The sequence below is a fragment of the Ammospiza caudacuta genome, chromosome 1, assembly GCF_027887145.1.
Source record: "Ammospiza caudacuta isolate bAmmCau1 chromosome 1, bAmmCau1.pri, whole genome shotgun sequence".
Lineage (NCBI taxonomy): Eukaryota > Metazoa > Chordata > Aves > Passeriformes > Passerellidae > Ammospiza > Ammospiza caudacuta.
Window position 1 is genome coordinate 109,357,489 of NC_080593.1, and position 144,179 is coordinate 109,501,667.

The window sequence follows — 144,179 nt, forward strand, 5'->3', positions numbered from 1 at the left end:
CCCATGGAAGAGAAACCTGGGACCTGGGTGCACAGACAAGGGAAGCAGCATTCAGCTACTCTTTTATCCCTCAGCTCAGCTGGGATGTAACCTGGATTCCCCTGGTGCAAGCCCTGGTGTCATATTCAAGAATTTTGAAAAATTTCCAGCCAGCAAGAGCACTAAGGGGGGAATGTAGGTTTATGGAGCATGGTGACTTCTGATGTCTTTGTTCAAATGTGCCTGACTGTCTCTTTCTGTAATCAGAGAACAGCAAGATCAGCAGATTAATTACACACCTCCCAGAAAGTGGACAGAAAAAGGTGTTTGTATTTGTCATTAAGATCATGCAGTTGGCTTCTCACTAGTTGTGGAACATCTTGGAAAATCACCTTAACAGTGAGTGTGTGCGTGCACGTGGAAGAGCACACCTTCTACTGGACTGCTGGTGGGCCTGACTAGAAGGAGACTACCCCTTAGGAAAGACAGATCTCATATTGCTCCTCCAGCTGAAAGCACGTGCAGTCAATTCAGTCAATATTATCTGCAGCCCTGAAAATGCAGAAATGCTGCAGGCAAGCCAAATGCTTCAAACACAAAAGCTGGCTCATCAATGTAAGTTTATGTTTTTCCAGAGCATCATGCTACATAGAACTCTGTCAGCCATAGTTAATGGCTATAATGGTTAATTAATATATTTAGATATAAATATCTATTTTTAATCCATAAAAATCCTTTTTTGAAGCAGTTTGTTCTTCCATGATTTCAACATTAAGCAAAATGCTCAGTTGTCAGAGCCAAATTTTTCTTTTAAAAACCTTCACCTTTCCCCCCTACAGCTAAACCTTCTATAAATGTTAGTAAAAGCTTAATACTGTGTTTGAGACCTGAGCCCAGGTTTTCACTTAAATTCAAATGGAATTAGCAACTTAGATATCAAAACCATCTCGCACATCCACTATTTGTTCAGCATGCAGTTAAATTTAAAGGCTGGAGATGAGTCAGAGTGATGGCTGTGACAGGTCTGAAACTGAAATGGGACCTCTCAGCAGCTGAGATTTGCCATCAAAGTTGCAAAACAGGGGTTTTTTTGAGTAGTTCACGTTTTCCTTAGATAAATTCGAAATACAACAGAAAACCGCTTTAATGTGATGGTCACACATTAGTTTCACAGGTGGGCACACTGGAAATTCTCTGGTCTGGGCTACAAGATTACACAGTAAATTGTGTCTGATAGGACACAAAGTGGGTTTTGCAGATCACGTTGCCAGCAAGGCTTCAGGCATGATTATGGCTTCAAAACCATAACAGTATAAATCATAACAAAGGTTTTGGTACGAAAGTCAAACAGTATTTTAAAAATTCTTCGTTTTGTAACTAATATAATTTCAAGGAGCAGACACACATCCTGAAAGGAGGCTTATGGCCAGCCACTCCACAGGACGCTGGTGTCACACATGATTTCTGTGCGTGGTTATTTACAGTGGCATCTCCGCAGCAAACTCGCACGCTGCCCGACCTGGGCTCGCACGGCCGGCTGGAGCTCGAATGGACATCGGGCCGGCTTTGAGGGACGAGGGCGACACGCCACCCTTGCAAAACCAATGCACGGCCGCAGGGCTTGCTTGTAATCATTCTGCCCCATTTTCCAAAAATCTGTTAAATGAGCGACTGGCATGGGTATCCACAGCAGGTGGGGAGTCTTGGGAGCCCAGTACCGCAACTTTTTCTCTGTGCGGTTCCTGGGCTTTCTCCACACACGTCTCTCTATTGCAAGTAGACAATGGAGTTTTAACATGTGGAAAGAGACTGTGAGTTTGCTTCTCTCTGCACTCTTCGCACCTCTGATGTTAAAACTCCAGAGCGACCTCCAGGCTCCGATAGTGCCTTCGGGAAGGGGGAGCTGCTGCCTGGCTGCCATCCCTCGGTGCAAACCGCCGGAGGAGAAAGGCAGCAGCGCGGAGGCAGAAAGGCAGCAGCGCGGAGCGCCGCACCTGGCACCGGACAGTCCCATCCCGAAACCGCGCACCCCTCCCGCCGAAGCTTTCCATAAACTCATCTTTGGTTTGGGGGGGCTGTCCCCTCCCGCCTGCCTGTCCCCCGCCTGTCCCCCGCCTGTCCCCCGCCCGCCTGCCCTCCCTCCCCGCGCAGGGCCGCGCACTCACCCGCGGCGCGGAGCGGCCGCTCCGTCGCTCATGCCTCCCCGGCGGGCGCGGGTGAGCGGCGGGGCCGGGCCGGGGGCTGGGACCGGGGCCGGGGCCGGGCCGGGGGCTGGGAGCGGGGCCGGGGCTGGGAGAGGGGCCGGGGCTGGGAGCGGGGCCGGGGCTGGGAGCGGGCCGGGGCGGGGGCGGGACGCTCCGAGCGTGCGGCGCTGCCCTCCCTCCCTACCTGGTGCGGCACTCGAGGAACGCGCGGCGGGGCAGCGGCTGCGGGCCGGCCTCGGTCATGTGCCGCCGAGAGCAGGGCAGGGGGGTCGGGCTGCCGGGCAGAGAGAAACGGGAGCGCTGAGCTCCTGCGGCGCGGGGCCGCCCGGCAATGGGGAGGACTCAAAATCTGCTCGGTTTCTTCTCTGCCGCTCAGTGTACTGAAGGGAAAGCAGCCCTAGTAGCTCAGCAGACAGGGAGTTTTATCCATCTAAAATGCCTGTTAGTACCTTACTGGAACTCTACTGGTTGCAAAATCATAGAATCATAGAATATCCTGAGTTGGAAAGGGACCCACTAGGATCGAGTCCAGCTCCTGGCTCTGCAAAAGACCGCCCCAAGAATCACACCATGTGCCCGAGAGCATTGGCCGAACACCACTTGAGCTCTGGTGCTGTGACCACTTCTCTGGTGAGCCTGTTCCACTGCCAAACCACCCTCTTGGTGAAGAATCTTTTTGTAGTGTGCAACCTAAACATGTCCTGACACAACTTCATGCTGTTCCCTCCGGTCCTATCATTGGTCTCCATAGGGAAGTGATCAGTACCTGCCTTTCACTGCCTCTAGACTGTGATGGGTCTCCCCTCAGTCTCCTTTTCCTGTGGCTGAACAAGCCAAGTGACCCCAGCCACTCTGCATTTGGCTTTCCCTCTAGGTCCTACACCCTCCTCGTAGCCCTCCTTTGGTTGCTTTCTAATAGCTTTATATAGTTCTTACATTGTGTTTTGTTTGTTGAAGTTGCTAAATTGAATAAAGTTTTGACTAGTATGAAATGCCAAATGGAGACCACTGGAAAATAGTGTTTAAATTAGATGGTGATGCTGTCTGTTGAGGAAATTCATTACTCAGTGCCTCTGCAGCATGAAAACAATTCAATGAAAAACAGCCCTTCATGTAATAAAAAAACCCCACAAAGTTGCCTACAGCCCCAGGCACAACTATTTCATTAGAGAATGCACAGAAATTGTCACTTGAAGAAGACATGGTTGAGAATGGAACAAACTGTATAGAAAACCTGATTTAGACCTTTGCATACTCTAGAAGAGTATGTGCATAAGTTATAATGAATACATTCTAAAGAACATGTTCAACTGTACAATGAGTTTCAACTACAGGTAAAGCTGTGCATCCATGCATCAACAGTGAAAAACCAAAATTTAGCATGACCGGTCAGCCTGTACAAAACACATTGTATCAGATAATCCTTCTAACCGTGAATAAACACTGCCAGATCTGAAGAACTGCTTCAGGAAACCACAGACAGGAAGTCCTCCCTGAGCTTCTCCTAGGAGATTATAGACAATAATTTATAACAGTGAAAAGCGAGTTTATACTCGCTTTTATATAATGTATAACACTATCAATTAAGGATGCCCTAGACAAATTTGTAAATACAGCAATAAAAAAAGTCATATCCATATGTTAAATGCTTACAAATCAGGGTTTATGGCAAACACAGGCTATCATAATGTACAAATGTAGGTGTTTCTCTCCATTTGCCTGCTCTTTCTCTAAAACCATGTCATAAAGGATGCCAAGATCAACACTCACTGTTTGATGGCAAAAGAGAAGCTGCAGGCTTGATGCTTGCTTTTTTGGTTTTCAAACTTCACATCATTTGTGTATATCTTGAGCTTAGTGAGGGAATGGGTGGGGGGTGGTTGTGTGCAGTCATCTTTACACACCTCTGCTCTTTCATTTGCTGTCTTTGGGTTTTCAATCTAAGCCCTTCACAATCTGCTACAGTGATTTCAGAAAAAACCTCACTTGTTCTTTGGCACCTTGTGGACTCTGCTCCTCTGGCATGTTTGTTTGTTCACAAACAAAATTCACTTAGCAAAACCAGTAATTGCTTTTCCTTTTCTGGCAGATAGTGTATATCTGCTCTTTTTGATCTGCAGAGCAGATCACTGCCACATGGAGAAGCCAGAACATTAATAGCTTCTGTCACTGCTACTATTCTTATTGTGAAAGATCTTCTGGAGGATTAGACAAAGGTTGTGGCCACATAGAACAGAGAAAGGCAATGCTTGGGGCACAAACCTGGAGCGAAGTACACTGTGCCAACTCTGATCAAACAAACAGACTATGTTCTGTTGAAACCACAGAAGGCAAGGAAGACATCCCTTGAGATGGCACTGAAAATCAGAGGAAAGCTGCCCCAGTTTATTCAGGGATAAATTTGTCAGTGTTGGGAGTTGGGATCACACATGTTCTTTTTTTTGTTTGTTTGTTTGTTCATAGTTTTCTTCTTTTTTTTTTCTTATATGTTGTCATCTTTATAAAATCTGGGTTAACTTGTTTTGGACTTCTATCCAACAGTGAAATACTCCTGCTACTGTGCTCAACATAGTTAAAGCAATAACTTACAAAAGAGTATTATGAAAAATTTAAAGATGGTGTTAAAACTTAATCCATGTCAGGGTGGGGGAAATGTGCAGAGGAATCTTGCTGTGCTTCTGCTTCTCCTTCACTGAACATTAAGTCTGAGTTTCTACAGTAATTTCTAGGACATCATGAATTAAAGATCTCTGTAGGAACTTGAGCCATGGTGAGAAGATGCTGCAACACATAAGATATCCCCATTCTGAACAAGAATTTCCCAGACAGTTGAAGCGTGCTGGATCTGGGATTTCAGTTTGGTTGGTTATGGAGGAGAGGGCACACTGCCAAAGTCAGAGAGGAATGTGCAAACAGCTAATTCCAGCTAAAACAATATGAGGGAGAGGGGCAGAAAAACTCCCAGCCCTAGGCTCTGTCATCTCACTGAGTAGCAGTGTGGGAAGAGTCCCTTCACTGCTATGGCAAATCTCATAGATACCCATCCTGGGCAGCTGTCAGACTGTGGGGTTTGTCAGTCAAGACTGAAACAGATTTAAAGAAAGACGAAAACCAAACAAAAGAACACAATTTAGAAGCACTGTATGTTTTCTTGGTGTCTTAGTCCTTTTCCACCTGTACCTAGTGGATCTGGACTCTGTCCTTCCTTATGTTGCTGTTGTTAAGCTCTTCAGCTTGCTTGACTTCTCTCAGCATCAGGCTTTTAGTTTCCAAAAGCAAGGAGGTTTACATGCCTGTGCTTTCTCTCTCTCTCTCTTGCCCTCTCTTTGTTCTGGGTGTTCCTGCCCTTTTCAGCAGATCTTGAGCCCACCAGCCATTTCAACTACAGCTGATGGAGGATCAGAAATCCCAAAGCTGTTTAGGCTCCTGCCAGTTCCCTGGGCGTGAGTGGCTGCAGGCAACCACAGCAGAAGGGACACTTGCTGTCCCTGGCAGGACAGACTCCAAGAGGATTTGTAGAAGTGCCCTGGTGATGGAGGACTTGGTTGCTGTTTTCAAAGTGGTGCAGATTCCTAGGAGACCAAATTCTTTTGGCCTTCCTTGGCTCCTGCCAACAAGAGCGTTTAAGAGTAGGCTGTGAGCCTTTTCAGAAACCATTTGCAGAAACTCTCAGGCCTTTTTTTTTTTCCTGAGTGATGAAAAGTTTCATTCTGTTGCCACTAATAAATCCCCTTCCCCTCACCAATTTATGTTTTATAAGTTTGGGTTAAGCTTTTTCTACTAAAAGGATCGTACATAAAACACCACTTACTGAAATGTGATCTTTGCACATTTCTGAAGTTTTAATTTTCCTGCAGTGTAATCTTGTTACTTAGGTCATTCATTTTGTCACGCCTTGGTATCAGTCTGGTCCAGGTTTGGCTGCAGGGCTATGTTCTCCTGACATTTAGAGCAAGAATTCCCTGGGAAATCAGTCAAGAGATTTGACATTGCTGCTGGCCAGTCTCCAGTAGGTTTAGTTTTACTCTCCTTCTCTATTTATTGTGGAATCTGTCTGTCCACAAGCTGCACATTGAGTTCTGTGCTAGAGAAGGAGAACTAAAAGGGACAAAATGGCCATTCATTTGGGGGATTCATTCAGGCTTTTCAGAAAGGATTTTCAAGAAGCTGTGCACTTAAATGACTGCAGAGCTTCCTTAGCCCTGCACTATTACCTCCCTCACAAGACTATTTGGATTGACTGCTTTTTCTTTGCCCTCTCCCCCACCTCAACAGGCTTCAATTACTGTTGGAAAAGCAAAATTAAGAACTAGGTAGCACAGGAGCCACCTGGAGGTTTTTCACCTTTAGAAATAGTTTAATTTGAACATGGTATGGACAGACCCTTTGCTTGGAGGAAAAAAAAAAACAACCCAAACAAGAGAAAAAAAAACAAACAAAACAACCAAAAAACCCAGCTTTTTCTCTCCTCTTGCCACAAGTCGCTGCAATGTCAGTTGTGAAAAGCTGCATCAGTGGCACAGCCTGTCAGGATTTGATGAACTGGAGAGAAGGTGCAGGGAAGCTGCCCTGGGCACTCATGGGGGCACAGGAAAGTTAGGGGAACAGCCCCAGGTCAACTGGAAATAGAGGAGTAAGGTCTCTTGTGGAGGGGAGAGTGACATGTAGCAGCAGCACAGAACAAGATGCAGTCAGTTCTGAATGTGCCAGGAGGGAAAACCATCATCCTGCTGGTCTTTGTGCTGGGGCTGTGTAGCCTTAGCCAGTGGGACCAAAGAGATTTATCTAACTTTGCTGGGTGAGACACTAAAATTCAGTTAAGCAGTCCCAGATTTTATCAGCCACAGAAAATGCAGTACTCTGTAAACACCACTGTTATACACTCTGTAACATCCAGCCATGCTTTCCTGACCAGTCTGTGTTGCTGTCCCTTACAGTCCTTCTGCTCTTTCTAAGCTCCTCAGCTGGAAATGCTCAGCTTCTTCCCACACCACCACTTCAGGTTCCTACAGAAATGAAGCTCAGCCAAAGAATTTTGGAGTTCAACACTAGATAGTAACATAACATGCTCTGTTTAACTTTGTATATTGTAGACCATTTCACTTTACCTCAAGACACATTTCATGAGTTCAGTAACTTATATGCTTTGAAAAAGCATCCTTGCTTAGATTTGAAAACTCATGGGAAAGAAAATCCACCCCTTCCCTTGGTAGCTTATTCCCAAGATCAATAATTTTCATCACCAAAAATGGTCTTTGTCTCTAAACTGAATTTGTATGAATTCATCTGCCATATGCTGCTTCTTATTATGCTGTTATCGGCCAGATTAAAAAGCATCTTATACATCTGCTGTCTCCCCATGAGGATACTTATATAATGTGAGCAATTCAACTCTTCCTCATCCTTTTGATAAGCTTAGCAGACTGAGCTCTCAGTCTCTCCCTCTAAAAAAAATCAGTAACTTTAGTTTTTTTCAGGTCTTGTTTGTGCCTTTGCCACTTTTCCAACATGCTTTTTAAAATGCATATTTAATATTGGTCTCCCAGAAGGCACATTCTGAAGTGAAGGCATTTCTTTTAGCACACCTGGGAATTGAATTAGTCATTCTTGCCACAGTATTGCATTGAGGAAGCCTTCTTTCTTGCTCTTCCACAGTAACTCCTGAGACCTTCTGGGGATATAGCCCTCATTCTGTAGATAAGCCTTGTTTCACTCTGAGACGTGCAATTTTGCAGATATTCTGTCTGACAGGCATCACACTAGAGCACAGCCCAGTCTGCTGTGCTTGACCATCCTTTACTCAATCTACTGACTGAAATAATTTTATACTGATAGTGATTCTATATTTACTTCCAGACTTACCTGCTGAGGAAAACCCTAAAGCACACGAGGGCTCACAGTGGTCCCTTCAGATCCCCCAGCATGATCAGTACATTAAGTACTTTCAGAGATCTCTCAGCCAGGTCTGAACCCCTTTGCTGTTCTGTGGCTAATGAACAGGGGCAATGCTTGAAGCAAATATAGCTCAGTACAGCAGCAAAGGCTCTAGAAACACTGAAACACACTGCTCTGTTCAGCTGCCTCTGTCAACCAGTATGAGATTTAAAGATTAAATTGTGTGGTTGTTCATTTTTTTCTTTTTCTTGGGCAAGGCTGAGCCTCAGTGGTGTACATTTGACATGTGTCCAAGTGCTAGGAATTTGTTCTTTGTCCAAGGTTTTTTTTCTTTTTTTTTTTTGGTATACAATAGAATGAAAATATGTATAATACATACATAGCTTCATATTCATAGGATTTATATATGAATAGAAGTCCATGCCATGGAAATCTATGCCATGAATGGGCTTATGCAGCATATTCCAAGAAAGACAATTTTGCTTCAGATCATTCAGGTTATCTTTGTAGATTACTACAGTAACTGTTGTCTTAATACTATGTATTTTACAAGGATTATCTTCCCTCTCAACACTAATACCTCCTAAAAGCTAAAACCTCAGGGCACAGATGTGAAGATGTTGATCCTTTTCCCATGAAGTGGTGCATCTTTCATTGAACTAACCAAAAAAGGAAGGTCTGACTATGAATATTTACAAGTCCTTTTGTCCATAAGCTTCTAAAGAAAACCTGATAGCATGTTTTTCTCAAAATCCTTTATAGAACAGTAACTTTATTTCTGACAGATTTTTGTGTTTACATCTTGGAAAAACCCCAGCACATCAAGCTAGTGATACAGGTGCTGCATTTTTACTGGACTAGGAGAAAGGTTTCAAACTCAGAAATGACAATTGGAGCTACTCAATCCCTTAATTAAAATTAACAAAAAAAACCAAAAACATTTATTGCAGAAGACTTTGTGGATAAAAGTACTTTTTTACTTAGTAGCAGACTTAATATAAAATAACTAGTCTGATGCCATTCTTCATGACTTACCTCTTTAAACTCATCAGTCATCTCTTTTCTTGCATTCATGTTTTAGATAGATAGCCTTGCTGAAAGTTGGTGTTTAAAGTGGATTTCATGCGTTTTATGGAGAAAACTATTTTTTGTGTAGACAGGTATTGTACTGGAGTACTGTCTATGAAGGACACAGGACTGGTGGGGGCTCCAAAGCAGGGGGTTGGAACTAGAAGATCTTCAAGGCCCTTTTTCAACCCAAACCATTCTGTGATTCTAGGACACCTCTCCGGGTCAAAATAATCTGAACCCTGTTAAAAATAGATGTAACTTTCTAAGAATGCACGCAGAGAAAGGGGGATTTATGAGGAGGTTATGGTTTAATGTAGCCCATTTTGTAAAAGCTTAACATGTCCAATTCGTGTGTGATTTTCAGTGTTCCCCTGCACACTTGACTGCCACGAGCACATTTGTGTCAGCCGCAGCACGGCAGAACCAACACGGCAGTGAAAGGGATTCTTTTCAGCTACACGCCTCGCTGGCACCGTGATCCCCCTGCTCCCACTGCGGCCTGGCTGCTTCTTGGGCTGTGGGAGGGCATGGAAAACCACCCAGCCTGGCCTCAGTGTGGCAGAGTGGATTTTGCAGAATGGTCTCTTCAAAAATTAGTTTTGACTTCCAAACTAAACCTGTTTAGTACAAAAGGCATGGGGGGGGCACTTCCACACAGCGTCACAATGCAATTTTTGCTGTGCAATCCCTTCCCTTCCCTTCCCTTCCCTTCCCTTCCCTTCCCTTCCCTTCCCTTCCCTTCCCTTCCCTTCCCTTCCCTTCCCTTCCCTTCCCTTCCCTTCCCTTCCCTTCCCTTCCCTTCCCTTCCCTTCCCTTCCCTTCCCTTCCCTTCCCTTCCCTTCCCTTCCCTTCCCTTCCCTTCCCTTCCCTTCCCTTCCCTTCCCTTCCCTTCCCTTCCCTTCCCTTCCCTTCCCTTCCCTTCCCTTCCCTTCCCTTCCCTTCCTTTCCCTTCCCTTCCCTTCCCTTCCCCTCCCCTTTTAGTCCAGTTTGATTTATTTAGTTATTTAGTTTTTTAATTACTTTTAGTTTTACTCAAGTGATGATGCCAAAGCAGAAAAAAAATCAAGTCTTGGGGGGAAAAATGATCACCTGAGTTACAGGCAAGTGTAATTTATCGGCAAAAATGGAGATTTTTAAGCCACAAACAGAAAACAATGTGAATGTAAAACAGTAGAGATCATAGTGTAGCCCAAGCAGTTGGAAAAATGTGTGAGAGATTTCTATCATGATCTTGAGCAAGATATTTTTAGACAGTAGTCTGCCCTGATTAGGTAATGAATAAATAAAAGACAAATCTTTCCCCACTGTTTCTTTGTGTAGAAGATACTGAAAGTCCTAGACTATTTCAGAAGTTTGGGCACACCATTGATTCACTTGGGTTTTGTTATGAGGCCAAAAAGGGAAAAGAAAAAAAAAAAAAGCCTGTGAAACCCTATAACTGTCCAGTCTCAGTGGTTTTGTTACTGTGCCAAAATAAGGGGTCAAGGCATAATAGCACTAGAAAAGCTCACTTGCTGTAGATTTTACATAACAAGTTCTCAGCTTCTCTCATTCAGCCTGTGCCTGTTTCTGCAACCAAGGCAGCACAGAGAGCAGATTTTAGCTACAAATGTGTCAGTGGGTAGAGCTTGTTTTCCTTTGCTAAATTTAAGAAATGCTTTGGTGCTTGAGGGCCAAGGGAGGCACAGAAAGTAAAATTGAAAATTCTAGAAAGAATACTCCCTCTTTTTCTCCATGTCGTGCTCAGAAAGGTATGGGTATGGGAAAGTAGCTTCTGCTGCTTCCAATTATAAGTATGTTTAAGGGTATATGTTGATACTAAAATTCTGTTAAGCATGGCTTCCTAAGAACTGTGTTCTTCAGCAACACTTAGGAGTATCCACTTAGGAGTATCCCTTATTCTGCTTTTCAGAGGTGGCCTTTGCCACTCCCTGAGATGTGCCTGGCGGCAGCAATGGCTCAGCCCACCTTAAAGTTTTGCCTGCTAACTTGCAGGTTGAGTAGGCTAACATATATCTGCTTAAGCTGAAAATTTCAATCTTAGCATCACTTTTAAATAAAGCAAGGCAGCAAATGAATTGTGGGCCAGATTCTGCTTGGTAAGAGTGCTTCCACTAGGGGAGTTTCTGTACTCAGGGGCAGTGCATTGTCTTGGCCCCCACTGTAGCCACTAGGCTGGAGACAGACAAAAAGATACAGGGAGAAACAGGAGCCTTGTTGGCAGCAAGTCTGAGACAGAAAAAAAATTTATCTAACTTTGGTTCAGTGTTTGTGTTTTCTCTGCTCTTCAGGAGGACCTGCAGGGATCACGAGGATTTTGAGAAACATCATCCTCCCTTGGAGCTGAGCTTTTGCTCTGCTGCAGCCTGAGAGTACTTTGATCAGAGATACAATAGCAAAGCTGCAATTTATTATTGTTCATTGTCACCTCCAGCCACAATTAACATTTCCCCTTCTCATTAGAGGTTTTTCCTCTGTCCCTTTTCTGTTTCACTTTTTTTTTTTTTTTTTTTTTTTCTCTTTTCTAAGAGAATAGCAGAAGTCATAGCAAAGGTGACAGCTTGTGTCTATGGCTTGGAGTGCACTATGGGGATAACACCTCAACTTCCTTGAAAGCAGACCTTTCTGTAAACCCCTGCCTCCTTCCCAAAACCTTCCTGGTGTCCCACCAGGAAACCTCCTCCCAAAACCCACATCTGTACCCACGACAAGAAACAGGCTCAGCTGGCAAACTGCAGCCCCACAGACCTGGCAGCATCATGCCCCAAGCAAGCTAAAGAAGCAAAAAGAAAGGCTGTGCAAGAGGCAAACTTGCAGTCCCTGCAAGTAGTTTAGGTTTGCTTGGAATAACGTTGTGGTTCTGCAACATGCTAACAGAATGTTTATGTGCGTGTGTTTTCATGCACTTTTAAGGTGTTTAAAGTCAAATGCAGGACTTTAACTATGTAGCTCCCACTACCATTGTTGCACAACCTTTGTCTAGGGGTTATAAGACTGACATACAAATACTGTGAGTACATGCATTTATAAAACATGTGCATGCATTTATGTTGCATTTATGCAAGCTTGTAGGGAGGGAACTATGCCAGTGAACTCAGCTTTCTGAACACACTGAGAAGCACGCTTTTTTTCTCAGATGAACAGTAACTTATCATTCCTAGAACTTGAAAATCTGTCTCTGTGTGTGTCTGCTTTTGTCAAAAATGAGACAATTTAATATGCAGGTCCTACTCTGCAGACATCCAGTTTTTACATGCAAGTACCTACCCTGAGAAAATTAAGCCTTTAGCGTTTAATATCCTACTGACATATATTTACAATCCACTGAGTATTGATTTACCTCTCTGTATGCTGAAATGCCCTGATAAACCGGCTTTGCTCCCACACCTTATATCTCAGAATGCTGTTTCTTGAATGCAAATTACATGGGCCACTCAAAATTTACAAATCTTGGGAGATGAGCGGTACTGTGAGCTTTTGTGGAAAATGTGTTTTCTGCAAGAAATTTGAGAGGAAAAAGCCCAAACCCTGAGACAGAAGGAATTTCTGCATGACAAAGTCAAGACAGACACGTGTGCACAGATGGTGCTGACAGTACCACACTCTCAGGCAGGCTCATTAGTGCAGCCTCAGTGCCATGATAACATAGATGGGCTGGACTGGAGGTGGCTTACACTTGTCAGCTGAGAGCAACCCGGCAATTGGTCTCACCCATTTGTGCTGACATGATTCGAGAGGGAGGGAAATTCTCTGTGAGGAGTCAGAGGAAAGGAAGCAACAATTACACATATTTAAAAAAAAAAGTTATGGTCATGGCCTTGAGATTTTCCCTTTCCTTTTGTAAGGAGTCTTTTCCCCTCTATCACAGTTGTTAATAATATAATTTTTTGAAGACAAGAGGAAGAAAGCAACATAGTCTGTCTCAATGGCATCCCCATGTTATTTGTAGCCTCCACAGGGTCACAGAAACAGTGCCTGTGTTAGTATGAGGTAAATCCTGAGATGTTCTAGCATGCCAGGTAAACTGGAGCCTGCCACAAGGGGTGGCAGGACCTCAGAAAGGGCTGGGGGAACATGGCCCTGGGTATTGGGCCATGCAGCTCTGGTGTATAGGACAAGGCAGGAGTTTGCATACCTGGATGGGATCCACTGCTTCTGCAGAACCCTCTTGTTGAGCATCACTTCATGTACAGCTACTGCAGTAAAAGAAATATGGCAGTACTTATTTACACCAAAATAAAACAGCTTCTCTTTCATCCTGGCTCTGAATAAATTGAGACAGCAAGATTCTCACTCTGTCTGCTCTCCCAAAGGAGCCAGAGGGACACTTCCCCCTGGTCAGACATCCTGGCACTGGTTTTATGCTGAGGCAGTGCCTGGGTAGGCTTGACAGATGCACAGTGTTTGGAGACAGAGCTTGCATTCTTAAGGCTGCCAACTGCCCAGAACAGAGCTGAATGATGTGTTTCTCGGCTGGAGCAAAGCTGGGAAGTCCCCAGCTTCCTCCAAGCCCTTGGAAGTAAAGCATAAGGAAAGGCAATGAACATCCTAGAGTTAAATTCCTTACTAATACCTAATTTCTAACCACTACTCTTTAGCCACACACTTTAATGATTTTAGGAGAAGACACATGGTATAATTTCCTTCCATTTACAGGACCACTTTACCAGTGGGGACATCAACACAGATAACATTTCATGTTTGTCCAACAAGTGCATGAAATTACAGAACCTGGATGAAGATCCAGATCTCTTAAGTCCAAGTCCCAGGCAGAGCTACATCTAACATTGAAGAGACATGTGGAGCTCACTTCAATTAGCTGCATAGCCAAAAGCACAACTGTTCTCCCATAAAACATGAAATTTCTATGATAATCAATCAATCTAAGACATTCTCCTTAAGCTAAATATTATGACTGTTTCCTGAATTCTCCCACTTGTGCATATTTCCGAAGGAAAAGCAATCCTAGGTATCTGGGGATATAAACAGATGTTTTTTGCTAAATCAGAGAGTTTCACCTCCCAGTAGTGTATATGCTTGCCCTGCCCTGTGAACTGTACATTAATTGGTTGATACAGGACAGGTGCATCCATATTTTTAATGAAATATAATGATTTATGGTCAGATTTCAGACTTTATGTTCCAAGACCAAATTAATATAGTTTTGAAGGCATCACAGGAGTTATAAAGTTGATAAACTGGTATTAGCATTACAGTTGAAAAGACTTTTCTGATGTATTGTTAGCCTTAAGGCACATACAACAAAGATGTTTATATGTAACCCACATATACAATACAAAGCTCTAGAAAAATATTTTCCTCTCAGACTTTTGCAAAGTGTCACATTGCAATTTTCAGTTAAATTTAAACTCCATTTAAAATTAAAGCAGTGATCTCCAATGACATATCACCAAGATAGCACAGCCTGAGGCAGGAGTAGCTCCAATAAATTTGGCCTTTTGGGGGAGTTCCACCAGAGGAAATTTCCAGGAGTATGTGCTGCGTTTGATTGCACTGTGGCTGCACACCTCTGACTTCAGCAAACAACAGTCTAGCAGCAGTTTTGGAAGAGATGGGCACAATGGCTATGTCTGAGCTGTGCAAGCCAAATCCTACCTGGAAAAAAGAAGCTGCCTTATGTTGATGCGTATATCAGAATTTGGGAATGCACACCTATGAAGTTTAATTCTTTAAAATTTGTTTATTCTTTAAAAATTTTGCTATTAAAAATTTGATTTTATTAATACTGATTCATTTTAGAAGCAAAGCAGATGTAGAACATTAGGTTCCAAAACCCAAATTTTAATTTCAGGAGGGATGCATGACTGTCTGGTGTTTGGAAGAGACACATGAGCCAAGGGAACACTCTCCTGCCACGCCAGCTCTCCCACAGGCTCCCTGTAATGCCTTTACAGCACATTTGACTTGCTCTGACAACTGACCTGCACTAGAGAAGTGCTTAGAGATCTTCAAATGAGGAAATGTTCATAACTAAAAAGCTTTTACTGTAATGAAGCCCCTTCAAAGAGGCTCTGCATGTCACAGCTGATCTCTAGTGTAGATATAATCTCACTGAATGTTGTGGAGTGTATTTTCATTCCTCTTCTGCATACATTATATATAATTTTCTGAGTAAAACAAACATCTGTGTGCAGTTGTGGAGATGAGATTTTATGCTAGTTATGGTGAATGACCTTCAGTTTTTGTTTTTGCCCAGGATTCATTCAAAATATAAACAAAGTTACAATGCAGCCTCCCACTTTGACCTTTTAAATTTTACTTTTAAAAATAGAGGTTATCTTTTATGCTGCAAATTATGCCTTTATCTCTTATAATCCCATAAGTCAGATATCACAGTCCCACTTCAATTATGCTAAACTCTTATGTTAATTTTAAATCATGTAACTTAATTCCTGGCAAAGCAGGCTGGTGATTTTCAAAATGTGGTTAATGAAGCAAAGTACAATCTAGATTCTGCTACTGAGATCATCTGAATCCCTTAGGTCGCTGAACATGACTGTGGAGAGGCTCTTCTTTACAAAAGTCTCAGTTAGATTTTCAAAAAATGAATTTTTAAGTGCAGTTAGGGGCTATGAAATTTGAAGTTGAGCATACAAAGAAGTTAAATTACTTTCACTAGAGCCATAGAACAACAGTGCAGCTAAAACAATTACACTTCTGTGCGCATACATGCTTTAAAGACCTTAACTGGTGTCCTCCCCTGTTAAATCACAAATGCAAATCATATCAGATTTTCAAGATGATAGTCTGGGGACCTGATGTCCATGTCCATGGATGTATGCAAATCAATGTCATTTTCCCTATCATTTGCAGAAACCAAATATTTGCTGATAATTTCTTTCAACCCCCTCCTTGACTCAAACAATAGCTTTATCTAAGACCCACTAGTAGAAGAAATCTTATGAGAATGTGTAGCTTTTCAATGCAATTAAGCTGCCCCCCCAAATCTCTGTCATTCTCTGATCTGATGGGCAGAAAGTTTGCCACTAAAATGAACTCAGTGTGAAGCTCAAGTTCTTCAGAGACTTTGTCATTTACTAACATTAATTTATTTCTCTGAATTAAAGTATTCATACCAAACTCATCTATAAATTGGCCTCCATTCTTTATTAGCATGTTGCACTTTTTTCCTCGTGTGCTTTTTTGAAAATACTAGTACCATTAGTGTGACATTTTTTTTGTGTGTAAATTATCAGTTAATTAACACATATCCACAACAGAGAAGACAAAGCAAATATATAGACACCCAAAGGTTGGTGGACATTAATTTTTTATTTAAATTTACTATATTCATTGGTCTTCCTGTAAGGCAAGAGAGATTCACTCAGGATTTGAGGTTGAATCCAATACTTACAAGAGCAGAGAATCTAGAGGTCAAACCAAGGTCAAATCCAAGGCAGTTTTCACATGACTTAGAAGGTTAAACAAAATCAAAACTTTCAGGAGGTCTTCTTTAATTGTCTTGGATGGGGTGGAGCTCAGAGGAAAACCAGGAGGGATTTCTGACAGGGAAGGTGGGAGTTGAGCACCATCCTGTGTTAAAAGGGGGAGATTTTTGTTCACCTGAGGAGAAGCATGTGAGGGGGAAGTTCAGTTGCCAGATATCCTCTCCCAAACACTTCTGGGTTTTAACACCTACGGGTCCACCCATGCACTGCTCACACAAGCAACAATGTGTGTGTTCACCCGTCCAAGGCATCCTTGTAACTTCTCCCTGGTGCTCAGCAAATGCATCTCCCCACACCTCATGTTGATGGATGGCTTTTTGCTTCTCCTCTTTGCTTCATGTTCCCTTGGAACAGCATGGTTTAAGCTATGGGTGCTGCTAGCCACAGACATCACAAGCCCTGGCTTGGGCTGCCCAGTGTGCTTTTACCTTTTCTCCTTGGAATGGCCTGTCCTGCCACAAGGAGAGATGTGCAGAGCCTGTTTGATTATACTCTGGCACCATGGAGACTGGAGGAGGCTTTTTTCCCTCTTCTGAGGAGAAAACTGAGGGAGAATCAAGCAGTGAGGGTACCTAGGAAATGATCTGGCCTTTCAGTTAAGACCCACAATTACTCCTGTGGAAGGACTGAATCTGTACATCATACTTTGCCTGAGATGAAGGAAAAGACAACAATAACAGCAGTAGCTGTGACCAGTGGTTGGGAACAGAGAAAAAGGATATTTTATTTTTAGTACTTTCCCATCAGGCTGTTTCCTCACCCTACAACTTGCTATATCAAGGCACTGGAGCAAGATGCACCAAACCATTTCAGAAAGAAAGGCATAGGGGACAACTTTATTTTGGAAGGGCATAGAAATTTTTCCCTATCCATTTTAGAGATTTGGTCTACTTGGCAGTGTTAGGTTAATTGTTGGACTCAATGATCCTAGAGGCCTTTCTCAATGGTTCCATGATCCTATGATTTTCCAGAGGTTTCTCCTCCTCCTGTGACACCCTGGCCCATCCACTGTGCAAGAGAGGTTGCAGGAACAACCTGTCAGGCAGCACTTGTGGGAGGAGAGGGAAGAGAAGGGTAGAAGGTATCTATTCAAACCAGGACTGTGGGATTCTGGACACATCTTCCTCTAGGACAAATCACCAATACACATTACACCACATAAAACTGCACCATGCACCCATTCTTTGGGCTTGGTGACCACTTGCAAGGCAGGCAGGACAGCAAAACACTGGTGACTCCAGGAAGCTCTGGGGGCAGAGCCAGTTTATAGATTTGGGATGCAATGGACACACAACACCTTCTCTGTAAGAGATTTCTGGGAGCTGGGCTGATAACCAGACCCCAGCAGACTGAGAATGGTCACAGTAGTTGCATTGAAGTTGCTTCTCTGTACAGATCTCAGAATATCCCAGAGCTGCCAGGCTGAAACTTAGTCCATTTCACCAAAATTGAAGACCACCATGAATATTGGGATCACAGTATGCCAGTGTCACATGTAATGATGAATCCACGGTGCGTTAAAACCTTAATTTTGTTGAATGCAGCAGCTCTCTGAAAGGAGGGTCATATTTGTCAACTACAGTGCATCAACCAAAATGAGGCAGTGGACTGGTCCTTCACAGATTTACCCATATCTACCCTGCTCATCAACTGAACTGCTGTGCTATTTTTAGTTTGATGCATTTGTATTCAAGAGCGGCCTTCAATAAAAAAAGTCTAAAATTGGCTACAGTCTAATAGTAATAAAAAAAAAAAATCAAAAAAAAACCAAAACTTGAAACTGAGAACACTGTAAACATTTTAGAAAATTAGCCAATGATTCTTTATTAATAAGTGACAGAAAGTAAAAATACAATCAAAAGTTTTTTCAAAACCCATTTCTAAAGCAAACATACCAAAAAAAGAATCATGCCACTCTGAATTTTTTTTCTTAAACCATTAAAAGAACATTAGGTAAGGTAATGCAACAGCTGTCTGAGCTACTGCTTCCATAGAATAATCCATAACAGTAAAAACAGCTTTTTCAGGCATTTTAGTGCAATTTATGCTGTTTACAGGTCTTTTTTCCTTTGAATTCTCCATAATTTAGTATCAAATGATATCACTCTAGCTTATAAAATCTCCACTAATTCAAGACAACTCTACTTAGCAGTAACTTCATTTCCTTTCAGGACTAATATCAAAGTAGTTGTTTTGAATCCCAACATGATAAGTATCTAATAGAAGCCTGAAGCTATTCTAGTGCTATACAAGTAGTGATGTATAATTGAACATTAAGTAATCCAAGTAATAGAAGTCATAGGTCAGCTGTCTCTCCTCCTTAGACAACTCCTTTAAATATTGCCTCACTACTTCTGTACTTGTTCTCTCATCAGAGGAATGTCTGTCTTTGAATTTAGGGAACTTCAGATTGGCTGGAGCACCTACCAGCTGCAGAAAGTAATTAGCATCTTCTTCCAGGGTTTCAAACTTTCCTATAAAGTCATAGTTGATGAGGCAGGGATAGCAGAGCTTGCTGACTTGCTCCCAGTGAATGTCCATTCCTATTGGTCGGCGGGAGTCCAACAAATATTGGATAAACTCCTTGAACTTAACTCCTGATCCTGTTTTCAGTGCTTCTTCATCTGCATTCTGTCTATACTTTTTAATTATTGCCTTCCCAAATACCGGATGGTAATAGCTGTTTGGATGCTCAAACTTATCCCTGAAGGCAGATACCAGTCTTTCCATAGGATCACGTACAAATATGAACTTGGTGTACATGTTCAAGCGTGTGTAGATCCCTTTTAGGTCATAACTGTCCAATTTCCTCAGGTGCTTTCCGTAGTGCACATCATCATGGGAGATGTTGTTTGCTGAAGCAGTGAGTCCACTGAGCACCATGAGGACCCTTTTCCAGTTGGAGCAGCCTGCTTTTGGCACTTCACAGTACAGAACCTTGTGCCTGTCCTCTACATAAATCCTTGACACCAGGTGCACCAGATGGGTTTGCAGCTTCTTTCTGCTGTTGTATTTCCTACAAAAGTCCTGAAGGAAGGCCCTGCGCTTTTCCTGGGTGCTGCCTGTGTCCTGCCACTCACCACCCTTGACAAATGTCTTGTTTAATGGGTGCAGAGCAGGAGGTAAATACACCCCTCTGAACCAGCTCAGAGAGGACTCACTTGTCTTCTGCTGCTCAGGGAGCCGGCTCCCCGAGGAGGCAGCCACCACAGCTAAAGGGTCAGCCCTGCCCCGCCAGGGCCTGCTCCTTGAGACAGCCATCCCATGGTTACTGAGGCCCACAGGAGCACTTCTCCTCCACACTGCTTTCCTTGGCATCCCCAGAGGCTGGAGCGTGAAGTCCTGCAAACGTGGAAAGGATCAGAGCTTAGAGCACAGTGACAGCCCAGCCCAGCCCGCTCATGTTGCAGCAGCAGCAAGGATGGTGAGGTGTGCTTGTAACCAAGCCACATCTGGCACTAAAAAGTCCCTTTTGAATTGCTTGATCAATACACCTAATTTAGGAACAAGCTGGGCTAATTACTGAAATACATGCTTCTGAAGATTACCTGTTAGCACACAGTAGGTCTTCCTACAAAAATAAATAGCTCAAGTTACACCTCTTAAGAAATCAAAAGTGGCTCACACAGCAGGGCTGATAGTCCTGCTAGGGGTGGCCAGGCACTTTTCTCTACTGAGCACATTTTCCCCTGTGCCAGCACTGGCACTGGTGGAGTTGCACGGTCATTCTCTGGAGTGCACTGGCACAATCACAGTAACAGGTGATGGATCTACTCCCACCACTGAGACTTGGAGCAGGCCTTGTCCCCCAGTGGTGTCAGGGGACAAAACCAGGGCCCCTAAACAGTTGACATCAGTTGGTTTGAGCAGGGTGTAGTGACAGAAAAAATCATCCCTCCAAAATGGTCCTACTCCTACCTGCACACAGAGACATGATGGAAATGAATTCACTGGATTGAATGTACATACAGGTGTCTGTGACACAGGTGCCTGCACCTGAGCTGCTTTCACAGCTGATAAGGAAAAATAGATGCCTTTGGAGCCTATTCCATCTGACTTATTTAAACATCAACATAATGATACCAACTAACTAAACATTAACTAGTAACCCTGCAAAGAATGTTAAAGATGAGACTTTCCTTCTAAACATCTCTCTGTATGTCCCCAGCCACTGTGCAATCCACAGACTGCAGGAACAGCAAAGCTTGCATCTGTGTTTTGATGTCAGATTCTTCAGGATCTTGTATCATGCAAGTTGACTGAATAATTTCTTGCAATATGGGTATTTCTGTTTGCTTTTTCCTGAGTGGATTCTCATGTGTCTGCTAAGCCTTGTAGATTTTTTTCCTCCTGTTAGTAGGCAAGCCTGCTGCATTGGGACACCTCTACAGCTGCTTATTTTCATTACACATCTGGAGAGGGAGGATGCTGGTCAACAGGTTTTTAAACATCTTGTTACAAGTAACAGAAAAATGGTTAGATGGACAGACAAACAGAGACTACCTGACTGCTTCCATGAGGCTAACATTTTTGGCAAGCTACATAAAAAGGCTTTTCTGGAATAAACTGATTAAACATTTACTGGAAAGTTGATTTGTGGACTGGCAGATCACACATGTGGATTTGGGGGGATGATAAAGTTCATAGGCCAATTCAAATAAAGCTGTTAAAAATTCAGAGGAATAATGTAAGAAATTTTAATGAAGGGAGCACAATTTGAATTCTAGTTTGAAAAAAAGCCTATGAAAAAACAAGCAGTTCCAAGGAAAGTTAGCATATGTTGCAGTGTAATAATTTCCCATAACAAAAACAAACCCAGGGGATCAGGCTTTTCGGTACTGTTGTAAGCCACTGACAAGCAGGTCTTTATGCCACTGATTTTTGTATTGGTGAAAACAAAAGAAGTGACTTGTGCAGGACCTGTATGACCATGCCTCCCTGTGAGAGGGGAGGCATGCTGGTGTTTTTAGAGATGCAAAAGGATACTTAATTCATTGGATTTGATGTGGTCCACTTTTCTAATATATATTTTTTAAAATGTATTCTGTCTAATACTTTATTCTTTAAAACAAATAAAATGTATATGTCTAGAGATTTATCCCTTCTGCCCTAGGACAGAAATAATTCAGGAGCTAAGTCAGTGTGTAACAACAGAAAGTAGTGCTAGTAGTAAATCAGGGTATGACTGAGCCCAATGGGAGTTTCAGCATCACAGTGAATGGCAAAGTGCCATTCTTGCAACTGCAGAACCACAGACTTACAAATAATTTAAATGTTTTTACCTTAAAAGGGAAACCTGGAACTTAAAAAGGTGAGATGAAAAATACGGGACACTCAGAAACCAACTGCACAATACAAGGCTCAACAGAAGTAGGAATAAAAGTGTGTCAGTGCTTAAGTAACTAAAGCTTGTAAGTTCATCAGTGGAACTCTGGTGAGTTTGAAAATTTAGAAGACAGTCTCCAATGATACATGGCTGTACTGGTGTTCCCCAATGCAGAGAAAAAGAGGGCAGTACCTCATGACTTCCTATGGTATGTCACCTGAATTTAGCAGCTCATTTCTGTGCAAAGAAACTTAAACCATCTGAAGTTCAAATCAAAGCAAATAAAATGAATCCTGTACTTCAGAGGAAAGTTCAGCCTTCTCAAGCCATCCTGTCACCCTGAACTAGTGGAAGATGTCCTAGTTCCACTAGAACAGGAGGGAAAAGGACAGACTGAAAGGGATGTGTGGTCCTGATTTTGTTCCATTTCAAAGAGTCTGCCTGGGATCCAGGACAAGCCTTGATGGTAACCCAAGATGGTACCAGAGGAGGGGATTGTATTTTAGTTGCAGAAACTGTAAATGCAGCTGTAGGAATCATTACTAAAACATTTTTATGGGATAAAAAGCTTCAGAGAAGGATGGACAAAACTATTCAGAGAAATCTCAGTACCAATGTAAAGGAACAAATGCATAGTTGGAGGCAATTGGAAGGGGCTCATTCCTAGTGAGATGAGGCAAAAGGAGAAAGAATCATTTAGCAAAAAATGCTAAAACAGAAAGCAAAATAAAAAAATAATCCCCAAAAGAAAACCAAAACCCAACCAAGACCCCCACAGGCCTGTCCCTCCCTCTCTAAGCCATAAAAAAACCCCTCACACAAAACCCCAAAACTCTAGGGCCAAAGCAATGATGCAAGAAGATCTGAGGACAAAGAACTTATCTGAATCTGTAAAATATTATTATTTGCTTTCCTCTTCCCCTTCTCTCTGAGACTTTACTTATCCCACTTATGTTGGCTAAAATATGTTTTTATGGTATCCATGAGGGGCAGTATCCTTGCTGGCTGCAACTTGCTCTAAGAATAGGAATGGATAGTGATATTTTCCAAAGGCATAAATGGCTGGTACATTGCCATGGAAGTTTTCTAACTCAAAAAAAAAAAAAATTAAAAAAAGAAGAAAAAAAGAGATAAAATCTTTCTGTACACTTGCCTGAGTAACTAGATAAGTACATAATAAAGGTGAGATGAATGAAAAGATGAATCAAGCTTTATTTTTCATGAGAAATATTTAACTAGACAGTTTTCTTGGGAAACTAAGAGAAATTGTTTAATAGATAGTGCCATGTTCCTTAAGCAAAGCTGCCTGACAGTCTGACACTTATCTGCATGAAAGAGCTGAAAGCCACACACTCTGAAAGGATTTAAATATTTTATGACACCAGTCTTACATAAAGAGAGCTGCCTTCTTTGGCTTGCTCTTGGTGTCAGTGATGCTTTGTTGTGCATTTTATGACACTTCAAAGATCTGAACAGCTCTATGTTGTATCTTTTTCTTTTCCACAGCAATAATAGGTAAACAAAAATTTGCAAAACCAATAAACCCTTTTGAAAAACATCCATGTCCATATATCTGCATTCCTAAAAGTCCATCCCACAAGCTGCTGAGCATTGTTGTTCTGAAAACCACCTGAACATACACCAACAACAGGCAGCATGTAGGCAGTGTCAGACACTGACTCTGGACCCAGATCTCCCCATGCAGACAGCCCCTACCAAACTCTTTGAGCCAAGTGTCCAGGACAGGAATGTCCATTTATGGCTTTCCAAAGAGCTGTTAAGGTTGGGAACCAGCTGCCTGGCATGAGAGGTGAACTCTGTGGTTACCTTGGAAAGATGCAAGGCTGTCCTTGAGACATGCTGACAACCTGTGCAGCAGGCTGCATACATTTAGTCTGAGAATTAAAACCAGGGAAGTGTTGAACCTTTGCCAGTAATTGTGCAAACTGTCCTCTGTTCACATAAATACATTTGAAAGAAAGTTAAGAAGTGGCCATGAGCCTCTAGAAGTGGCCATTTATAAGAGTAGAAGGCCCTGTCTCACTTTAGCTAGGCTGGAATGGAAGACAGATTTAAAAATGAGTTTAAATTTGGGGAAAAAGTGGAATTAATAGAATATTTCTGTGATGTGTGGCTACTGGCAGGCAACTCAGTAAAGCTGTTGAAACAAAAGGCATTTTAGAGTCATTAATGAGTTCATGGATTTTTTTTGTCACATTTTTATTGCTGTAGATTCCCTGCTCCTCCCCATTCATAAAAGGATTTCTCCTCACTGTAAAAAGAAGTAGCCAATACTTTCTTTTACACACATTGAAGCTGTCTTTTCCTTTAATACCTTCACAAGCCACTGAGGTAGAAGAGATTGACTACTGCCAAGAATGTTTAAGACTCATCCAATTATGCTTTGTGGTGATTTTACAATGCACGGGTGAGATCTCGTCTAGGCAGTTTGCAATTAGAGCAACTCACCATGCAAAAAGATAATGATGCATTGGAAAGTCTGATATTCCAGGGCTGATTTACAAAGATTTAATGGCTGCAGTGCAAACAGTGCTGTTTCCTAAATGCCTTAGTGCTGGATATTCAGCTTTACTAACAAGAATAATAAAATTAAATAAGCCCAACAGATAACATAGCATGAAGAATAGCAAAGGAAAGAAATATTCTGTTTTCTTGTGCTTTTCTCTGATGCCAACTTACTGTTTACCTAGGATCTCTCTACAGAAAATCAACAAAGAGTAATTTAAGACAAGGTTCATTTTCCAGTTCACACTCAGACTCTAAAATGATCAAAGAGCACACAGAGATGAGTCTCTTAATTTAGGTTTTTAGTGGAATACTGGAGGACTATAAAACAAACATCCTCCTACTTGGATGATAGGAATCTATGAGTCTTTGAAAACTTTGGAACCAGTAGTTTCAGCCTAAAACCTCAAGTATTTCACATAATGGTTGGAGGGGGCTCTGAGCAAACTGATTTAGTTCAAGTTGTCCCTGCTCATTGCAGGAGGATTAGACTAAGTGATCTTTGAAAGGTCCCTTCCAACTCAAACTGTTCTGTGATTCTGTGATTCTGTGATAATTTTTGGGCACACTTAGAAGAATCTCTTAATCAGAGGACCAGGACTGTGGCAGATAGCTCAGTCTTGGTGTGCAGTTTAAATATGAGGAAAAGTTTGCATGATTCCTATTTTCAGCAAGCCAGTGAATCCTGGATCTGTTACTACCTCACTTCAGCTGTACAAGCATGAAGAGCTGTACTTGCATGTGTGAATTTTCTTAAGCCTGCCAAAAGGAGAGATTATCCTAACTTCTTTTGTGCTAGAAGACTGTTTGGAAAACGTAATACAGAGTGATCAGATTCCTCTACTACTACTATGCTACCTGAGCTAACATGTAAATATGCTCAGAACTCTCCCATATCATAGCAATCGTTTAGTGTAATGTTGGTGAGCTAAACAGAGATCCACAGGATCTCCCAATGGAGAAGCTATTTATGCTGCCCACAAGTGACAGAAAATATTTGCTGATGAGGTGCTTCACCTTCTGTGCAGTGGAGATAAACCTCTTGATTCATCACTTGTGCTTGTATCAGCTACTCCAAAGATAATAGGCAGCACTAACCCCTCACCTCCCAGAGGAGCCATGAATTTTTGGCTTATCTATTTATTCAGGGCATATCACTGATGGTACATTCCTCAAAAGCCAGAGGCAAGACCTTACTGACACAGACACCACATTTTCCTATGAGATATGTATCCCTAAAACACATGTACTTGTACCAAGCATCTCTAAGATTACTAAACAGGTTGAGGGGGAAAAAAATAAGAAAAAAGAGAATACAAGATACTCAGAACTTCCTTCAGAGACTAAGAGGCAAACCTCATAGTTTGTAGCTGAATTACAATTAGGTTCAAAGGAGATCCTTGTGAACTCTGAGCCAGACACAAAATAGAATAACTGATCATAGTAAGAAAAAAAATACTGCAGGTAAATTTTAATTAACAGATGCCAGTAATTTTAAATACTGCTTTTCAAAACACAGCTTTGTAAATCTAACCATTGCTCCTAGAATCTGTTAGCAGAAAGTCCAGCATCTCATTGCACGGTGACTTGGAGTTATGGCAAGGATACAGACCAAGATAGTGAAGAAGGAAAGGGCAGAGGGAAAGAGAAGTTTTTTTCTTTTTATATGGTGTGGCCAAATGTCAGTGATTGGTGTGGAAAAATTTGAAGGGAGAGCCCCAGCCCAGAGATGGTTTTGGAGGAGAACAACCCAGGCCCACAGGCAGTGGGGAAAGTGGAGAGGCCCAATGGGGTAAGATAAATAGTAACATCATCACAAGTATGGTAGTGTACTGAATAAGGAGAGAGGAGAAATCCATTTTTCTTTGGCTGAGACCCCATAGATACCCAGCTCCTGGCTTTCCACCAGCCTCCCCTCCTCTCCCTGCCCTGTCCTGATCTACAGAAAGCACTAAGTCATGCTAATGAGGCAAGACAGTCTGCACGAGCCGCTTCCACAAGCTGATTCACATGGTCAGCAACTTGAATGAAGGAAATTAAGCTCTAATTTACTTGCCAATTCGTGATCAAATCTGGAATTAACTCCCTCCTGTTTCCACCTTCACAGTCAAAGCATATGGATTCTCAAAGCATGCTTTGAATGGGAGGAATAAGAAAGATCAAGGCATAAATAATAGAAAGAGTAGCAATAAAGATGCTATTATTATCAGAAACTGAGTTTTGTGTGACAGATTAAAGATTCAGCAATACAAATGCAACCAAGTATAGCAAATAAAAAAAGCACTCCACTCCCTTATTGCTAATAAATACATAATAGGGAAGGTCAGTTGATAGCAATAATAAATTGGTTTCAGGATAGCGCAATGCTGATGCTGCTTGTCTTGCCTTCTGATAACAGTTTTATGGTGCTGGTTCTTTGCACTATAACTTACAGACTTGAAAATAAGCACAGAGCCACTGCAGCCCAGACAGCTAGTGTCTGGGCAGAGTCTGCAGCCAATTTGCATGGAATGCATGTTGGCCTAGATGTTCAGCTAAGATGCACTGCTAATAAAAAGCAATTTTCAGGTCATGGACCTCTTAACACTTGACCATATTTAGCCCTACCTAGCAACACTTGTTTTGGGTACAGGTAAATCGGTGTGTTCAAGTTGTTTAATTCTGAGCTCAGTTCTCCTCTGTATCAGTAAAACCTAAGTCAAACATTGTGGTCAGTGGCCAGAAATCTTCACCAACACTCATTCACATTTCTGTACAGAGCAGCAAAACACTTTAAACAACCTGAAATTCAAAATTCACTAAATTAAGCATGCAGTATTCATTTTATGAAGCATAGTGCTTCTTAACAAGTAGGTTTACCTTATGCATAGAAAGAGCTTAAGTCTGAAGATGACACTTTCAGGCAATCTCTGTATATTACATATTGTTCTCTTATTTAACTCATTAAGTAATGCTAATGTGCCTACTTTTTCATCACTTTAAGCACAGAAGCAAATCAAATGACCTAAACAATTCCTGCTGTTGACAAATACAATTCCCAAAATTGCTATTTTCAAGTGTATTTGAAACACATCTTTGAAAACAAATAGTGTCTCTTGCATGTTCACAACTCAAGCCAGGTAGGAATTGTTGAGCACATTTCATATTTCAGACAACATCTATTTCCGCCTCTTAAGAAAAGGGACACCAACATTTTTTTATCCAAGGAGGGGCCATGTCCCAGCCTTTGCTAATCAACACCCAGCCTGCACAGGAGAAGCCCTGTACCCATTTCCTTGTCTGCATAAGTAAACATATTTTGCAGGAAGCTGACCAAACTGCTGGGTGTTAATCCTGGAGGTTAATCCTGCACATTTGGACTGAAACCCTGGCTCCCATTTCCCAGCAAGTGCTTTGAGAATAGAGGGCTGAAATCTAATGCTGTGCTTCTGCACACAAAGAAGAGTTCCTCACATTAGCGGCTGTGCCAAGATTCACAGTTTTTTTTTTGTTTCTGGTAAACAGAATCCATCTCTATCTTGTTTGCAGATAAACACACTTATCTTCCAGCATGAACAAGACATCTTGCTGTTTTAGAAATAATAAGAAAAGTTTCAAATGAAACTAAGTTCAATGAAGAATATTAATGTATATTCAGGCACGAAGAATTCAATTTCTCCTGAATTGCTTTGGAAGAGATGCTGAGATCTCTAGAGGTCTCAGAGCATTTTCCCTTCAATCAAAATTAGCATTTAATTCAAATTAGATGACTTTATTGGTAAATAAAAAAGAAATAGAAATGTAAATGTGCTCTAGGTAGGCAAATATCTTAAATATGTGTTTGCCTACATTTGTACACTTTTAACAAATTTGTGTGTTAATTTCTAGACAGAAAAAAATAATACTTGAGAAATGATTGCATTCATAAATTACAGTGGGAAAAAACAGACTGTGAATTGACAAAGGGCATTATTCACTGTACACTCCATCCTCACACTGACTGATCCTGTTTCACTGAATGGGGCTGTCATGTCTATCACAGGTAAAAGAAAATACACTGGCTTATTCTGTAGCAGATTTTTGTGTGGCTACCCTCCCAATATGCATTAATGTGCAAGCAGTGCCACAGCTGATCAGTGTGCCACCCAAACACTAACTAGTTCAAGCACCATCCCTCCCTGAAGCACAGGAATCATAAGAGCAGCACTGTGTTTGAGGGTAGCTGCACCCACCAGAGCCACAGTGTCTGGTTTTATGCAAGTCCCTTGGCCTTCACACTTTGTTTTTCCATGTCTGTAAACCATGGAAATATAATAATTGCCTAGCCCGTGTGAATATTGTGATTCCTACCTTCTGATTAACACTGGTAGAAAAACCTTGTCATTTTACAGAGCAAGAAGAGACAGAAATCTGATAACTGGGATTGCCACACAACTTCCCAGTCCATGCTGAAACTTCATAGCTGAAAACTCTCACCATATCTTTTAATATTTTTGTTGAGCATTCAATCTGTTGCATATTATTAAGTTTGTTTGGTTGGTTTTTTTCACAAAAAAGAATAATTTGTCATAAAATTTAAGATATTTTTATCTTCAGACAGTGCACTTATGTTCCTGTCTGTACAGCCTGAGAAACAGTTTCCTCCACAAGGGACTGAGAAGGTTCTCACATAAAAATGTCTTCTGTGCTTATTTAAATAATTTTTCCTCCTGCATTTTTTTTCTGAGAGCCATCATCTTGGTGACTATATATTATGAACTAATCAGTGAAGGACTGTTACATTATCTGAACTCAAAGGGGGCAGAGAATGATATCAGAAGCAACCTTTATCAGCTTGGAAGAAAGAAAATGTTATGTGTAGGGAAAAATGGAAGGATCTCATATGTGTAGGGAGCAGGAAGGATCTCATATTCAACCAGACAGGGCTCAGAGCTGTCTACCTCAAACAAGTGAACAAGTGAGAACCTACAGGAGATTATCAGGTGACCCACCTAGTGGATCAGGGAAAAGAGGAGTGGTTAGAAAATTGTCCAGTGGAAAAGGGCCTGGGGATGCTGGTTAACAGCAGCTGGATCCGAGCCACTGTGTGTGCCCAGGTGGCCAAGGGCTTGGTTTGTATCAAAATCATTTGTATTTTTGATAAAAATCAAGGAATCTTGGTTTGTATCAAAAATATGGCCAAACAGGACTAGGAAAGGGTTTGTCCCTTTGTAGTCAGCACTGCTAAGGCCACACTTCAAGCCTGGAGCAAGGAAGGTTTCCTTTGGTGGAGAAGGATCAGTTTAGGGAATATTTAAACAAACAAGACAGAAACAAGTCCTTATGGAACAGGAACAAGGAGCTTATGGAATACACTCATGAGTGTTGAAGGAGCTGGAGGATGTCACTGTGAGCCTATTCTTTATTATCCTTGGAAGATCATGGTGACTGGGGAAGGTTTCCTGAACTGGAAGAAAGCAAACATCATTCCTATCTTTAAGGTTGGATAGCAAGGAAATGACAGGCTGATCAGCTTTGCCTCATTACCCAGGAGCATGACAGAGCAAGGGACTATTCCTCCCCTGGTGCATTTCACCTTGATGAACTTCATGACATTACTGTTGGTCCATTTCTCCACCCTGTTGAAGCCCTTCTGAACAGCAGCACAACTCTCTGTTGTATCAGCAATTCCTCAGCACAGTTTTACATCCTGTGACAACTTCCTGAGGGTACACTCCATCCCATCATCCTAGTACATAATGAAGAAGTTAAATGGTATTTATTCAGCTTTGACCTCTGGGGTGCTCCACTGGTGACAGTCCTCCAGCTAAATCTCATGTTGTATGGATTTATGAAGGGGAAATTGAGCCTGACCAATCTAATTGTCCTGTACAAGGAGATGACTGAATCAGTGGTGAGGGGAGCACTGGATCTTGTTCATCTCAAATTTACTAAGGCTTTTGGCATTCCCATAACACCTTCATGAAGTACAAGTTAGGTAGGTGCTCAGTGAATTGGACTGAAAAATTGAGCTCAAACAGTTGTGCACAAAATGCAGCTGGAGGCCATTCACTACTGCCCTAAGGTGGATGGTGGGTCCAAAAGTGTCCCACATCTTTATTACTGACCTGGATGATGAGACAGAATGTACCCTAAGCAAGTCTGCAGGCAGTACAAAATTGGGAGGAGTGGCTGATACACCAGAGGGCTGTGCTGCCAATCACAAGGACCTCAACAGACTTGAGAAATGGCTAAACAGGAATTTCATGAGATCTGACAAAATGGAATGCGAAGTCCCGCAGCTGGGGAAGAACAACCCCAGGAACCAGTACAGGCTGGGGGCTGCAGAGTGGGAAAGCAGCTTTGCAGGAATGGACCTGAGGGTGCTGGAGAACAAGCTGCCTGTGGGCCAGCAATGTGCTCTCAAAGCAAAAATGGCCAACAGCCTCCTGGGCTGCATTAGGCAGAGCAATTCCAGCAGATAAGGAGAGGTGATCCTTCACATTTGCTCAGCCCTGGTGAGACACAGACACACTGGGAGTGCTGTGTCCACTTCTGGGCTTCCCAGTGCAGGTGATGTGGCCATACTAGAATGCGTCCAGTGTATAAATGGACATGGATGTAGACATGCTGGAGTGAGATCAGTGAAGGGGCAACAAGGTATTTAAAGGTTAGGAGCATGTGGCAAACAAGAAGTGGCCAAGAGAGCTGGTGCTCTTTAGCTTGCAGAAGAGGAGGCTTGGAGAGGTCTTATCAATGTATCTAACCTGGGAGGGAAGAAGGGGGGGAGTAAAAATGATGGTGCCAGACTCCTCTCAGAGGTGTCCAGGGACAGGACAGGAGGAAGTGGGCACTGAGTGAGATACAAGGAATTCCATACAAATACAACAAAATACATTTCTACTGTGTGAATATCAAGCACAGGCATCCAGGAATATCCAGGAGCAGAGGAACCACTATTCTTGAAGGTACTCAGAATCCAGCCAGATGTGATCCTGGGCAACTGCTCTATGAGTAAGGTAGTTAGACAAGATGATCTCTAGGGATGCCTTCCAACCTCAACCATTAGGTGATTCTATAAAGCCTATGAGGGTGAAACAATAGTTCAGTTTGTTTAGTGGTCTAAATGCATTAGCTCTCTCTTAGATTTTCAAACTCTTAATTTGGGGAGAATAAAGTATGTAACACTGAAGAATATGATCCCAAACTGGGAAAACAGAAGGAAGGATCATACCTATCAGATAACCTCAAAGTGGCAGGACTTGGAAGTTGGCATAAATGGACTGAAGTTTTTTTTAGATGGGTCATTTGAGACGATGAAGGGGATAGAGGAGAAAACTGGAGTAAACTACAGCAGTGCACAAGGGCAGCTAAGGAGTTTGGTCTGAACTGTGAAGTTTTCAATCATGTTAATATAGATTTATTACACCATGTGCCTGAAGCAACCTTGAGGTCATATTCATATTCCTCATCATGATCTGTGCAACAAAGTTATATTGTCATTTAACAGAGGTTTGAGTTATCTTTGACTTCTTTTCTTTAATACAAGGTGTGCATATACTGACAGTATGTCGGAGCTGCAGTAATCCATGGTCCAACCCCAGCTCTAGCAAGTACATTGCCTCATCATTATCCTTTCTGTGTTCCTGCTTCACAGCTCCTTGTGTAGAAAGGGGAATACTCCCTGACAGAGCACTGACTGCGGGAGGGATGTGCCACTTCAAGAGAGTCTGCCTTGACAAAAAACTTCTCAGTGACAAAACAGGAGGACAGATATTGTGGGGTCTCCCTACTTGACATGCAGCATCACTGCAGAAGGGACAGGCTCAAGTCTGAGCAAAAACACAGCTGGGATTTTAACCCAAAAGTCTGACTCTGTAAGCAACTTCAACTTCTAAATGCAATAACACATACTCTTGTCACTCCTTCAGAGATTGAGGCACTGGACACAACTGTATGTAGGAGTGTATATTAAGAAGACAACACATGCAAATATGAGCGTTAAGGATGAAACATAAAGGATTTCCCCAGACACATTTTGATTGGTGGTATGTAATGTGTTGTTTTGCCAATACTGTTACATAGAAACACAATTTTTTTTTCTTGCTTCCTTTCATTTTCCTCAGCTGTCATTAACATGGTACAGTAAACAGCTGTACATTGGTGCCTGGATTTACCCTTGCAGTTGCAAAGGTAGTTAAAAACAGGTATTGAAAGGCAGTGTGTGTGCTACATCTGGCTGACTGGTGGTGGTAGATGACCATAGCTGTCAAATGAATATACAGATTTATATACATAAATGGCAAAAATGGTGTTTGAGGAAAACCAGCAAATGACTTATGATTAAAGGGAACAAAAGCTAGTGAAGATGCCAACTGTAGTGAAAGGTTTCTGGAAGCAGATACTCTCTTAGTGTTTTGTCTATGTCATGTTTCACTAAACTTTGCTTAGGCTTTAGAAGAGCTAAGAACCACACAGAAACCACAGTGGTCTTCAAGATTAGAGAGGTCCCAGATGAACACAGACAGTCAGGGTTTACCCAGCAGATCACTGGGACAGCAGCTTTATAATTTCTCCATCCCCTCTCTGTTTCACTCACCTCTCAACAAGATATTTCCTGCTATTTGCCCCTTTGCACTCCTGCTCCTGTCAAGTCGTAACATCATCCCCATCTTCTGCAGAGAGCTTCTCCCTCACTTAAATTACTGGCAGCCAGTTTAACTCACTGTTGCTGAACTGAACTTAAAGGGGACTTAAGGATCTTACCCTGCATATAAAATTTTAACTTCAGTATTGAAAATAAAAAGAATCCTCCAATTACAAATATTCCATCATGATCAACACTTTAAATATTTTTGTTGAAGCAATACAAGTACCAACCAAATATTAAGTTCTTATGTAATTGTGCCCTAAATGACAAACTTGAAAATTAAATTGATTTCTGTTCTGAAATACTCTTCTTGGAAATCCAAAGGATTTTCAGCTGGAATGGGACATCACCAGCTGAAGTCGTATCCATTTAAATGGGCATGTCCACAAATCAACTTTTTACAGCTTTATTTAGATACATTCAGCATACCAAGACAACATAAAATTAGATACTCTTAGGTTAACTGCAGAGAGACAGAGCAGGTGAGCCATTCAATGAAGGCAAGACAGTGGCATGCAGGAAAATACCAAGACCGGCCACACAAAGTACAGCACATTATCCACCCTTTGAAAACGTGGCAAGTTTTTTTTTTTTGTTGTTGGTTTTTTTTTTTTTTTTTTTTTTTTTTTTTTTTTTTTTTATCACAATACATTCTTCCTCAGAAAAGGGCAATGGCATGCACCGAGCAGATTTTGTAACACAGAAAATGCGCAGAATTAGGTCTCCAATCAACCGTTCACACACTGCCAATGTTGCCTCAAGTTGTGGTTTAAAAATACAAGTGCCCCCCCTTCTGGCCAACAGAGACTCCCAAAAGTGGCTTTGCAAGAGATTTCAGGCTAATTTTAAAATGCAGTTTCGGTCATAAAAACTAATTAGAATTGTTCTAGGATATAAAATCTCAGTCAAAGCACATAACTCTCATTAAATTCCAAAATATTTCTACAGTTATTTTAAAAAGTGAAAGATTTCCTTTGCTTATGCAATGCCATGTTCTGGACTAGATATCTATCCATCAGTTTCTCAATAATAAGAATGTTGTAAAAACTCTGAATATTGCATTGTGCCACAGGACCAGGCTTCCCATAAGTGTCCAGCCATGCAAGGGTTTACTTGGTGCTGAGTGGTGCCAGCTCAGGCCACTGAATGTGACACACTGGCATCTGTGCCATGCTCAGCCATGGCAGGGGACTTGCTGTAAGACCCAAACCAGGCTGCTTTAGGTGGTCAGTCCCCTGTCAAGTTAGTCCTTCACCTTGGTGATCAGCTCACAGATAACTGTGATGTAATTACTGCAATGCCTCCATATATAGCTTAGAAGGAAGATGGCTTAAGGGAGGGTAATTGCTGGACTGCAAATATTTTAATGACTGCCTTTTAAGTGGCATTTCGAAATAAATCTCACAAACAATCCAGACGCCCATTTATATGCCATCTGGACAACAGCATTCAGCAAGAGGACAAGAGGCCAGAGAATGGCAAGCAAGCACACTGCTTCTGTGGAGTTCTCCATCCACAAGGGCATGTCACTGAGGAAAGCAAACTCTGGGTTTCCTTCTCTCTTTCTGGTTAGAATTTTTTTTCAGTTTAGTTCCTATATGCTTTTCCTGATGTTGAAATGAGAAATTACAATATATAAAGTTTTTTCATAAATAACTCTTGATACAATAATAAGGCCAGGACGGAAAATGCCTCTGCAAGCAATGCCACAGTTTAGTGCAGCCTCAATGAAAATTCATGGCAGAAATAATCTAAGAGACACTAAGATACACTGCTTACATGTGTAGTTCAGGTATTTATATCAGTAGCTTTCTGCCTTTTAAAAGGAATACTAGCAAACAGAAAGGAAAAAAAGGCATAATGTTGTGCTGCAAAATTTGATACCAATGAACAAATTACCTCTGGGCTTTGTCCTCACCACCAACACAGGAAGTAGATGAGCTGAATTGCTTAAATGGTAAATCTTAGATGAAATCTGAGATGGCAACTCTTGTGAATTCAACACATCTGCAGAGACAGCAAGTTGTCTGACACGTGATCCTTAGCACACCTGTATTACTAATTTTAGTGTATCTCATGAAATTCTCCTTTCTACTTGCCACAACTCTATTGTCTGAAAAATTAAGTTAACAAAAAGTCCAAATACCTGATTAATTGTCTCTTGTTGCAGTTTTTTTCCAGACTCTGAAAGGGAAAGAAAAAAAATAGTTTGCATATATTCTAATCAATATGATAGGGGACAGGCAGAGCAACAAACAGTAAATTAGTAAAAAAATAATCAAAACGTATAACTAAGAAACAGAATTTAACATGTAGAAATTACTTGACAGTTTGAAATGGAAATGCACCTAAAATAAACAATATAAAAGAGATAAATCTTATAAAAGAGATGTGATAGAAAGAAGATTGAGATAGGCAGCTAATCTTGCTAACCTGGAACCCCACAAAATACTTAAATATTCAAAAGGGAGAAAAAAATTTCTAACATGTAGTATGAAGCCTCTTAATGTTGCAAGATGTACTACGTGACCAAGAGACTGGTAGCATCCAACTCACAATGTGACCACTGGAGGAGAAAAGCAACTTCTGCCATTACCTTAAAATAAAATTGAATGCCTGTGTCAAGACTGAGGCTCAGCACCAGCTGGCCCAGAGAGAAATTCTATCCTGATATTATCCACAAAGTGGCAAGTTAAATTATAGTCTTGTTTCCTTATTCTGGCCTTCTTCTTCAGTGTCCTTCAGTGTACTCATGGAGATAAAACCTAGACAGAACACTGCTTTTCTAGTGTCTGGGACTCTAGCAGCAAGGACACCTCAAATCTGTTCTTTGCTTTTTGACCAAAAGGAGCAGTAATTTGTTCCATTTACTGCTCCCATGCACTAGTTGTCAAAAGGGCAGCTGGTATCAGTTTGCTACTGGAGACTGTCCACACATATTGGGGAAAGTCAGGAATTTCACACTTGCCTATCCAGCTAGGCTACGTGCTCCCTGAGGGTTTTTAAAAATAATAATGATAGGACAGGACTTCCAAGCTGTCAGTATCGCTATTAACTGTGAGGGGAGCCTGCCCAGCTCGGGTGGCTGCCACCTCCAGCCCTGGAAAGGATACTCCATTTCAACAAAACTTTTCCATATTGATAGGTGTGGCACAAATAGAATTTTTAAAATGAGGTGAAAATATTTAAAGTGTTAAAATACAGTATAAAGACTCTACTTAAAGGAAAATGATCCTTCCCGTCCCTGAGACTACTCCTCTTTTCAATGAAAGCATTATAGATTATTCAGATGAAGATGATTACTTTAGGCTATATTATAAGATTGTCGCTTATGATAATTACTTCCTGCATGCTTGTGTTGTGTTTTTATTTGCTAAATATAAAAACTATGCTTTTAAAAAACTTCACAGAACTATTATTTAGGGGAGACTTCTTAAAATGTATTTCCTTGCTCACTGAGTTCATCTTTAGGAGAAATAAGATTTATTCTTGTAACAAATATTTTAGGCAAATAGATTGTTGGTAATAGAAGATTAAAGGGGTGTGTTTAGCATTCTCTAATGATATACAAGTTGCTAGGAAAGCAGAGTGTTTGAAATCTCTGGTTAGATCAACACTATTTTGCTCAAAGGTTTGTGGACTTTGAATACTGATGCTTTCCTGTTTCCCAGTACATTTGTTTTTAGGCTATTTTGATTCACTTTAAAGGAATTTTAATAACTTTCTGTTGACAGCATGGACAGCTGGTCTTGAGAATTAGTGAAAATTCACTTGCTGACTGAGGAAGGAAGTGACATCAATGAGTTTCTAAAGTCAGCCCTGAGGGAAAAGTGTGCTCTGCCAGAGTAGCCTTTCATGCCATTGTATTTCCAGTGATGCCTCAAGATGCAAATTGCATTATCAATCAAACTTGTGGTTTCTACCTCAGACAAGTATAGAAAAAAAGAACAGAAAGACTGGGAAAGACCTGTGCAGCCATTCTTGACACTACTAAGAAAAAGGTTAAGAAGAATTTATGATAATTCTTTCCTTGTTCTCTCTTCTTTCTTTTGGTGATTTAAATCACAGTACAGTACCAAGGAAAAGGCAGTTGCTGTATGATAGAACAGCAATGATGACATGGGTTAAACGGGACAGAGATTGACTGTTGGGCTGTTGAGGATAGAAGAGAGATCAAATTCAAGGTCACCACTAAATTGAATACTGAGTTCTCCATTTATTCGCTAGATGATCCTTGTCCTCATCACAGAACAACTATGTGCATTTGGCAGAGTCAGCACTTGCACTCAGAAGGGACCAAGGTCTGTAATAAAACACAGACTACAGGGTGGAAATATATTGGCACCATTACATGGGGAAACCTGCAAAGTCCTGGTGTGCATTGTACTATTGCTTTGGAAGAAACATCACAAAAAGCAGTGAAAAAACATGACACCTACTATGTTGAAAGGGGGTTTGGTTTTCAGCAGCCAGAGGCTGATTGTAGGGCAGGACAAGGCCATTGAAAGTGGGCAGAATTTTCTTTGTCCTGTTTCAGGGGTTTTTTGTTTGCCTTTTATTTTTTTTCCCTTAAATTCCCAGAATTATCTTATAATGACAAGTTGCAAACCTTTGTTTTACTTTTGGCACTCTCACTTTTGAGGAAGGTCATTTGTGGTGACCATCAACCATCAACATTGACCAGCAGGATTCATAAAACACCACTGGAGAGGGTGCTCCTTACTCAAAGGACATGAAGCAATGGGACACTGACAAAGCCAGAACTGTCAGAACACCAGTCCTACAGGCAGCAACTGCATCAGTCTCATGAAATGCAGGCAATACTTGACACTTACAAGAAGTTTCATTTCTGGTAGACATATACATGCTAAATTTAAAATTTTTGACAGGTTTTCCCAAGCCACTGCAATGAGGCAGCAGCTTATGCAACAATGTCAAACTAACTGGGAAATTTTCTGCCATCTGAAAACTCTCATGGAAGCTGCCCCGTAGGAAGCCAGCGCAGTCCCAGAGCATTCCTTCTGCAACTCAGACTGCTTGTGAGCAGCTTGCTCTTCTCCTATATTTTTCTGGAACTTCAATTTTCTACCTGTCATCTTGCAAACTGTTCCTAAATGGGCTCAACGGTGCGACCTGAGCTAAAAATCACAAGCAAATCCAAAGGTTTTAATCATAGGCAAACAACTGATACTTTGTGATTCGAAAGTTGTATTTACCAGTATGAACCATGATCCTTGTTTGCTGACACTGTGCTTTCCTACCATGCTAACTGAGGCCAAAATGCTGCAACTGGACCCCAGTGATGGTTTTTTGCATCAGGACTGGAGAAACATACCACTCCCAATTAATATTTACAGATTTTCTTTTCTCTCTAGTTGCAAAAAGTGTAATGGCAGGTGACTGGTTGAGATAAATGCCCTTCTTGGGTTGACCTCAAGCTATATCACTTTAGAAAAAAAAATTACAACAACATTGTTTAAAAGAATTCTCTGTATGTTCATACACTAATTAGTATACTAATTTCTGTTTCCAGGGCAAGTTGGTTTTTTAATTTTTTTTTGTTGTTTTGGTTGGTTGTCCATGATTTAAAGATTACCTTACTGGGAGGAATAATGTATGTTTTCTAATTTAACTGACAGCTGCAAGACATGAGAGTGTGCCATACCTGCTGCTGTCACGAGGAATGGCAGCACCAACTCCTCAGCCTCATGCACACATCCTACACAGGGAACAGCACGTAATTATGCACTCTATGCCCTGCTTACCTCCATACAAAGGAATGGCATATTTGTGCAGGTTTACAGATTAATCTGCTGTAATTCCCTTTAATGTTAAACTACTTCCAGCTCAAATATAATTAAGATCACCAGGTACAAAAGGTTCAGATTGGAAATATGAGTACACTTCAACAGAACAAAAAACAGCTTGATGCTGTTCTTTACGTTCAAATAGTTGGATATGTTAAGGATTTTGACAGCATGTTTGTTCTGTAAGTATGCAGATGAAAAAAAACAAAGGTTTCATTTCAAAAGGCAAAACATTACTACTGCATTTAATTAGAGAGAAAAATCCCTTAAGTATACAGATCTGCCAATTTATGTGACATGACTGCTATAAGATCCAGCAACAAAGGATTTTTTTTTTTCCTTTCAAAAATCAAATCCAAATTTATATATACTCGGAACAACCATAATCAATGTCAAAATAAAAGCTTTGGAATAAAAAGTTTGCTTCCTTAAGCCTTCAGATAATTCTACTAATATTTGTGGCATGGCAGAAAGGAAGGGGATGAACAGAAATGCTGAGTCTGTTTCTCTGTTCCCAGGTATCTGAGGGTTTTCGGAAAGACTGAGAATAGTGTGGAGATCTCAGGGGGCAGAGGGGACCCTCATCCTTGCTCTGAAACTGCCATATGCATAGTCTGGAACAGCCATATTCACTTAAGTTCAAGTGGGAATGGTACTTCTAAATAATAATTTGTGAAGAGGGAATTTGATGCTCTAATACCAATTTAGTTTTATTTTTCCAGTTTGTGAAATAAACCCTACCAACTTCATCTTTTAATTTATGTTTTTAGACTTAAACACATATGCAATCTATTAAATTGTCACCCACCCCACCTTGATTACTGCAGTCCTGACCTACCAGCACTGATTCTGAGACGTGTAAATAAATCAAAGCACTCATTTTTGATAAACTTTTGCAGCAAATTCCCATGGCACCAGAGCCTGGGGAAGAAACACTCAGATTTGTTTTTCAGGCTTATAACAGACAAGGTGTGACACTAACAGATTATCTTCTGTGAAAGCCTGTAACTAGGCACACAAAGATTAAAATATTTAGGGCAGAACCATACATTTCCTATGTTTTATCAGCAGAATCCCTGGAGTCTGCAACACAGCTCTTGCAGACCTGCACATCATTTCCTACTTCTTCTAACAAGGAATTTAATAAACCAAAAGTGTTCATTTATACCATTGCCTTCAAAACCTAGTTTAGCTTACTGTTGCACCTCAACGATAATTATGCAACTGGATATGATTACAGTAGCCTAAAATATATTAATCACATCTTCATGGTATTGCATAATCCTTCTCAGTTGTCACAATGCCAACTCATAAGTTGCCCTGGCAGAAGGAAACATAAAAAGAAACCCAAGTTGATACTGATTGAAGCAAATGAAGGAAAGTTGGCCATCTCAAAATACTGAAACTCTCACAGCATTCCAAGGTCTCCCTGGCTAATTTTTCGTGATTACTTTTGATATGAAAACAGACCTTTAATTGTCAGTCTCTAATAAGGATGCAGAACTGTTCCCTGGAAGGTTCAAAGGACCCTGGGAAACTAAACATTTACCAAAGCTTGAGTAGCCAAATGTCTTGCGCTGATTAACATAGACCATTCAGTTTCCACCTAACGAAGTCATAACAAGAAGGAACCCCAAAGGAAAAAAAAAATTGGACTGACAAAGGAACATTAGTCTTAATAAGACTGAGGACTCTCATTCATTAATTCTGTTGAGTGTTAAAAGGAGGTGGGGGTAAAACTCAAATCCATTCCTGGACCAAATCCTGCATTGACTAACATTGTGTAACTGTACTTAGGGTGACGAGATGTTACAACATAAATTAATTAAAAATTTGAAGTTTTACCTGCTCTCTGCCTCATCAGCAGTGATAAAAATTTTCAAATGAGACAGAATTGCCAAGATGACCACTAATGGAATTAGTAAACAGCCTTGTTTGCCAGTTTTCTTCTAGAAGGCTGTGCTTTCTGTAACTGGGAAAAGGGAAAGCAAAAATTTGTCCTATTTTTCCTTTAAGGATGGAAGATTTGAGATAGTGGAAACGTGCCAGAAAGTGTATTTGGTTGTAACATCAACACAATATTGATATCACAATTTGGATGGTTTCCAGCTGAACATGGTGCATATTTTCAATGCCTATTTGGCATTCCTCCTGTGTAACAACAAGAGTAGTTTGTTTCAAATTTGTTTTACAGCTCACTATGCAATTGCTTTGAAAAGTTTTTTTCTTTTTATCCAACTGCTTCACTACTTTTTTCACATTCCTGCACTCTTAAAGGAACGGAATGGAGCGAATCACACATTCCTATTCATCTGTAATAGGCAAGCAAAGACCAGTTAATTATGTCTTAGTAGGTGCATTTTTTGAAATCCTATCACAACGTGATCCAAATCCAATGGTAAAAATTCTCAGTTCCCACACTGCAAGGGCCATTGCTTTTTCATCTGAACTCCTACAAACCACAAGTCTCCCCTTTCATGTTGCTAGTTATGTATGAAGTTTTACACTGCTTTATGTTATGATAATCTGGAGGGTAGGTCACATAATCTGTTAAAATACCTTTTAGACTGTGCTCCTATGTCAAGCTAAATTGCTTATGCAGTTCCGAAAAAAAAGAAAAGGTTTTCAGGCTTTGACACAAAGGAAGTTGTTTCTGCACATCTGTTGCAGTTTCCTGTATCAAGGTTCTTAGTACATCATTCTGTGAAGGGTCATAAAATCAAACAATGTCTTGGGTTGGAAGTGACCTTAAAGATCCTAAAGATATTCTAGTTCTAACCCTGCTGCCATGGGCAGGGACACATTTCACTTGACCAGGTTGCTCAGAGCTCCAGCCAACATGGCCTTGGATAGTTGACTGATTTTTTTCCAACGAAGGAAAACTGTCTGGGTTTTTACTCTAAGAACATCACAGTAAGAGCTGTCATGATAGAAAAGAGCATGGAGAGCAACTGGAGCTTGAATCCACATGCTCAGACCCCACACAGAAATAAAGCTGTGGGCATACAACTCTCTCTAATACACCCTGCTATGCTCTTAGGCAGCTGAACCTTTGGACTGGGCTCACAGTGGACTGAAATGTTGCAGTAGTCTGGCTTTGGTTTTGGCTCCTGCTTGGGTTCTGTTCATATTAAGGACATATGGTTGGCCCTGTCCAGATGAGGCATATGAGTACAGTTGAAATTTGCAGTCCAATTAACCACCTCAAGGCAAAGCCTCATGGAGTCATCATCATCCTGGTTGTCATTATGGTCAGCTGTTGGTTTTTCAATGGTAGCCAAGAAAAATTGATCTCCACCTCTATTCTGATATAATCTTAATTAGAACACCCTGGGATTGGCATATGAAGGTACCAGTACCAATGGGAAGCAGCACACAAGCCCAGAAAAACTCATTTTGACTCACCTGCCAGGATAACTGCACCACAAACAGCTGAGCCACAAAGATTCTCTAGTGTGAATCAATAGTGTAAGCAAGTTAAGTACACAGCAAGCCCAAACAGGGATGGAAAAATCCAGCTTCTTGGCACTAATTACAAAATAGAGTCCCACAGCAAAGTCACCATGGGAAGCCTTAGTCTACAGTTTCTGCATTTCAGAAATAAAAAGAAGATGAATTGTCTGTACAACATAAGGCCAGGAAGTGACCAGTGGTGATGAGAGCAAATATTCTTTTTATTTACTACTCATTCTGAATTATGCCTACATAAACAAACTGTAGTTGTTTAAATCTTCCCTGTTTCTTTGTTTAAGGTCTAAATGTGACACTCTGAGGCATGCTCTTAGCAGAATGGCCTCAAACAACTTCTCTGAAATCATTCCAGTTAGAAGTAGAATATTGCCCAGTGAGAACCTGAGAGTAACAGAAAGACACTGCTCACATTTATGGGAATAATCTGTAATTAATCCACTAGTAAAGAAGAGAGAGGAAAAAGGAAAAGGAGAAATAGGAACCTTACGAAACAGAACTTAAACAACTGGAAAAGTAAAAAAAATCTGTGAACCAAATAATTTTATAGTGAAAGAAAATTAGGTGAAGAAAGGCAAAGAGAAACAAAAGCTAGAACATAACCTTTTCTAATGCATGGCTTTGAATTAAAATTGGTCAGATACAAACCAAAAACCTACAGCAATCGGTTGCTGCAGGGAGTGCAAATTTATCTACATTTTGTATAACTGGAATATGACCTTTTACGACCAAATCTTGTGGTTGACTTCAGCTGCAGCTATTGGAAGTCATTTGTAAAAGGTCATCCATGACTGAGAACATAATATGAATCCAAGATGCACAAGGATTCAGGTTTGTGCTACTCAAAAGAACTTGGGGAAGGAGAAAGAGGGCAGGAAGCTCATCCACTGCTACAGATTCAGTTCTCAAGTGGATTTATAGTTTGGTAATAGCAATTAACCTAAATAATCAATTTCCAATATGTGAATGCAAATTACAAGAGGATACAAAGTTTTTATGCTTGTAATTTATGACTACATTACTTAAATATTACCAAAGGAGATTATATTATCAAACAAGGCTACTTATTTAGTAATGTAACTTGAATCAATTTTTGTTGTCTAGAGCGTGGTAAAACCTCTTCTTCCTACAGATTCTCCACTACAAGAAAAGACTATGGACCCTCAATTCTTATTGTTATAAAGAAATAAGGTTCTTAGGCAAAGATAATTTGTAGCCCTAAATAACATATTTCTCTGACTTTATTCATACAACCTTAGTACTGTTTTTCTGGGTTTTTTGTTTATTTTTTTGTGTTTTTTTTTTTTTTTTACTTTTTTGTTTGTTTTTTTCACAAAAAGTATGATATTTTAAGGAGCTCCTTATAAGAATAGCTGATAATGGTGCACAAGCAATCCTCAACAAGAAAAGTGCTGTGATATATAAAAACATGTAAGGTTGTTCTCTGAACATCAGAAAATTCAAACTATGATTCAGGGTAGTTGATAAGGGAAAAGAAAAATTATACAATACTTTATGCATAGAAGTAAAAGAAAATTCCTGTTAGACAGAGCTGTCAGCAATTATTTAACCAAGATCTCATGACAACACTTCCCCAGAAACCTAAAATCAATTCAGAAGGCCAGTCTGTAAAGGATTCACCACCACTATATTAGAGTACATTTTAAAGTACACCAAAAAAATACTCTTTTATGCCTGTTGTCTTTAAAGCCAAACCTGTAGCTCAGGCTTGCAATCTGCCCTGCCACTAGCTTTGGGCAGCTGTGTAGCACTGGGTATATATTGCACCTACCATGGATAATTGCAGCTGCCTCCTTGCCTGCAGGTGAAACACCCTGATGCCCCAAGCCTCACAAACAGCACCATGCTCTGCTTGGGAGGAGCCTTTTGCTCACTTTAGGAATGCCTGTTGTGCCTCCCTTTGTGTGCCATCCTTGCTACAGCAGTGAGGATACTGGCAGTGCTCAGAAGCGGAAAGCAGCAGGGGTGATGAAGCAAGTTCAGCGGAGAAGTCTTTGTGAGAACTGAACTCAACATATGTCACTGAAAACATAGTTAAGTTATTCTTTTTAATGAAGCAGAGACTGAAAAAATAACAGCAGTAAGGCGGTGTATGGTAAGGTTTTCTATACCCAAAAAATGCAAAGTACCCCAATACCAAAAGCATGAATGCTGCACTGCATCAGTTTGATCACTCGAGCAGGGTCTAAGTAGATGCTCTCGGGTGCAGCGCATCCTTTTCATGCACAGAGGGTAAAATAGGCTTTAAAACTTCACCTGAATGTTTTGTACATGCCAGCAATTTCTGCCCACAAAACATGCTGCTGCTGCTTGCAAAGGACCACAGGTACATACCAAAAGCTGCTGCTGAGGTACAATTTGCATCCATAAACACACAGGTGCAGTTCTGCAGAGACCTATGAGAAGAACGTGACCACACAGCCAACAACTGCTACTTACACAGCAGCCTTCAAACAACAATCTTTCCATAGGATGTGCCATGCCAGGCACAGCAAGGAGAGGCAGAATTCACAGCTGAAATTGCAGCTGTGTTCATGACTGGCAGACTGATTTAAGAGACAAGCCTACCCAGTCCTGGTTGCAAACCATGGGTGTGTGCTAATACTGGTAGCTCTGATGATACCCCAGACTGAGGGCAAGATTAATGTGTCAGCTACAAAGGTGGAAAAATTTCTGAGAGAGTCCTTTGCACCAAGTGATTCAACATGGTTTTCTATGACTGAAAGAACCCACCTTGTTTATTCTTCCCTAGTGAACTGCCTTCTTTTCCAGGCATTAAAATTAATTCTGCAAGCCTGACATGAATCAGCATGAGAATTACTGACTAAGTAAGCTTCAGCAAGTACTGAGACACAGTCCCATAGTATGGTAACTTTATTCACATGTACATTACTGATTTCTAATGAAGTGAGCACTCAGGATGAAACATTTCTCTTGTCTTCTGACAGGAGAACACAGTCAATTTTGTATGTGATTACCAATTTGGCAATGTCTTCTTGCTAACTGCAGGGACAAGGTCTTCACATATGTCCATAGACTAAGGGAAAAGGGCATATTTCTGTTTAGCTTATTATTAATATTTAATTCTAATAGACATAATACTTTATATGAAATCTAATTAAAGAATGTGAAAAGAAACACAAATGAAATGTGGAAAAATTATCTTCAAATTAGAAGTTATTTTGGACTAAAGCCACACCAATTGTGATTGCTTAAATACTTAGTGAAGGGTAAAACGCAGTTTGAGAGCACTGAATTTCCTGCCTTCCAAGGGATCTAAAACGAAAATGTGATAATTGAGCATCCACATAACTTTTGACCTATTTCTATAATTAAAGTAATTTGTATACTGTGGTTTGTTTATAATTTAAAGGCTAGGTCCAAATGTTGCAAGCATGTGAGATGCAAATCTTCAGCAAAATTACTTTTACGTATTGATGTTGCTAGCGGGGGGTGAAAGAAATGCTTAATATTTTTAAATTGCTGGTTAATTAGATGTACAGTCAGAGACTCTGGAAGAACAGAGATGCAAATGGCTTGGAGCTTCATATTTCTTCTCTTCATACAAGCATATCAGTGTGTTCCTACTTTCAGTATTTTTTGTCCCATGGATTACAGATAACTAGCTCTCAGAATCACATTAAAACAGAAACACCACTGGTTGCAACTGTATAAAACCAAGCTTAGGGTAAACATAGTAACAAATTATTGTAGTAATAGAAGCTAGGCTCATCAATCATAGGAGAAAGCAAGACAGAAAAAAAAAAAAAGTTATAAAGAAATCCCTTCATATTTAATTCTCACTTCTAAGAAGAGACTAGACCAATTCTACAAATCCAGTGTGGACCACTATTTTTTTGCTGGAAAACTTATGCCATCATGCAGCCACCTACACACACTCAAGACCCAAATAATCTTAGCTAGAAATGCCGCTTTATAGAAGTTACAGACAAGCAATGTTTCTTAGGGTATGCTTTTATGATTGGTTTGAGCTTCCCAATGCCCAGCCCTTGCTGCAGCTGAAGGGATGGGCTTTCCTCCTCCCATGTGCTGGTCACCAGTGCAACTGCACTGCTGGGCCAAGACATATCACAGTCCTGACTCAGCTAAAAATTCTCATATTGCCTCAACCATATGAGCTCAGAGCAGCCACATCACCTGTGCAGATCAAGACACCCGGCTGGAAACAACTGTGGGGGCAATGAGAAGTCCCCATCTGGGAAGCTCATGTGTAGATCAGCATAAACCTATAGTTCCATATCCTCAGAGTCCTTATCTGCCCAGCTGCTTCAGATCCCTCAGCATCAGAACACCCAGGTTTGTAACAAATGACTGAATAGTTCAGATGCACAATAATAACAACTCACTTGACAACCAGCTATTTTCTTTTAGGGCATGCATTGTATGGCACTCTTTTCTTTTTTTTTAATTTTTTTTCTTTTTTTTAATATTCAGATACATCATCTATTTGGCTTCCCAAAAAGTATTTGAGAATATCTCTCACAAGATTTCTTAAGGAAACCTAGCAGGCACAGAACTAGAGTGAACACCTTTGCACAGTTTTGGAAAAGCAACTGTTGAAAAGAAAGGAAACAGGGCATAGGAATATGACAGAGGACAGTCAGTTTCACTGTGGAAGAAAATCTCCAGTGGAGTCCTGCTGCCTCATGTTCAGGATATCAATGTAGGATATCCTCATAATGATATTGATCAGCCCATTCTGAAGTCACCTGAGAAAGGGAACAAACAGGAAAGACACAATGTTTGTGGATTACAATAAGTTATTTGGGGTAGAAATGATGCAGGCTAAAGAACTTTCTATGAGAGTAGGTTCATAATAAAATGACATTTGAAGTGAAATTTATACAAAATGATGCTAGAAATCTTTTAGGGGAAATCTTAATTTAGACTCAAAAGTAGTGGACTCTGAACTGAGTTACAAGCACACTGCTACCCAGGAATGAGATGTTGGGGTGGTAAAACTTGACATTTACACTTCTTTGTAAATGTCATCTTCCTGCTCACCAGTAGAGAAAGCAAATTTAACACCAGAGAAAACGTAAAAGGCAACTATTGTGTTTCTGCATATTCCCACACTTGCATCTTAAATATTATCTGCAGTTCTGATCCTTCCACTCATGTAACAGAGCTGAAGAAGAAGTAAAGAGGGTGGACTGAAAGTATAAACTGGCTTATAAGGAGCAACAACTATGAAACCTGGAAAAGCAACGATCCAGGAGATATGATAGGGATCTGTAAAATCATGAGTGACATGGAAGGGGTGAATCGCAGCTGACTGTTTGCTGCCCATTGTAACACAAGGCTGGGGGCATCAGATGAAGCAGGCAGATGGCAGGTGGAAAACAAACATGAGGAAGCAGCTCTCCATGCAACTGAGAAAGGAAACTCAGGAACTCTTTGCCAGGGGATGTTACAGATGCTAAAATTTTACATGGATTCAGGGGACAACTGAACAAGCTGAGAGACGGGAAATCCTTCTGGGGCTGATAAGAAAACAAAAACCACCTCTGGCACAGGAAGTTTCTGAAACACAAACTGCTGGAGTTTGAGAAAGTAACATGAGAAGGTTTCACTTTGCTGCTAGGATTGAGCAAGACAGAGCTCTGGTCTCAGGCAGTGTTGCTGCTGTGTGCATGTCTAACAACACAAGAAAGTTAAAAAAGAAAAGCACTGATTTAAAATACTTCAGAGTCTGGACACCCTCAATAACAACATGCACCACCTGCACGTACTGTTGACCATTCCCATTGAGTCTTCAACCACAGGAGACTGACCAACACTTAAATATTAATTTCCAAGAAATAGGAGGAACAGATTTACTGAATATTAAAAGCACTAGACTCTGTGTGCAATGAAAAAGAAACAAACACAATGATTTCAGTGACTTCCAATGTCACCTGGAAAGTTTACTGTGAGCAAGAGACTGACCTGCAGTATCCTAAGGTAGATGCTAACACCAGACCATTCTGTTGTGCCACAGGCTGGAAACTCAAAGGTTTTAGAAGGCATTACAGGACATTTTTACCACCTATCAATTTTCTGGTTTACTGGTTCTGCTTCCTTGGAACTACACAAAAATCACTAGAGAAAAACAAATGAGCCTTTTTGAGAAGTGAGCTGAGTTTTGTTCATAAGCCAGATATTAATTTAAAGAATACAAATAGCCCAACAGCCATTAAAATGAACTCTTAAGCACTATTTCTAATTATACTGCATTGATTAAATACAATTATATTTTAATTAAGCTTTGTTCATACCATCATCCTCCTATGTTTTTTCTCTGTCTAGAGGAGAAATTAATCTCTTTTTCTAGAGATTCATTTTCATCGCAAATAATGCTTATCACTTCATTTATTTAAAAAAGAGAAAACAAAATCTGTGCAAGACATGAATTGTCTAGGCTGCGTTAGACCAAATCAGCTGTCTGCTTCAAAGTTCACCTGCATGGAGAAGCCCAGTCAATGCCTGCTCTCTTTTCATTCATTGCTCTTTTTTAAGTCCTACCAAGAGGCTCACTTTTAGCATTCTAAGCTGCTATGCCTGCAGTTGCTGAGTTATATTAACAGATTGTGTGAGTGCTCCCAGTCTATTTCCATGGAAAATCAGGTTACCTACAATCTGGGATGAGGAGCAGCCTCCTGGTCTGCCTCCATAGCGTTGGGCTACGGAGAAGAGATCCTGAATGTTAGCACCTACTGCCCTCTGCCTGCTCCACGTAAAAAGCTTAGGCAGCAAAACTAGAGAAAACTTCCCTTTCCAATTTTTTAAGTACTTGCTCTTACCACTCTGATGGGAACTGGTTTCTTTTGATTACAAGAGTAGGAAGTGTTATTCTCCCTTACAGTCTAGATAGGGATTGCCATTACAAAATGTGTAGATATATACTTCATGCATAATTTTATCCTGTTTTCATAAAATGCAATTTTAAATTTCTCTTAGCATTCAGTGGGATCATGAATTCAGAGGTTCACCATATCTTTCCAGGAAATGTGGTGGGAGGTGTACTGCAGTGAAGTTCATCATGACAGACAGAGAAAAAAGAAGTCCAGGTTGTAAATCCTTGCCCTGCAACATGATCCATGTAGTGCAACACTTATACAGGCCATCTGAGCACCTGGCACACACTACAGAGGGACAGACTTTGGTGCTTACACAGACAAGACTGCACCATCAAGGACAAAGTTCTATAAGCCATAGCAGACAGCCAGCACCATGAATGGGGACCCAGAAAAAGTCTGTCTCAATGGTTTTGACCTTGTATTCAGCTTAAGCGATAATCCACAGTTATTGACTCTGACTTGAACTTTAAATTCTCAGTTCTGCCCACAGAGCATTGCTTGGAATTCCTTAGATATAGAAAATCAACAGGAAATCTATTCCCTTGGGTTTTGCTAGAGGGCACACTAACCTCTGGACTTTTAAACTTTTTCTCTGACCTGGAGAATAGAAAATATTTCCATGTCCATTTGTGGAGGGACAGAAGCCATGCAAATGGCATTCAGAGAGTCAGACCTGGCCCCAAGTCCATGAGTGCAAACGCAGTGCTGCAGCCCTGGGTATACATGTCCATTAATCATGAGCTAGAATTCTGAACAGAAGGGACACAGGAAATCCTGGCAAGCTGTTACAATTCTATTACTCCACCTGCATGTCTTCCAAAATGCACCACAGTAGCATTCCCTCCATCTAGGGCAAGGGATATAGGAAAACATAAAAGGCAATTTATATATGTAGCTACTTGAACATGTGTTGTCACAACTCTTTAAATTTCCAAGTTTAAATTTCCAGCAAAGGCTTAATCTGATGAAGTTTGGCTTAGAAATAAAACAAACCATGTGCTTCCCGTGTATTTGGTCCTTGTCACTGCTTCTGCTTCTCACAAGCTCTATCAACAATGGTCTGGCAGTTACCATCCCTTCCCATTCACAGACTCATTCACACCTGGAATACTCACCCCTGGTTCCACCCACTCACAACAGCTGATTATTTTGATAATTAACCTGTCAGACTGCCCAGACAGCTAAAAAACCCCAAGTAACACTGGACCAAGGCCTTCTATGGGAGGCTTTGGTCAGAAGCCGAGGACAGAGCTGACAAACAGACATGCCTTGACTGCATGCCATGCTTGCTGAAAGTATGTGTAAATTAATACTGGGCATTCTGCATACCTCAGCACTAAGCTGGCCTGGTAGATGCAGTCCCTGAGTACCTTCCTTCTCTCTGTGATTGGCAGTAACAGCCAGCAAAAAAATAAAGCAAACCCACCCTCTTGGGACACCCCCTGGGGCATCAGCTCTCCAGCCCACTGGAATTGCTTATCCATCAGAGAAAAAAGGTCCCATGGCAAACTACCACAGCCATGGAGCTAGAAGGTAAAGGGCACAACTTCCCAGCACAAAGGCAGCTTTAAAGGTGTGCCATGAGCTGCCAGTACGTCCTGGTGTAGCCAGGCTGCCAGTGAGCCTTAATCACCCCATCAGAAATGGCTGAGGTTCGGTGTCCAGGAAAGTAAACCACCATAATAAGCTAGATGGCCTACAGTAAAGTGCCAAGTATGCTAAATCCACTTATAAAAGTGCACTCTACTACCTAAAGTACTTCATGAGTGGTGTGTGTAAATGAGGGCTCTGGCTTTGTTTGTTTTCAGAAACAGGAGATTTTCATTTGTCAATTTACAGCAGAGATTTTGATACTTGAGAACTGTGTCTGTGTTTGTGATTACACACCCCTGCTGCTAAGTATGATAATTTGTTCCACTTCAGGTTTTATTAATTAAATTAATACTAATTGAGCAACCTTTTGGTATAATTTTAGCAGTTTTTTGTGCTAAATCCTGTACAAAAAGCTTCCCTTTAGCTTCCCTGTCCCAGAGGAAATAATATGCTTCTGTTTATTCCCTGTCCCAGAGGAAATGTTTCACTGCAGATCACTGCCCTGATACTCTTGGGTTTACAGATATTTATGGCTATACTTGCATACTCCAAAATCAATAATAAAATCCAGCAAAATCAACAAATATTTTAGAAGATATTTTAGAGAAAGAAGCTGTTACAAAAAAAAAAAACCAAACCCAAACCCAAACCCAACCCAACCCAAACATGGATAATTTTATGTGACTAAGTGCCCTCTAGTGACAAAGTCCTACTCCAAATAACTTTCATAGTCACTTTCATGAGTTACACAGTTTTGAGTCTCAGTATTTGAAACAATATTTTTTTTTTTTGTTTAGTTTTTGTTGTTGTTTTGTTTTGTTTTGTTTAAAGAAAATAAAGCAAAAGTGACAGGCAAAATCTGTCAGTAATGATAGTAATAATAATAAAACAGTAACAACAAAAACAACAACAATAATAATGACAAAAACCACCACCAATCACTGTGTTAGTCTAAAATACACTTTATTTACTGAAACATGATGAGTATTTTCCTGCATCAAAGTCAATGCTATAATTTCTATAACTCAAGGGAGATACATAGTTAGCTCTGTGGCAGGTTGTTTAAATTACTCAACAGTCCTTGAACTGCTGATGCTTCTGAGAGCTGTCTGCCACTGAGTGGGATGCTGCAAAGTAGAAGAGAGAATTAACTCTGGGCCAGCCCTACAACCCTTACCCTTTGTTACAAATCCCTCACCCCACCCTGAAATCCACCCCACATCAGTCATTCCTTCCCCAGAACAGCCCACCCACATGCTGGAGCAAATGTGTCTAAAAGGCAGGCGTGGAGCTTCACCTGCTCCGCTATCTTCTCCAAACATGTAAGTAGGGAAGCCTGGCTTATAAATGAGCTCTTAGAAAGCAAAGAAACCAACCAAAATTTAAAAATCCTATTTTTTTAATCCCTCAATCTTTTAAAATTTGTTAAATTAGAGAAATCATAGAAAAGATAAAAATGTCTTTACTATGTACTGCCACTCCTTTAGGTGAAAGCTGAAGATTTACAATCTATCTCTTCTTAACAAAGAAAACTGTATTACTACTATTATAATATATATATAAAATACAAAATATATCTTTTCTATACTATGTTATAATATATAAATTAATACATTACATACTATCAATAATGTAGCACGTGCACACACACACACGCACACACACACATATATATATATATATATATATATATATATATATATATATAGACACACACACACAGTATTTCCATGATCAGATATCAGATTTTTGGATACCACTTCAAAATTATTCACTACTCTTCTGTAAAAAGCATTTCTCCTATTTAAAAAAAAAAATTAACTTTTGCTTTCTGATATGGAGAATCTCACACTGACGATTACACTTCAGTCTGTAAAACTGCTCTTGGTCATTTTTTAAAAGACCAACAATGAATAATGTAAGTAATACTGTTCTCTGCTATGCAAATTTTTTTTTAAATGAAAACACTTCAATGAAAACATGCTTTTTTTGTCTTTACACTTAATGAGCATGAATTATATTTTCTGTTTTTTCTAATGAAGTCATAACCTTACCACATTAATTTTCTTTGCTGCACTCACTGTCTTTGCAGTAAGATAATCAATGATGTTAGCTAGAAAAGCAGTTTGCCAGTTTGCTCTCAAGTTACTGTAAAACTGGAGATTTAGACAGAAGTACTCCTATTTTCCTCTGGAACATTAAATTGAAGGCTTAAAATACAGCCTTTCAGTAAGCAGTTCCTTAGAGAAGATAAAAAACAGCTCATAAACCAAAAAAAGGATGTGGCAAAAGAGACAAATTTTTCTAACACACAGAGCATAAAACACACCGAAGTAAATTCAAATCTCCTAAGGAAATGTTGCTTCCTTAAAAACAACGAACAACAATGCTAAGATGCTCTGAGCTGCAATTTGACCTTTCAAATTACTCTCAAAAAGGGTAGAATTTTATTGTTAGCACCTGTTCTCAAGTTTTATCACAGTAGTTACATTTCTGCCTCTTTGTCCATATTCAACACTGCCTAATATTGGTTAGAATCGACATAAAATATCAAGGATTGTAAATGCAAATGACCTATCTATCCAATGGAAGGAATAAACTACCCTTAAGTATTTTCTCAGTCATGACAGAAACTTCCAGTGCCTTCTTAAGGCTAATAAATGTAGACAAGAAACATGTTACTCTTACACTTTCATGAGACATAAAGCTCTGCAGTTCAGTGTCTGTGGAAATTTCTTCTGAACATATTAAAATGATCTTAGGGCTCTGCAGAAACTCTGCTCATAAAACAAAAAAGCTAGGATAGTTAAAATTAATACATCATAAATAAAACATGCATTTCTGTATATATTAAGTGACAGGTCTCAGAAACTCCACAACCACATACACGTTCACAGAGCAGCAAAAACACATGCAATTCATTAAACTCACTCAAGTGTGCTGCTTCTTCCTGGCATTATTCATAATTGAAACATTTCAATTCTAGTTAACGAAAAAAAATCCTCTAATTTAAAAGTAAAACAAGAAAATTAGTTCTGTGTTTCAGGATTACAATCTCACAGTGCTTTCAACTAGCCACATTAAGGCTTAGGGTGGTTAATTTTAAAATGTTTGAGCGGTTTTGTGGCTGCTTATTAAAAAAAAAATATATAAAGAAGTAATGCAGCCCACTCAAACAGAAATCTTTACAAACACAGATCTCTTCAATATTTTTTCCAGTATACCATACAAAGCCAGACAGGAAAACAATGAAAAGTGCCAACCTATATTTTAATGATAAAATGAAAATGCCATTCCTTAAATATGAATGCTCTTAAACCAGCAAAAGGCACAGATGGGCTGCAAAAAGCAGAGTAAGAGCAGTGTATCCTGCAGGATATAGTACTGAGGTGACAGATGATAGGATGGGGATGACAGTATCCCCCTATTTTTCCCTGTTTTAACCATAAAAGCTCCCTGCCAAGCACCTATGTGGTTAGGACACCTCATCTGGACTGCCTATACAAAAGGAGGAAAAGCACCTTGAATGAAATGTATTGGCTTCCTACAATGAAAATGAATGACTAAGAATTGGATTCTGCATCTCAGATTCAATGTTCATAAACCAGAGGTGTGATGTGAAGCTCTGAGCCCAGTCCACTGTTACTCAGCATTTGGCTTTTTCTTGTTCACAGAGATGAGCAAAAAGTGCATTTTCCTACTCTAGTTCTGTTTTAATGGTTCACTAGGTCTCCATGCTGCTATCCTCAGACAAAGACCCACCCTCTCAATTTAAAAATAAAAGAAAATCAACTGCCTGAACCTTTCCTTAAAGCCTTGTTACATTTTAGGGCCATTCCAACAAACATCACCAGCTTTTCTCCATTTTGGGAGAAGGATAATTTTTTCCCTGAAAATTTACTCTGTAACATCATTAGAGCATTACCTAAGTGGAACTGGCGGAGCCCTGGGGGAAGGGACCATGAATTACTGCTTTTTTCTTGCATTCTTCACTTGCAATCTGCTTTTGGTTACCTGCTGCAGACCAGATAGATAACTGTAGTCAGCAGAACTTTGGTCTGGCACCGCATGGCCCATTAGAACTGGGCAGAAAAGAAACCTCCTTATATAAAAACAGAAAACATAAAAAACAGCTTTTCATATGAAAGCTGTTTCAGTGCAACACCAGATGCAGGAGGAAATCATCATTCTGGGTTGCAGCTGGTGAATTCCTGAAATACAGATCTGTGTTGCTTCTGTAACTTTTTTGTCAACATATCAAAAAAAAAAAAGGAAAACCCCAGCAAGTTCCTTCTGAAGATCCAATTTTTCCTAAAAGCCTGGTCTACCTTATTTATAATCTCTTTTCTGCAAATTAATGTTTTAATGAGTTGTACAGTGAGAAAAAAGGGCCATACAGACTTTTGTATTTGCATATTGAAAAATTGATTTTACCTGAAAGTGGTAACACTTGACCTCATCAGTTACATGGGGCCAGAAAAGAACACACATTTACCATGCTGAACAGTTCCAGCTTTTAACTTTTGGAAAATTAATTATTATTACTCCTTAATGCAGCAATATCAGTAAATCTTTACTCAGATGTCTGTAAGTCTTTTTAAGAATTTTTAATTCAAGAGAATAAACTGTTCTGTAAAACAAACCAGCTAAAATAGTTATCATGACGCTGTTTAAATAGCTTCCACCACAAATAAAACTATGCTGATGAGTCTACACGTCTGAGGTCCATGTCTGCAAAAATCTGAGACATGTGAAAACCATTCTATTAATTTATTAGTCACACAGTATAAGAAAGGAGAAAAAAGCCTATACTCTTAAATTTGTCTCTGTCTCTTCATAAAATCATCCTCATGAATTCAAATAGGAAGAAGCAGCTTGCCACTAGAAAGCAAAGTGTCTGAGTGCCATGGCTACAACACACCAGCAAGGGGAGTAGTAACACTTTGAGAACTTCTGTCTCCAGTGACAGCCAACTTCACATAAATGCAGTAAGGTATAGAATATTGATGCCAGGCTGTATAGACAGTGGAAGGGATATTAATTCTACTGAAAGGCTGAGAAATTAAAAAAAAGCAACCCAAACCCCACACAGACGCTTGCAGTGCTAGAAGGTGGAAGAACACATAAAGGATTCTCAGATCAGCCCCATATGCCACTCACCAAACAACCCAAGGCAGCAAGGTAAAATAAAGCCCTCTCAAATCTGAGGCTGTTATTTCCATTTCATGTATTTATATATATATATATATATATATACACTTACATATACATATACGTAAGTTGTTTTCTGTGTTTTCTCCTTTGAAACAGTAATGACTACATATTTATTTCTATGGGAAGGAGAGACATTTTCAGGCATCGTAAGAAAATAAACAGATGGCACTGCTGGGGTGGTAGGTAGGAGAGATGAAGCATTCTCAAACCTCAGTTGCAGCCCTTGATAAGGAAGGTAGAATGTGGAATTCCTCAAAGCAGGCTTTTACACCTGGATTTCTTAGGGACAGATAACTGAGCCAGCACTTTCATAGAGGAGTATATTTTATAACTGCTGGCAGGCTGACCTTTTAAATGCTTGTGCCTGCAGCACTGACACAGACTTGCCCATGGTGGTACTAAAGGCAGAGCTGGACATCCCACCACAGCTCCTACCACAGAGTGAGAAAAAGAGGGAGCACTGACAGTGCCTCTTCGTGCATCATTCCCACTCTTCCTTTTCAATCCTGTCCCACCAAAGGTACCTCTGAACAGTGGCACTGCCCAACACAACTACAGCCCAACCACAGAACAGAATACCACATCTCAGACAGGGAAATGCTGTAAAAAAGATGCAAAAGTGAGAAGAAAAACTGCTGCCTGCCCCAGGTTCTTTGCTACAGCCAAGGTTCCTGTGTTCATACCTTTTCTACAGCACTGTGAGTTTTTTAGAAAGAAACAATAATCCCTCTCCCTTCAAAAAGCTGCAAGTTTTTAACAACTGCTACCCAAGTAGGTAACCAAGGTATTTAATCAACTTGTAAATGCCCAAGTGTGAAGGCAACCTAAGTACTAATCATGAAATTACTATGCATGACAAAATTCAGAATAGTGTTTTGCTGTAATTGTGCATAATTTAACTCAAAAAGGCAAGAAGAGTTATATTTGGATACAGGAGAAAGAGGTCAATTTGATGAAGGGGAAAAAATGCTGTCATTTTTACTAGTCTGAGAGAGAAATCCTTCACCCAGTAAAAGAATTTTAGGATGTTGCTTCTCCAATGTGATGCCATGGGGAGAAGTCATCATCAAAGGAACATGTAATAGAAAAAATGGTGTTCCAGAGACAGATTTTCAACAAAAGAAATCCACCTCTGTTACCTTAAAGCACATTTATTAACTGCAACTTCAGCCATTGGAGGCAGATAGAGACCTGTATGTTACAATCCCAGAGTACACATGTAAAAATAAAAATAATATAAAAGCTTTCCTCTTTCTAAAAAGAAGGAATGGAAATATTAAATTTAAAAATCCGGGATGGTCTCATTAATTTCCTAATAATTTAATGACATTTCTGGACAATGGGCTCAGCAGATTTCCTAATTTTGAGTTTGCAAGTGGATGTTGATGGGGACAAATCCAGACCTGGTTTGGACAATTTCTTCTTTTCTTCCAAGGGACAAGATACGGGATGCAGGGTGACATCTGTCCTGGATGCACTGCTACTGACATGGGTGAGGCTACGTGACCTACACAGAGCCTTTCAAACGCAGACACAGATGAAGGATGTGTGGACAGTGGATTCTGAAGGTCTGCCCAACCCATCAGGTCAGCCTGTGCTCCCCTGAACTTTGCTAACAGAGCACCAGCTGTGAAGGAGAGCCTCAAACCTCCTGCCCCAGCACTCAAATGTTGATTTTGCCCTCCTTTTGTACCCTTCCCTTCATCAGCACCAGCCCAAAACAATTACATCTAATCCCTTTACCTGGCAGAAAGCCAGCACAGAAACATTAAGCAGGAGTCCAACCTCAGGAATTTTGTGACACAGAGGAGAAGGAAACCAGAGCATGAAGTGCCTTTCACCATGCATGGCCCCTGCATCAGTCTGAGCAGCCTAACCTGTGCTCTCTGACACAATCCTGAGGATATCACTCCTTGGGACAGAATTTTTGGACCAGAAGTAGAAAGAACATGAGATAATATCAGGAATAAGTGCTTTTCAGGTAACCAAGTTCAAAAAGGGTACAGAGGGCACAGAGGCTATGGTAAGAAATTTTCTTGATGCTAATGCAAATGATTCTAGTTTCTTTCAAAACATGCTCTTGCACTTGACCTTTAAGGCACACCTTCCCAAGGAAATACTCTTATCAAATCACAATAAAAATTCCTTTGGGTTTCTTTTAAATACAAGTAAATTGCATTAGCATAAACATATCTCCATCTTAAAAGGCAGATTTTTTGATAGGTAGCTTTCAATGTACATAGACTGCAAAAACAGGAGGATGGCTTTAACAACCAGCCTCTAAACTTCCCTAGAATGCAGCTGGATTGGTAACTCTCCCAAAAGTCATAAAAAGAATATATTTTTCCACTGAAGGTGTACACCTTTGCAGCTTTTAGTGAGTAAAAATATATTTTATTGATTTTGAAGACATCTGGAAAAATAAGCCATTTTTGTTGATTTGGAAAAGGTACGAGAAACAGGATATATTTTCAAGAAACAAGCATGTGTAAACACAAAGTTCTCTAGGCAGGCACGATATACACCACAGCCCTGTCTAGGATCTCATATGCATTCTATATAGACTTTCTTCATAATCTAACACAGATCACATAATATTCATGTGACCACAAAAGGTTTGCTTTGCTTTGGACAAAGGATGGCAGCTTTGTATTTTGTGTTAAGTTATAGCTGGGTTAGTCCAACCTAGACAAGCCCCTACTACCCTTTGGCAGGAACACCAGGCATGACTGGACAAAAATCTGCTCATCTTTCTTCTGGCCATTTCCATCTTCCCGGTTTTCAGTCTGTATCACAAACAGGCATAGGTAACCCAGTTTTTCCTGTGTTAGTTGTCTTCTTCCTTATGTAATGAAGTCTGAAAGGATAACTTAATTTGCAAAAAGAGAAAAAATACTCAAGACCATAAAGAAAAACAGGATGCTGGAGAGAAATGCTCTGGGATGAAGCTATAATATGAAAATGGCCTTTCGTCTTTTCAGGATCATCCTAAGAAAGATTCTTTTTCTGAGCTCCTGGTTTGCATATATGTGCCTTATCCTCTTCCTTTCTCTTTAAAGTAGCAGACATTTTTATCTCTAATCCCCTTGTCATCTGCTAGACAAAAATACAGATTCAATGTCTTTGTTTATTTTTGAAAAATAGCATTATTATCAAGAATGTTGCTAATTATCAGTTACTTTGAGAGCTATGAAACACTTCTCCTACCTTTGGAAAATATTTGAGGTTTTTCAAAAACTTCTCTACTTGAAATCAGGAATAAGCGTGTAAGATTAGGATGACTTTATAACCAAAGAGTACTTTTTAATCTTTTGACTAGCTGAATCTTCAAAATAATTTCAAAACATGTTGTCCTTTTACTTAGGCTGCAAACTCTGACAAATTCAGAATAACTAAGAAAGGATTCTTTTATTCAGAAGATGTCAAAACAATAATGTCAGCAGAGCTCTCCAAAGAAATGAATTTAAATAGAAAATTCATTTGAAATTTTCTTTCCCACACACTGTTCTGCAGTTGCACTGGATCAGCACTTCCTTCTGAAGACAATGTTTTGTCACAAAGATCCCTGACTTGCTCTAGGCTCTGTGCTTACTTGGATTTTAGTAACAGGACAATCAAGGCCTGAAAAAATGTTTTTCTGCAGTAAGTACTGTACCCTTCCTCCTTGGGGTCCAGCTGCATGTGATCTCAAGCCAAGGGCTGGTACAGCACAGCTGTGCTACCTTGGCTCAGATTTCTGGGAAAACTGGAAATTTGTGAGGCAAGGATGTGAGACAGTGGGCTAGAGCCACACAAGAAAAGGATGGGAGAGGTACAGGCAGAGATGCAGTTATTGAGCTGAGGATGGCTGCTGCTGCAGGATTCAAGAGAAAAACACCAACATGAGGAAAGTATAAACTACTTAGGAGAATGGAAGAAAAATACAGCATCTTACCTGTTCCTTTCTGTTCTCTAATTTCTGGAACAAATGAGTATTCAAAAAGAAAAAGCACCAAACAGACAACTAAACTGACTGAAGTGAAAGTTCAATTATCATCTCAAATATTAGTCTGTGCAATTTTAACTCAGTTCCTATTGCTAAAGTAGATATTCACTACACATGAATGAATAAAACAGTATTTAGTATAATCCTCAAATAATCTTTCTGTAGAATATTTTTGAGCTGCATGCTTCTATCTGTCAGTGATCTAAATTGACCTGATTATTCCCATTTTACTGCATTGTTTATCCTATAGCCTCATCTCATAGCTAGGAATGAATCATGGTAAATCTGTGCATCTAGTGGCTTCCTGATAAAACACATTTCCAGTACTATTTTTAAGCACTTACCAGACAGTGTGGCTAGGGGCACTACGTGACAGATGCTGTGGAATCACTGAGCATTTAAATATTACTATTTTAATTTTAGAAGAAGTGTGATACATACCACATGGGCTTGTTAGTGATTGTATTATAGCCTAAGTGACCAGGAGGTGAGTTCCTAATCACAGGAACAAGTGATCAGAGCGGGTTGGGGATACTGAAAAGCCAGGTTCTATGTCATGCCCACAGTGGTCTTCAACAAGGACATGTATTATTTACTATGCATTTGTTAATTCTCCTGCTGCAGAAGACAGGTGACCTACTCAACTAAGCATTCACATAGCTTGTTTATAGATAACATGTTTCCTCTTTTCTGAATAGACTCTTTTTTGCTTTAGCAAAGCCTACTTCTTGCCTCATAAACTTGTCACTTCCAAACCTGGTTCAATATTAGGGAAGATGATGTACTTTGGCTCTCCACTAACATAAAAAGATAATCCATTTGCTCTCATAGAAATATCATAAAGAAGTTTAAGAAATATGATTTTCCTGCTCTTGTAGCCAAGACCAAAATGAACACAGGCAATTCCTTTTACGTAACACTAAACTGGGAAGACTTTTTCCAAAGTTTGCTCAAGGAAACAGGCACACTGCCCACTAGCCATTGTGCCACTCCACAACTCCACAACTCCAGCTGCTCCCAAATGGCACCTCATTCACAAGCCCCTCTAGCCTAAAAGAGGTAAAGAACCAGTCTGTGCATTATTGTATACTTCAGTTTATTCAGAAACTATAAATACAGGACTACCTTTGCTGAACAGCATCATGAGAAACAAATTTGTTTGTTTCTGATAGTAGTAATGGTGATGGTAGTGATGGTAGTAATTTTCTCCTTAACTCCAAAGGATGCAAGGGTAAGGTGTACAACAGGACTGCATCAGTTACTGTCTGCCATTGGTATGACAGTGGATAACAATGGGTTTAATATCCATCAAAAATAAAGTAAAATGTTCATGCTAATTTACTGGATTAGGCATCGAGTCCTCTGCATTACAAAGTCAAGGAATAACTGCTTGTGATGATGCCAATGAAAATTATCACAAAACAAATCATTTATTTCGCAGCCAAAATTGTAGAAGTGCATGGCACTACCAGATACACTTCAAATACAACCCAGTTGCCACCACCTGCCAGTCTTTCAAACTAATAATTTAGTTTCCTTGTGGCATCACAGTGATGCACAATCTGTATGCAATTCACATCATTTATTAATGGTATTTTTCCCTTTTTCTAAATTCAAGCTACACACAAGACTAAAGATATATATTTTCACATCTGATTAATTTCATTATCATTTATGCTAAGTCTGCTCCAACTGAACCTAAAAAATATGGAGGAAAACAGTTTTGTTTTTCTTTTAGCTTGGATTTAGATTTAAGAAGACAAGTAGCAGCAGCAGCACGAGACACATATAATGGGGCTTAATTACATCTCACACAGGCTTAATTACGAGAAGTGGCAGAAAGAACCTGCAACATTTCATCATTAGAGAAAAGTTATCAACCATGTTTCCCAAACTTTTAGTACAGAAGTGCTATTAATTGCTTACTGCCAGCACACAGAATTCGCATTTGTTATTCAGGCTGATATACATATCACAACTGCCACAAGAAATGGATAACTGAATTAGTTTGATGAATTTCGTAATAATAAACATAGCACTTCCACAAGAAGCTTAGGGAATTGAAAGCCTGCCTTTATGAGTTCTGATTTCTGCAGCAACTGGCTTGCCTTTTTTTCTTCTTGTAAATTCAGGATAAAATATTGCTATTCTTATGTCCCTTGATATCTTTATTTAATTCCCAATCCATAGAGAAGATAGTCTATAGGCCCATGTAAGTAAAACAGTAATTTCAGAACTAGTTGAAATGCACTATTTCATCCACAGAGGCAACTTAAAATACATTGGTTTCTGGGCACAGAAAATAAGAAGAAATTTTAGAAAGTGTATTTCCACAGCATCCCATACAACAACTTTATGAACATTTTTATTGTAAATTTTAATTTCCGTTATTTCATGACACATCAGCTGCAGTTTCATACAGTTATTTAGATACAAGTGATGACCTTTCATTGCATAGATTTAGGTGAAAAATGCTAACAGTGATTATTGTATCATTGAATGATTCACACAGACTTTTATGTAGACAACTTGTAACACACCATTTTGTGTTCATCTTAAGTCATGTACTACAATAGTTTGGAGATACAAACAAGTTCAGAAAAGCTGAAACTGTTATTTCAACACTTGGTGGCAATCTGTCAAAAGAACCCCAAAAGTTTTTACAGCAATTCTGGCTTCTACAAGAAATGCATATTTCACTGAAAATAACTTGACAAAAGAATTTGTAGCAGGCCTAATCCATTTCTGGCTGCTTTGATGGCCTTTAGTACAGGCTCACTTCTTAGACATTCTGCTGAATTTTTGTTGTCAACATCTTTGAGCAACAATACCCCAAACCTGGTTACTCAGGCTGCACTACTCCCTGGTCATCAAAGCTGAGCCCTTCTGCCATGCAGCGGAGAGCATGTATGAAATACTGACTGCGTGCTGCCATTTTCTGTTTCATCCCATGTCTACAAGAAAGAAGGTGTAAACACCAGGGAATGACCCCCAAATACCTGGCTCTGCTATAGGGTGTCACACCCAGAGGCCTCAGAGTCCATTGGAAGGGCAGGACCACTTGGGGTGGGGGTACCATTTGCTACATATACGACTCTGTTGGGCAGCTATCTGGGGTTCAAACCTGTAGAAAAAGACTACAGGGACAGAAATTTCTCACACTATGTTTCTTTAAATGGCACATTATGTTGCTTCTTTCCCCCAGTACACAATGTGATGCTTCAAGCAGCAGACCTTTGAGGAGCTCTCTTTAGGAAATCATTCTACAGCTTGAAATACATCTTTGACAGAAAACTAAACTCCCTTTAAGTTAAGGATTCCTGAAATCCAGCTGAACACTGCTGCTACTCCTCAGTCACCCAGTTTCATTTCACCTTTCTGTGGTTGTCAGCACTAGGGCAAATTAAGTCTTTTCTCTTGAAATAACAATAATTTTGAAAGAAAGGGCTCTTTAGCTTCACTACTTCTAAGGTCTAAGCATTTCTAATAAATATTAATTTTTTGTCTTCTGTCTGAGGTCATCCTACTAGGTATCAATATTTTACTTATCTGCCTCACTGTCATTTTTGGCAAGGGGGGAAATCAACAGCAGGCTGAAAAGATGCTGTAATAAAGATGTTAAAGAATAAAAACTTGAGCATAAGTCCTGACCTCTGCAGAGCCTCATTAGTACAATTCACCCTGCCTCAATTCATCACCAGTCATCACTGCTCATTATTTATAGTCCTTCAACTCATCTACAGTCTGTATGATCATGTTTCTATCCAAGCCAACATGTATTAGTTATTTGTGTATGCTTTGGCAAGATGGTATCAAAAGGTTTACTAAAATGCATGTATTATACCACTTGCCTTTCATCTGCTTATTTTGTAATCTTATCAGAAAGGTAAAAAAAGCAATCTGGCTAGATTTATCCTCTCTAAGCCTATTTGTCTTATTGCTTATGGTTCCATTATTAAAGCTGAGGAAAATAATCTTCTTTACTCAACCCTGCAATGCACTTATCATTTGCCCGATTTTTATGGTTCTAATTTCACTGGCTCTTCCAGTTATAGTCACAAAACACTCTCAAAAATGGACCCTGACATGGAAAAAGAAACATGTGCACAGTAAGGATAAGGTTTGTGGAAAGAAGTAGAAACATAAATGAATTAGGAACAGAAATAGAACACAAGGTATAGCAAATTTTGATCCTAAATCTGTCTCTTCTGACCACAAGGAATTGTGCGTGCTAAAATTCAGTTCTGCAGCCAGCACTACAAATCAGCCAGCCAGAGCACTTCAGCACTCCCTTAGCTTTAACCACATGAAAAGTCCCTCTTGACTTCAGGGTCTACTCAAGGTTCACAAGCTAAGCAAAAGTTTCACAGAAGGAAAAAACCAATCAGCCACAGTAAATCACAAGCCTCAGTTTTCAGCTCTGAGGGCCTACATCCTGCAGATGGAGGAAGCAAGAATATAAGATATTGGTGCCACTGAGGGGCTCTCAGTTCCAAACCTGGCTTTGCACAAGGTTTGTGCTTTTTTTTGTTATGCTGCTTGATAAGCATTCATTTGTATTCTTCATCCTCTTTATTATTTGCTATTTGGTTCCTGAGCTTCGTTTTTTCCCATTCCCTGGAGGATCTTTTGTAAGAGGTTATACTCTCCCCTTGCTACTACTAAGCTGACATGCACAGACTTGTCCTCTGCGCCAGCAAATTGTAAAAATGGTTTGAGATGTTACTCAGTACACTGCAGATCAAGTAGAGGTTCTTTACTCACCAAAAAATCAAAAGTAAAGGAACTGCAAACTCTGTTTTAAATAGTCAAGTCAATTTTGTCCACAGAAACTTTGGATGTGATAGCTAGGAACTGCATTTTTATATGCTTTTGTTTAATATGTATTTTTTTATATGTTCATTTTTCAAGTCCCATTACACACTGAGACTTACCGAGTGTCCCTACAACATTTTTCCTTAGGTATATTTTCCTCAAGCCAGCAAAACACAAGCTACCTCAGAAAAAACACCCACAAAACCAACCTTGCTCAAATTCCCAAACCCATTCCAATAGTCCAAGACAAAACCAACCCACCATTACTGCACTATAATGCCATGATGCTGCTTCACAAGAGGGAAAGGAAAAATAAATAAAATAAATAAATAGTTAGCAGCTGAAAGGGTAACAACATCTGCCAATTCAGTTTCACATGGAAAAGTAGCTTCTCCTCTAAGTAGTGGGAAGATGATAGATACTGTCATAGGTCAGTTAGAGTCCCTGACCTAAAGCTGGATTTTCAGAAACAACAGCAAATATCTGAAAGTGTTCAGCAAAAGAAAAGCATGAACACAGTAGGGATGGTAAAAGGAGAAAGAAAAGTGAACAGGAAAAGTCTAAAGAGATGTGATTCTTAATAATAAGACATTAAAAAATTAATGTTAAAAATAATCGTGATAGAGACTACTCCAGAAGAAAATGCACCCAAATAAAAGAGAATACAGTGTGGGCACAGTTGAAATCAGGAATATTAAAGCAAATGCTGATGGACCAGCAGTGACAAAAGAGGAACAGGAATGTTCAGCCTGAATTGGATGCAGAAGCAATTTGAATCACTGTGTTTACTCTCCTTTTTTCCCTTCCCTTTTGTTTTATTAAATAAGCCACTTCTGCCTATTCCAAGGGAAAAGAAAAAAACATTCAACCTTTCAGACATCTGTGAAACAAGATCCTGTGAGGCCATCCAGGAATGCTGTGGATATGTAGAATAGGGTTCAGTGAACAAAATGGATTTGCTCAGACTTCTGTGAATGTCATTGACCTCCATAAGAATGAAAATAGTGAGATTAATGATTGCATCATGAGTGTTACAGCACCAAATAGATCAGGAGACCCTTGAACAGATTTTAAAGAGAGAAGCAGCTCTAATTCTGTTTCCTGCTATTTAAGACACATGGCCTGTGGAGTCATGCTAACAGGTAACAAGCAATTTAGGAAGTGCTGGTGCAATTCCTTCCACAGCCTGGGGATCTTGAGGGCATTTTGCAACACAGCAGCTGCTAATTGAAACGCAGAGATACCTCTTTCACTCATGGAAGTACAGAGCACTTCAGTGCTTAGTCAGAGATACACACTGTAATGTGTTTTGGCAGCTGAGGTAGAGGTCAGAGAGGGCCAAACACACATACACGCACTGATAATGCAAGAAATCCCACTCATAATTCCCTCAGCACTTCTCAGCCAAATAGGTCTCCTTACTCTTTTCAGTTCTGTAAGAGAAAAAGACTCATACAAATGATTCATACAAAAAGAGGTAAAGGATGCAGCTTCACACACATCACTGTGCCTCAAAATGCAAGTCAGGTTTACAGCACTTTCTCAGGTGAGTTACAAAAGATACACAGACATTCCAGGTCATACATGACTACTGAAGATTTCAACTAGGTAATGTGTAATGAACATGTGAGCACTATTTAATTACTAATTATTCAGAGGGCATAGAATTTAATTATGCTCTCTTTCATTTATTGTTATTGCACCCAGCTTTACAAATACAACTGCTTCTGGAGAAGAACCATGCATAAAAAATTCCAAATCTGGCTTTAGTCAGTGTGCAGCTATATATCTTTTTTTAAACAATAGTAATTTTTAATTGCAGAACTCTTTTGCTTGCTTAGATATACTATGTTTCAGAGCTGCATTATACAAAAAAATCTTATGCATTTGCAAAATTGCAGCGCACAGCTGTTTTGTTACTTATACTCCATTTTAAAATTGACTGGTTGGAAAATGAAGTTTGCCTGAAAACAATCACTTCTGAACTCATTTAAGTTTACAGAACTCCTATGAAAGTCCCTCTTATTTGACCTAAAAATGTGATATCACATAAATAAATGATAGGCTAAAACTGCAGCACAGGATGAAAGGGGCATTTTATTTTCACTCTTTTCATACTGGGTCATTTTCAACCAAAAACCTAAAAAATGTATTTAAGGGCAAAAGACCTAAAGCAAACACAGCTGACTCAAGCTAGAGGGTCAGTAAAGCTGAGAAACAGCTGCATGAATATCTTATACTGATTAGAAACTGTAATTCTCAAAAAATAAATAATTATCCCAGATACCAGTCAAACTAGTTCTGTGAACCTTCTTTGCTGAATGCACTTTTAAAGAAGTAAAGGCACCAAAAGCTGTTTGCATATCCAGTTAGTTAGGATAGGTTGCAAGCAGACAGTCCAGAGATTTCATTCAGCAAAACTAGAATTAAAGAGCACCCACGGGTAAATCTCAGGTAAATCAGTGGCACAACTTACGGTGATTTCAAAATGAGGAATCTTGGATCTCAAGAGTAAGGATGGCATTTGTTTCCTAAACAGAAACTCTTTCTACTAATACTAGAGAGACATGTTAGAGGAATCTCTCAAAAATGATGGGTTTGGTGCTTATCTAAACAAAAAAAAGAAAACTAAAGGCAGGTTTTTATGCTTGTGTCATCCCACTAAGGGATCTATTCACAAGGGTTAAGAGGAGATGTAGCAGGTGGTACCAATCCAGGTGATGACTGAGGAGAAAGGAGGCAGGGGGACTCTTACCAAAGCAGTTTTCCAACGGAGAATAATCTCAGCTCTAGCCAAAGCCAAATACTGAGGCCTGATATGTTGCAGGAGGGATATGTTGCAGCAGGTAATGAGGGACAAGCCTCAGAAGGATGAGTCAGAGAACCCCTGCTACACCATAAAATGCCATAACACACCTACACCAAGATCTTTGTGTAGTAAGTTCAGGTGGCAGTGGTTAGAGAAAAAAGCAGTGTTCAGCAAAACAAAAGCAAATCTTCTTTTGAAAGGAGTCTGGACTTAAACAGACATCCTTGCTAAATCAAAACACCCACCACACTTTAACAGTAGGCTACCAACTGTGAACAAACCGGGGAATTGCCTATTAAATGCAAAAATCTGCCCTCTCTGTTTTGGCAACAAAACCTGGAATACTACCAGACACTAAAGCATTAGACTGTGTAAAGGAAAAAATAAGTGAAAACCAAAATGTTTGCTGATAGATGTTAGCCCATGGAAATGCATCAGGACAGCTACAAGGAGCACAATCAGCAGCTAACCTTTCACAGCCCCTCCCCTACAACTTCTGCAACACTCTGAAAGGTTCACATTGTCACTGAGCAGCAAATATAAATACTTACCTTCTGATGACTGGGAATAAAGATCTCGATGGATTTCACATAGGAGACAGGGCATGACCGGTATAATTAGGTAATTTGAAAACTGAGAAAAGGCAGGTTTGGCAGGTTTTAAAGCACAGGATAGAAATCTGTGCTTCTGCATTGTAATAGGCTGTTTCATCTCCAAAGGAAAATGTTTATGACATTATGCCAGTCCATGGGATTGTCTCAAGATAACTAGTTCTTCTACATTCAGCACACAAATACATTACTCCATTTTATTCCTATACAAACAGCAATTTCCCACTATTATAAAATGAGCATACAATGAATCTCATATTCGCTCTACTCCCACAGTGCCTCTTCTTTATACTGAATGAATACAAAATGTGAAAGAATTAAGCTTGTGTGGCCAAGTCATACTCTAACACCTTTTGAGTGCTTGAAAAGTAAATGTCTCCAACATTTTATAAATACATAACATTCAAATATGCATAGAGAAAATTCAGTTCTTATTTTTGTCTATATGCATACATGAAATTTTAAGGAAAAGCTAAAAATGCAGTGCCATTTAAGACAAAACATCCGTTGCAGCTTCTCCTTCTTTTCTCTGCTAGAAAACTGTAATTACAAGCTTAATGCCATATCCAGTGTTTTGGATATTTTTTAAGTACAGCACTCAATACAGAAGTCCATTTCAGGCCCAAAAATCTTGGTATGGTTCTATAAAGCCATTAACTCTATATTAAATTATACTACATTTCATTTATACTACATTTCATTTTAGCTGTGATGGCCCAGTAATTACTCCTGATTGTTTCTGATCTCTCACATATAAAAAAGCATGGCTGGTGAATTAGTGATGATAACCAATAATGAGAAGCAAGGGCATTTATATTTTTTCTTTGTACACCATTCAATTATTATTAACAAAATCCATTATGCTCTGTATTTTACTACATAAGGCAGATATAACCCACTAAATATATCTTTTACTTTCTCTCCTTTTTTCAACAGAGATCACAAGATATTATCATATTGCTTTTTCTCTCTCACTGCACTGCCAGGGTCTGGCCAGCCAATTCTGAATTTGCTTTCACTTTCAGACATTTATCTGCATACAGTTAAGTGAAAGGTATTATTAATCATATCCTGCTGCTAGGCTACCTGGAGATGTTCATTTAAGCTTAATGTTTCTCTTTGTTATAAAGTGCCATGAGGAACACACAGATGTGAGATAAGAAAACTACCTTGCAGAGGCTGCCTAAAAAATAAAATAAAACCAAGGCTCTCATAACAGAATACACATTAATAAGAAAAATAATTTTAAAAACCCCAGTATAGTCTACAGTTTGCATAGTAGAGCTTCATTTTAACATGAAACTTTGAGATAACTGATGCACATGAACCTTTTAGATAACTGATGTACAATAAGAATTAAAACTGAGATTTAGTGTTCAGCCGCATAGCTGTTGGAAGAGCTTTAAAGACATACAATGTCTTAAATAGAAATAATTTTGCAATGAGAGCATTATCTAATATTCAATGAAATAAACAGAAATGTATGAATTACACACAAAGTAAAGAAAAATACTATATATGCCCATATAAATTAGCATATTATTTATAAGGTTTTTTGTTCTAGCTTATGTGAAGATTCACACTTCTGCATAAAGATTCATATCCATCACATCTAGGAAGAGTTACCAAGCACTTGACAGGGGCTTAAGTTACATGTTACAAAGTTCTGTGTAACAAGAGAGAGCAGCCTAAGAGTGAGATGTGACTTAAATGGCTCTTTTAACCCAGTGAACAGCAGTCGCTCAGTGGAATTGGAAAACATGAAGGAAAATCCTCGCAAAGACAAGGCCATGTAAAATTTTACTCCAAGACTGCAGGATGACCTTCTCTGACTCTCTCAATGTCCCTATACAACCAGCTGTCTCATTTAAAAATCTGCAAAAGCCTATGCTACAGCTTTAATCATGTTAGGGAACCAAATTGTTTCCCCTTCACTCTGCTCCAGCTTGTCTAAAAAAAAAACCTGGACGTACTTGAATGACTTTCCAAGTATTTTGGAATACTGATACTCATTTTAATTCTCTGTAGGATCCCTTTCCATTACTGAAGACAGAAAGCATCCACTTTGAGAGTATCAATATCTGGTGCACACACTCATTTGGAAATTTGGGTTGTAGCCCTTAAAAACATATAAGCAGCAGCACCTACTCAGGATGGTGGCCCCATAACTTCTTAATCCATCCATTCTGTTGAAATGCAAAAATTCTGAATACCATAATAGACTGGCAAATCCTCTCTGTTTCTGGGGAAAGTAAGCCTTTTTCTGAAGTTGGACCTGCAAGCCAACATAGCACTTTGACAAAATGAAAGTAAGCAGTGTTACAGAGTTTTCAATACAGATTCCTGGCTTGGATTCTGGTTATCACCAGAAACACACATGGGTGCAATAATGAAAGTAGTCTTCACCCTTTACAGAGTTAGGAAAACAAAAAATTACTTTCACAGACCAGCAGTGAAATTCACTGGATTCCTTTTCTAACTCCTGCTACATTGGTGCTTTCCAAGTAACAACTGCAAATAATGTTCTTCCTGATTTTTCATGTGAAAAATAGATGCAAAATACCTCAGGAAGGCATTATTGCAGGGCATTGATATGTCAGCCAAAAAGACTACAAAAATGTCTTCTGCTCTGTAGAGAGTAAGTGATTTTTTAGTTTCCATTATTAGAGACATTATTTCCAATTAACTTTCATTTCTGCACTAACATTATAGGCATAGAAAAGTTTGCATTCAGCATTTTCAGAAGTACTAAGCATGGGATTTTAAAGTCCATAGGAAGAGATTTTTTTTCAAAGTGGCATCTGTGGCATTGGGGTTTGAAGTATGTACTGGTTAGTTTAAAAAGAATTTGTTTTAATCAATATTCAATTTATTCTTTATGGACAAAGACAATAAAATGCTGCCCAAAACAAACCTAAAGGCCAGCAGGTACATTTCCAACACCAATTCTGGTCTAAGATTCCTAAATGCAGTCATGTTTTCCTGTTAGAAAGCTGAGATGAAGCCAAACAGGCAATGTTGAGGAAAAAGCTAGTGCTGCTGCTATCATCATAAGATCCAGGACCTGTACCTCTGTCGCTGTTTTTTATGGTAAGTGTTGTACCAAACAGCGATTTCTGCAATGAAAATCTATTTTGCTTAAAATCTTACAAATAAATTGTTATGACACTGTGGCAATTTTAAAAAAATTATTCTAGGAAGATAAGGTTCAGCTTCATTTAAAAGACCAAGCTCTTCTTCAGAGAGAGAAAAACACCCATGACAAATGTGGTACCACTCTAATTTTACAAAACTATGTGTTTTGGTTTGGTAGTTTTGCTTTAATAATGCTTTGTAGCAGTACTAACTCCAGATTGCTACCCAAGTTTTTTTTTTCCCTTTTAATTCAGATTTTAGCTGGGTAGGGGAATTAAAAGAAAACCAAAACAAAACCAAACCAAAACATCCTTTCTTGGAATGAGCTACAATTACAAAAAAGCATCATTTTTAGCTTACTACTTTATAAAGAACAAGTGTAACAAAATATCCCACTTGAAGGAGTTAAAAAGGATAGCTGTGAATGTGTTTTGAAGTTGGCAACAAACGTAATATGGCAATTACATCTCACCAGAAGGAAAAAAAAAAATTAAAGAAATAAATAATTTTAAAATTGTGCTGTGCCTGGTGTTCTGATAACCACTACTGCCACACTTATGGTGTGAAACATACCTGTCCACATGTCCTGATTCCTCAACTCATGTAATAGGAACAAATTCTGCACTTCTGTACTGCAGAGGGAGACCCTTACAGCATAGATAACAGACCTAACATTTAATTTCATACTCTTTTCCTGAGTTTCCACTCACACTTTGAGAAAACTACTTGATATGTTATCCTTATTTTTTGTCTTGGCCTTCTTTTTCTGAATTGACACCTTTGTTTTTCCCACCAGATATACAGGACAGGTCAGCTGGTGTTTCAAAGCCAATGAATAATTCTTGCTGATATAGAGGGCAACCAGCCTGGATCCAGGGTAAAACTTTTCAAAGTTTTACAATGTTAAGTTAGAGGCTACTCCGCCCCCACTTCAGTAGCACCCTGTGCCACCATCATATTTTCTGAAAAATCCTCTTTGCCCAGGATTCTTCTCCTGGGAAGCTGAGAGGCCTCAGAGAAAAACAATATTACCTCATTTGCTTCTCCTGTGTTTTCCTGCTTTGGAATGTGGTTTGGAGATTGTTTATCCAACAGGTGGTTCTTTGATCGGTTTCATGTCAATTGTTTTAACTTAATGACCAATCATGGTCAGGCTATGTTGGACTCTGGAGAGAGAGTCACGAGATTCATTATCATTCTTTGTAGCCTTCTGTCTGTATCCTTTCTCTCCTCTTTAGCATAGTTTTAGCATAGTATTCTTTAATATAATATCATAAAATAATAAATTAGCCTTCTAAGAACATGGAGTCAGATTCATTCTCGGCCACGGGGGACCAAGAAAATATCACAACCCTGCTTCCTGTGTGGGAAAAGCTAAACATAGCATTTATTGGAAAGGATTTAGTAGTTTGGAGAATGGAACCCTAGGATTTTGTATGCAGATTTTTTTATCTTGTTCCCTAAGTTTAGGGGTTTTTGCTACCATGCCATCTTACAGCTGTGGGAGCTGTTTCATCAGTAAGATGTTAGGGTGGCAGAGACTGAGATGACACGAGCACTTCAATGAGCAGGTGCTGTGAAACCAAGAACCATCAGTTAGTCAAGAAGCAGCAACGTCAACAGGGTAGCATCCTGATGTTAGGCACCCTAATTAAAGCATGCAGGGCAGAGGTAGTTGAGGGTACCTTTGCTGCAGCTCAGCATCCCCAAATACAACAGGGAGAAAGCAGTGGAGAGTTTCCTCCCCACCAGAAGGTAACTTCTCATCCTTCAATGCCCTCCATGGGGTCCATGCCAGTGAAGTGCTGTGTAGGCAGTGTCACATGGAGTCTTCTGTAGCCCATGAACATTGTGGTAACTTCTGTACCCCTCCAGAACTGCTCAACTTATGGCCAGGGGCTTCTCCAAAAAGTATCCCTCAATCAAGTGTATGTGAGAGTGATTTAAAGCTAACTGAAATTAATTTCCTAATGAGCAGGTAGTTCTTTGAGAACCTGAGCACACCACACCTGCTGTTTCACCTAATGAGATGAATTATTAAGGGATTAATGAGTAATCTTCCTACTGCTCATATTTTTAACAACCAGACCTTTTAACTCCCACACTCAGCTGCTTACAACACTATGCTGAGCATGTAGTTTTAGTGATCACTTCTACAATTTAACATCCTACCTGCAAGGTCTGTGCTAACACTTACTGCATTGAGGTTCTCCACACAAGTAAGGATGCCTTATTTTCATGACACCCTTTTCCCCTACAATTGACATTCAGCTTTTTGCTGTTCAGCTAAAAATTACATCTTACTTTTTCCTAAGTGCTAAGAACAGCTTTTGTTTCACAGGCATCATAGAGACATCTTTCCACCTTTGATGCTCTTTTTACTCCTCCTTTAACCAATCAAATATAATTCTGCTTCCTGTGACAATGCATTCAGTCTTCACACACAAGCCCTTTCCTTGTGGGTAGGCTTTGTTTAACACATTCTCCTTTCTCCTATAGTACATTTCAGATCTATTCCTTTTGCTCTTTCCTTGGATATACAGGAGCCTCAACACCTCCTGTCTTGCAAGCTTTGTGCATGCAGCTCAGCACCTCAAAAAGTCCCAGTTTTCTATAACAGAAGTAAGATTTTTAGCTAATACTACCAGTGTATTTTCCAGAGCTACAGTCCATGCCCATCTTACAGCAACACCCAGATATCTTGGCATGCTCCAAGTTTGAGAAGTGTTTCTTTTCTTCTACTTCTAATTGAAAATGAGTTATCTAAAATACAGTTTGTCCTTCTTAACCTTTGTTATCTTCATCCCTCATGAAACATGTTTTCTCAAGTGGAAAACCCCTTCCACTTGAATTCCACTCTGGTTCCACCTGACAGCATCCCTGTGTATTTCCCATCCAAAAAAACTCCGTTCCACTGGCTCAAGAGATCTGGCCTTGAGATACAGCATTTGAGCTCTGATGGCCATGTACAACTGTTCATAGCAGAATAATTGCAGTCTGAGCCGATGATTATATTCCAACCCATAAACATTTGTTATTAACAGGTAGAGGGCTGTAACAGAACTCTTCCACATGGTAAAATAATTGAAAAAAAGATTTTTATCTCTGCAGGACTCTAGAAATATACAAGTTTTAAGACATGCTTTGAAACACACTTTACTTTAAATTATTGTTATCTGCAAAATATGAAGGTCATGTCATGGACTATATATATCTTCAAAATGTTTATTAAAGTAACATTGATTACTAACTTAATTAGTCATAGCTGCAGCTATTTTTCTCCTGTATATTTCCTTCTCTCCACACATTTTCAGATTCACAGCCATGTTTCCCATTTTTCCCAGTATTCCTCTGTATTATTTCTATATTCATTAATAATAATAAAAATGCATAAAGAACAAAGATTTTCAACTTGTCTAGGAATTTTCCATAATAGCATCCATGAATCTGTGTACCAAACAAGTGAAAGCAGAACTCAGTCTGAATAAAAGTACTTTTTAAAGCAAATTTTAAGAACCAACATCTGAAAAATAAGGTACTGCAAAAATACAGCTCTAAAAGCAGTATATATAAATTAGAAGCAAACTTTCCAACACAGTTAATCCCCTATAGACTGTTGAAGACATTCTAACAAGCATGTAGGAAAAGAACAATAAAATAAGAAAAACAGCTAACAGAACATAAAGAAATCCACTTTTTATACCACAGCTTAACTGTTCTCCAAAGAGGGGAAGGGCTGTGCTGCCATCTTATGAAGGAAAGAAAGGAGAAGACTTGTGTTCTGAGGTTTCAACATCCAGTTAGGAATTTAGCAACCTAAAAAACTTTATGTCCATATATAGACAAGCATGAACTTTGTTGTCTTTTGCTTCTCAGGTCTCTTTTAAACATGGGTGTGATTTTTTAGATGATTTAGATCTCAAGTCTCTTGGAAAGCCTGACGCACTACGAAGAAGTTTTACCCAAATTATGTATTTTTAAGATGCCATAGTAATGAATGGAGAAATTATTTATGTTTGGAGACACAAAAAGAGCAAGAATAAAGAGCAATTGATTTGTTTCTATATACCCTCACATTTATGCTCCAATGAAGCTGCAGAGAAGCTCAGTAACACACGGAGAAGGCAGTACAATATAACAAAGCATTTGCAGATAACTCCATCTCAGTTTTCTGCTCTTTGGTTTTATAAGGAGTCACAAAAATACTTTACACTTCATTATTTCTATAGCACCTATGAGCAAAGTGTACTCAGTTTTTTTATGTCAGCCAACCAACCATTAAACTACCAGAAGTTAAACCTTTTAATATCTTACAGTTCTGCAGGCTCCATACATAAAGCAAGGATGTGGGAGAACAAACCCTACAATTATTAGCCAAAAGGAACAAAGCATACTTCTCTCTGCCAGCCTCTAACTCTTGCATCGCTTGCAATGCTATTATACATCACTAATGCTATTTTTTTTTTTGTATATAAAAAGTTAAAAATGTGGCTGAAGCTATCTAATGCTTGATAAGGAATAAACACTTTCCTTCAGTAAGCATGACAAGATAATGAACTATAACGACTTGTACACAAAAATAGTAAAAATAAACAAATCACTGAGCAGTTTTAAGTTATGGATGCACCAGAGTAGAGAAAATAAACCATGAACAATTTGTGCTAAACCCAAGATGATCTGGAAAAGAAAGCCAAAACGTTTTCCATCTCTCACCTACAACCAAAAAGAAACTCTCTTCACAGCACCCCGAGATCCTACTGGATATCCACGTCAAAGGGACAAGAAAGAGTGTTAAAGACAACAGCGTGCATAGTGTGTATAGTGTGTATATGTGTGTTTGTGTGTATTATCTTAGATTTACTATCAGAATTAATTGTCCTGTGCAACAAACCAGAGCTTTATGGTGACATTACTTTGGACAGCACTCAAGGATACATACAAGAGCCATGCTTTGTATCTTTGACCACTAATAAGAGCATAGCTTTTATTCCCACTCTGATTATTGGTATAAACAGACTCCTTTTTTACTGTAGCTTATATTGTAAACATTTGTTTTTTAAGTCTTTTTTGGTACAAAAGAACATCTTAGCAATAAATCAAAACAACATTACCTCCAAAAAGGAGGTAGTTTGAGGCTCTTGGGTGCAGATAAGAAAAGCAAAGGGAGTTAATGCATTTAAGCTAACTTGCTCTCCTTTATTTATTCATGCCTATTTGGTTCTCAATATTTTCCTTCTCCTTATTATATATAGCTTCTGGAATTCAAATTATAAGAAAAGAGCATTCTGCCTGAGGGATTGCAAGAGAAATGTGAGAACAAAAAGAAACAATGAATCTGTCAAGCTCAGATAAAAATAATACTCAAAGAATTATGGGTGGTAGTTGGATGTTTCACAGAAAATGTAACAATTTTTTTTTGGATGGTATTTCCTTGATAATAAGAAGTATCTGTAGTCATGTCAAATTGATGTGTTAACACAAATTATCATCTCTCTCACTGCCTTTTCCACTGTCTTTACTCCAGTCTTTAGAACAATCTTTCTTACAATTGAGCACTTTATAGCTCAAGTATGTAGAAAACATGAACAAATCCATAAATCTTTATATGAGACTCAAAAAACTCACATAAAAAATGCATCTAATTTGATTTTGATAATAAAAGGCAACAAAAAGGGAAATAGAACACGGCAAAAACTTATATGCAGAAAGATTCAGATTCTATGAGGACTTTTAATATACCAGATGCAAAATGTTTAAATATTAACATTAAACCTGAGAAGTAAACATAAAATACAGATCTGTGATATGTAAAGAAGAAGATACCAAGGTTATAACACAGCTTCTGGTTAGACCACTGTGATCAGCATTAGTACCTTTAATATAAACAACATTGAAACATCTCCAACCACATCTTTGTGGGAATGGATGCTGAAATACAAGACTTTAACCTTTGTATACATTCCTAGCTTAAATGGTTAGTGAATTATAAATTGTATTTTCCCACATCATTTGGCTCTTAAATATGTAAATACTCAAGCTATATACAACTGCCTTGCAGATATTGACATAATACTTATTGCAAATTTAGAAATTGTGAATTTATTAGATGCAAGATTTTTAGTTCAATGTTTAATTTATTATTTTAATTACATATTCAATATTACTTAATATTTTAAATCAATATTTATTGAGGGTGTTTTTTAAATTTTTTTTTAATTTTGCTTTATTAAGCCAAATATAAAAGAACATAGAGACCCAGAAAATTTGAGACAGTGAAGGGACTTGGCTTCTAAATGCAGTAAACTAAATACTCATACTGACAGACTGATAAGTTATAAACCTTAAAGAAAGATAAATCAGGAAGTATTCCTATAGTTTTGATTTTATACAACACCTGTCTGCTTTGCAACCAGAGCTCTGAACCTGAATGCAGTGACCACTGTCATTTACAAGAAATCATTTTATCTGACTTGACAATGCCTTTTGATAATACAAATGAATTGGTTAAAAGAATTTAGTAAGCAATGAAACAAGAGCATAAATCTTGAGGAGGGGCAAAGTTCTATCTAAGGACTAAATTCTTAATTACAAGGATTTTTAGAGTTACTAAGAAGGAGTGGAATAAAGAGAACTTCATCCTTCTGTAAGGAATGTTCTCTTGCCTTTGTAAGGAGGGGTATCAAAGCACAACAAAGATGGCACAAGCTTTCATCGAACCTGAAGTGCTGTGTCTCTGTCAGCACAGGATTCTAATACCAGAAGAAGCCTTCAAAGTAGGACCTAGCACCACCTCTGCTTCGAAGACAGGGAACTAGGGCATAAGTTTTCTTGATTATTTTCTTAAGAAATCATTGGCAAACTCAGACAGAACATGTTATCTTCCATCACATCTAGGACCTTGAATAAGAGATTGCTCCTTCTCCCCCAGGAAAGGGAGGCAAAAGAGTTTGATGCCATGAACCTCTGATTTTCCTGTTTACCAGGTAAGCATATTACATGTAAAGGAAAAGCCATCCACCTCCATGAAACAGAAAGAAACTTCCTCAATGTCTTATGGCTGCAAGAGGGTGCAACACACCATATAACACTTCTACTTGCAGCATTTTATGCAGCAGGTCGTTTTTCCATTATTTTTCTTTTATGTTCAAAGAACAGTATCTTCACTTTTTTATCAGCACCTGAACTGGTCTTTCAAAAGGATCTTAAAATGTTAACTAGAACTTGCCTTGGTTTTTGGTGGGATTGAGTTAACTTTCTTCCTGGAGACTGGTACAGCGCTGTGTTTTGGATTCAGTATGAGAATGATGTTGTAAAAACACTGGTGTTTTCAGTTGTCGCTAAGGAGTGTTTATACTAAGGCAAGGACTTTTCAGCTTCTCGTGCTGTGACAGCAAGAGGGCTGCAGGGGCAGAAGTTCACAGAAGAGCCAGCCAGGACACTGGGCCAAAGGGACATTCCATACCACATGGTGTCCTGCTCAGTACACAAACCATGGGGAAAGGTGGCTGGGGACCACTGTGTGGGACCTGTCTGGGCATCGGTCAGCAGAGGGTGAGCAATCACATTGTGCATCACTTCTTCTGCATATTCTGTTTCTTTCATCAATATTATTATTTTCTTCCTTTTCTGGCCCATTAAGCTGTCTTTATCTCAACCTTTGAGTTTTCCCACCTCTGCTTCTCTGATTATCTCCCTCATCCTGCTCTGGGGTGGAGTGGGCTGCGTGGTGTTTGGTTTCTGTCTGGGGTTATACCAGGACAGAACTACACAACATACTTAGAGGGTTAACTAAGCCCCAGAACTACAGAAGAACCTGGCAAACCTTTGCAGTTTTATATAGCCTAGCAATATGAAACCTCTTTCTATTCTTGGCTAGATTTCCTTCACACACCCTCTTACAAAAGTTTATAGAGAGAGAACACAAACTGTAGTACCTCTAAGGGGTGTTCTCAAGGCTAATTTTAGGCAGTGGAAACCAGCCTCTTTCTAGACTTTCTCTTAAGCCTGTAGAAAGACTGTGACTCCATAGAAGATGGTCAGAAATGGATATTTAAAGTGGATTTGTAATTATAAACATGAAAAAAAAAGGAAAGAACAAAAGCCCTGTTGAAACCAGTCACACACCTGCACCTGTACCTGCCTGCTCACCACTCATTTTTAGCTTCATCCAGACAATTGTTCCTGTTCCTCCCAGTCTGCCCAGACCCCAAACAACAAATATTATGAGCTCTCTTCCCCAGCCTTAATCTGAACCAGTGTGTGAGTCCAGCCCCACTGACACTACACCACAGTAAAGACTGACAACTGATGTTATCTTGCAGGACAAAAAGGAAGATAACCACTCTCCACAAACCACTCTGGTCAGGAAGATCAGCCTAGCAACCCCAACATTTCTCTTTCAACTCCCTCCTACACATCTTGTCTTCTTTCTTCTCCTGTATTTTATGATTCACATCCCAAGGCTTAAGATGCAAAGTGTGAATGGAAATATTTTTACATATTCTTTGATGAATCTCCATACATAATTTACAAAGCCTTACATAAATTCTCTTAGACCAACACAAATCTTCTCCCTTATTCATGTATCATCATCACGGTTTATTAGGGCATGGAAGATCTTGATCTTCTGCAATTAAATTCAGGGTTAAAGTACTCCACAACCATAATATACTAATGTTTGAGGCTAAAATGATGCAGCAAAGGTCCACTAAAAAGAAAAAAAAAAATTCTGTAGGACCTGTAAGACTAACACCACGTACCCGAGAAGGAAGAGGAGCACCACCCACTACAGAACTATTTATTTGATCATCCAAAGTCACTTACTTTGTAATTCTGTAATCCAGGGCTAAAAGCATTCATCAAAAGATCTTGCTGGCAACAGCTATATCATGTCCAGTATCATGTGGGAACATGTTACAATGAGTTATTGCTCAAATCCAAAATACCTCAAACTTTTCAGACTAAAAGTGAGCTATGGAAGTGGTCTTATTTGCTTAAAGCATGAAAAGCATAACACTGAAGGAAGTTGACATTACCCTCATTTCCATAAACCACTGCAGCTACTGACTGACATTTTGCAAGTTAAGCAAGAGAGGAGTCAAATTCATACTGGCATTTCTACTGTCAGGCAAAAAAGTGTGAAGCGTGCATAAACCTGCAGTCCTGTCTAGGCTTGTCACCGTCCCCCTGAGAAGCAAGTGCATAATGTCACTTTCTCCTCCTATCCCTTTGCATTGCACATAGAGAAGGCATGATGCTCTGTATCTTCTCAAATCATGTTTTATGTTCAAGAGTGAGCCTTTACTGTTTCAGAACAGTGCCCACTAGGACAGGCTGTTTGATGGAAACCATCAGGCTAGAAATCTCCCTCAAAACAGCTGCCATGTGTTCAGGCAGCAGCTACACTTGTGTTATTAAACAAACAAAATATCTGAACTTTTTTGGCAGAGATATTCAGCAGCTTGAAACATGCATCATTGCACCTCCTAACCGGATGGTGACCAAAAATAGACTTCTTGATTAATTCTTCCTCCTAGAAAGTTTCCTATTGTAGGAGGATATATTCTGCTACAAACATGAGGTTCCTCCAAACAACAAATGCATAAAAGAAAACAATAACAGAATGAGATGGCTTATATTGCTTTTGGAAAGCTTTAAAATGTTTGATTAGAACTGCTTTGGAGATTATTTAATCTCTGACAGAATGCTGTCTTTTTCTAACTTTCAGGAATTGAATTATAGTGGAATGTGACCTCTATCTAACAGTTCCAACAAAAGACAGCACAATTTCTATCAGAAAATATAAATTATTAGAATTAAAATAAAAGCCTCACAGGTTTAATAAAAGAATTAAAATAAAAGCCTCACAGGTTTAATAAAAGATGGAAAAAACTTGATTTCTGCATCAAACTCTCCAACTCATGCTTCAAGAAACTGCACAGGCAGACTTTGCTCACAAAATTCTGAGGACGTTTCATCTCAAATCAGGACTTAATCAATTGATGTTGCAAGGTCTCTTTATGAGAAATCATTCTTTAAAGGACAGACTGCAAAATATTTGCTAATAGTCTATGAAATACTGTAGCTAACTAAAGAAAGTACATTTGTCAAATAAATTAAGTGATACATTATCATTTGCTTTCTCAGTAATCTATAATGCATCTCCAATATATCAGCATGAGTTAAAGGGGCCTTTGTTCCAGCTAGTAAAAACCTCAATTACACTTCTAAAGAAAAATCTGACATTCTATCTTTTATCCATTCTTAACAGGACTCTATACTCAAGCTATATATCATATAGTTCTTTGAATCAAAATTTTCTTCAAAAGCAAAGACAGATATTAAACAAAAATTTTTTTATTTTATTACTTTTTCCTCTGAAATAAACAAGAAATACCCTTTTTTTTATTTGCATTTAAATTCTACCTTGATAAAATTATACTTTCCACTAAAAATCATTCTGAAGGTTTTCAAATTAACTCAACTTTAAGCTGTTTCATCATTATTCTTCTGGGGTAAAAACCTCAAACATATCCTTACAGAATTATTTAAAATGTCTTTACAGAATTATTTAAAATGTCTTCACTTTTTCATTTTTCTTTTTTTTTTTCAACCATAAACTCTTGCCAGGAAAATAAGTGATTTTTTTTCAAGAAAGCAAATGTAGGTGATTGCATCTATTTAGTGTTTACGTAATTTCTCCTAGAGCCTTTCTTTGGACCACCTAGCTTGTGGGGCTTTTAAAAAGTCATTAGAGCTAAATTGCTTGAAATTAGTAAAGTTATTTTTCCCATTCATGCACCTGTCTCAGCTGAGAAAATCGTTCAACAGTGAGCACTTGACAGTGCAGCCACTTTCCCCATTAATTGTCGACTAAGACAAGAAAATTGAATTTTTGTCTGCTGAAGTTTAGGCGGTGGTTTCATGGGTAGAACAGCCTCAGCTGCTGTCAGCTGCTCAGTTTCTCTAAGCTGCAGAAGTGCACTGGCATACCTACACCTGCTGGTGACAGACAGCTCTTCTGAGACGGAGTGGCAGCAGGTTAGCTCCTCCAAGCAATCCACAGGGCAATGGCCATGGCTTCACAAACACTGCCTAATTGTTATTCTGCTCCCAAAGGTGTTGCAGCTGATTGATACGCTCAAATTTCATTCCAGATAGTGAGAAAAACCCCAAGCTATCACACAATTCTATTTGCTATCCTTACCCAGCAAACGTTTTGCCCAGCTCAGACTGTCAGGTCCATTTCTAATCGCTGTAAAAGTAACATTAAGTAAATGTGGCATTTGGAACACTTGATGCTTTGTACAAAAAAAGCAGAAATCTTCGCTTATTCTTCACTTCCTCTCAATCTTAGGCACTAAGAGATGCATGTTTTGCCAAATGTATGGAGAAAATATGCATCTAATAAAAAAGTAATAATTTCAGTCACGTTACTGACCTGACTGCCAGAGGAGTTTGCTTGTTACTCATTAAAAAAAAAAACAACTAAAATTTGTCTTTTGAAGAAAGTCCTTAATACCTAAGCCTCTCTCCCCTCAAACATCTATCAGAGCTCTGATCTGCTCTAATCCAAATTTCTCTTCTTGAAAGACAGTTTATTTACACATGTGTCAAGTCAATCCCAGAACATTCATGATTACAGTTAAATAGATATCTCTTTCCCTCGTACAAAAAAAATTATTGGAAAACAACATTCTTCAATTTACTATCAACACTTTGATAGGTATAAAGCTGAAGTGATACAATCAATCATTCCTGATTAGTTTTTGATAAAGAGAAGCACAGAAAAGTGCCAAAACCATAAAAAAGTAGCCAGGATGTTCTGCTGAGCCATTCGTCCATGAGTCACATTTTAATTTTATGATCAGTAAATAACATTCTCACAGGGACACAAAGCGGAAAACTTTTTTTTAGTGATTCAGTTATAACACACTCTGGAAAATATTTCCATAGAATTGAAGAGCATCATGGGAAAAATGCTTCCAGTAGTATCCAGTATTCTAGCTGGATTTCTCATCAGAGGAATCTCAGAGGAAAGGCATCAGTTAAGACAACAGTATACAAACTGATGGAAGAAGGAATAATTCAGGGCTACTAAAACACCTCAAATCTAGAAGGCCTCTAAATTATAAAACACGAAAGGCAAAGAAAATTCTCTGAATTACTATTATAAACTTCTCTAGTTTATAGTCTACTCCAAACACTGTTTGCAGAGACACTGGAGAGACCTTTGAACCTGACCTGATTTATTGCTTCTTTTTGTCTGCCACAGAAAATTGGATTCCTAAGCCTCTGCTTGAGCTACCTGAAGGTAGAGGTTGTGGGATCTCAGCACCTCAGGATGGAGGTGCGGAGAGGCCGAGACCACCCTTGGGGGGCTCGGGAGTCCTGGAATGTTGCCAGAAGTGTCTGGTGGCTGGACTTTGATCCTACACAGGAGACGACGCCTGTATGAGGACTGGGAAGGTTTCACTGGGTGAATGGTGAAGGGATAAGTTAATTAGAGTGTAAAACACAGGGTTTAGGATTTTGGTACAGGGGGGTCTAAAGAAGCAAGATGGAGGAATTGGGGCGTGTCCTGTTCTCCTTCTTCTTCTTCTTCTTGGCCTCCATCTTCTGTGGTGGTGGTGGCACTTTGGGATTGGTCATTACTAAAAGTGCACCGGTTAATAAGGGTAGAAGGTATTGGGGAGAAATGATAAATATTGTACACGTAACTTAGGGTATAAAGATAAGTGACCGCCCCGGGGGCTCGGAGTGTGCCCATGGCTGACTTGCTGTGCAGACCTCTGTCGGGCTGAAAGAAAATCTTTTAGATAAACAATTAATAAACACCAAGACCGAGACAAGATCAGAAGTCTCTCCTAGTCCTTTGAAGCGCTGGGCTCTTCAAGGCCATCCCTGGGCCTTTCCAGGCCACCTAAACAGCACCGAAAACTTACAGAGGTGACCTGATATGTCCTATGTGACAGAAGGTGATCGTCTTGCTACCATACTTGCTTGGCTCAAGCAGCATTTCTCTTGGAAACTCACAACTTTCAGGTCTATCAGTCTGAATGCCTCCCCTCATTGGTATTCACGGCAGTCTAAGGCTAAGTCATTACATCCTATAAACATTCCTCATTTTAAAAGAGTATTTATGATCCACTTGATTACACTGCCTTCCTATTCAGAAAAGAAAACAAAGCAGTGTGGGTTGGGCTTTTTTGTTGGACTCAGCTTGTTGAATGTCACACCACCAAAACTATTTTAGCTCCTTTTCAGGCTCTGCCTTCCCTCCTCTTCACAACCCCCTGTTCCCCAACTCACAGCATCACACCATCACAAGGCTTCCACATACAAATGTTTACAGTCACTTTGGATGTTTAGACATAAGATCAGACCTCACTCCCCCACAACAAATATTTTGTTTTATTAGTAACTGGAAAATACTCCTAGATAGGTACAGTTTCAAGTGAACATATTTAATAATATAGTATTTGACATTGCATCAAATGCAAACATAATTATTTGCTCCGTTTTATGGATATTTATTGAAAAACAAAATGTGACTGTCTGTAGCAATGGAACTACCCGAAACATTACCTCTATGCCACAAACACTGTTGTGCAAGTGCAATATCACATCAGACGAGAACATCAAAAGACAAAAAGTATTTAGGAAAAAAAAAAGCAGGAACAGACTTGGATACTTTCAATTGGTCAAACTTCAGTATTCCTCACACACATAAAAAAATCTTCAATAATTCTACTTAATCTCTGAAGTACAGATCTTTTTGGCTAAGGGTTATTTTAACATGAGGAAGATAGTTTTAAATTGGACTATACAAGGAGATACTATTCCTACAAGTACACCCATTTAAAATTCTACAGACTGCAGCCATGTTAGCTGCTTCCAGATATTTGGAGGGCAAGAAAAGAAATGTCGGTGAGAACCAGAGTTCTGGAAAAACCTGGAAGGTCAGAAGTTTTTTCAAGGCAAAACCACATTTGTGGCCAGGTTACTCATAATGAATGGCTGACTGTGTGGTGTGATGCCAGCCTTCTTTAGATGGTGTCACTAGAGAATGATTTTATGATAGAGAGTTTAACTAATGATTGATATGTGAGAAACAACATACTTAAAGGATAAAAATATTTCAGTAATAGGAACTGCCAAGCAGTAGTCTGAGAAAAGTAAAACATAATCATGAAAAATATAAACATGTACAACAAATATGTAATAATAAAAAGTAACTTCAGCACATTTCTTGTAACAGAAGTCATAACAGAAGTTAGAATTAAACATCTATGGCATGCTCTCCTTTCCTATCATCAAGGTTCCAAAAACCATTTGCTTTACTCTGCCATTTGTGATCAGTTGCTCTTGTTTTTCTATGGCTTACCTCAGGGGATACACAGTAACAAAGCACATTTGTTAGTGAATGTGTCAGCTTCAAGAAACACATTGAACAGAATTAACAAATGGTTTTGATCATTTATGTGGTCTTTGGCCCTTGTGGAGAGACAAAACCAAAAAGATGTTGTTCTACCAGCTCTAGAGCTAGACATTGTGGCACCCTTCTGACCCAGGCAAAATACCTGGTCCTCAGCCCCAAATGAAAACTGAAAGGACAGCAAAGTTTTGCAAATAAACATCTGACCTCCCTCAAATAATTAATATGATTGCCTTAAGTGGATACTGGTCCACATGGATTAGATAATTTAAAATACCAAGAATAACTTCTAACTTTCCAGAAAATCATTTATTAATTTGTGTGTGCATTGATCACCACAGACTAGACTTTGCTTAAACTGCTTCCCAACTGTCATTCAACTGTATTTTATTTACAGAATATTAATACAAGCTGCCCAATATGCACATTTTATTAACTGGAGAGACAAGGCTGAGTCTTCTTTCTTACCTTGAACCCACCTGTCAGTCACAGCATCTGGCAGCTTTATCTGCATTATATTTATATGTACATCAGTCCTAAACCTGATGCCAATAGAGTTTTGTTATAGTGCATGATCAATCATAACTCAAGTGGTAGCACACCTCAGCTATTTGCAGATTAATTCCACCAGAAAAAAATTCTGCTTAAAGGTTAAATAAATCATCAAGTATTTATACCTCACTGCAACTACCTCAGCCTATGCAAACCCAGTCTCACCCGCCTGTTCGTCTTCAAAATGGGCACACTGAAGGGAAAAGATTGAAACAGAAAAGAGGCAGGGTGAAATTAATTTTGCCATCTGTAAGAGGATAAAGCAAATTTTAAAAAATCCCCAAAGTCCACATTATCTGTTGCATTTCACATATACTTTGTGCTGGTCTCCATCCCATGAAAGTAATTTGAAATCCAGGAGCAATGCCAGGGGTTTTTCTGAGATGTTTTTCATTGTCTTCTACCTGCCATCAGATTGCAATAGCAAATCCTTAACATAAAATTGCACAGAGGAAGAAGAAAACTCATCAAATACTCACTGGGAAAAAATAGTGGTTTTTTTCTACAGTTTGTTGCTTCATTGGATATAATTTAATCAGAAGCCAGTCAGCCAACTCTCACTCTAATGATTCTGATCCTACAAGTAACTTCTTTAGTGATTAAGACTCTATTCATATCCAATGGACTCTATTATTGCATTAATAATTCAGCAGCTCCCACAACAAGAGAGTAAAAAAGATAAAAACACATCCAAATAAATTCCCATCCCTCTACCAGCCTGCCTGAGCTTCTTCTTTCCTTCCCATCACAGAACATGACAGATTTGGTTCTTCACCAGGGCCAGAATTTTATGTATTTGATGACCTCTTTGAGGACTGCTGGTAGGTAGAAAAGGTTAGAGAACTTGAGAATCTTATATTCCCACAGAAATTTCAGTTTCTAAGGAAAACAAATATCTGTCACCTCTATTAACAACTGTCCCATAGAGCTACTTGGCTTGAGCATTTCCAAGTAGTTTATAAATCAAGCTGAAGTTCATGAAAAGTCTTGATTCATTGGCCCAACATCAAGAACAAAAGTGCTTCCTGGAAAGTGCTCCATAATTCTTGACTGCAAGTATAGAATCATCTTAAAGCAATGACATTTAATGAATTATATGCATAATGTTTAAGGTAACAGGCTGTATTTTGCACACAATTCAAATACCATGATCTGTGTTAACAGATGGTTCCCTGTTAGTTCTCAGTAGTGGACAAGCCGTACTGTGCATTAATGGCTATTTAATGAGAGCAAAAAGGAGACAGAAACAAAGAAAAAGAAAAATAAATTAATGCATCTATGTATTTTCCTAATTTGTATTGCCAGAATTCATTCAAAAACTGTAGTGTGAAATATACAGTAGGTTTCTTTTCTTTTTTTTTTTTTTTTAATGAAATAACACTATTGCAACAGATTCCACTGCATTATTTGGCCACTAAGTGTTCTTCCTGGAATAAAAAAATGATTTTGCACAGACGAGTGGACCAGAAAGTTAAATTCTATTTACCCAGTTCTATTAAGCTTTTACTAACTAAAGATCCTTCTCCTCTGCCATTGCTGTAAGGCCAAAGTCAAAGTAACCTGTCATGACATGCACTTCTGAAAAACAGAAACATTATGCGGGTATGGCAACAATTCTGGAACAACTGTTTTCTACTCTTCCCAGGAAGAGCCAGCTCTTTAAAAAAAATTAAGGAAGAATATAAAGTATAATCAAAACTGTCTCGGCAAACAACATTTGCTATAATTATTATTTCCTGTCGGACATATTTTCTTTTCTTAGCAGAGCTGTTTTGTGGGTGAATGGCAAAGCATCAGGCACTGATATTTTCCAGTTTAACACAACAGAACGTTTCCAGCTGCAGCACCACATCTCCCTAGCTGACCATAATCAAAACCAAACACCTCCAAACCCTCATTTCTCTTGCATATAATTTACTGAGTGACAACATGCCCACACCCAGGGCCCAACAACACAATTCTAAACAACCACAAGTTCCCTTGAGCTGATCCTAAGTGCATGCTTGTATTAGGCCTAGATTGTAACACATCTGCCACAGAAAGTATTGCAAACCTTTAGCAGCTTCTTCCTCCATCTAAGCCCTCACACATGTGCACAAAGCCGTGCAAGTTCTTCTATTGTTGGACTGTAATTAGTACTGAAATGACCTGCTCCATTCCAATCACATTAAATATAAAATCAGTTAACACCTTGCTAACACTGGCATATACCCACAGTGAAATTTAATATTGGCTCTGATTATTCTTAACCTTTGGCTGCTGATCTTCAGTTATTTTCTGGATGTTACTCAGTGTCTGTGACATGCAGAAGACATCCCCTGATGTGACTGTCAAAATTTGTGGATTTTAGGCCATCATCTGTTATGTTCTAAGCCAATGAATCTCTTCGCTAAGAGACAAGTTTTGTCTCACTATCACTGTTACTAAAGAAAGTCAATTTTCCAAAGCCAATGACTTTCTTAAGAGCTCCTTACCTCCTTCCCCCTTCATTGTCTGCTTGGCTCATAGGAGTTTTTGTCCATGGGAAATGAAGTCCTTGCAACTATTGACCCATCCTTGCCATTCCAGGACTTTCTGTGCTTCAGCATCCCTGAACAACAACAAAAATACCCCAGGCAACCAACAAACCAATCAAAAAACTCAACCAAATGAAAAGGAACCATTGCTCATTTAGAAAAGCCTGACATTGACCAGTCTTATTTGCTTGTTTTTAATTAGAATATTATGGAACTGTAAACATGAAAATTATTATTACCAGTGTCCAGAAAAAAAAAGTCTATCGTTCCCCAAATATTTTGATAACTCATGTCATTTTCCCTTATAGAAGGTGCCAAAATCTGTGCCTACTCAGCCTGATTTTGTTAGAGCTATGTGCTGTGAATTCCTGGCAGGATTGTGTGATAGAAAGCTGAGTGGTCAATATAAACAAAACCATTTGAAACAACAAAGCTCTGAGGGACAAATTCCACTTCTAGCACACAGGTTTCACACAGGTTTAATAGAGGTCAACGATAGTCTTGGATGTTGTTACCGTGGGGAGGCTCTGAAGTGATAAGGAAACAATTGTTTTTTGGTGATTTGAGTGGAACTGGGGGGGAGTGAGAGTTCCTAAAGAGCTACCGTGGGCAGTAGTATTTTCTAGGTTGCACTTGCTGCCAAGTATGGCTTTCCAGACTTTCCAGTATAGGATGCTGCTGCTGCACCTCTTCACTAAACCAAGATTAAACCAAACTAAATCCAAAGCAATGGATGTGTGTGATATTCCATCCCCTATCACTTTACATCAAGTGAGGCTCATACTTGCCTGGGAACGGTTTCATCTATATACAGGGCAGTGCTTAAAATACAGCATATTTTTCAGTTTTCCTGAGTAATGAATATTTACTGTTTTACAAAAAGCAGAATCTTCAAGCTGATTTGATTATTGACCCTGACTTTCAACAGAAATGAGCAAATGTGGTAGTTTTGAAAAGGGCTTGCCTATTTGTTTATTTTGGATTTTGTTGTTTTTAAAACATTTGATAGCACCCAGCCAGCCCTCCCTTCTTTGTGGCTGCAGACAGCAACATTCCCTCCCACACATATAGCCACAAGGCTCAAGGTTGAAGGAGCTGAGAAGAAAAACACTGTATGCTGCTGTGTCATGCATCTTCCCAGTTTCATACTGACAGATAGGAAATGTCTTGCACGGGAATACTGTAGAATGTAGAAACATTCTTTTTCTTTGAATATGCTATTAATATAAATTAAAAAAAAATACAAGAAGTAAGACACTTGTCTGAAGAAGTAGGGACCAAACTTAAAAGCCCAGCCAATATTCATGCTGATGTGAAATAATGATTACCTTTAGAAATAAAAAAGAACCAAAAATAAAACTAGTTTCTTCCACATTAAAAACAACAAAAAAAGAAGATGTTAAAGGCACTTCTCTTCTTCCTTGAACCTTTTGCTCCGTGACACAAATAATGCTTTTTTCTAGCTAAATCATACACATCATCTGTCAGATATTAACCCCTTGTACAGTAAAATGGCTCCCTTTACTTGAAACCTCTCAGTCTCCTGATCCTTAAATGCTTGTTTCACACATTGCAAGAAGTATCCCAAATTAATAGCAATAACCTGACCAAATGAGTAAAGGGAAAGAGACAGAAATGAAGGCTCTAGAGTGTGAATACTAAAAAAATTCTTACATATAAACTCATCTCCATGTACCCCAGCAGCTGATTGTGGTTAGGAGATAGGTTTCCAGCTAAAACATTTCTCCTAACAGGAGTCTCTATACCCACAAAAAAAAAAAAAAAAAAAAAAAAAAAAAAAAAAAAAGAAAGAAAGAAAGAAAATAAAGGGGATACTTTAAATAAATATATATCCATGCATACCTATATGTATATACTCACCCTTAAAACAAACATTAGAATTTCTAATTTAATTCCAGTAAGAAACTAAAGCTTTTCCTTGGAATTTTGCAGAGACCACATCACATGTTTTAACAGGTCTGTTTGCAATCAAGTGACATATCAAAGCAGTTCAGCATCAGACACAGAGGTAAGCAGCCTTAAATATACTCCAGCAGCAACCACTTGCTCCTCTGAAAATGTGCACTGCACGAAAGGAAAATGGAACAAGCCAGGAAAAGAAAAACATTCATCTTTTCATCATAGTTCCTAGACAGTCATATGAGGAGCAGCTGAGGGAGTTGTGTTTGTTAATCCTGGAGAAAAGGAGGCTCAGGGGAGACCTTATCACTCTCTACAACTCCCTGAAAGGAGAGTGTAGCACATTTCTTCACCCATGCAACCAGTGACAGAATTAGAGAACATGGCCACAAGCTGCACCAGGGGCTTTCAGGCTGGACATCAGGAAGAATTTATTAATGGAAAGGGTATTTTAGAATTGGAACTGACCACCCAGAGAGGTGGCGAAGTCATCTTGGAGGTGTTCAAGAATGACTGGACATGGCATTAAATGGAGTGGTTTAGCTGATAATGTGGTTATTAGTCAAAGGTCAAACTTGATGATCTTATAGGTCTTTCCCAAACTTAATGATTCTGTGATCTCAATTTTTTTCTACAGTTACATCTAAATGATGATTTGCAAGGTGAAAAATACCTCTCCGCCCTTCTTGCTCTGTAAGACTGTATGTTTGTCTTAAATGGTACTGCATCATACAGTCCATGCCCAGAAGAGACAATACTGCAGGGCTGTACTGCCCGAATGAAAAGCTTTTAAGGAAAAGACACTTTAGAACTGAAGAAGTGCCCTGAACTAAATGTTATTAAAAGCAGTAACAATGGTGGGCAATAACTGAAAACTGACCACTTTACTGAACAGCAGCACATCTGTCAGAAAATTAAAAAAATTTTGGAAAACAAACCCAAACTCATATAGCATGCTAAAAAAAGAAAAAGCATAGCTACTTAACAGAAAGATTGACTGCTAAGGACTCTGTAAAATCACATTTCCAAACATCAGCCAGATATTTCACTCTGAGGGTCTGACTAACTGGAAAATAGCATGAAGAGCACCTGGTACATATTTTCTATCCAATTCAAAAGAGTAATTTTAAAAACAGCATTACTGTTACTCAGCCCTCCCAGGAAGGAGGATACCCCAATTCATAAGTGTTTCACTAATCAAGCCAAAAAGCCCTCCAGGGGTAACTACAATTCAGATTTTGAAGTGAATTTGGTTACATGCCCATAGATACAAGAAAGTTACAGAATCCTCTTAAAGTTCCGTTTGAAAACAGGCAAGAAAGAGAATATTCAGATGACCTTGGTATAATTAAGGTATGTGCTGCACCTTTCTAGAACTAGGTCTCTGTGGTCTAGGTATGAACAAGGTTGTGTGGGCTGTTCAAAGCTTATACATAGTAATACATGAAATGTCATCAGTTACCACTCAAACATGAAATTGGATATATAGCTATGAGGAGCCCCAAAACCTCATTCCATTTAGTTTGCTTTACACCACCAGAAAGTGGAAGCTGGAATTTCTTCTAAAGCAGAAGCATTTATAAAATTAAATGGGATTTAGCTATAGGAATGATAAAAGTAAAATGAATGAAATGCAAGATGAAAATGGCTGAATGAAAAAATGAGTGAAATGGCTGCTGAACAGCAGACTTGGGAAGAATATCCTCAGAAATAGATAAATACAGCCTTAAGTGTTAAAAAATATGAAATTTAAATTTTTTTTCTTAAAGCTTCTGGGGTTTTTAACTGCGGAAGACAGTGTGACTCTACAGTCAGAAGCTCAGGAAACATCTTCTCTTCAAATTTTACTTGTGTTTTCAGGCAATCATGGTTTAAGAAAGTATCCATTTCGACCTGTTTCTTAGTGGCTTTTTTCCTGCAAAGGCAACTGTTCTCTCCCTACAGCTTCCCTCTACTGAAAGCTGGGGGTGAAGAAAGGAAAACCATTCTATGTTATAATAGAGAAATTTCCCTAATAAAATTTTGTAGCATTTCTAGGATTTCAATACCTGTGTAATAGTTCACCAAGCAGCATGATCCTACTGAATCTTCCATCTTTTGTGCTTTAGCCCAATAACGTGGCAGATTAAAAAAATAAAACAAAGAAACAGAAACATTTCACACAAAAACACAGCATATTATAGCCAGAAGGGTAAAACCTAAGTACACCCAGACTCATTAGAGCAGCCTCATTAGTGACTGGGCATTGTAAATCTGAAGATTTGTTTTCCATACCAGTGATGTTCCATCAGACTTGGGAAGACTCCCGTAAACTGCTCAAGACCTTGACAGCAGAAATATTTCAATCCTACTAGAAGAATTAAATTATTCATAATTAATAACCATTGCTGAGCAGTGTTCTTTTCATCTTTATCTACAAACCTCTTTTCCACAAATATATTTCTTTATTGTATTTTATGATGATTGTCTAGAAAAACTTTGACCTCCATGAAACAGGTGCCTTTGCAATTCATCACATATGAATGGTTCTTTAAGCCACATCAATGTTTCTTTGCTTAGACAAAGTTTAAATAAAAATCAACCCACAAAAAACCTAAGAGTAAATATTATCATGTGTACACACATATTCAATTGCTACTTAAAGTATCAAGATAAGGAAGAAAGGCATTCAAAATATCTCACCAGATTACCAAAGGACACAAAAGACCCCCTTGGATAACAAAATCTGGCAAGGTGGGGAAATAAAAGCCCACCTGTGTATGCCAGGGAATATGTATAAAGGATACAACCCAGATGGCTACAACAATAGCAGATTAAATTGTGAAAGCTCATGCAAAGAATTGCGTGAAAGCTCAAACTTTTTTTAAAATGTGATTTTCATCTGATTTTTTTTCTTTACAAAAAGAGCACCTGTGGCCCGAGGAATGGGTACAAGGTCTGTGTAGTGAAGCTTTTCAGGAGGTAGATGCACAAATTGCAGGAAAGCACACTGACCGCAGAAGGATGCCTGGGCAATCACTGATGCTACAGAATGGATACTCTGCAAAGGGAAGGGAAAGCACATGGAAAAATCTTGTTATCCTTAAGGTGAGATACAGAACTGCTGGGAAAGAGGAGATGCAGACTTTTTCACCCTTGGGAGCCAGAAATCTATGGGAGGACGGTGCAGCCTTTTAATTAGTGGTAAGACTACACTATTCTAAAGTAGTCCTTCATAATCATGGATTTACTACACAAAAAAAAATAATTACACAAACTTTGAGAGAAGGGAAAAAAAACAAGACATGGCAAAACCCCAAACAACAAAACCAGCACAGAGTTCTAACCTTAAAGATATTCTCAGATTATTTTGAAGTAATCAGTCACAATAAATCACATCAATCCACATAAAAAGGAAGGGTTTTAAAGCAAAAAATTAGAACCCCTATCTTAAAACTCCAATTCATGTCTCTAATATTTCAGGATTAAATTGCAAGTGTCCTTTATACCCCACAACCCCCTAATTCAGGTAATTCATGGTAAAGAACTCAACATCAGCCATGACACCCAGCAGTTTGCTTCATCTGAATAAGATCAACAGTGCTGGAAATTCCTAAGCATGTAACAAATAGTGCTTGCTTCTTAATCAATGCCACAATCTTTGACGTTTACACTGCTTAATGCGTGTGGAGAACTGTCAAGTAAAACTGTAGGATCCAGCTGAATTCACATTAAGCTTCATTCATGTATGTGAATTTATATAAAATGAATATATTTATATATGGAGAACATGAAGTGCTCCATATAGACCACATTATCAATGTTGTCAATTAAATTTTCATCCAGATGTAGTCTGGTACATATTTATGCTCACACTGGAATACTGACAAGTCTGTTCCCAATTACTCCACTGAGCTGAACTGAAGCTACCCAACAGAAGTAAAGATGTATCATCCTGTCTTTATACACTCCACGCCCAGAGCCAAACCAAGAAACTCCCCTGTTCTCTCAGTCTGCTAATGTCTCTGAGAAGCCATCAGAGAGGACCACCACCTAGCTAGCAGCTGTTTCTTAGACATCTTTAAATGAAAAATTTTCCCTTTTTTAAGGTATAGGGATGATAAACATGACTAGAAATATCCTGAAGAGTCCAAGCACAGTGGGAGGGAGCAGAAGACATGGCTGTGCTGAGAAGTGCATCCAGCTGCTGAGCCTACAGGTGCATATGGAGTAGATGGACAGGATGAAAAATTAGAGGTGTTCCTGGGCTGGATACATTTGAGTAATGAGGGAAGTTAGTAAAAATAAATCATAGAAAAACATGCTTGGATAAGATCAGTCTAGAGCAACATAAGACAAACGGGAATGAAATCACAGTTGAGATCTCAGTGATGTGAATAGGAAGTAGAAATAAGAGACCCAAAAAGAGAGAAAAAAAACTATGAATAAAAACCGGCATTGGATCTAGAGTGAAAAATTATGAATATCTAGAAAAAGTGGCAATAAGAATGGCAAGTGTGAAAGAAAAGAGTCCAACTTGTAATCAGCAGGCCAAAGGTTAATAAGGGAATTGAAAACTACCATATAATTTTCCAGTTCCCCCCTAAAAAATCTACATCTGGGAATAATTCACACTACAGTTAGGAGAGCCTGAGAAATAAGTATGAACACTACAAACCACAAAAGAGTAAAATGCACTGTCTTTTCCAGAGATTGTGATTTATAAAGGCTCCGGGTATTCAGAAGAACCGGGTGGTAAAGGAGCAGCATTTCACAGGTGCAAAACAGATACTTCCCTTAACTCAAACACATCCAACTTTCCACCCCTTCAGCAACCAAATGCAAACATGAATGCTGTAGGTCTTGAGCAGGGCACTGTGGAAGATAAAAATAGTTCTGCCTACAACAAACACTTGTCTCTACAGGCTCTGAGCATGGCAATTGAGGAGCACAGGGCGCACTTTCCATTTCCTAACAGAACTTCACCTCACATGCTCAGCCACTTGCAGATTAAAACTAGCTGTCTTACAGCTGTGCAGCTAGTGAGAGGATTAAAGGAACACATAAAATCCTTGCAAAGATACTTGTCAGTTTAGGATTCTCCAGATACAGCTCATCCCCAAAAAAGCCACAGCGAACAACATGTGGCAATATGAAAAACAGAGCAGAAGAGGGAAAAAAATTTGCAAAATGCCCATAACTAAACTAATGTACATTGTGAATATGCAAATATGTTCTATTTCATATCAACTCTAAAGCAGCATACAGGAGAGGAGCATTAGAGAATTGTACGGCAGAAGGTTTAGGAGAGATACAGGTGTTTGAAATAAAAAAGAATGGCTCTCTAAATGTTAAATTGGAAGAAGAAGCAAGAGCAGACACCAAAGAATGAGTTTTTTCCATGCTCTTGCCAATGTGCATGACCATATAAATTCTCTACTGCTGCTGTAGAGAATGCCAAAATTCTTTTTTTTTGGATCTTGATGAAGTGCTGTCACAACAGCAGTCCAGTGAGATAGAAGGGCACTCAAAACCGCAGTCACACTTTAAGCTCACTAACCATTCTGTTATTCTCTGATAGCTTCCATTTTATTAGAGAAAAGTTTGCACATGGAAATGACCTATGTGTGTACGGAGAAGACTCTCTCCTGAAGATGATTATAGCAATATATCAAAGAAAACCCCAAAGAAAGCAACTGGTTGGCCAAAACAACAGTCTGTCCTAGTTCAACCTTTATTTTATTTTTCTCTTTCTTTTTAATAGTAGAGAGATACATACAAAAGAAAGGAGTAAAAAAAACTGCAGTGAGAAACCGCAACAAGGAGCACTGCAAGGAAAGAAAGGTTAATTACAGCACAAGAAAAGATGCAAGGAATGTGAAGAATGTCAGCAAGTAAATAAATCAATAATCTACAGTCATCATCTACATTCCTGAACTACCATGAAAGCAAGGATATCTACCCTTAACATTCCTGACAACAGTAGAGATTTTCAAGGAAGACCCCCCTCTGCTTCATGCTCAGTTTCTGCCAACACCTTTCTGTCAACAACTGATTACAATGGAACCTTTCCAAAGGGAGCCTGTATTACCTCTCACAACAGTTTTATTAATACAAGTTCTTGAATACTTTGGGACAGCCCCAAAAAATTAACAAGCCAGAATTAATGCTGTGATCATTGCACTTAGTTGAAAAAATCCTCAAGGTCATTGTCAAACATCTGCAGAAATGATGCACTGTATTTCCCCCTCAACACTGCTCTCTAAAACATACTGGAGACTAGCAGCTCATGGAATAATAGTACAAATCAATAAAGCCAGAGACTAATGTGCTTTTACAGATATATTTCTTCACAATGATATCAACATACTATAAAATAGGAATTTTACAGAGGAAATGGAAGCTGTGTGAGAGAGATGAGAGGATCTGAAAGTCAAGACTCAACAAGTTAGAAACAAACAAAAAAACCCTGTCAAAAAAACCCAAAGCATATATACCAAATAATCAAAAAAAAACCCCACCAAACCCAAACCTTGAAAACAAAACCCTAACCCCCTCCAATACAAGTATACAAGCAAAATCAAAGATATGCCCTCAATAAGAAGTGGACCTGCAGAGCAAAACCGTGGAGGACCTTAATGACATTTTGTGGAAGGTCACTGAGCTTCCCGTAGGGGTCGAGGTAAATGACCTGGTTTAGTTTAGTCCATAAGAGAATCTAGATTAAGCTGGGGTTCAACCCAAAACATCACAAATGGGAAACAACAGAAATACAATTCAGTAGTGTAATCCTGAGCCAGTCCTAACACAGATTTACCTGAAGTTGCTAGATGACTCTGATGCTATATATAAAAAGATTTCTAAGCCCAGTCTCAAACAAACAACAACAAAAAAGAAAGGGAAAGAATGATTCCATGAGCACTGCTGCTTAGAAGACCACTTTTGTCTACAAAACACAACTGTTTTTCTCCAAAAGTTACTTTACTACAAAAAATGTAATGTACAAATCCCACAACAAATCATCATTGAGAATAATTTCTAAATTGGACATGCAGAATGCTTTTGCAACACTTGCCTTTGCAAATGAAGCTGATACAATACAATTAGGTAGCTGGGGGCATCTTTTCATGTGACTGAAGAAATTTCTTAATGAAGTGTAGCAATTGAAACAAGTTTATTTTCAATGCTATTTTACTTCCAAAGTAGGGGTGGGGGAATGGGAACTCCACCCCCCACTGTCCTCAATAGGTTTTATGGTCATCTTAAAATAACAGATGCAACTATGTTAAAAAAAAGCCAAGAGAGAAAGCCTAGTGTACCTGTATGGTGTTCTTCAATCCAAGCCTGCAGATACATGAAGAGGAGTAGACCAGCTACTCCAAACAGCAGTACAGACACGAAGACTTGTCTTAGGTTCATGACCCTACAAGGGGGCTTCTCTTCAGCGTTCAGAAGGACTCATTGCTCACTTTTCTGAAGTCTTCAGCATGCCTGCATCTTCTTGCAGAGACATCTTCCCCAGAGACACCAACCTGGAATAACAAGAGAGGGAGGTTGTTCTTGTGTTACACTTTTATTCTTCACCAGAGACCGTGTTAACAGCGTACTATAAACAAGCTGGAACCCTTACAAGCTATTGCTTTCAATGGTGATAATTCTGCTCACAGTCTCAATGTTCTTTCTAGCCCCAGATGAGTTCCAAGCAGATGTGTTTCTCAAAGTGGCTGAAAAGACCCTTCCACCTCCAGCAGAGCAAACGTCACCTGCTGTCATAACAGAGCGAGGTGATGACCCAAATGAGGTCACTGGGTGTCACACCAATGCCCCACTCTGCCCACCAAGCACCACAGCTGGGAAGGTACAGCAAGCAGCTGGAGCCTTCCAGGTGGCTGGGTCACACTCCAGGAGGCTGCCAGCCCCCTGTGATGGGCAACCCAGCATCTCTGCTTCTGGACTGTGTAATCCATCACATGTCCTTAAGGATTGGTGACCCCATAACACAACCACTTGGCTCGCAGACCCCAGCATTGGTTCAGCCTGTGCATCGAGGAGTCATACAATGATATCCACCCTCAAATATGAGCCCAAGTTTTGAGTTTTGCAGGATTAGGAAATGTCAGCATAAGATGGTATCAGTAAAAGAGCAAAAAATTAATTATTGAATCATCTTTTTATTCAGCTCTGTTTTGCAATATGGAGAGGGACTTGTCAGGAACTCAATTCTTGCCACAAAGTTTAATGGAAATGAGCTCAACTGTAAAAACTTATCAGAAAGATTTCTTTATTGAACAGCAGTGGGCCCTGAGAAAGTGATTTACCTGATACCCTGCATGTGCCACAAAGGGGTCATAAAATTAATTTTATAAAATCAGAACATGGATCACTAGAGGACAGCTCCTTAACCTGAATAAGAATGTGCTCAATTGAAAGTGCATTATTAGAAGCAGAAGAGATGTTATTGAAACTGGTCTGCACAGCAAAACAAAATGCCTTAAAATTCAACATAATGGACACTGTTGGCATTACATATGACAGAAGTGTCTGATGAACTAACACATAGAATTCTAGGAAAAACTCAAGCTTTTAAAGGAATACAGCCAACTGAAAGATATTTGAAAGATAAATCTGTTAAATACACAGAAAAGAAAATGCAGCCACTTAACAGTTATTCTAAATCATACAAGTACTCCATGTTCCACAAGTTTGTATTTTTTAATAACTCAGCACTGTTACATCTATAATTGCTGAGTTTCTAAAAATACAGTACACATAAAGCTTAGCAGGAACTCCCATTAAAAACAACTGTTGAATGAACAAAGGAACTATGTTAGAAAGATGCAAAAGATTTCAAGAACAACAAAACCGTTCAGGACTTTTCATATGCTTTTTCCAATCCCATGCTATTAAACTATACACATCCCTTAAGCACAAACTTGCCTGCAGAAAATGTAAGCCACAGTTTAAATATTAATCATTTTATGTGTAATTGTTCTGTAGAAGACAGATAGCTAGACATTAACAGAATGTAAGTGTTCTATCTGAAGTTTTTTTATAAGGGTCATGAAGCAACTGGTTCAAACCATGCACATGAAAGGTGACAGAGGCTTTATTCTTAATCTTGCTCTTTCTACTTTGATTCTACAGAGAGGGAATATCTTACATCTATATACAAGTACCTGTTTGCAGCTATTGTGATGATGCACAGGATTGGAAGGAAGCAGTGAAAATTGGGCAAAAACCAAGAAAATGCTTGGGGAATGCTGCGAAATACTTTTTGTATAGGTGTGGGTAGTGGAGCCTCCTTTCACCCAGGTCTTCATTAGCTGTTATCACTTGCACCTCTTTTTCCTTACAGTGCTCTCAGCACTCTCAGACTTGCAGTGCTCTTTATCTATGCTACAAAACTACTTAGGGCTTTGCACCTAACTTCAGTGCTGCAGCAAATGCACTGTTTGCATGTTTTTAGAAGTCACTCTGCTGATGAGACAGAAGCTTCCCAGCGCAAGCAATGCTTCAAGAACCATCAGTTATAGAACTGACGAATACAAACCTCTTCTGTTTCCCACAAACAAAAGCTGTGTTGTTCATGTAACAGGACATTGACAGCATCTGGATTAGGAGGGAAAAAAAGCAGCAAATAAAAAGATATGAGGGTTTGAATATATCTTTGAAATAGATTACTTAAATTATAGGTACTAGAAAGCAGGAATCAATTTCTTGCTGTTTGGGATTTGCCAGTTTCTCTCATAATAAAAAGGTGAGGAATCCAGACACACACAATGACAGTGCATGCTTCCAAATAAGCCCACTTCTGTGATGTTGCTTTCTTCTATCTCCGACTACACAAAGCTCCCATATATTCAGCCCTTCTTTCTGAAAAACAGCATTCTTGAGTGGGCAAGGAAAGCTTTCTCAGACCACATGGACGATGCTGAAAGGAAAGTATCTCACACCACATCTCCATGAAGATTTCTGACACTTGTAGGCTGCCACTGCTGCTCTCTCCAGCCACTTGCTCTCATTCTCCCTGTTTGCCCAGCTCTTGCCACCATCATGAGCACTTTCTGACCAGGTTTAACCAAATTACACCCCACAAAAAAATTTACCCAAGCAATGGTGCCAATGGTTTTTCCTTTAGCAGTAGCTGGTATCACATACATCCATGACCCATGACAGCATAAGATATAGAGCTGACCTAGCCCAAACACCATTGTGGTTGCATGCAGCACCACCTACAAGCCCTGAAACGTGATGATGAAAATGCACAGTAAAATAAGGAGCACTTTTAAGCTCCTTTTTTAAAGCTGTTTAATCTGTTAATAAGAAAACAGATGTTTTTCTGCTAGGTTAGTTTTGGTTTTGAGCGGAAAGAGGTCTGTAAAAGGAAACAGCAGTTCAAGGTGTTTTTCTTTTTTTTCGTTTTGAACTACCAAACACACCCTAAGGCAGATTCACTCCACCATCACAGTCACTGTAATTATCTTTGTATCAAGAGTTTACACACTGCTTGCAATTAGTTTAATTTATTTTAATTTAATTTATATGAAACTGTGTTCTTCATTTACATGTTGACTAAATTTTAAGATTAGTTTTAAACAAGAGTAACATTAAATTAAGACTACTGATTTTAGCTCATGTTAGACTCTTAAATACATCAAACCCAACTATTCGGCTACCTTATAAGGTTTTAAAGGCTTTTCAGCTTGAATGAGTAGTTTAATTTATTTAACACAGTGATTTGTAACCCCCATATGAAAAAATTACAGTGACATTTAAAAAAGTCTGCATCTGAGAGTCTTCTAGAAGAACTTGAAAAATGGCTGCACAACACTGACAAATATTCTTCTTTTGTATTAAAAAGCAATGGTCATGGATTACACTCTCAGGCAACCTGGGCAAGAGGAAATACTTGTAAATATTCCTTAATCAAGATAAATGCTTTCTCGTGGCTGTGAAAAGCCAAGAAGCAGTTACTTTCAACCCAAGTATTTTCACAAGAGATCAGCCATATCCAGACGCAGGTTCAGCATCCCTGCTTAAGCTGTGAATCCTTTTTTTTGCTTCTAGTTCTGGGGGACATGGCTCCCCTGGGTGATACCTTGACCATCCTTGCTGGATGGATTTTGCTATGAGAGAACTAACGTAGCCTGAGAGACTGCTCTGTGCCTTCCACCTGTGCTGAACTAGATTCTTGCTTTTGCCCAACATTACCCCCATTTCTTTGGGATGTATGGACCCCAATGTCCCCACTGTTTGAGCTCAAGCTATGCACCCCAAAATTGCAAGTTCTTTTGAGTACTGGAAAGAGACTACTGCATGTCCTTATCCATCATGGAGAAGCAGTAAGTCTGGCTGACAATAGGACTATGTGCCTTAAATGACAAGCATAGCAAAAATGTAGAAATTTTACAAGTCTATAATCATTTGCTTCTGAGCACAAATTGTTTAACTTTTGTCAAATATTAAGAATTTCAAAAATCCTCATTCTACTGATATAAAAGCCTTGCATTTTCCCCATTGTGTTTTGGGATCAAATAGGTTCATTCCTGTACAGAGCCAACAAGAACAACTGAAATAACACAGTCACCCAAAAATGGGGAAGAGTGTACCTCCTGCTTTTGGCATGATTCCTCCTTTCAGCACATCATCCAATTTTTCTTCCTTTCAATCAAATATACCTGCAGCTGAGGAGAAGCACCTCAGCATTCAGGTACCATTCCTGGCTCATTCCTATTCTAGACCACACAAAACCAATGGCATCTAGTCAGTATGTTTGGCTAACTTTAGATTTCCTTGCCGCCATAACCCTCACCATCATCTAGTTCCAAAATCAATGCAAAACATTAGGTTGCTGCCTATTTAGAAACCTTTCCTTTTAATTTCAGATTTTTTTCCTTCACTTGGAAATAAAGAATATCAAAATGCAGGGCTAACCAGCAAAATTCAGATGAAAAAACCCAGACAATCTTCATAATGGTCAAAACATTCATATTTCTGTGGGATACTACAAATTCCCACCCACTCAGTATCTCCTTAGACACAACTGAATTAATGAAAACAAAATGAGAAAAAGAACACAGAAAGCTACTGCAACTGCACAGTTTGGGGTTTTTTTTGGTGTTTTTTATTTTCTTCCCTCCATCCTTACCTCAAGAAGCACTACATTTTCAGATACCTCCACTGGAGTTATCATGGCAAGAAAATTTTGCAGTGAGGAATGTTCTGCTGGACACTGGCCCAGACTGTCAGCTCAGTCAGTAGAAGGAAGCAAGGATATCTTCTCACTTCAACGCTCCCCCTCCTCCCTCACTTCTCATCTGTTAGCTCATGTCCTACTTCACACGCAGATGATCCTCCAGGATCACCTTTCCACTGCCCACATCTCAACTTTCTGGCTTCACAATGACTGGCGCAAGGCAGAGCTCCAGCTCTGAACAATGCTTGCACAGTTCCTCATATCAGGCAGTACTACTTTTTGTTCTGGTTTATTACAGAGGTTGTTAGAAATAAACATACAGTATTTGCCATTTCCTATCTCCAAGCAAGTTAAGCTCAGAGTTTAACTTAACACTGAACCAACCAACCCCTCACCAAACACCCCCCAGATAAACAAAACAAAAGCAGACAACAAAGCCCAAACCAAACCAAAATTCCCATAAGGGAGTTTTTCCTGTCCATAGGAATTTAATAGGGGTATAGAGACAGCATATGGGCCCACTGTTACATCAGTCCTGCTGACATCTCAGCAACTTCTTCATCTGAAGAGTTGCTTATAAGAAGGCTGTGTAAAAGTATAATTGAAGACACCATCTGGCCTGCACAACTTTTATTACTGGCAATAACAGAAGATTACTACCTACCAACACTGCAAATCAAGTTAAGAGAATTCTGTAAGAGCTCCATAAGACACAAATAATGAAATATTTTTTTATGAAATATAGAGGGATTTCTCTTCAAAGGAGAGACCTGTTTTCATCAAAGTGAGTATTCTTACTCACCCACCGCCAATTATAAAACAATAAAGCCCCTTTAAAAAATAGAGCTTAAAATTTTGAAATTTTAATAGCAGTCAGGAAATTCCAAACATCAACATCACCAAAGTAACTTCCCACCCAGTCAACTTGTACATATTAAACATTTTTCAACCTCATTCTCCCTTGTTATGTAGCAGACCACAATGTTGTTATAGCAATTACATTTTGTTTTAAATGTACTTCATAGCATACAACATGCTATAAAAAAATAATAACATGGCAAAGAAAATATGGTTTGCATTTGATTTTGCCATTTTAATCTATTAACATCACTAGTTTCTCATTATCCTTTTGATATATTTCCAAAGGAAAAAAAAAATCCATTTTAATGAAACAAGGGGCATAAGTTAGAGTCTGCTTCTGAGGACACGCACAACATTTACCTGGTCCTGCTGCTCCACCATAAATCCTGCTAAACTTCAGAGCATGTAAGTTTAGTGCACATAGCAACTTGCCTCAGACACCTGCAGATTAATTTAAAGCTGCAGCTTTAGACAAACAAAAGTTATGCTTGTGTTAAGAACAGATAAATGCCAAGCTGACCTAGCCATGTGTATGCAGGTTGACACATCAGCATCATGGAAAGCTTTGCTTACTTACAGACAGCAGAGAAGACATGGAAATCATCAGATCTGGAACTTCACCAGTTCACCAGGATATTCAGTTTCACGGGTTTCATCCTACAGCTGCTGGACATCTTGCTTCAAAAAGGAAAAATCATTATTATTGACAGTAACATTTGCCAGTCAGGACTGAGGGACCTCAACAGAAAAAGGCAAGTTTGGCATGCTTAGCTCTTACCTGTCTGTAGCACTCCTGGGAGTCAGCGAGCAGTCCCATGGAAGTCACCTGGGTTTTGGGAAGTTAAACAAAAACACTGCTCACAAGACAGCAACTTGATGGCTCTCAGTCTTCTAACAGGATTATAGGTGGGATTTCTTCCCACTGTCAGGGTAAGGAACATCAGCAAAAGCACTGTGTCAAAGCCAGATCTTTCCTTTTTTGAACTGTTGAAATGACATGGTCTTGTTTACAGACTGCAGCGAACCGAGGGGCTATCAGCATGCCAACAAGACTCGCAGCCTACCCCAGTCATTCACTCTACCGCTAGAAAACGCACAGGCAAAACACCAGTCCATTTTTTTATTTTGGAGACGTGCCACGAATTCCCGATTCCCGATTCCCGCTGTGTGACGAAGGAGGGGGGTGTGTGTGGCTGTCGGGAGTCAGCAGAAAAGTTGCTCGGTGCGCGGCGCCGCAGCGGGGGCTCTGCGATCCCCTCAACTTCTGGGGACCCCGCAGCGCCTGGGGGCCGCTCCCGGCGCTGGAACCCTCGCCAGGGACACGCCGGGGCTGACCCTCATCCCGCAGGGCCGCTCCGCGCTGAAGGCTCCGGTTCGGCCCCGCCGCCGCCTCCGGCCCCGCCGCTCCGCGTCCCGGCGCCCGGGGCTGGGCGGTGCCGGGGCAGCGGCTGCTGCCGGGGCCGCGGGGAGAGACCCGGCCGCAAGCTCACCCACCTCCCGCCCGTCCCGGGTGGGTGCCCGGCGGCCGCCCCTCACCTCACCTCTCCTCACCTCTCCTCACCGGCCCGCCGCTCCCGCCGCTCCCGCCGCTCCCGGGAGGCGCTGCCGCCGCGGCGCCCACACACACAAACTTTGCCGGCCAAACTTTGGGGCCGGGCGGGCTGGGGAGGGGCCCCGGCGGGCAGGGACACCCCCGGGCGCAGCGGGCCGGTCCCCGCGGGCAGGTGAGTCCCCCCGGCCGGCCACCCCCGTGTCCGCCCGCGGCATCGCGCTCCCTGCCCGCCGCCCGCAGAGGAAGAGCTTTGCTCAAAGGTTTTGTTTGCTGCTGCATATCCAGGGGTAGCTCTCCCCGTGCTAGCGAATAAATATGTCTAAACTGCCAGGTAGAGGCAACTCATAGCTTTAATTAGCTACTAAAACAGGTAGCGTAGAAACTTTATTGCCGTCTATGGGAAACTGGATGACAGAGAAAAATGCCTAATTAGCGCTTATTGGAGCTTCACGTGTGCCTTGCAAACCTTATCTGCTTATTGTGACAATAGACCAACCGTGTAGATAAATGGCATTATCTCTCTTTAACGGGAATATCGCTTTGCTTACATTTCTTCAGGGGAGTCCTTGAAGAAATAGCTCTTAGCCCTTGCTAAGGTGAGACAAGAACAGAGGCGTTCTAACTTTCCAAAGCCGCGCTCAAACAACTTCTGTATTTGTCTCCTTTGGGCATTTCTCGGCAGGGTTGTGTTCCTAGAACTACCCCAGCAGACAGATACTTCTAAAATGCTTCCTAATTCACTGCCCCATTACTCACTTACGGCATCGAGGCCTCTCCTGGAGTAACAGTATTGTAACCATTCATGTTTTTGCAACATCTTTTACTCCAACAGGTTTCAAATCATCTCACACACTGTTGAGACACACGCAGGGATCTCTTCCCAACCAGAGCAGCACCGCCTCCGGCAGGAAGCTGAGCAACGTCCACCAGCCGAAATCCAGTGTTTCAGAGCAGAGGGTGGAGAGCTGGGTGCTGCTCAGATTTCTAAGTGGGGTTAACTAGGCAGAGAGTGTAATTACCCTGTCCAAAGCTTAGATGTTCGTTGAAAAGTGCTCCAGGATCTGCAACAGCCGTAGGCAGCCAAGACCTGTGTGCAGGAGTATTCCCTTGGGTTTTCAATCCAGCCGCTAAAACTGTCCTGCCCCTGCTTAGTTTGGGTTGAGTGACTACATATAACCTCACCGTGGTGCTGTACATTTTCTCTGGTTTATCTCACTTCAGGGTCTCCCTAGTCACAGTTCAGTATAGGAGCGAGCAGCTCAGAGAAAGCCTAGGGAGAGAAGATTTTTCCCTTAAACCTAATCATGGATCCATTTTAAAGTTCTAGTGAGTAATGACCATCCCTCACACCCGTAGCTTGTCTGGCTGCCTAGTAGAAGTAAAAGGGGAAGAAGGAGAGTGTGAAGTAAAATATGGCATTTTTTTGCTATTTCAGGAGAGTTGAGCGTATTTCTCCTTTTAGACAACCTGGTAGGGATGTGATCCCATGTTAACCATATGCCTTAACAACAAAAAATGCAACGTCATATTTAAATTATGGATCTATTAGTCCTTGATGGCTAGTGAGATTTTAGAGAAAAACAGCATGCCAACTGAATTTTAGTTTCCTGATGTAGTACACTCAGAGGATTGTAATGAAGGTCACTGAAGCTTCTAGTAAGGATATACAGATTAACCTTCTGGGTGTTGTAGATTTAATTTCACTCAGTAAGTACATGCAGCAAGCATATTTCTTCAGATTGATCTACTCAGGCTGTATCCATCAACTAAATAAACTTATATATAACATTGAATAGATCAGATGTCTTTATTTTTATTTTTCTTCAGTTAATAAATTAATAAAGGAATAAATTAATTGCTTTGGGATAAAGCCAAGTCTTGTTTTACAACTTAGTTAAAAAAAACCAACCAAACAAGAAAACCCCCAAACCACAAAGAACTCCAGACTAGTGCACTTAGTTTTGATAATACTTGTTCCACACAGATTGTCCTGGTGCAGAGGGTATAGTCCAGCTATTGATGTAAGAATCTTTACCGGATTAAAGATTAAAAATTCAACATGCAGGTGAAATTAGACACTGGATTAGGAAGTTCATCAACTATGTAATTGTAATCAGTACCTTCTGAAGGCTGACATGTAGCAAAAAAGAAGCAAATTACAAAAGGGTGGCGGCAGTCTGTCTGTGGCAGCAGGGCTGGTGTGGAGCCAGCGCCTACATCAGAAACTCTGTTCTTGGCAGGTTTCTGCATGTTTCCCATGAATTCTGGTAGACAAGTAGCTCAAGAGTTAAAGAAGCAGCAGCATCCTCTGAAAGCAGTGAGACAGCAGCCAGGTGGTGATGCCTTCTCACAGGAACAGGAGCGGTCAGTGCACTTAGAGGAGAAAGGTAACCGGCTGTGAATCAAGACTGCGACCTGCCAAAAATTAGATGTCAATTTGCTGAAATAAAACCACCTTTACTCTGCAATAAGACCAACTTATGCTCTTTACACACTTCCTGTGCAGATTTTTAGGGACAGCCATTGAGGAAAGTATGGTATGGATGGTAGGTAGGTAGGTAGGTAGGTAGGTAGGTAGGTAGGTAGGTAGGTAGGTTAGGTCGCAGTAACCCACACTCAGAGCTGCTTCTCCATGGACTGTGCACTGTGTATGGCCCCTAAATTTGTGGGTGCTCAAACCATGGGGCAGAAACCATATATATCATTGCTGTAATGTGTTAAGAAACCTCCCTCATTTGCTGAAATTTCCACCCAGCCTAGGTTTCCACTTTTCATTTTTCAAAAATTTCTGCAAAGCTAGCACAGCCATCTACACAGATACACACATTTCAAGGAGTCAGAATTTGAGATTCTTATGTTTGAAAAAAAAATTTAATACAAAGGCCCTGGCTCATGTAGCAGGGCCTGTTTGGCTTGATCTTTTTCCAAAGGGGAAGGAATAGACCTTCAGAGACATTTTTAGATTAGCCAAATTCATTCCAAGTGCTGTTATCATTTGCTGCACTGACTTCTAGGACGGGCCACGCTGGCATAGTTTCAGCGTGTTATATATAAATATAGAGCCCATTAAACAAGCCTTTGGTGATTAAAAACGTTTTATCATTATGAAGGTGTGTTTTGCTCCAGGGTACAAACTATTCAGCAAGAAGTTTCATTTTATTTCCTTGAGCTTTTTTCATTTTCAGCTAATTAGCTAGAAATACACCACCTAAAATATTCCCCTTTCCTCAGTCAGGAGGCTAAAATTTGCCTCTACCAAGCATTGCTATAGGGCATTTGCTTTGTTCTTTAAAAAAACTACTAGCAACTTGGTATAAAATTCACTTGCTCAGTAACTGGTATGCTGGGGTAATTATCAAAGCCTTTCTAACCAAGCTGTGTGTTCATTCAAAAATATTAGGCAATTCAAAATGTCTGTGGTTCTACAGCTATTACAAAGTTTTGTTTTTAAGCAGTCTCCAAAAACTTGACTTAAACACTTCAATGAGTTGACTGTGAAGCTATTTTATCCTAATGGGGTCCTATTCTCAGAAGACAGCCAAAAGTAAACAGTAGCAGCAATTTTTTTTTCTCTAAAGGTCGGTACATTATCTTACTCCAATTCCAAAATGTTCTTCAAATAGCAGATACTAGTCTGTCAAGTGCTGCAGGGCTACAAAATGCCTTAGGATATCCTGAAAAATTTATTTCTGAAAAAAAAAGTGAATTAATTCTATGTTTGAGTGACTGGTGAGGAATTCCACTAACAGGTGTGAATGGAAAGGTGGAGATTAGCTCTCCTTCTCTTACTCCCTCTGCCCTAGCTCTGGGTGAACAGGTTTATGTGAGTATTCACGCTGTTATATGATGCATTTGTATCTTAGAGGAGGTATATCCAGTTTTACAGGCTCCATGCATAGAGCCTTTTCAAGACAAGACTGGACAGACCCCTGAGCATCCTGGCCTGACCCCATGGCTGACCCACTCATGTGCTGCAGGTGGGACTGCAGGTTTCCTGTGATCCCCTCCTGTGTGAGTTGTCCTGTGCTGCCTTCCTGGATAGCCCATCTAAAATCAGGAGGTCACACTTTGCCCAAAGTGGTCTCATCTCACTACAGAAACAAGTTATGAATGCCTTTTACAGAATTACAGAGCACAAATGCATTAATGAGGTCCTTAATTCTGTTGAAATGTGGTTTGTAAAGGAGGAAGTTCCTCTGAAAAAAAAAAAAGCCTGTTCTTCCAGGCTTTTGCAATATGTTTGTAAAAGCTGTGTAACATTGTAATTTCTAGTTTGTCTTATTCTAGAGAAGAGGAAAGATTCATCTTTGTTCTACCAAATAATACTTGATTATGGTGCCTCCTGGAAGAGAATAGCCTATTGTACCAGAGCGCTAAGCTGGGAGACAGTTTCTTTGGTCTTTCAGTTTTTGGTATCAAAGTGGCCACACAAAATGAGTTAAAAAAACCCTTAACTGTGTGATTTAAATGCTTTAAAAGCATCCATAAAGATCTTGAAGGTGATGTTCTTGTCTTCCAATTTTCACTAAGGGGTACTGCTGATCATCTCCATCCTCACTGTGGTGTCTGCATTTCTCAGCTACAACTGACTGCTCTTAGATATTACAAACACTGAAAAAAAAACCTTACAAAAACCTCTTTTAGACCAATTTTACTATCTTTCACATGACTACTAAATGTCAGAGAAGTAAATTCTATATGTTGTCCTTTGGTCTCTACACATCCCCTGAATGTAAGACAAACAAAATTCCCTTATTCCCAACACCATGCTTGACAGTACAGAGTTCTGCACTAATTCAACATCTGTTGACAAGCTGTCTATATAAATCGACAGAGAAACAAACTGATTAATGAAACTGGGGGTGCCTCCAAAGTAATTCACAATCTGTTGAAACAAGACACCATACCAATAAATATGTAATTCCAATGCTCTGGTTCCTCTTGCACCCTAAAATACCAGGAATAAAAAGCAGAAATACAGTGACATGACAGTCTGGCAGTTGTCCTGAAGTTAAAGGAGGACTGAATGAAATAAAACAGGATGTTTTTTTCCTTCACCAGCATCAGCATTGTGTTGAATGTTTGCATTGCTTATTAAGACCAATGGACATATCCTGAACCCATTCTGACAGCTTGGAATCAAACACTGAGCAAATTATGACATTATGGTACTCATATATGCCAGGAATAAAAAAGTTCCTGAGAAATTCTGGGACCAATGAAGGTGGAAAGTAGAATAAATACTAGGCAGACTGACACAAACGTAGTATTTAAGAGACAGCAAAAGAACTAGAGATTAAAACATTATCCAAAATCTCATGTGAACATTAGTTCCAAGTGTTTGGTTGTTGTTTAATTGTTCACATATGGCCAAGTAGTGTCCCATGCTTTTGCACCTCCACAAGATTTTATTACAGTGTCAGTCCAAGGAAAATGAGGTCAAATATTCTATACTGGATATAGGACACATGCTGGCCAGCCTAAGATTTGCAAGAAATTTCACTGCTTATCACAGACCTCCCTTTAGCTAGAAGCTGAGGTACATATAAAACAAAAGACAGTTTTTGGGGGCACAACTGAAATGCTTAACCTATTATTGCCTATTTTATACAAAAAAATATTCTCACAGCTGGGTTTTTAGATGAAGATTTTTCACTGAGACAGTAGTGATTGCTCTGGTGGGTCATCTTCTTTCAGATACAAAATTTTAGTCTAACTAAAACTGTGCTAATGTAGGTAAATCTGCTGGCAGTATTTGGTGGAGTTAACCATTAAGTGGTGCTCTTTAACATAAGATCTAGCAGGGTAGATAAGGCTGCACATCTCATTCTCTTAAGCCGTTTGCTAGCCATGTCATTGTTTAGAATAGTGCTCCTCATTCTGGGAATATCCTCATGAATTTAAAACTCTTCATTTAGATTGGGATATGAGATGGATTTGGGAATCAGCAGCATGCATGGGCAATAAAACTCTGCATCTTCATTACAGCATGATCAAGCTTTCCAAACACTAAAGGGTATAACTTCACACACTAAATGGAAGAGTAGCCTGGGAAAACTAACATGCCTCTAATGTTGGACTGTTCAAAGAGAAAGAGATCTGGAAAAGCTGTGTCAGCTCAGGCTGGGAACTAGGCTTGGAGCAATTCTGGAAACGTGAGTAATGGCAGAAAATTCTCTAGCCAGCGGCATTTCCCTCCTGTCACATACCCACAGACATTTCTCCTGACCTCAGGCCCCACTGCTGCAAAAAAAAAAAAAAAGAAAAAGCAAGTGAATGCCATGATGGAGCCTCAGGATCATAAAATCCTAACACATCTCACAGGATTCCTGCTAATTTCCCTTGGCTCGGCTCAACTCAACTGTATATCAACCATGCTCTCCAGGATTTGGCTTACTTTCTCTCAGTAATTAGGTTTCACAGGAAGGTTTTTCTTTATTTTTGGGAAACTTTTCCTCATAAGCAATATAGTTTATTTCATGTGCTTTTCTTCTTGCTCTTTTCCCAAAGGACACAGGATAGTTCACTACCTTTTTTGTGAGAATGTTACATGGTAAATGCCTACCAAGGAAACCACTGCTCACAGCACATTTTTCCTTTAATAGGAAGCAATCATCCTTCATCCTATATTTGAATTCTGCAATGAATTTATCTCACTCATTAATCCAGTGCCAGCCACCTTCTTTCTGTCTCTGTCTCATTGTAACCTGCTGAACAAAGGTGACTTTCTCAAAGATGCTTTAAATTACCCATTCTCCAGGACTTTTTTTAAGCTTTACTAAAGTCATCTTTTCCAGATGGTATCATAATTTCCTACCCTCCCATCTTCGGAATGAAATGTAAGAGCACTTAATAAGTAACTTGGGGCAGATCATGAACTTCCACAAATACATGAGTGCAATGCTTTCTTTGCTAGAGACTGCTACTCCACATCTGGAGAGGGGAATGTGAGGGGCTTGCATGACAATATCTGGGGGCAGGGGGAGGCAGGCTACAGGGGTGGCTTCTGTGAGAAGCTGCTAGAAGCTTCCCCCATGTGTGACAGGGCAGGTGTCACCTGGCTCCAGGACAGACCCACCACTGCCCAAGGCTGAGACCATCAGTGACAGTGACAGCACTTCTGGGGTAACAGAGTTAAGAAGGGGAAAAAAGTTACTTCACAGGAGTAGGTTGTAGCTGGAAAACAGAGAAGGGAGAATATGTGAGAGGAACAACTCTTCAGACTTCCAGGTCAGTGCAGAAGAAGGGGGAGCTGCTCCAGGCACCAGAGCTGAGATTCCCCAGCAGCCCGTGGTGCAGATCATGGTGGGGCAGCTGTGTCCCTACTCCCATGGAGATCCATGGTGGAGCAGAAATCCACCTGCAGCCCGTGCAGAACCCCACACCAGAGCAGGTGGATGCCTGGAGGAGACTGTGACCCCATGGGAAGCCTGTGCTGGAGCAGCCTCCTGGCAGCACCTGTGGAAACATGGAGAGAAGCCCACACTGGAGCAGGTTTGCTGGCAGGACTTGCGACCCTGAGGGACATATTCTCAGGTGCCTTTCCCAGCACACACCTGATCTGGGCTGCACAAATGGAGGGGTTGTTTATACTTGTCGTAAGTTATTTTTTTTTAAATGTGTGCTTGGGAATTTAATCTGATTTTGGAAATGGAAAAGCATAATGTTTCTGTTTTGTAATTTTTGGGATTATCTAATTACTATAGGAAAACAGCTAAAGAATAAACAAAGCAGCCTGTTATTCTCTTGTTTGCTTTACAAATAAATGCTCTGCTTTTTAATTATTCCTTTAAAGCTAAATGCTTAAGTACAAAATATGTTGCTTAGGAAAACTTCACAGTCATCATGACAAATATTTGACAGTACTTGTAGAACTAAAGCACAGAACCACTATTTATTTTATTGTTTATAAACTGTGAAGTTTTGGTCAGTAGAGCTGGAAGTCTTTTTATTTTAATATTTGACAGGAGCAAGAAAGGTGGGCCCTGTACACACATGGGAGCATCCTTGACCAAACATTAGTTGGTTGTCATCAAACTATTTTTTTGATTGTATATATTAAAGTCAACACATGTGCAAGTCTGTATGTATACATGGTGCATTTATATCCAAGTCTTTCTGCATCTGTGTGTTCCTTTGTCAAGATTTGCAAGTCATCTACAAAGAGCTTAGCTTATAAAAACAATTGAAACTTCCAGCAGTGAATTAAAATAGCAGGAATTTTTGTTTGTTTTCTTTAATCTCAAATTGGTGTGAGGTGCACAGTTGCTGCTTGTGTCAGTGTAACAACACTGACTGCCAAGTTATGTTTTCAAAAGCAAATAGATTGAAGTAGTCAGGATTTTCAGGATCATCTGCAGTTAAAAAAAATCCATATGTTAGGTAGCTTACAGGGAAGCCATTATTAGCAAATCCCACAGACTCCCTGCTGTCAGAGGTCCATACATGGCACAGAAGCAAATGCATTCTCTCACTAAAGTTTGGATTTATTAACCTAGAAGTTCAGAGCTCCACAACATGAAACTTCTGTTGTGTCTGCAGCCATACTTTTCACCTGTGATTCCTCTTCTCCTGGTCCAGAACCTAAACAAAATTACTGCCACATCCCTTCTTCCAGATGGACTAACTTGCCAGCTGCTGGTAGCCAGCTGTGAAATAACCAGTTTTATAGAGTGGACAGCCCCCAAGCCATCAAAAAGAACTAAGAAGATGGAAAAATTCAGGCTCCCACTGAACTACCAACGTTACTATCACCAACTGCTACATTGGGATGGAGTGGAGAAGAGAGGTTTTAGTAGAGGAAATAAATTATATTTGGCAAATGAGATAGTTTTTTTTTCTTCAGATAATATTTTCTTTCTAAGTATCTGCACACATGCTTTTAGAGTATATTTTTAATATAGGGGTAATTTATCATCTATAGGCAGTCAGAATAAATGAGTTGACAGAGTTTGCTCAGGCCTCCTCATCCCCAGTAAGTGTATGCATAGTGCTGTAATACTATTCTGGGTCTGCAGTCTGAAGTTACAATTTCCATTCTTCCACCCTACTGGCAAAATGGGGCATTTCATTTATCTACATCAGATCATGGTTTGCAATTGATAGATCAACTTCAAATAAAATGTAGGAAACTCACCTTGTAACATAAGTGTTTCTTGTATTCAGCACCTGCCTTCATTATGGTGCATTCTGTAGCAGCTGCCTGTAAAGATTACATTGTATAGAAAAAGAGGCTTCTAAGCCGTCAAAGAAGACTGAATTCAATCCTTTAAGAAGATGATGAGAGCATGAAACCTGGTCATTTTCAATAGCTGAATTACAACACCTTTCAGGTATTACACTTGCCCCTGAACATCCTTTTTCATTTCTGCATTGTTATGTTCACACTTTCTGCTTCACTGTCTTTTCTTCCCCTAGCTCAGTGTTAGAAAGGCAGACCTGCCACCATTACCTTTGTCACCACCACCACAAGATGGGATAATTTGACAGCAAAAGCTGCTGTATCAAGTACACACAATTTAGTATACTGAAATGAACAGATAAAGTGTATTCTCTATCTGTCTCATGTATGGTAGAATACAGCGTATGGGTAGGTTCAACATTCAGACCAAATGGCTCACTTCTAGTCACCAGCAACACAAAGACTGATGCTTTATAACAAACATTTTCCCTCTAAATGTGATAATGAAATATCTTATATTCCAAAAATACACAGTTTTGCATTTGAGGTTTTATTAAGCCCTGATCAGAGCATGTCAATGAATTTCACATTTCTGATTTTTTACTGTGTACAGTGATCTTGTAAATCAGCACAAGTATTTTTTAAGTGTTTGCACACAGCTATTGCAAAAGCTATGGGGAGCACATGTCATGGCAAAAGTAGCAGTTTATGGTGCTGGGAGAATGAGAACCTGCTGCCAGCTAAGAGCTTCCAATGGTTACAGGTAAGGCATTTTGTTCTGACATGTCTGTGCTCTCCTGCATGAGCATGAGTAGCTGTCAGGTTAATGCTGCCAAAACCTTTGGGAGAAGAGTCCTGAGGCCAGAGGTGGCTGTGTGTCACTGCCATCACCCAGCCCAGCACCCTCCTCCACATTCACAGAGACCAAGTCATTATTTCCACAGCAGCCACTGCAATTCCTTGCTACATCCTCTTTGGGAGCACCTAGATCTTTATCTGTTTCTCAGAGGGACTGTAAGCCCAGCTGATGCTGTGACTATTCAGAATTTCCCTTTAGCTGTTGTCAATCGCTTTCTCAAGCAGTGAAGGAAGAGATCCTCAGGCTCTCTCCCATGAGATAGCAGCCAGCCAGGAAGCTGGTGTAAAAAGTTTAGAGTTTACTATTACACCTAACTATCAAATGCTAAGTGCTTAATGGAACTGCAAGGGAAAAAGTATTTTAACTGTGAATAACTAACCCCACATTTAATCATCCCTGTATAAATCTGCAGGATCCCTTCTGAGTCTGACAGGACAGCCCTAGAATTACCTCATTTAGCAGAGCCCTACATAAGAAATGGGGAGCATGCTCAGGAGGACAGTGTCTTTATCTAAAGGTTAAGGTATACAAAAAGATTTCAGGAGCTTGAGGAAGAAAATTAGTGTGTGAACATGAAAACCTGAGGAAGGAATGATGAAATTAATTACCAGACTAAAGGAAAAATGAAGAAGCATGAAGAAAAACAATTAGTAGTTGAAAATGCTCTTGAGTCCAGTAACCTTGGAGAATGCATTGAGCTAGTGGTTGCTGCCACTTTAGGCAATTATTGGATATCATATAAACCTTTTTTTCAAACAACGACAGAATTGTTTTTCTTTTAGGAAGCAGCCATCAATAGTGAAATTAAATATCTGAATGAATGCGGGAGCATGTTCTAATAAAACATGAAGGAAGTAATCAGGGAAGATTATCTGTCTTGCCAGTGCGATATTTAGCAGTGATAAAAAAGAAACTTCTTGCCAATGTACTTTCCTTTTTGCAAGCTGATCCTATATAGTATAATATTAAATGGCAGAGACTCATAAAGAGTTTAAATGCTTCTCTGCAGGACAGAGCTGGAGACACGCACAAAACTGAGATTTATATTAGATTACTAAAATGGTTACTCTTAATGTCAAACCAGGGTATCCTGGGATTGGCAATAACTTCCCATGATTGCTCAGAGCAGCCTATAGTCATGCAGCTGACCTGAATTGGAGTCTGATGAGTTGCAGAGAAGCAAGGTTTTGCACCCTGGACTAAAGGAAAGCATCGCTTGACCAGCCTAGGACGGAAATTCAGCACCCACTTGCAACCCACTGATCTTTTTTTCCCTGTCCCCAGGGGAAAAAAGGAATTATGGCAGGGCCCGCCTACAAAATATTGCCTCTGTGTGGAGGTTCCTGGTACAAATTCCCATTCAGAGAGCTAAAAAGGAGGTCACTGCTTGCAATTGCAACCTTACGCTGTACCCTGGATAGAAATAACACTCAGTGACTGAGCACAGCCTCGCCTGCTACTGTAGCTCAGCAGATGGAGGAGCTGCTAAGCTTAGCTTGCAGGATTGAGAAATGGATTTTTTCTTTTATGAGCAAAACCATGTGCAGATGAGCTAAGGATCACCTACAGATCACAGAAATAAAATCTATTATGTAGCAAATTTTTAGGTCAACATGTCACTCTGTTCTCTCATCTCTTTTCTGCTTATTTTATTCCAGTAACTTGTTTGCTTGCTTTTCTGCTGCACTCCAGAACTTAATTTTAGCAATTGGAATTGGTGGGCCTTGCTCAGAAAGCCTCCCAAATTTACTATTGCTCATCTTTAATGAGACAGCTTAAGACAGACAGCACAATATATTTGCTTATAATTTCACATGGTTTTCCTGTGCTTTTATTGTAAGTGGAATTTGTATCAAAACCCAAAAATATACCATAGAAGCTTGTGTCAAAGCTTTACTGTGAAGCTTTGATGCCAACATCTGCTTCTCAATACTTTTTCCTGAAATATCTAAGGGTATTTTAACAGTTTCAGATATTGCACACTTTATACTTAAATTCTAATAACTTAGAACACCCAAGTTGCTACCATGAGATGGTGACCATTTTAGTTACCATTTAGTTAACCATCTCCACACCTCTAGGCCCATTAGATATAGAACTGTTAGAATCTCTAGGCAGTGCCCTAAATCCCTGAAATACCAACAGAACAACTTTTATGATATGACGCCTTCAGACTAAATCTTGGTATTTACCTTAATGGCTAATATAATTATTACAGTGATCTGCATGAGTGAATTTTTCATTTGCATGAAGAAAGCTGTCTTTGTGTCCATTTGCTTTTTTGTTTTAAATTAACATTTTCCCTAAGTTGACCAGAACATTAAAATTGCTTATCATGGGCCAAATTTCTGTATTAAAGAAAAAAAGATTAAGTACAGCTGGAGAGAGCATTGTGTGTACTGGGTAGATACCCACAGAGGGAGCAAATGTTGTATTTATTTGGTAATCTTTAAAGTACAGAGCAGGTTGCCTTCTGAGTGTAGCCATTACAATTTATGATTTCTGCCATGCTATATATTGATTTCTCTATCTTAAGAATCAGCACCTTTCCCTGTTGATTGAATTCTAATTATTCACTCCATGGTTACATTGATTTTAACAGTCTTCTGGACAATTTTGGGCCAGGTTGGTTTCAAATTACACAAGATGAATTCGTCATGACTATTGATATACAAACTTCCTTTCTCCAGCAACTTGAAAAAGAAACAAACTGCTTTCTCTCCCTTCTGCACAGGCCAAACTTGTGTCATGCTCACTTGTACTGTAGCAGTCAGCTGGCCTTAGCCTGTACCTCATGACAACTCTGGGGAGAAAAGGCAGAAAAAAAGAGTTAATTTTGTTTGTCTGAACCCAATGATGGTTATGTCTGTAGTGGATGGTGATAAACTGTACTTTTCATATATTTCATCAAAGACCAGAAAATCTTCTACCTGCATGTTACATCCAGGTGCTGCTTGGGTGTTATGGGCCCACCTTTACTCCCTGGAATCATGAGGCATGGATGATGGGCACCAAAGTGCCTATTTCAGCCATCTGGGATTGTCCCAGGCTTCTCTCCCTGCTCCCAGGGTCCCTCTCTCAGTGAAATGTACCCCTGCCTGGCTAATGCACATACAGGAATGGGCATTTGCATAAATGGATACTACAGCCTGACTTTTGTAATTATGTTTAAGGAATCCTTTTTGGCCTCATGGTTTTATTTCCACTTACCTTGGGCAATGACTCCCCCCTCTTTTGAGTTATTGCTATATAAAGGAATATTCAATATTCAGTCAGGTTGAAAGCTACTGATTACATTAATCAGCTTTAATAGGATGTGTTATTAGATCTTGAATTATCTATAGATCAAATATATGATCAATGGCAGCCTTTAAATATTTCCAAGTCAATATTTCCAGAGATTTATTCATTCAGAAGGGCCTAGAAGTGTTTTACAACTGAAGGTTCAGATTCTACTCACCAGCTTTATTTAGCCTTCACTTTCTTTCTTCTAAAGTTTGTTAATTTGGATCCTGAAGTTGTGGTGCCAAAAATGGTTGAAGCAGTAAGATATAGAATAATGGAATAATTTAAATTGGAAAAAACCTTTAAAATCATCAAGTCAAATAGTTAACCCAGCACTGCCAAGTCCACCATTAAACCCTATCCTAAGCATCTTATTTATAAGACTTAAAAATACCTTCAGAGATATCAGTCCCTTAACAATCTGTTCCAGTCCTTGGTAAATCTTGCATTGAAAAAATTTTCCTAATATCCAATCTAAAACTTTCTTGATGTGACTGGAGGCCATTGCCTCTTATCCTATTTCTTGTTACTTGGGAGAAGAGCCTACCCCCACATAACTACAACCTTCTTTCTGGTAGTTGTAGAGAGCAGTAAGATCTTCCCCATCCTCTTTTTCTCCAGGCTATACAACCCAGCCACTCCTTGCAAGGCTGGGGGTCCAGAGCCTTCACCAGTTCCCTTATCCTCCTCTGGATATCCTCCAGCCTCTCTATGTCTTGTAAGGAGGATTGAACAAAATTCAACATGTGGTCTCACGTGTGCTAATTACAGGGGGCAATCACTGCCCTGGTCCTGGACACATTATTTCTGATACAAGCCAGCGCATTTCTTGGCCAAAACAACACTGGCTCATGTTCAGATGGGTGTCGATCAGCACCCCTGAGGCTTTTTACTTCAGATAATTTTCCAGCCACTCTTCCCCCAGCCTGCAGCTCTGCATGGGGTTGTTGTGACCCAAGCGCAGCACCTAACATTTTGCCCTTTCAGCCTCATACAATTGGCCTCAGCCCATCAATCCAGCCTGCTCAGATCCCTCTGTAGAGCCTTCCTGCCCTGCAGCCCACCAGCACTCCCACCCAAGTTGGTGCTTTCTGTGAACTCACTGATGGTTATTAAACAGCACTGAGGATCATCTCTTGTGACTGGTCACCAACTGGATTTAACTCCGCTCATCACCACTCTGGCCTGGCCATCCAGGTGCCTTTTTTACTCACTGAAGCATTCCTCATCCAAGCCATGAACAACCAGTTTTTCCAGAAGAATACTGTGGAGAATAGTGTCAAGGCTTCACCAAAGCTGTAGCTAGCCAACATCTGCGGTGTTTCTCTTGTCCACTAGGTGGGTCACACTGTCCTACAAGGGGACAAAGTTAGCCACAGTCTGCAAGTTCAGACCATATCTGATGCTTTTATGTTTATATATAAACTACTAGATGCACTATTAATGCATTTCCACTGTGTTTTCAAGCTCACTTTGGGATAAGACATGGATATGGCCCTGTCTGCTTGCACCACTATCATACCCATGGGAGGGAAGTGGGATATGCAGAGCCCAGCCAAGTTGTGTCCCCACAGTTCTGATCTTGTCCCTGTGCCCCAAAAGGATTCAACTCCTGCCCTGAGCCTGCTGCCCTTCTTAGATGGAGTTGAGCCTGCTCTCTGCTGGAAGAAATGTGACTCTGGAGTACAATTTTCAGTGTAAATGGTAGAATTGTGGGTGCATTAGAGCAAAAAGAAATTAATGGAGAAAATTAAATCAGATGATGATTTTACAGCACACATCCATTGTGCATTCAGAAATCACCCACTTCACTACATGTACCCATTCTAGAAGTAGCAAACAGAAGTTTTACTGCAATGACATGCTGTTTTCTTTTCTAATGAGGAAATGAACAATGAGTTATCCTCCTTTAACCTTGCATGTAGAAAATAAGTCCAGCAGGCAGGAGAGTTTGGTGATTTAAGATGTTATTTTCTAAATGATAAAGCTTCCTGTGGAGATGAATTTTCTTACAATCTCTGACAAACTATCTGGTGATTACTTTGATAAGAGTAGTAAATGATCTAAAAATATGTATATCATCTTTTGAAGTAGAAAGGAAGTTTTACATGAGTTCTTTAAATCTCAGAGCAGAGCTGTTTGTTCTCTGTTAGGATAAACACATCATGTTAAGGTTTACCCTGAGCAGCCTAGCAGAAAATAATCTGCATAAATAGATAAAAATTTATCAAACAATGAATAAAAGATTCAAACAGAAAATATATTTTCTTTTGTTTCTAAGAGGTGTAAAAAGAACAAAATTACCAGGCTATTTCTTTTCCCTTAAAATCTTTTTATAGATAATGGTGAACAGATGATTCTGTCAAACTTCACTTGCGATGCATTCAAGACAAGATAATATCATCATCCATCTTCTTGATGAGCCTCATCATTTTATCTTCAGTCTGAATCCTGGAGAAAACTTAACAAGCTCTACACATCTCTTCATTTAAAAATTATGGTTGAAGGAGAGAAAATGTTTAAGGTCAAGCTTCTAAGCTACCATCTGGCGCTCATTTAAAAATTGCCAAGAACATCTGCCACTACTGCATATGCCTAAGACAAAACTTAGCCAACATCACCTTTTCTTTTAAGGACAAAATCTTAGAGTCATGTGAGCATTGACTGAAGTGCCTTTCTGCCAGCAGTCAGAATTTCGCAGAAATTTAGTGGTTTGACAATCCACTTGACCTTTTAATAGATAAGGGCAGTTCTGTAGTTCACAACAGCGAGTTCACCATCTAAAAGCCTGGTTTCACAAACAGTCACTTACAACTTTGCAAGACACATCAAAAGTATTGGGGGTGGGGTGGGGTAGAGGGGTATCCCCTGACTGATGAGAGCTGAAATGCAGTTATTTGGTAGTAAAAGAAAACTCCCATAGTTCCCATTTTTGAAGCCACCCCTCTGCTTTGGCTCTCAGGTTGCTGAAGGCAGTATTTTTGGAAAGTGTTGTAAGTGAAATATGAATGCAGACACTTAAGAGCTAAATAAAACACGTCCTCAGAGATGGGTATAATATTCTCTAAACTTTTATAACAAAATGAAAAGACGTAAAAATCTGAAAAACATATGGCATACAAGGTCTAATTTCTCAGATAAAGCTCTGTGTCTTTATTAATATTTCAAGATATATCAAATCCCACTGGCTATTAATTCCTTACATTGGGGAAAATGTTTAGTCTTAAAAATAGTGTAAGGATGCTATTCTTTATTCACATGCATGAATTCTTAGTAGCAAGAAGTAGATAGGAGATGAAGACCTGTATAACTAAGTACAAGAGAAATGGTTTGGGGGTTCTTTTTTTTTTCATAGCCTGTATGGAAATTATCTCCTCTAAATGATGGACATGACATATAAAATGCCTATTAAGATATGATGAAAATTTTAACTAGAAGGAGACATTTTACATGGCTGCATCATTAGTTTGATGATTTGATCAGACAGGGCAGACTCTTTCAGCCATGCTTAGTGTATCAAATTTCTGTAGTTTGGTAAATGCCATGCATTGGATTATTTTCCAGAGGTGAAAAAAAGTAATACAATATACTAAGTATTTAGTGATTTGTCTGAACTATGTAATAACCAATGTGTGCAATTCAAGGTAATCCATATGTGTATTAATAGGTATAATGAATAATTTCATTCCATTTATAGAACAATGAATCTGTATTTTAATGGTGTCTGAAAAGCAGAGAAAATTGAAGTGATTGAAAGACTGAATGGGACTAAAAATTCCCACATTGATTACAGATCAATTTACCTTTGAAACTGGAAAACAGGAGTTATGCTTCATGTCTTTTTCTATATGAGTTTTTAAATTATGCTACATTTTGTATTTTAACAGATGGTACAATTTAATACTTATCGGAGGGACAGGAGTTATGTAGAAACTGTTAATGTTTGTCTTGTGGTGTGGAGAAGATTATTGGTAAGTATAATATTTTGGACTTTTTATTACAGCTAAATATAGGTCTCCTAAAAAATTATCATCCAATTGAGTTTTTTACAGATTTTTTCTGTTTGTGTGAAAATGAAGAAAACAATGCCTGCAGCCAAATCTCCAATCTAGGATCTATAAGCTTTCCAAAATTCAGAGCACCATTATCATATCCATTTCACAAACAACATTGTATGTGATCTCCACCCAGGCTTATCTTGCCAGCTCTATTCAAGAATTTTAACTGGCAGAGGAACCTGTCACTTTGAATGTGATTTTACATTTTTTCTTGATGCCTAGAAATTGTTTATCTTTAGTAGGACCTAAATGTTTTCTTCGCTTTTGAAATGCCTCTAGTCTGAGCAGTCTGCTCACAGCTGAAACAGAATTTATAAGCAGGCTGGCATTCATGGTGTGACACTTTCTCACCTGATCCAGATTAATTTAGACTGCCACTGAATCCTCAGTCTGCTGAATCTCCCTGGAGTAACTTTTGTGCATTATGAAAATTTAAAAAGAACTTCTGCTTTTAAAAATGAATCGACAAGTTAAAAAGTGATAGTTCACAGAATACCCACAGATGTAAAACAAAATGTCTCCAAAACCTTAATTACAGAACAAGGATAAGAATACTGAGATTGGTGGTAATTTACATTTATAAGAGCAAACATTTAAAAGTTAGGAAAGTCTAGAAGTTAAGGTCAACAGGCAAAGTACGCAGGATTTTTTGGTATGGTTTGCATACTTCAAAATAGGGGAAAAAAATCTTGTTTTATGCTTAGCGTGGAGCAAAGAAAGGCAAATTTGAGTAGAAATGTGCATGGCAGTTGTGTATAAGAATTCAGTCTCACTCTTTTCAATAGAATTGGAGCTTTTCATTGGGATGGTTTAGATATTAATTTTTATTTTGCAAATAATGTCGTAACTATAAATTGTGGGAAAGGCTAAAGCTATGCTTTGATTATTTGTTTGCAGTTGGTAATCATATGTATTTGCTTCCCATGTTTGCTAAACTGTGTTTTTGAAGCTGTGTAAAAAATTAGAATGGTTCATTGTGTTAATGTCTGTCTTTGTTGTGGTTTAATTCCCTTGACTGTGAAACATCATGCAGCCAATCATTCACTCCTACCCTGGTGAGGTGAGGGGATTCAGAAAAAGGTAAAACCCACAGGCTTAGATAAGAACAGTTTAATAATTGAAATAAAGTAAAATAGAACAAAACCAGCAATTGTAGTGAGGAGAGAGAAACAAGTGACACACATTACATTGCTCCCCACCCACTGACCGATGCCCAGCCTGTCCCCAGCAGCAATCAGCCCCTCTGCCACCCCCTATTCCCGTTTAGGTACTGAGCAAAATGTCCTGTAGTGTGAAATGTCCCCTTGGCCAGTTCAGGTCACCTGTTCTGCCCATGCTCCTCCCATCTTCTTGCACACCTGCTTACTGGCAGAGTTTGGGGAACTGAAAGTCCTTGACTTAGGGCAAGCACTGCTCAGCAAGAACTAAACCATCAGTGTTTGGTCAATGTTATTCTCATACCGAATCTAAAACACATCGCTAGGAGGAAAGTTAACTCAATTCCAGACAAAACCAGGACAGTCCAGTAACAGCCAGTGTAAAGCTGCTGCACAAAACCATGTTTGTCTCTCAGCAAAACAGGGATGAAAATACTGTTTAGAGTCTATTTCAATGCAGTATGGTGCTCCTTAATCGTGTCCTACCAAGCAGGCACACAAGCACTGGAAGTCACTGAAGAAGAGTGGGGGGAAAAAAAGGAAAAAAAAAAAGGGCAAGACAATTTGGAATTAAATCATTTTGGCAGGTGAGGGAACTTTCAACCTGGGTCAAAGTAATATCAGTTGAATGATTTGGAAAGAAAATCCTCGTGTGGCAAATATTTTCTCTTTGCTTTTATGAAAGATATTTATAGGTTTTAATAAGTGCAAAGACTCACATTCAGCATCTAATGCAGCATTCTCTGTTGTGGTAACAATGCTGATAATGCAATAAATAAATACAGTGGTTTGGAGGTGCTCAAGCAATGAAATCATCTTCTTTTTTCATTCTTCCCCTTGCTAGCCCAGCTACAGCTCTTGGTGCCACCACATGTAGGCAGACTTTTGAAGAAGTATTATATGGGTTGAAGTGGAAATGAAAAATCATGTCACATATCCCCTCATGGCTCCCAGCTGCTGAAAGCTGATGTTCCAGGGTATTTTCCTCCATCATTAGGAAGGGGCTATTATGGAGATAATTTGGGTTGGGGTGAGGTTCGGTTGAACTGGAGGAGAAAATGCATGGAAAAGGGACCAGGGAGAAATGGTCAAGGAGGAAAAGGTTAGAAGAAAATTTGATATTTCAAGAAATAGGGGAAAACAGAAAAATGAGGGACTAAAAAGTAGGTTGAAGTGTCTAATGAAAAGGGTTGGGAGGGAGGGAAGAGAAAAGGAGGGAAGTATTGAAGGTTAGTTTGAGAAGTTTGCTGACGCTCTCAAAAAATGTGTAGTATCAGGAATTCCCCAGAAATCCCCAACTCTACAAACAGGAGAAGACAGGCAATGGCTGAAAAAGCTGGTCTTATTTTAATTAAATGTTTATTTAAGTCTAACATATTTAAAAATTATAATTGGTTTCCCCCAGCAATGCCCTTAACCAAGCCCCTTCACAAAGATCTTTGAAAAGCAGTCAACTCACGAAAAATCCCACTTGGCAACCCTTTTTCCCTGAAAAATGAGCTTACCAAAATCTTCAAAGGCCAGAATCTGGCATAATTTTCTCTTGAGCAAAGTTAACTCTGTGAGCTGCAGCCCCGCCGGGAAGCGCGACGTGCTCTGGCTTACTGCACACGTGGGCTCTGTGTGCCCAGACCCATGGGCAGGAGGGACTGACCCTTCTGCCAAGTGACACCTCATGCCATGCCACCTGCCCCTGCCCTAGGAGGGAATGTTTGTGCATGGCCCAGGTGGCAAAGTGCAGCTGCAGCCAGGGTGGATGGCTGAGGGTAGCACCAGGGCAGCTGTGCCATGTAACCCACCCCTGCCCTCGGCACCGCAGAGCGTGTTCTATCGGCAGGTCATGGTCCCAGGAGGAACAAATACATGAATTTTCAATGAGCTTTCTTCTGCCAAAGCTGATCCTCTCCCACTGCCCTTTGGTGTGGGCAGAGATTCCCTGCAGCAGCGGATGAAAGACAAGGTGCCATAACTGCGCACCTGAGCAGGTTTTCATCCAGGTACCACAGAGCTAAGGCCTGGCTTAAATGATTGTTTCTTGGACAGGACTTCTGATGACTGTGATCAGTGTTGTTGTGTAAGAACAAACCTTTCACTAGAAAGAATATCACATCCTATTACTCTGCAATTAAAATCCACGGGGATTTTTAGAGAAAATTAAAATTCATGTCCTTGTTGCAACCTCTGTTGCCTGAAAGCTCAAATGGACTGCCAAACTTCTCTCATGTTGGGAAACCATAGCCCCAGATTTCTGAAATTCAGGCTCTTTTAATGCATTCTAGGTATGGTACTTAAATATTCACATCACATGGTCTTTGCAAGTCTGATATTAGAACAGACACAGAATAAAGGTCAACAGAGAGAAAAGTCTAATAATAATAAAACAAAAATGCATATGCATTCACATCTTATCAAATACACAATGGAGTTGGCTGGGCATGTTTAGAGGAAGCAATTTTTCAGGCAGAAAAAAAAAATGGTTTGTGAAGGAAAGCTTTCATCAATACTTTATATACAGTTTCTGCGTGGAAAGAATTTCTGGTGCAAGTACATGTTCAACCAATTATCCACTGACTGCAGCTGCCTCTGGGGAGAAGGAACAGAAAGTTGTTTCTATAGCTCATTTTGTCCAGGGCCCTGGCCCTCTGGTTCAGAGTTCCCAGGCTCCTGGTGGAAGTGGGAAGTGGAAAGCACTTTGAGGGGCACATTCAGAGTTGGACACTGCCTTGCCCCAGCTCCTCTGCCTCACACTACCTTCTTGCCCCCAGCCCAGCCCAAACCATGCCTGGGATAATGACATTTTTCTGGAATGTGCCTGGGAATCTAAATGAGGATGTCTACCACTCTGCTGGCCCCACGGTAGCTCCAGAAGCCAATTAGTTAGAAGCAGTCTCCTTCTCTATCACTCCTGATGGTTGCTAACTGCCAAGAAGTTCATAAGAGGGAATTGAGTTTCCCATTTCTGAAGAAAAATCAAATGATTTGCTTTTCACTCTGAGACCTAGCCAGGCTCAAATGTACCAAGTACAATTTAGTGATATCAATTTAATTGCATATTTCCTTCAAACTATATGACCACCTGGATGCAGTCACAACAATAACAACAGTAAATCAATGTTTGTGAGGAAATGCTGTTAAGTATTAAGATCTAATAATATGCTTTCTTGGAAGCTGCTGTAAAATTTTTTGTTTCCCTTTGCAAATGAGTGTTAGGAATGCCAAGAACCAACAAGTGTCTAATATTATTTTTCCCAGATGAAATGAAAAGATATTGATTTCTGTGAAAGAGGTTCCTTGATATGTAAACACATTATTCTAAGGCTCAGAGGAATCATATACTTTTCTTTTGCCTGTCTTCTGAAAACACTTGAAAAAATATTTTATCAAAAGAATTAAATGAAATGTTGTGTATGTTCCCAGATAAAAAAGCCACCAAACATATAACTTACATTTTCGCATTGTGTATGTATACATTCCTAATTTTACCTTATATTTACTTAAATAAAAGGCATCTCTGAACACTAAAAACATGAATCTGCAAGATTTCTTCTGTGTGAAGTAGCGCTAAGGCTGTCTGCAGGACACAGTCTCATGGTTTAGTGTGAGGTAGTCCTGTGAGGAGTAGGGATTTGGACTTGATCCTTATGGGTCCCTTCCAACTTGAGATATTCTGTGGTTACTTGATGTCTGATTATAAGGGTGAATAGCAGAAGAGATTCTCCTTCTTATCACTTGCAAGGACCCCTCCTGTGCATGTTTTAAATGGTGATTCCACTGTTTTATAGCAACACAACTGACCACCAAACAGGTAAGAAATAGGGGTGAACCAGTACAAAGCACCTCCTTTTACTAGGTGGTTTTGCAAGTGACACTTAGGGTTCTCCAGCTAGGGTGGTCATTCCTATAATTTCATTGACTAGGGAAACCTTTAAAATTAATATAGAATTCCATTAGCAGTCTGTTAGTTCTCAGGAGCAATCAGCCATTTGAGCCTCTGCGCTGGTTTTTAGAGTAATTTGTCCACTATAATAAACATGACAGGAAATCTGTGACTGATAATCTAGTTATTTCTATATTTCTATAAAATGCATAAATATGCATGCATATGTGATAGAAAAAATCATATAAAATTATGTATTGCATATATATTATATCTAAAATTATGAGTTAATGCTTATTTATAAATTTATACATATAAATTTGTATCTAGAAATCTAGTTATTTCCATATACCCAGAATGAGAGAAACTTTCCAGATTTAAGAATTTTAGATTGCAGGAATATCCTCTACTCTAGTTTTTTCTTTTATATTTTCCTCAGAATGGACCGCCATCATTCAGATTTAATTGGGGCATTGGCTGTTCTAACTCATCAGCTGAAGTATCCTTCTTCAAGAAGCTTGGCCATGGTACCATTTCATAAATATCTTCCATTTCCCAGCAGCTTTGCCTTGTCTTGAGTGTGCACAATGGAAAAGGAAAGGCCCATGAGTTACCAACTGCTCATTAAGGAGAAAAAACATTCCTGTGTCTGCCATGGAACAGCACAAAACAGTAAAGAAGAAAAGCATGTGTTGTATTTGTGGTTAACCAGGACAGCAAAAGGAGAGGAAGCCCCAAGTTTAATAGAAAAAAAAAAAAAAAAAAAAAAAAAAAACAAAAAACCAAACTGATTCGTGATGGTCACAATAACTAGATGGACAAAAGCCACAATGTATTTCAATTCCAGTTAAATTAAAGCCTGTTTCTGCTTAATACTTTTGATAATTTGTCCATAAGCACTTCATTATTTAAACAGCTTCAACAGTTCATGTGGTAGAGCCAAGTTTAGAAAGGATTTATTTAACATGCCATTACAGCAATTAGCCCGAGGGAAAGTTCAGCTTGCATACCCAGCTTCTAAATATGTCTTGAGTTTGTATTTATCAAGCGAGTTTCCTTTTTCCCCCCTACTGAGTACAAACTTTTCCTTTTTTTCCCTCACCTCACAGCTCCTCTGAAGCTTTCAACCTGAGCTCTTTTCTGAGCACCTGGCACGCTGGAGCTCCAATCCAGAGGTCCCTTCCACATTCCCTCCTGAGGACACCGGCACAATGTCTGTCCTCAGTCAGGTGCATCTGTCAGGCCACATGTGTCACTCAGGATCATGACTGCAGGAGTCAGTAGTTAAAGACAGGATGTTTAAGAGGCAGAAAGGAGATTCAGGATGCTGAAGTTCAGTTTCGAGCTCTGATGTGACTTGAGGCAAGTCATGTAGGCATTACCTGTATCTTGGCATTCCAAGTCTGCATGGTGATGGTTGTAGTTTACCTCCACCTTGGTTACTCAGTCTGCAGTGGATGAGCTATCACTTGCAATATTTACTTACATCAGGCAGCACATCAAGGGTCCAGTCTCATTCTGGGCCTCCAGACACAACTGTTCCTCAAAAAGTTTTTTGAACCCTATGACTTTGAACAGATCTTCACAAGTAAGAATGACATTCTGCACAGTGGAGGAAATGAGTTAGTTCTGGTGCCCAAAAAAATCTAGGTTTGAGTTTTCCAGGCTATCAGGCTAAAAAAAAAAAAACAAAAAACAAAAAACAAAAAAAAAAAAAAAAAAAAAACAAAAACAAAAACAAAAACAAAAACCCAGATTTTTATTATTTCTGAATCCAAGACATAACTTCCTTTGTCTGTACACCCCTCTTGACAACAAGGAGCAGACACAGCACTTCTTCCCCACCAATAGCTCTGGACCTCCTGATTTTATTTTCACTTTCCTTTACTACCATCCATAGAGGTGACTCTCCAGGTTCTCTTGGGTGCAGGGAAGGAAGCAATTTCTTACAGGTTTCTGCTGAACACAGTGTGTGCAACCAGCATCCCAATGGCACAATCCCACTTCCATCTGCCATGGACTGATGAGCCTCTCACAGTGCAAGTGGCAGAACTTGCACTTTTTGCCCTCCAACATAGATTGGGACCAGTTTCTGCTACATTTTCAGCAGGATTTCCCACAACGTTCAATGCACAAAACAGAATGCAACTCGAAATCTACTGCTTCTTATGTCTTCCAATTAGATTTTTTAAACTGTTTTTGATGAGCATGCATTTTACAGTCATAATGAATTGCAAGTGGTGCAAAAGAAAAATGGTGTTTCAGAGCCTCTGCTTGCTGCACATATTAGCAACAAGAGGCCTAGGGAATGCCACTGCCTGGGTTAAAAGAGTAATGTTGCTTTGGTTTTGCAATATGCATAAAAAATCAGCCTTTTTCACTCTGCATACACTTTCTGCACAACACACTGAACATTCATTATCCCCCAGCTCTGCACAAAGCACAGTGATGCCAATGGAAATTTTTTTTCTGAAGCATCAACAGGACTGGCCAAACTCTGATTTGTTGGAAGCAAAATTCCCCATCTAGTTTAATTTTCTATTACTTTTTCTGTCTGTATCATATAAATGAACTGAAATATAATAATACTTCCAGCAAATGACTCTACAATCCCATAATTCCCTGACAGCTTCAACCACTGGACTTATTTTTTAACAGTATTTTGAACCTTTTTGTACATGTCTGCAATAAATTAAAATCAGAATATTTCCAAATCTATTTTCCTGCATTATGTCTGGTTTGTTCAGGATGAATGGCTACAGCAAGAAAAGGTGAGAGGAATTTCAAGGACTCCATGAACACTGCCTAGTGTACCACTGCAGTATAAGATTAACTGACATCAGCTTGACCTGCTACTTGCCTGAAGGAAAATGGTCTGATGGTCTTTGGTAAAGTTTATGAGATGCAGGTTCCCACTGTGGTGTAGGCAGGTCTTTAATTTGCTGTCATTTATGACTGTAATGTTCCCTAGGCATGCAGCTTTGCCACAGAAGTGACAGAGAATCAAACTTCAAATTGGTGAGCTTTTTTCCCCCTACTTTTCCCCAGCATCCTTTGGAATGAAAGGAATGTGATACAGAGAGAAGAGTGCAAGTCTGATGAATACTTTTCATGGGGTAGTCATGAATAAAATAGAAAAGAGTTACATAAACATCTGGAGAGAAAATGTATGCAACTGGTCTCAACTACTTGCTTAGAACATATGATTTAATTAAATTTAAAATTTATTTTAAATTCAATCTTATTAACTCAGAAAGAAAGAATAATTTTTCAAAACCTAGTTTGGAAGAAACAAAAATTTTGCTCCCTGATCACGAATCTGTGCTATGTTTGAAGCACTCATTTTAACAAATGTAATGAACAAATACAGAGAAAAATTGTCCTGGAAAAATTATTGAAGCCCAGCTTTTGAACCCCAGCTAGCTTTGATCAAAAGCAAACTTCTATATAATGTTAGAAAACCACTCATATATTTTAGTGGGAAAGGCTGTCTGGTTATAAAGGAAAAAACAATCACGTCTGGTTTTCCCTCACTGGATTCCTGAAATTAACAGGGAATGACATAGTGCCTGTGAGCGTTTCATAGTTTCTGGGGTGGAGAAGGAGGGAATATTTCTCACTGATTTCTACTGACCCCTTGTGGCAACCTAAACTGCATATCGTATCCTGCTGAAGGAGACTTTGGCTTCCTCACGGTAGAAGCGTTTACCATGGGCAGGAAGAGTCTTAGGAGCTAACTCTGACCATGTCAATGGCCTCTTAAGAGCAACAAACTCTTAGGTTGTCAAGAACCCAGAAGATGGCCAAAATTCAAAAATTTTTCTTAGTCCATGGGGGGAAGATTTTGGACTGCTTGGTATGTGTAACAAGGCTGCAATTCCAAAGCACAGGTACCGACAATGTAAACATGAGACTGAAATTTAGGTAATTAACTCCATCCACCAAAATCCCAGCATTTAATTAGAGGCAAATGTATGCAACTTCTATTTTGCACTACTGGGGAATTCATGGTCTACATAAATGTCTTTCCAAAGCCTAAATTCAGCACTTAGATGAGAACTTATTCAAAGATGGGAATTGCCCCTCTGTTGGGTAATTTAGTCTAGATGCCAGCCAGAATAAGAGACAGGACAAGCTGTAAGAGGGGTGGTTAGAGATATTCCAACTTTAAGCCTTTCCAAAGTACATATTAAATTCAATGAAAGATAAAAATTTAAAAAAATATCTATTTGGAAAAAAATATTAAAATTACTGTAATGTATGTTCACTTTCAAGTAGATGTAAATGCTTTCTACTTGCATACTCAATATGCAAACATTGTTACTTGGGAACAAGCCAAGTTTCTTGCTACTTCCATTTGTCCTAAAAAGAGGATCACTTTCAGAGGAAAACATAACTAAGGAAAATATTAAGGAGGGAGTAGCAAATTTTACAGTTTGATTTTTATACAGAGAAAGTACATCTGAATCTCACATGATCCATATACCTAGGAATTGTACTTTACAGATTTTGTCAGCTGTGAAAACACACAATTAGTATTTGAAAGATTGTTATTGTTTACTGATGAGAGAAAGTAACTATAAGCAGTTCTAAATTTCATGTCATGTTTTCCTAGTGTTTGCAAAGATTAAAAGTCTGCTACCTTATGTGATGTGCCTTCTCTGGAGTTGGTGGTTTGTTATATTAGTTGGAAATATGTTCCAGACTATTGGACACACATGGAACCAATTCAATGAATTCAGTATTGCTGTCATTCTTCCCCTTCTTAAGGAAAAAAGAAAAAAAAAAGAAAAAAAATTAAGAAATAGCTGGAACAATGAATAAATGTTATGTATGTTGGTGAAGCATACCATGTACTATATACATAAACTCCTCACTCCGTATGTTTTCACTTGCTTCATGTGCTTCCTGTAAAATTGCCTTAGGTTGTCCGTGAAAAGTTAGGGGGAATAATTTCCATTAATGCTTTCTGTCCCTTAAAAAAGAAAAAGAAGGCGACAAAAACTACCTTAGATGGAAACTGTTAGTTATAAAATCTGAGAACAAGTAAATGGAGCTTTTAAGCTTCAAACAACGTAAGTGGGCAGCAAAATCACCTGGGAAAATATATTTGCTATAGACATAAGTGAATTGGGCCTAAACTAAATATCCTTGTCTTCTCATATTAGGGAAACATCTTTCAGCTTAACTTTTGGAAATGGGAATAGTACACGATAGTCATACCTGATGGGCCACCCACAGCATGAGCATGGACCTCTGACATGAAAAGAAACGTGGAAATCAGACACCTCTAACTCTTCTCCTGTGATTGCAGCAGAAATAAAATTAAATGCCTGAGAAAATAACCCTGTACAGAATTTAATCAATCATGGAACACTGCCCTGGAAAATTGTACTTTTGATTTTTCCAAGTGAAAAAGAAAATTCATTGGAAATTTCCCTGTGGTTCCATGGACTCAGCAAAACAGCCAAGCCATTCAAGGGGTTGATGTGCAATAGGTTTGGGACCTAATATTTTTCTGTTTGAGCCAGGCTTCAAAAACAGTCAATAAAATATTGATTGAAATCATAAAATCTAAAATCACATGCTCTACATTTTCTTAAGTTCATCCTTAAAATATTGTTCTAGTGTCTGCAATGAAATTTGTTATCCACTTTTCCTTCTTATGTGTTTCATATACCAGTGACACTTTAATACACTTTGGGATGTTTTTGGAAGGGGTAAGTTTTCTTTTCAAAACAGTTTAAATATCTGAACAGATGTAAAATTGGCCAACATTGACAGTATAACCAGTTGTGTACTGCAGACAAACTTATAAGAAAATTGTAATATGACATTTATCAGCTTTTAAATGAGAACACGACTATCAGCTTCAACACAATCTAGGATAATGTTTACAGCTGAAGAATGACTGAATGCTTACACTCACAGAAATGTTTGCTTTTAATGGCCACATTTTCCATTCCCATGATACAATACTCTAAAAAAGCCCTTTCTGTCTCTCATATAGGCTGGGTTATAACAGCAATTATTATGATTTTTATATCTTTACAATGATGCCTACAAAATATTCAATACCTAAGCAGCTGGTGCACTGTGGCCGATGCTTACTAAATGAATAAATGTTTTGTCTTGTGTTTCCCCCGTGTACTTGCCTCCATCTGTTGTCTTGTGTCATTTTTGATTGGGGCCTAGAGGCAGTACCACAAAACAAATAATGTCAATTTTGTTTTCATTATTGCAGGGCCAAGAACCCTACTTCCAGCCTGAAAACACTGGCACTTGGTGCTGCACAAACACAAATGCAAAGAGATGCTTTCCATGCTTACACCTCATGCAGTAGGACGACTTTACAGTACAAAATTTTGCATGAGAAGTTTAAATTGGTACTCATTACAGGAGAAATAACTTTATCGAGTGTGCAGTCCGAGTGAAAGCAGATATACCAAGCTGAAGGAGGAAATTGGTGTTCCTCCTAACGAGCACTCTAAAGTGAACTGTGCTCTCCAGGTCAAAAGACAGGCGAGCATCTGTTTAACTTTGCATCCTCCCCATCCTCGCCATGCCTGCAGCCTGCCCTCTTCCAGGGCAAGAGCTCACCAGCTCTGACCCACAGACTCTGGGGACCATGGTGTGCTTGTGCTTAGCCCTTGGGTGTGTTGCACTGGCTGCCTCTCCCCACTGCAGGGGTTGGTTAATCACCGTGCTACTTCAACACCAACCCACGAGCTGATCTCCATGAGTGCTTTCTAAACACAGCTCTCCCCAACAGGGCTATTGCAGACAGTGCTTTTAGGTCTGGGGGTACCTTCTCATTTTCATTGGCTGCAGAGGGAGACCACCTGGCTAACTCAGTTGATTAATTCATGTTCTTGAAGTTGGCACCCTAAAACTCTTACAAATGTTTTAGGACAGCTATTGGGTCAGAATCAAACCATAAGTTTTCAGGGCTTGCCTGCTCAGCCAGGAGGTACATAAGCTCCTGTATTTGAGTGGTGGATTTCTACACCCAAACAACCATACGTGCAGATCCATACAGTCATTCTGTTCTTCTACAGCTCCTGAAAATACACCAGCGAGGGTTACAGAGTCGGTGCCTACTAGCACAAAGAGGGAATCTCTTCAGTCTGTGAACAATTCTGCAACCTGAGCCCCTGAAACCCAACCTGTCTGTAATCAAACACTCCTTGCTTGAGACAGTGGCACAGAGGAGAGTTGCAGCAAGAACAAGAACAAAAATGGCAGAGAAGAGAGACTGAGGACTGCAGGTTCTGGGCAGCCTGTGGTCCTGTGTGTTTGGATAGTGAACTTACTCAGTGGGTGCAATCCAGCACATCCCCTTTGTTTGGGCAATACCTTCTAGGTCTGAGCCTTGTTGACATTAGCTATTTAAGCCCAAGGAATGATTAATGTATAGGCGAGTGGGATTTCATGCTAAATGTGAGTATTTTAGGACAGGTCTGTTGCCAATCTCACAGTCTGTGAGCTCAATTTTCTCGAGAAACATCTTGGAGTTGTCTGTCTCCACTGAGCAAATGGCTTCAGGGACAAAGAGCTGAATCCTGAATTGAGTGAACTAGATTGTCCCTGACACCTCTGTCAGGACACATTTCTCTCAAGAGAAGGACACGATCTCTTTTTCTTGGAACTGCATACGACATCATTCAGTATGGCCATGTTTGACAACTAAGAGAAAAGCAGCTGTATCCCAGAACTTCAGCTAAGTAACTTGGTATCACAGAAATTTTTTGAATTTCAGTAAAAGCTGATGACCCATTTTCCATTAGCTTGAATCCCAAATAAAGTGTATTAAATATTCATTTCGGATCTGTTTCAGAGTGTACCTCTGAATTTGGAAGGCCATTCCCCTTAGGGAAAGGAAAAGGAGAAAGGGGAATTCCCTCATTTATTCAGAAGAAGATTTATTCTGTTTTGTGTAATTGCTGGCATGGGAGCAATCCTTCCCTTCAGAAATAGATGTATGTCATATACTGCCAAGTGGTCTAAAATACCAAATTCAATAAAGTAAGACAGATACATCCCACATACGGAAATTTTGTGGGAGAAACTGAAAAAACCTTATTCACTTCTGACCTCTTCTTTCTTACATATCATAAGGTCATGTGATGGACATCATGTTAGAGATCTAAATGATTCTTGGAATGGAGTAATCTCTTAAGAGATTTTGGGTTTCCTTTGTTCTGTTTTTATTAGACTGGTGGTGGAAGTTTTCTCTTCTGATCATTACTTTGCTGCTATTCAAATGCATGGCAAAAATTTTTAAGAGTTATGGATATTTTCTTACCTCGTTCCCCCTAGCCTTTAATAGTCTAATTAAAGAATAAATAAATGCTTGATAAGCCCATGTAGGACAGATGCCTCCTCCAAGCTCTTCCCACATCACTCAAGTGAGCCAAAGCCTGACAATGAGGCCAGAACCCAATTCTGGATATTATTACTACAATGGCATCTACTCCATTTACAATCAGAGCTCCCACATCCCAGGCACTGCACACTGCAGATAATCATAGAATCATAGAGTAATCTCAGTTAGAAGGGATCCACAAGGATCACCAAAGTCCAGCTCCTGGCCCTGCACAGGACACCCCAAGAATCACACCGTGTGCCCAAGAACATTACCCAAAAGCTTCTTCAACTCTGGCAGGCTTGGTGCTGTGGCCACTTCCCTGGGGAGCCTGCTCTAGTGTAAGAGAGATTTGTTATCCCCCAGGGATAGCAGCCTAATATGAATAACAAACGAAGCCAAAGGCTGTTCTTCCATTCATCAGGAAAAGAAACTGAGCAGTTGTGCCCTGTGGATTTTGTGAGAGAAAAGTCTGCAACTGCCTGCACTGCTGGTCTTTGTCTAATCCTCAGAGCATGACTTAAAAAGGGGGAAAAGGTAGGAAGATGAAGGTAAAGTCAGTTACAAAGTTCTATATCTGATAGAAAGCTACGTGGGGAGTAAAAACAAAATCATAGAATGACAGGACATAAATGCAGTGGGAGCAAGGGAAAGATGAAAGAAGAAAGGAAATTGGATAACAATAGTGATCAGAAAGAATAAAGGCAAAGACAAATAATGACAAGCAAGAAAGAAAGAGGATTAAAGGTGAATGATGAAAGCTATGGAAATAAGGGTGGTAGCTGCTATCAGAATAACAGGAAGTTATTTTATTTAAGATGTCATTGCTAGGAGTCAGAAAATGTATTTTCGTTTAAACATAGACGATCCTGAGAAGAGGAAGGTTTCAAGGCAAAAGGGACTTCGGGGAAATTGAGAAAACAGCTGACAATATGTTTACATGGCACCAGCAGCTGCTGGAGTTAGCTGAGGATGGCCTAGCTTGGTGTACAGGCAATGATACAGTTTGTGTTAGCACTGACTTTCACATAGGCTAAGCAGTCCTGTTAAAACTGAGGATGAAAGGATACACCATTATATGAGTTTTTATTGTTTCGATCTTTTCAATTATTTAATAATGAAAATTTTTGTATGGAATAAAAAAAACTCCTCAGGATATCATTGGAAACATCAGCAAACTTCCCTGTGAATAGCTCATACATGCAGCTCAGGTTTTGGAGTTTCTTTTAAAGGCATAATTTGGGCTGACTTCCAGGGAGTCCAAGATGAATACATGCAAGGAACTACAGGTAGAGTGAGAAGTATCCCTGTCTCTTGCTGTTCTCTGCCCAGCCCATGTGGAAACCTGAGATCCTCTTGCCAACAGGCTGTGCTTACACCATTTAGAGCTGAATTAGTGGTTTGGGGAACAAGCACCTGAAAACCCAGTTGCCACATAAACGGAGCTGGGAATACCTTCACCCTTCCCTAGAGTATTCTCTACCTTGCAGCAATGGGCATAAGCACTGAGAGGCTGTACTTCCCAGAAAAAGTATCAGCCCAATGTCATGATTCTCTTGATGAGAGGTGGGTGAGATGAGTAAAGCAAGAAGACAGAGAGACAGACATGACAGTGAGGTCCTTGTCAGGACATCAGTGGAAGAGCCTTGGGGCACCATTGGGATAGAGCCCTGCTATGACTGAACCTTTCCCAGGGTCTCTGCATCTGGGGAGTATTTGAGATCCAGGTGCTAATCCAGGTCTGCTTCCAAGCCTGCTTCCAAGTCTGCTTCTGTCTTTGTCTTTGCCTAACAGCAGCAGTAGCAGCACAGTTTTTACATCACCTGGTGTCTGTGGCTGCTCAAGAGTATCTCCAAATTCATCTCCAGAAAGGACTAATCTCAGGTGATGTACCTGCCATACTAAATTAGAGAAGTGTCACCAACTGTTGTTTTTATATCCCACTGCTTATTTCAGTAGAAGATGTGTTCTCTAATTCCTTGTATTAGTGCTTTGTTGTCCCCAGAGAAGAAGCCTCCTTAACTCAATAGCAATACATGTGTAGTTAGCAGCTTGTAACACTTAGCTCTGCTCCCTTGAATGCAGAGGTACATTGAGTTTATGAGTAGGACTGGTTGCCACAAGACCCTGTAGTCGTACCAGTTAAAACAACCTTATTTTTTTCTGGGACCTGTGTCTCATTCAATTTCTTATGGTTCAGGCTCTTCAAGTGCCATAATTTTACTATGAAGTCTAATTCTCAAGACCTGACTCCAGGGATTTGGTGATTAACTGGGATTTATGGTGCAGGAGAGCCATACCTTTATGTGACTGAAATTAAACAATAAAAGAGATAATATCTGCAAATTTTTTTCAGCCAAAACTCTTGCCTAGAAGAACTCACATAATGAGGGATATCTGGCTGCAAAGTGATCTGTAAACAGCAATCATTGGACCTCGGTGGAAAAAGTTAATACCAACTCCTGGAGCATTTCAATATTTGATGACTGCTTTCGTGAAGATTTAAAATAAAAGCTCAAAATGTCAAAGTTCTACTTCGTGAATTCCAAGCTCAGTTCAAAATCCATCTGAGCAGATGAAGACTGTTCCTAAAGCCTCAAAAGTTCTGAAATATAGACCTTGATGATTAATTAATCTTTCATGTGAAAGGTTTTTCCACCAGGAAGGAAAGGATTTCTGAGGTAAGGCTCTTTGAAGCCCACCCAGAGCTGGCAGCCTGACATGCGCCACTGGTGGCCAGCAGTGAATAATCTATTCTCACCAGAGTTTCTCCCAGTGAACTCCAATCCTTCTTAAACTGACTTGAGGATGATTCAGTCTCTGATGAAAGAAGCCTTTGTGAGCCATCACTATTCAGAAGGAACTGTCTAGAAAATATGTTCCTTTCCATTTAGAATCCAAAAAGGGTACAGAGAATACCATGTTTCACCAGCATAAATAATTAACTGCAGAATGACATGTAATATTCATACTTAAAAATCATTAAACAAAATAGGCTGGAAAAAATTTTTAAACGTGGATTTATATTAATCATTTAGCCACAAATTCAGCTTAGAGATTCTCTTTTGTTTAATTTAATTATAATTTTAAAAAATCTATTCACAGGCAGATGTTGCTCTGCAAATCCACAGAACTAATACCCACACGTGAGACAGCCTGAGGTTTGGCAACTTGCAGTATTAATTAACATCATGAAGCATTGTTAATGATAGTGGACAAAGTAAGAATGAAGAATTTTCTGAGCTTGGTAAAATAGGGATGAAAATGGGTCAAAGGAATAAGGCTTTTCATACAGCATTGCTTTCTTAGCTGTACTGATGCTCACAGATGGTTCTCTATCTTTTCTGTATCTCCAAGCATGCACAGCAGGATCCTCTAAGAATGGATGTGTTTAAAATCAAAGAGGACCCCAGAAGATTCATGAGGATTTCCTAGCAAAGAAAATGCTACCATGTAAGAGCTGAATTCATCTCAGCAAGTGGAGTCAGCCAGAGCTGTGCTACTGCTCTCACTGAGGAGCGAGAGGCAAACCGCATGAGCCGGCATTGTTTGGTTCGTGGCTTGGAGAACAATCACACACAAATTCACTGTGTCAAATCTCAGTGATGGTCTTGTTCTGCCTTTCTGGCATTCATTCTGTCTTTCCTTCCCTTTTCCCCAGCAGAAAGCACTCAGCCTGAAACTGGACCCTCTGTGAGATGGCTGCGGTTCTGACACGTAAGGTGATAATTTATAAAGTAAGAATAAAAAGTGTAAAGATGGACTGGTTGGAAAAAAATGTCCTCTGGCTGGATATAAGAATGTCTGAATATTTGCTCCAATGTGACTGTCACCTATTATTCATCAGAAACCTACCAGAGACTCACCTTAAAGAAGACTATGTGTTTATCCTCTGCTTTATTTTCATGCTTACCTTGAGTTTCTGGAATAACTGCAGCAACTTTAAACCATGACCCATTGTGCCTTTTGTGCTGCATGATGTTCTCAGCCGGTTCTGAAAGGCTTCATTCACAAACCAGCCCCTGCCATGCCAGGGAGCCTCTGCAGAGGGAGAAGACGCTGTACACTCGGGTTTTGAAGTGCAGCCTGCTGAGGAAGAAAACATTATTCTCTTAGGATTTCACTGCATCCTGCTGCCCTTTCAAGTACAAAAAACACAGTGCTTGTGAGCTGTTCTTCTAGTACAGTACTATATATACTTCACAAACTTAGGCTGGAGCCATAGACAGACCTTGGACCCTGCAGAAACTCCTTTGTGCCATTAGAGATGCACAAAAAGTGACTTAAAGCTGCTCTGCTGGGAAAGGCAATTGTTTCCCTGAGCCTGGACCATGGGCAAACATTTGTGAAACATTACCAAGGACTTAAGACATCTTACAGGCTGTTGTCCTTGAACATATGCATGTTTTGGAAAGCAAGTACAAAATCTACCCTGTGATGATTCTCTCCTACTTCATGGCTGTGTTTGTTATTTATTTCAGTCAAAAGGCTGAAGGGGACTGCACAAACCAAAACAGAATAAGGGCTTGTGCAGTTGCAGGTCATATACAGTTTTTTCATGAAATGTGCAGTTGTGTAAAGCACCTCCAGTTAGGATTTCTTCTGGTGAATTGCCTGTGATAGTGAAGTGAGGTAATTTTCTGCATTGGCTTGCTCATGACAACCTCATGTTGAATATTTTATACATATATAAGGGAGTTACAGAAACATGCATGCTTTTCTGTCTCATCTGCAGGATTATTCCATCTTCAAAACTAAACAAGAAAATTGTGATTATCCTGTGGTGATTTACTGTACTATCACTAAATTACATGGAAAAGGATTTTTTGTTCTCCTTCAAATGAAAATCATAACACAGCTACACAGAGGTCACTGGTGTCTCCATGGCAACTCTCAGGTGTGTAAACAGGTAGTCAATGAAAATTTTCAGTGAAATAATTTTCTGAGTTTGTGATTTTCCTTACCTGTTTAACAGCCCTGTCTGTTGAGCTGCCATCTCACCTGAGCTGTGAGGTCTCTAGGGCAGGCTGTGTGTGTGCACAGTGCCCAGAGGGATGTCCACTTTCCAGTATCTTCAGCTCTCACTTCGAAGAAATAGGCCAACCAGTATGATAGGTGCATACCAGGGTGGTGACCAGTGAAACCACAGTGTTGCTTTGCTGCTGTAATATGATCCTAGAGAAATATTCCTGCTCTTAAATGATATAAAATGTGAGAGGAAAACACCTTTCCTTGCTGGCAAAGAGAGGCAGGAATTGGGCTAGTGTAGACCTCTGGATGGCAATGTGCTTTGTAGGCAGAAGAAGTTGGCAGAAATGGATGCATCATTTAACACAAATGTACTTGTGCTAAAAACTGATCAATTTATCTGGCATAAAGGAAGACTCTATTTCTACTATCAAGATCTGAAGGCATAATTACATGAGCCACAGCACTTGTAAGGATGTTCAGTGCAGACATAAATTTATTAGAAAGCAGAGAAAACACATTTGCATACTGATTTAATATTTCTAGAGAAAGAATTCTATGCACTATGCCAAAATAAGAATTTAAATTATCCAACATGAAATGGTGAAATTTAATGAATGATTTAATAACATCATTGGCATTAGCACAGATGGCTCACCATGCTGGTTCTTCACTCTGTCTGGTATAATGGGAATGGTTGAAAAATGCCACACATTTCTATTACACTGTATTATCCTTGGTGCCTGCACAGTGTTCCAATGCAGAAGTTCTAATGCCAAAGCATGAAAGTTATCACTTATGTTTCAAGTGCAGAGGAAAAGCCTTGTGATTTATAACAACTGCTGAGTGTCTTAGAACAACAGAAACAATCTTTGTTCTCTGAGAGTCACACATTGCCCTGAAGTGATATGAAACAAAACAGAGTTCCTATGGATCATTACTGCTTATAAAATATTTCTTTATGAGGGGGGGGGGGGGAATTGACAATGAGCTCTAAAGCTGATGGGTTGGGCAGTAGTCTAAGCCTAAAAAGGGAATAGTATTTGAGTGCTTTCTGTAACCTTTAGCCCGACTTTGGTTATCTTTGAAGGATGCAAGAATTAAAAAATTTAGCTGGACATTTTCTAAAATATCCGTAATTTGCGCATGCTAGCAATTAATGTGATGAGAACTTATGTGTATTTAAATGGAAGTGAGGCCAAAAATCACTCTGTTTAAATCTCTGATTTGGTTAACTGTGTAGTCTTATGAATTAGCAGAATCTGTGCTTTGGGGAACAGGTAGAAGAAAGAGGAGTGGGGGTTGGTCACTGGTGCAAAGCTGTAAATGCTGGACTGTTACCAAAATAAATGTTTGGGAAATTATACCCTTAAAATCTGATAGATAGCAATCTAGGTAAACCAGAGGACCCATTTAAGACCAGTTGTTCTGTTATGAGAACAGCAAAGCTTCAGCTGCCTCAGGTTGGGTACTAATTCGTCTTGACAGTGAGAGCTGATTCCTTAGCAAATTTAAATGCATCATATATAGTTAGAATATGAGGAACTTCAGAAAAACTTTTCACAAAATTTGTGAGCATGCAGATGACCTTCCTGTTTCATTCTGCATTTCAGATTTTCTAAACAAGCAGATAATTGTTATTATTCTAATGTTTAATTCAATAATGCCTTTTCTGGTTTCATCAGAACAGGGAATTATCATAAAAAGCAAGAGAACAAGGATAAAACTCTGATTCCCCTGAAGTTCTTCTCAAAATTATCATTGATTTAAAGAGGAAGGAGATGTGTTTTTCCCCCAGTGCTTATCTACATGCTTGCAAAACATAAGTTTATTTTAATTTTGTGCTAGGATGCATCTAGAGCTGCCAAGCCTCCTTCAAACAGCAATGTCTCAGCTGCTATTTCTCCATACAAAGACAATTACAGATTTGCCTCTGACATCTGTGTGTATGTTTCAAGGCTGAAGTAGAGTGAGGCTTGGTTAAACACCGTTTGTGGCGGTGGGGTTACCTTGCGTGCGACAGCCCTCACCTCCGCTTTCATCTCCCCCCGAGAGCAGCCCCTTTGATGCCTTCAGCAGAACGACTTATCCCAACACCTTTTCACACACACTGCACAGTGAACCCCAGAGCAGTGAACCAGAGGGTAAATTTGCTTTCTGTAAGAGTTTGCTTTTGTTGGAGAGCATGACTGAGACAGTGGGTCAGGAGAAGCTGCTTCTGTCTTTAAAGCTCTGTTGCTTGGTAGGGGCTTGTGACTAGTTTGACAAGGCTAGATCAGACTTTCAGTATTGTACATCATTGTAGTTAGCAAGGTAACTCTTAGAAGAGATACTTTAACATAGTTTAAAGCCAGCATTTGACCTACCTTCAAAGGCAGTAACTGTTGTCTTTTAGCACACAGGACCTTTGGAAGTTGCACAACTTTTATCTTGGTGTCATGGACTGTGGTGAAATGTGTTGTCTCTATCTGACAAATGTAAAAAGCAGCAACAGAATTGTGAAGAATTCTCCCTGAAGTCTAATGATCTGTTATTCATCACTGTTTATCAGTGCTCCAACTGTATATTTGCTGTGCTGTCATGGAAACAGCCATTCCACCAACTGATTAAGAGAAAATTAAAGTGACACTGTCAAGAAAAGCATATGTTAGAAATTAATTTCTTACCTGTTTCACAAAAAAATAAATCCCCCAAATATTTTTAATTGGCAATAATCCTATTTACATTCATGTTTTGTGAAAAAAGGAAAGACAGAAGCTATTTCATAAATTCAGAAACCAAAAAACAACCAAACAAAAAACCCCATCTGTATACATTAAATCACAACTGAATTTGCAAGTGAATTTAATAAAATTCGTTCATTATACTTTGCTTTGGTTGTTTTCCAGTCCTCCCACAAGAGCAGGCAACTCCACCTAGTTCTGTATGCCAACTTTTTATATGACACAAAAAGGCACAGTAGTGCCATTATGGCACATTGGTATATAAGGGGACCTTGTCCCATACTGGCTCTACACTCT

At 39.5% G+C, this 144,179-nt stretch overlaps 2 protein-coding genes across 5 annotated transcripts in view; both read right to left on the reverse strand.

The window, feature by feature from the left end:
- The window catches only part of AQP4 (aquaporin 4), a 12,404-nt gene extending 9,955 nt beyond the window's left edge, over positions 1-2,449 (reverse strand). For 2 of the 3 annotated variants that reach the window (XM_058808047.1, XM_058808033.1), the window contains exon 1: positions 2,368-2,449. In XM_058808047.1, coding sequence (XP_058664030.1) covers positions 2,368-2,426 — 59 coding nt within the window. In that variant the 5' untranslated portion in view covers positions 2,427-2,449. Of the gene's footprint in view, positions 1-2,144; positions 2,250-2,367 lie in introns of those variants that run through there. The other variant, XM_058808041.1, reaches the window with a different exon arrangement.
- Positions 2,450-18,459: 16,010 nt separating this feature from the next.
- CHST9 (carbohydrate sulfotransferase 9) lies at positions 18,460-105,480 on the reverse strand. 2 transcript variants are annotated; one of them, XM_058815256.1, is made up of 7 exons: positions 105,409-105,480; positions 104,636-104,683; positions 104,435-104,535; positions 100,351-100,409; positions 98,120-98,332; positions 35,225-35,262; positions 18,460-19,960 (listed from the first exon to the last, which is right to left on the reverse strand). In XM_058815256.1, exons 5-7 carry the CDS (start codon positions 98,217-98,219, stop codon positions 18,863-18,865), a joined length of 1,236 nt encoding a protein of 411 aa, XP_058671239.1. In that variant the 5' UTR covers positions 98,220-98,332; positions 100,351-100,409; positions 104,435-104,535; positions 104,636-104,683; positions 105,409-105,480; the 3' UTR covers positions 18,460-18,862. The 2 variants fall into 2 exon arrangements, with proteins under 2 accessions (XP_058671239.1, XP_058671231.1); XM_058815248.1 differs by lacking the exons at positions 100,351-100,409; positions 105,409-105,480 and having other exon boundaries at positions 104,636-104,850.
- Between the last annotated feature and the right edge of the window lie 38,699 nt (positions 105,481-144,179).

Excerpts from the sequence above, each read along its gene's own strand:
- CHST9 (XM_058815256.1), bottom strand. The coding sequence starts at position 98,219 with ATGAACCTAAGACAAGTCTTCGTGTCTGTACTGCTGTTTGGAGTAGCT. Across the intron at positions 35,263-98,119 it reads GATTGAAGAACACCATACAG|AGTCTGGAAAAAAACTGCAA; the intron begins GTACACTAGGCT and ends TTTCCCTTTCAG. Across the intron at positions 19,961-35,224 it reads AACAAGAGACAATTAATCAG|GACTTCACGCTCCAGCCTCT; the intron begins GTATTTGGACTT and ends CCACGTTTGCAG.